Below are 134,421 nucleotides of genomic sequence, written 5' to 3'. Positions count from 1 at the left end.
GTGGGTCTTCCCTGCTGGGATGAGCCTTCACCCTGCAAGGCCCTACGTAGCCCCTGCCTGCGTTTGGGCCATGCCCTCCGTGTCCTCCCCCACCTGACCTGGGAGGCGTCAGGAGAGTGGCCCAAGCTCCAGCGTGCCACTGCAATCCCCATGGACAGGCAACAGAACCCCACTGTCCCTGGGAGCCAGGGCCAGTCCCTCCATCCAGCAGAGCAGCCCTGACTTGCCTGATGCCTCAGGTACGAGGTGGTGACTCAGCCTCCCATCCAGGGGAACAGGGTGTGTCCCCAGGTGTATGCATCCTACGTGGGAACGGAGACATCTGCCCCAGCAGAGCCCAGAGCCGTGGGAACCGGAAGCTCACACTTCGCGAGTGGAGCACGAGTGGTCGTGAAAGGGCCCCCCCTCCCCAGTCCTCAAGCTTCTGCACCTGGGACAGAAACTATGTCGTGCATTGGTCCCTGGCTCAGGTCATACACCACACCCAGCCCTGCTTGGGGTCACCAGGCCACAGCCCCCACCCCCCACCCGAGAGCCGCAGCCCCAGTCCTGACCGGACTTCTACCACCTTAACAGGAGGTTTGCTGGCTGCCACACACTCCCGAGCCCCTCACAGCTCATCACCATTCTCAACCCCATGGGGGTCTACTGCCACCTTCCCCACTTGGCAAGTGCCCCACTGGCTCCATCTGCAACCTCGAGAGCTGAGTGATTCACCCAGCCGGGAGGTTGGGAGCAAGGACCAGAGCCCAGGCAGTTGCCCTGCTCACGGCACTTGTGATGGCATGCCCCCTGACCTGCTGACCTGGCCCTGGGTGACCAGGGTACAAAGATGACAGAGCCCAGGCCAGGTGGCAGGAACCACAGTCGGATGATTCTCAGAACAGAGACGGTAGAATAAGAAGCTGGCCTGGGTGTGGAGCTCGGAGAGGCTGGTCAGCTGGAAGGGCCATCAAAAACGCTGCCCTCGCACCTCAGGGCCCTGCCATCTAGGCAGGCGCTGGGCCACCGAGGGCAGGAAGGACTGACCAGACCCCAGGCCTCTTCCTGCTGAGCCCCTGGCTCAGGACGGACCCCTCCGCCAGGTGGCAGCGGGAATGCTGGGCTCCCGGTGCGTTTGGGGTGTGGGCCCCAAGAGGGAGGCTGTGTCCCCCCGCTGAGACGGCACATGGGGACCTGCCTTGGGAACGTGCCTTGTGTCCATGCACACACATCCTCCCTCGTTGCTGTCCTTCCGTCCCCCGGAGGAAGGGCAGGCCTGATCGCGTGGTTACCACAGGGACACTGAGTCCAGGAAACTCAGTGCTGCCTCAGGGGTGACGCTGAGGTCACGTGCAGGGCCTTAGTCCAGCCCTACACCTTGCTGCTGGGCAATCTCGCCAGCGGAGGGGAGGCGTGCAGGGCTCCCGGGCGCTCCCAGGGCACAGCCACTTCCCCGCAAGGCCCCTGGTTCTTACAGTCGCTGGTCACAACGTCCTGGTGGTCCCTCTCATGCTGCTGCCTCGAGGTCCGCCTGACAGTCTCTCAGGGGGCATCTTGCCTGGTCTGCTGCTGGCCCCGCAGCCCAGGGCCCCCGCACAGCGCCAGGGGCATGGGACGGGGGCAGGCAGGCAGGTTCCCTTACTGGCCCAGCAATCACCTCCTAAACCGTCCCACCTCCCAGGCCCCGCGGACCATCAGGCACCACTGTCCTGGGGAACTTCCTTCCACAACGCAACACAGCCCTGCCGCCAGCCGCCCACTGCTCTCCACACACGGACGGAGACCTCGGAACGCGCTGGGGCACCTGGAGAGCTGAACTTCTGTGAACTAGAACCTACACAGCCGCACAGCCTGGCGGCCACCGGGCCTCACAGCACAGCCCTGAGGCTCCTGAGCTCCCCCGCACCCCACAACGCCCACAGCACCGCCGCGGGTCTCACGGGGCAGTGAGGTGGGGGAAGAAGAGAACCACGACCTCGGCCCCAGTGCATTACGGCACCGAGTCCCGGGCGCTACGCTTCCCGGCTTCACAGAGGCAGCCACTGCCCCAGGGAGCTGGGGCGCAGCGTCCCTGAGGGAGCGGCGCTTCCTGGGGTCTCTGGGGCGCCGGCCAGGTAGGAAGCACACAGGGCAGGGAGGCCACTTGGCTGCCTGTTGCACGGACCCCAGGGCGCCCGGTCCTCCGAGCACAGTGTCCTCGCGGCCCCAGTCCTTGGCACGAGCCCTCTACTCCCCGTCCCACCCGACGCACAGCGCCCGGGCTCCCGACCACCCTAGTATGCGATGCACAGCGCCCGGGCCACCTGTACAGAGTTTCTCCCGCTCCCGGTTACCCCGCGCGCAGCGCCCCGGCCACCGGGTCCCGGCTCACAGCGCCCCCGGCGGCGGCCAGGCGGAGCCGGAGCGGGGCGGTGCACGGCGCGGGGCCGGGCCGGGCGGCTCCCGTCGCGACTTCCTGTTGTGCCCGCGCCCCACCGCCGCCGCCGCCCGGCACCCCTCGCCGGCTCCCCGCGGCCCGGCGCCGCCCATGGATTTCACCTAGCGCAGCGGCATGGCGGCGCAATGCTGCTGCCGCAAGGCGCCTGGCGCCGAGGCCGCGCCCGCCCGCCCGCCGCCCGAGCCGCCGCCCGCCCTGGACGTGGCCTCGGCCTCCAGCGCGCAGCTCTTCCGCCTCCGCCACCTGCAGCTGGGCCTGGAGCTGCGGCCCGAGGCGCGCGAGCTGGCCGGCTGCCTGGTGCTCGAGCTGTGCGCGCTGCGGCCCGCGCCCCGCGCGCTCGTGCTCGACACGCACCCAGCCCTGCGCCTGCACTCGGCCGCCTTCCGCCGCGCCCCCGCCGCCGCCGCCGCCGAGCAGCCCTGCGCCTTCGCCTTCGCCGCTCCCGGACCCGGGCCCGCGTCCCCGCCCCCTCTGCCCACCTTCCCCGAGGCGCCCGGCGCCGAACCCTCCTGCTGCCCGCTGGCCTTCAGGGTGGACCCGTTCACCGACTACGGCTCCTCGCTCACCGTCACGCTGCCGCCCGAGCTGCAGGCGCACCAGCCCTTCCAGGTCATCCTGCGCTACACCTCCACCGACGCCCCTGCCGTGAGTCCTGTCAGGGTGGGCCCGGGGCGGCCGGCCGGCCGGCGCGGGGTCGTCTGCAGGCAGCCTCTCCACGCGCTGCCAGGCTGACCCGAGACTGGGGCACCTGCTGGGAGCCGGCCGCTCAGCTCTGGGGGTCCTGGCCTCTCACCTGGCCTTACCCGACCTGGCGTCCTCACTGACCCCAGCTGCTGTCTGCGCAGCCCTTGGAAGCCTTGGACAGAATGAGAGCCAAGGTGCTGGCCCAGCAGCTGGCGGGGACCCCGAACGGCAGGCTGCCGAGGGAGGCTCCCCCTTTCAGGTGTGCAGAGGCAGGCGGCTGTGGGAGGCCCTCCCACACTGTGAGCCTGCCGGCACCTGGCCCTGGGGGACAGACCAGGGGCGTCACTTGTGGGAGGGCCTCCGTGTGACCTGGGCTTTGCGAGGACTTTCGGGCACCAGGTCTCTTCTCTGCAGGGGCGCAAGGGGCAGACCTCGTGGGGCAGGCAGCTGTGGGCAGGCTGGGCTCACTCTCTGGGCCTCCCGGGCAAGGCCTGGTGGGACGCAGCGGCTGAGTGGCCTCACGTCCCCAACAGACACACACAAACACTGCTGGACTTTGGGTCCGGAGCTCCCACTGCCCCAGAGGCTCTGCCAGGACAGCCGGATGGCCCTGGGCGCCCATGGGAACAGCACACATGGGACTCCGTCCCCCCTCCACACACAGACAACATGGAAGTCCCCCAGAGGTTCCATCTGTCACTGCCCGTGGCACAGAAGTGGGCAGAGTGATGGACAGGTGGGGCTGGGGCGTCCGGCTGGTAGCCCAAACTAGACACGTACCTGCAGGCTGCCCGGCTGGCCCCTGGCTGACCGTGTCGGCACCAGCTGCCAGCTCCGGTCGTCTGCAGAAGCGACAGACGTGCCTCCCGACACAACCGGAGGGTGTGCTCCTCCCTGACCTTCACGTGTGAGCCTGGAGCCCCTGTGTCTGGTTCGCCCAAACCCCTGGCCAGCTGAAGGGCAGGGTCAGGGCCCTCAGCCCACTGGGGATGGGGCCAGGCGGGCGAGGGTGGCCGTCGTCCTTGGGTTTTTTGTGGCCTGCTATGGGGCCCCCAGGTACTCGGGCAAGGAGTGGCAGCGTGGTCCCCACAGGCCGTGGGCCCCCGGAGCCGTGGGCTGGAGGACAAGGGACTGCGCCTTCCCTCAGGGTGGTGTGTGGCCTCAGTGCCCGCTGTCACACGCGAATGCCACGGGGCTTGGGGCCTAAGTCCCTCAGCCTGTCCCTGTGCCAGGTGAAGGCGAAGCTCCTGGGAGGCAGTTTGGGGTGCTGCAGTCTCTGGGGCCCATGCACCCCATTCCTGAGTCCCAGCCACCCCGCCAGGAAGGGCAGCTGTCTCCCCCCTGCAGTGTCTGGAGCCTGTCGGCCTGCGTCTCCTCTCCTGCCCATCGGCAGTGGGGCCTCCGCTCCCGGCCCTGTGCATTGGGAGTCGTGGCCACTCTGGGGCAGGGGCCTGCCTGCAGAGGGGCCTGCCCCAGCCCCTGACTCCTAGGGACAACTGTGGACCCCGTGGGTCTCTGCCAGGTGGACATGGACAGTGGGGACAGGAGGCCTGAGTTGGGTGGACCCCAAGGAGGGCTGCAGGGGGTATCCCTGAGAGGCTGTGGTGGTGGGGTTGAAGGGTGTTTGGGGCCTGTCCCCAGGGTGGGCAGATGGCTCCCTGCAACAGGTTCCACTGTGGAGCGTCTCCTTAATGCAGACTCCTGGGTCCCAGCCAGGAATCTTCTCAGGCAGGGCCCAGGAGTCCGCATTTTTTAGCAGGCTCTCAAGACAGGCCACTTGAATGTGGGGGGCCCCATGTGGTCAGCAAGATACTGCTGCGGACCCCCTGTGGTGAGGGAACAGAGGGGTGGCGGCGAAGGTGAACTTCAAGAAATCTTTTCTCCCGCTGGCAGGGGTCTGCCCCGGAGACAGCCCCACCTCCGGACGGGCAGCTGGGCGCTGGCAGCCGCTGTGGGGTCTGTCCCCAATGGTCCGGGCACGGGCCCCTGTGGCCCTCCCCGAGGACCCCATGTCCAGGCTGTCCGCTTGGAGTGCCTGGCCTCGGCTCACCGCCCACCATCCGCTGGTCTGGAGCCCCTCCCACTGTGGGAGTCCCTCCTGGCGAGGCGGTGCCATCGCCGGGGCAACCCCGGAACACTGTGCTCGCTGGTGTGAGGGTCCTCTGGGATTCCGCTTCCCCGAGTTTCCACGTGCCAGACTCCCTCTCCGGGCTGACACCAGGTGCACTGCTGGCCAGTCTGTGAGAACTGGGACTTGGGTGTCCCGATGGTGCCTCGGTTTCCCTCTGGAGGCTGGGGTGAGGGGCACAAGCTGGCTCCTGAGGCCCACCCCGAGGCCTGGAGGGAGGGCTGGCCCAGGTGATGTCATGCAGTGCCCCTCTGGGTCAGGCGCCCTGCCTGCCTGCCTGCGGGGGCGGGTCAGCAGTGGCACCCTGATGGCACCAGCAGGCAGGGCCAGGCTGTGGCCCTGGGTGAGCCTGCCCAGGCTGCCGCCTCCCAGCCTCCACCCCAGAAGCGCTGGGCCCAGCAGCCTGAGCAGGACAGCAGGCTCACGCCCCCTTCCTGCGGCCGCGCCCTCTCAGGGAGTCCTGCCCGGCTCAGGGCGTCCTGGTGTTGCTGTGAGCCACCCTGGGGTGCCCAGCCTCCCGGGAGAGGGGAGGGCATCTCCTGACACCGGCCTGCGCCCACCTGCAGATCTGGTGGCTGGACCCCGAGCTGACCTATGGCAGCGCCAAGCCCTTCGTCTTCACCCAGGGCCACTCCGTCTGCAACCGCTCCTTTTTCCCCTGCTTCGACACGCCCGCCGTCAAGTGCACCTACTCCGCCGTGGTCAAGGTCCGCCCTCCCACCTGGCCCCCCCCCTCGCCCCAGCCCCAGCGGGGCCGCCCTCCCACAGAGGGCCCACCTTCCTTGCTGGGGAGGGGGCTGCTCTGCAGGGAGAGGGCTGCCTCACCGCTGGGGCCTGGCCCCCGATGGGCAGGAGGACCCCGAGAAGAGGGGGGCTCAGACGGGGCTGCCGGTCCCGTGGTAGGGCCCAGGGCTCCTGGGCCTCGGGGCGGCAGCCCCCACCCAGGGGCCAGCGGCTTGCAGACCGCAGCTTAGCTCTGATGGGGGCAACGGGCTCCCTGACCCAGGTTGTGGGGTGCCCTGACCGGGCCGTGGGGCTCCCCTTCAGTGTGGGGTGCCCTGAGGGGGGAACGTGGGATTGCTCCATGAGCAGGGGTTTTCCTGTGCTGGACCGTGGGCCCCCTGACAGGCGGGGCTCCCTCGTGCAGGCCCCACTGGGGGTGCAGGTGCTGATGAGCGCCACCCAGAGCGCCTACGTGGAGGAGGAGGGTGTCTACCGCTTCCGCATGGAGCACCCCGTGCCCGCCTACCTCGTGGCCCTGGTGGCTGGGGACCTGCAGCCGGCAGACATCGGGCCCAGGTAGAGCCTCCTTGTCCTGCTTCCCGGGGCCCGGGCCTCAGGCTGAGGGACCCCACACCACAGGGACCGGCCCTGCCGGGCTCCTCGCACCCCATGCGCCCCCAGACCGGGCAGCCCCGGCTCCCGACCAGCCGGCACCCTCCTCAAGCCCACGCAGCTCCTTCTACTTGGAGACAAAAGGAGCCAAGCGGCCCCTCCGAGTTCCGCTGGGCCCCTGCCGCAGAAGGGCCTGCGTGGCGGCCTTGAGGGAAGCGGGGGCGGGGGCCTGGCCTTTGGCCAGGCTGGACACGGCGTGGGTGGCCCAGAGCAGAGGGAGGGCCTGGTGGGGTGCGGCAGCAGGGTGGGCTGAGCTGTGCCCCGTGACAGGAGCCGCGTGTGGGCCGAGCCGTGCCTCCTGCCCATGGCCACCAGCAAGCTGTCGGGCGCGGTGGAGCAGTGGCTGAGCGCGGCCGAGCGGCTGTACGGGCCGTACATGTGGGGCAGGTGCGTCTGGGGCACCGGGGGGAGCCCGGGCCGGCTGCACGGGGGAGGGGGCTCAGGGCGAGTCCCCGCCCTCCCGGGGGGGGAGCAGTGGGGGGCCCCCCACCTGACCCCCCGGGCGGACCCCCCCCTCACCCCCCGCCCCAGCCCCTCACAGTCTCCCTCCCGCAGGTATGACATCGTCTTCCTGCCCCCCTCCTTCCCCATCGTGGCCATGGAGAACCCCTGCCTCACCTTCGTCATCTCCTCCATCCTGGAGTGCGACGAGTTCCTGGTCATCGACGTCATCCACGAGGTGGCCCACAGCTGGTTCGGCAACGCCGTCACCAACGCCACGTGGGAGGAGATGTGGCTGAGCGAGGGCCTGGCCACCTACGCCCAGCGTCGCATCACCACCGAGACCTACGGTGCCGCCGGGCGGCCCGGGGCGGGGGCCGGGGCGGGGGGCGGGGGCTGCCCCGGCCTCGTGCCGGCTGGCACCGCTGGGACCGGCCACGGCGCCTCAGGGGAGCTGGGAGCCAGGCCAGCCTCCGGGGTGCGAGCCGCCCGCGCCTGCTCTGGGGTGTCCAGGGCGTGGCCTCCGGCCAGCTGCCCCGGGCTCCGGGCAGCCACAGCCCGCACACGGCCCTGTGCTCAGGCCCGCCTCCCGCCCCCGTGCCCGTCCAGGTGCAGCCTTCACCTGTCTGGAGACGGCCTTCCGCCTGGACGCGCTGCACAGGCAGATGAAGCTGCTGGGAGAGGACAGCCCCGTCAGCAAGCTGCAGGTCAAGCTGGAGCCAGGTACCCGCCCCCAGGCCCTGCGTCCTCGCCCCCATCTCGGCTGGAGCACCGCAAAGGCCAGGCCTGGGGCGCCCAGCCTCAGGAAGGCTCCCGAGGCCCCCTCAGCCCGTCGCCGCCTCCCGTGGGCTCTGAGTGCGGGCTGCAGTCCGTGGAGGGCCCGCCCCAGGCCCCTGGTCCGCCCCAGGCCCCTCGGCCGACCCCAGCGCCCTGCTCCCAGGGCATCTGGACAGAGGTGGGACAGCGGCCCTTGGCCCTTCCTGCTCCACCCGCGGGCCCCGCCCTCCCCGGGGAAACGGGGCGTCACCCAGGGCCGGTGTTGTTCCAGGGGTGAATCCCAGCCACCTGATGAACCTGTTCACCTACGAGAAGGGCTACTGCTTCGTCTACTACCTGTCCCAGCTCTGCGGGGACCCCCAGCGCTTCGACGACTTCCTGCGAGTGAGCGGCCCCGCCCTGAACAGGCCCCGCCCTGAACAGGCCCCGCCCAGTCCCCGGCCCCGCCCCGGCCCAGTCCCCCGCCCCCTGAGCCCGGCCCTGCCTTGCAGGCCTACGTGGAGAAGTACAAGTTCACCAGCGTGGTGGCTCAGGACCTGCTGGACTCCTTCCTGAGCTTCTTCCCGGAGCTGAAGGAGCAGAGTGTGGACTGCCGGGCAGGTGAGGCCCGCCGCCCCCGCGTGTCCTGACCAGCCTGCCAGGGGAGCGGTGGGCAGGAGGGGGTGGGGGCCCCCCGCCCCCCCTGCCCAGGATGCCACCTCCGCCGGAAAAGCCCCACAGGTTCCTCAGCCTTCCCCCAGACGTCCTTGCCACACACTGTGGCCTTGGACCGGGAGGCCGTGGAAACGGGAGCGTGTGTTTCCCAGCAGGATGGGGCCCAGGGGGCTTCCAGGAGGAGGTGGCACTTAGGCAGGGCTGACCTATTTAGGCCGTGTCAGGAGGGGGCCGTGAGAACGGCGTGTGCAGAAGGCCTGGGGCGGGGGCGGCAGGGCGGAGGAGGGTTCCTCAGAGCGGGCTGCAGCCCACTGGCCTGCTTATGCGACGCCCCGAGGGTGTCCCTGGGGGCCCGAGGGCTGAGGGGCCGGAGAAGAGACTGGGTGGTCCCACAGGTAGCAGGGGCCAAGATCTGCTGGAGGGCAGTGCTGTGTGGCTCGGCGGGCTGTGTGTGGGGACCGTAGCAGAAGATTCGTTGAGTGCACTGAGGGTTTTGGGGGTGGGCTCTGCCCGCCCCCACAGTCGCCTGGCACCGGGGCTCTGGAACAGCGGTGCCAGTCTCCTGGCATGGTGCAGAGGCACCCTCCCCGCCGGCCCCGAGGTCCAGTTTTAAATGCCCCCATCGTCTTGTACCCAGGAGAAGTGCGGGGTGGGGGTGGGGGTGTTGCTGGGGGTTGTCACCGAGAGCCCCCTGACCTCCCTGTGCCTCCGACAGAAGCCACCCTGGTGGCTGGAAGGGGCAGGGGCTGGAGCTGACCCCAGCCTTCCCGAACTGCCCCTGCCCTGGGGGCTCCCCAGCCCTGGCACAGTCACACCAGGGACACCCTCGTGCTCTGGGGCCCCCTGGGCAGGCCTGCTCGGGCAGCCCCTCCCCGTGCAGGGGGACCCCAGCATCACACCTCCCTGCAGGGCTGGAGTTTGAGCGCTGGCTCAATGCCACGGGCCCGCCGCTGGCCGAGCCGGACCTGTCTCAGGGATCCAGCCTGACCCGGCCTGTGGAGGCCCTCTTCCAGCTGTGGACCGCGGCGCCCCTGGACCAGGCGGCCGCCTCCGCCAGCTCCATTGACATCTCCAAGTGGAGGACCTTCCAGACGGCGCTGTTCCTGGACCGGCTCCTGGACGGGTCCCCGCTGCCCCAGGGTGGGTCCCACAGCGGGCGCCGGGGCCTCGCGGGTGGTGGGGGAGGGTGCGCCTGCCGGCCCTGACCCACCCCGGCCTGCAGGGGTGGTGACCAGCCTGTCTGAGTGCTACTCCGCCCTGCTGGACTCCATGAACGCCGAGATCCGCATCCGCTGGCTGCAGATCGTGGTCCGCAACGACTACTACCCCGACCTGCACCGCGTGCGGCGCTTCCTCGAGAGCCAGGTGTGGCCCCGCCCCCGCCCCGCCCCTCCCGCCCCCTCAGCTGGCCCTCTGGTCTGGCTGCTCAGGACGAGGCCCCCGGGGCGGGTACCGCATGGGAAGAGTGCAGACACCGCCGGCCCTCGCAGAAGCCACGTGCCGAGGACCGGCCCGGCAGAGTCCCAGGTCGAGGCCCTGGGTCTGGCCTGGGCACCAGGAGAACCGGGGCTTCTTGGAGGCCCAAGGGTCCCGGGCCTTCCAGGGCCGTGGCCTCTCTGCCCGCCCAGGCTCCCTGGCGAAGGGCCATCAGTGGGGGTCAGAGGCCAGCGGGGCTCTTCCCTTTGTCACCCTGGGCTCAGGGCTCAGGGCCTGCGAGCTGGTGGGAGGGGCCGGGGGAGGGGCAGCCAGTGCGACCCCGCCCCGCCCCGCCCCCAGATGTCCCGGATGTACACCATCCCGCTGTACGAGGACCTCTGCACCGGCGCCCTCAAGTCCTTCGCCCTGGAGGTCTTCTGCCAGACGCAGGGCCGGCTGCACCCCAACCTGCGCAGGACCATCCAGCAGATCCTGTCCCAGGGCCTGGGCCCCGGCGCGGAGCCCGGCGCGGAGCAGGGCGGGGCCGGAGCCGACGCCGCGGTGGACACGGACACCCCGGCCCTGCTGCTCGGGGACGAGGCCCCCAGCAGCGCCATCTCTCTCAGGGACGTCAACGTGTCCGCCTAGCCCTGACCTCTCAGACACCACGATCGTGCCTTCGGTGGCCCCGGCTGGCCGTGAGCTCCGCCCGGGCCACCCTCGCCTCTGGGGCTGCTCCCCGGGGCCTCCTCACGGCCGGCCGAGGCCCTCGGACCTGGCCCCTCGCCCACTTGCACTGCTGCCCTGGCCGGCCAGCACACGGCACGCCCTCTGGTCTCAACACTGGCTGCGGCGCCGCCCCCGGGCTGACCATGGTGACCACCACACTGTGCCTTATCGCTGCTGGGAGGCCTGGGCTGCGCTGTCCCCACAGCGGGCCTCCCACAGAGCCCTGCCCCCAGGGTGAGATGCCTCGGTCGGCCTCTGGCAGAGGGACAAGGACACAGACCTGCCCTCGGCGCGGGGGCAGGGGACGCTGAGGAGAGAATGGCCGCCCCTGGGGACGAGTCCCTGGAGAGCCTCAGCCCTGCAGGGAGCGTGGGGCCCCCAGCCAGGACGTCTGGGTCTGCCGGGGCCGGTGCTGCTGTGTCCGAGGGGCGGGGCAGGTGGAGCTGGTGCTGTGTGGGCCGCCACGCTAGGGGAGTCCCTGGGGCCCCGCGCTCAGAGCGCAGCCACTCAGGGGACCGCTGCAACAGGGTCACCGTGATTGTCCCATTAAACCTCCCCTCTGAAAACGACCGCCCGGCTTGGCCGTCCCTCCACTCGTCCTCCGCACCCACCTGGCGGCTCCCAAGTGTGGCCAGCTGCAGGCCCCGGGCCAGAGGAGGGGGTGTGGGGTGGGCCCAAGGGTCTTCCCCTGCACTCTGGCCGCTCCAGGCCATCCTGGCTGTGCCCAGAAGCCTCGGGTCTGAGACCAGCAGCAGGCTGACCTTGACCTCCCCAGCCCCTTGGCCAGGTCTCTGGGACCTCCCATCGGATCCCCAAACACCAGAGCAAAAGAGGCCACTTGTCACTCTCCCGTGGGCCCTGCTCGGTGTCAGTCTCCCTCCTCAATGAGTAAAGGAAGTGGCGAGTGGCGGGCATTTGGGGTCAGAGGGTCAAGGCAGTGCAGGGGGGGCGGCAGGGGCACCAGCACAGGTGCCGTAGAGACTGGTACAGACTGGGCTCAGAGGAGCAACGGGTGGGGCCGCATTCAGGGCGTTGCCACGAAGGACGGCTGAGCTGTGTGTGGGCTGCAGCCAAGGCAGCCACTGAGTCCCCACAGCGGCGGCGGGCTCAGGCTGGCAGCCTGGGTGCTGTGTGGTCACAGCTCCTGTACCAGGATGACACGCTCTGGTCCAAAGTGACCCAGGACCTGACCCCCTGGCCAGGCCCAGGCATGGAGGCCCCTTTCTCAAGGGGCCAGGATGTGGCAGGATCAGAAGGGCTGGAAACCCTGCATCGCCACGTCCAGCCCCCAGGCCACCAAATGCCCCAGTGACCCTTCCCTGCACTTCAGACCTCCCCTCTCCGGGAGGTGGCCCAGGCATGGCACAGGGTCTCCGTGGTCTCCAGGAACGAGGGTCCCTGTGCCTGTCCTGCACCAGGCGTGGGTGGGACCCTACCCCCACCCAGACAGTCCACCCCCATCCCCCCACCCAGGAAACAGGAACTAGGTCATTGCGACATCCTGAGGAAGGTGGACACGGGAGGTACCTCGCAGCACCCACCCCGCAGCCACCTGGAACCTTGCCAGGCAGGCACTGCAAGAGACAGTCCCCAAGTGGGCACCCCAGTCCAGGGTGCGCTGGGGCCCTTGGCTCCACCCCTGAGGGTACGTTCTCGTCCTGGCTTCTCACCCCTCTGAAGTGACGCTGGCCGAGAAGGCCTCCCGGGGGCCCCGCCACTTAGCCTCCCCCCGCCGAGGCTGTGTTCAAGTCTCCGGTCCCGGACCCTTGGTCCCGACTCTGGGCTTCTTTGGCAGTTCAGCTCTAGCAGAGCAGTGGTTTCAACACGTTCTCGGGGCCGGCTCTGCGGGCCCACAGCCCTGCGGGTCGGTCACCGCCGAGAGGGGCTCCACCCCGTGGGCCCAGGACCACCCCACACCCCGGCCAGCCTCTCCCCTCTGTGGAGAGCTCAGAAGGTGCTCCCAGCAGCCCCAGCGAAGGGGCAACACCCACGGCAATGCTGCCTGTGCCCCGCAGGTTCCGGCCGTGACTTGCCCTCTGGGGCCAGCAGGGTGCTCTCAGCCTGGGCGTCCCGGCACCCCTGGCCTTTCTCAACTCCTCTCCTCCCAGCTCGCAAACCCTGAGCGCCTCCCAGCCTGCCTCTTCCTGGTGGTGTCTTGCCCAACACAGCCTGTGGTCAGCACGTGCTGCTAATGTTTTCCAGCTTCTCTGCCAAACCGAGCTATTCGGGATGTCATCGCTTCACCAGTCATCACGGCTGTTTTCCCAAATGTTCCACGGTTGCACCACAGCTTGCCAACATTCCCGCTTCGGGTAACGGGCCCCAGGCAGCCCCCCGGGCTGGCGGCACGTGCCCCTCTCTTGTTAGGGCAGCAGCCTCCCCAGGCGGCTGCTTTCCGGACCACGCCGGCGAGGTGCACTCCGGCAGCAAACAGCTCTGGAAAGCCAATGTGTTGGAGCATGGAGCTTCAGTTGCCACTCGTGCTCCTTGTCCACCTCAGGCCGGCAGTGGGGTGGGGCGTCTTCCTGCCACCGGGTGCCCAGGGAGCCGTGCTGAGGGAGGACAGGACCCCTCCAGCGTTCCGGGCACCTGGCCACAGATACACTGGTGGTGGGACTCGTGGGGACCATGCGCCCCTTCTGTTCACCCTGGCCTCACGCAGCCACTCCCACCACGTGCACAGAAGTGGCACTGGCAGCTCCCGCAAGGGCGGGGGGCAGGATGCCGGGCCACAGCTGCATTTTCAGGACAGAAGACGGGGTACTGAGGCGGAGGAGGGTGGAGTCCGTGGAGCTGGGGGTGCAGTCCAGACAGGAGGGAGGGGCAGCAAGCTCCAGATCTGCGGGGGCCCAGGAAGGTGGGGCCCTGAGGAGATGGCGTCCTTGGGGCACGTTGGAGGGCTGAAGCCCGGGACAGGCGAGGGAGCCACAGGCTTGCGTGTGGTGTCTGCACTGCCTGCATCCTTCTGGGTCCAGGGCTCCAGATGAGGCATCCCGTGTCCCTCAGGCCATGTCCCGCACAGTCCAGGCTCGTCCTGGGTGCTTCTCTCTGGTCCCCCAACTCTTACTGGTGTAGATGCCCCTGTTCTAGGCCAGATGCCTGGGGCAGAAGCCCCGGGAACTTCAGACCCAAAGTTACAGCCCACCCTTGGGAGCAATCAGGGAAGTGTGGGGAGGGCCACACGGGCATCGCACCGACCCACACCCGAGCAGTCCGCTACTAGCAGAGGAGGAAGAGGCCTTTCAGCCCCGGGCAGGGACACCTCCGCCCCACCAGGGGCGGGAAGCAGACCCTGCGGCAGGGACTGGCACGGGGACAAAGGGGGTGTGAAGGAGCTGGTCAGAGACCTGGGAAGGTTGGAAGGGGCAATTTCAAAAGATGAAGATTCAGTGAGTGCTCAGAATGAAGGCAAGACACACGGGCTGGAAGAGCAAGGCAGGTGCTCCCAGGGTCAGCAAAGGGACAAGAGGAAGCACGCAGGAGAAAGTAAGCCAGGGGATTCACTGAAGACCTGGGAGTCACAGGGAGACAGAGCCGCAGGAAGAAGTTCAGATTGATCCAGGCATCCTCACTCCCAACGGGTCCTTCCTTCCACCACCGGGGCCTCTCCCCTCCCCCACGGACCTCCCCACCTGTGGCGGCCACGCTCTGGGCACCCCGCCCGACCCAGGTGCCCATGGAGCTCTTCTCCCTGCCACACTCCCGGGCTTGGAAGAACCTGATGTTTGCTCTTAAGGCTATGTATTTTTTCCACTTTCTCTCTGTGGACCTTGAGAAAGGAAATGCTTTTCTAGGAGGGTTCCTGATGACTAAAATGAAAAGAAAAAAAAAATACCGAGCCCCTCACGCAAACCACACTTAGGAGAGCAGCCTGCGTGGAGCTGCTGCCTGCACTGTAAGCTGCTGCTCGGCTTTATAGACCGGCTCGGGATCCTATGTCAGCCAATAGGACTGAGGCCCCCCACGCCTTCTTCACCAACCAATCAGAGCAGCTCCATTCTGACCAATCAGGGATCAGGGGGCGGGGACTTCTAGCTATATAAGCCAGATCCCTGGTGGTTCGAAGAGTGAACTTTTCCTTTCCACTGGAGACAGAGTTTCTATAGCGGCGTCCGCAGTGCAAAGCTGTTTAGCCAGGGAGGGTCTTGGCTGCTGTCACAATTGAGTTGTGCACCGAATAGTTTCCTTCTTCGTCGCATCCCAAATGGGAAATTCTTGGCCGCATTGGATTGGTCCTGAGAAGTAAATGGTTGACCTCTCTAAAGAGTCAGCTGGTAAGACCCAGGGAGAAGGGAAGCCGCAGGAGAGGGGAATGGCCACTGAGCGCGGGGCTGGGCCGGGCTGTCCAGGGCAGCCCAGCATCTCAGCCGGATGTTAATGGGATCACGGCAGCATGCGAAGGTCACTACCGCCCCCACCCAGGCCCAGACAGCCTCTCTGTTTGAAAGTGAAGGAGCAAGCTGACATAAAAGGATTCCACTCTGCGGTGACCACAGCAGCACCCACGTGAGGCAGGGGCAACGCATACCCGGCACATGCTTATGTTCATGCTTATGTCACCGGACAGGGGCCTGGCCCTGAGTGAGCCCTCCTGGGGTCAGCCGTAGTGTGGGTTCTCGACTTTGTGTAGGAAAGATTTCACAACGTGAGTCCGGGTGACGGTGAGGAACCATTTATTAAAGCTGCGACAGTGAACAACGAAGGACTTAGCACAGAGGAAGCAGCAGGAGAGCCTGGGCTGGGCTGCCTTGCCTCACTGGGAAGTCAGGGAAAAGGGAGCTTTGGGGACGGGTTCAGGGGATTAGCCTGGGACCAGCTGCCTATTGCCTGAGCGTCCAGGAGACGGCTGCGTGTGAGGAAGGACGTGGGGAAAGGGAATGGTGTGCGACATGCTCCCCAGAGGGAGAGCTGGGGCTGGGTCCTTCTGTCACTGCAGCTGGTCCTGGCATCTGCCCACCCGGTTTTGCTGTGTTGGGGGGGTCCTGGGGCTGAAACACAACAGGCCTACGTGTTCCCTCTCGGGAGGTGAACTTCTGACTCTGGCTGTGAGCTGCTCAGCACCGTGTTCAACTCTGCCTCAGTCTCCCCATGCCGCTTGCCAAGGAATTTTCCTAGCTTCTCACTGTCCTGTCTCAACAGGACCGGAGTCAACGGTGGGGGTCACATGCATTGTGTTCGTAACACAACTTCGGAACACAACCATTTGGGAGCAATAGCTGGGGGGGGGCATCCTATAAGGAGCATGTATTTTTAATTTTTATAAAAATTTGTTTCCACCAAAGAGAGGATACACCTGGAAGCAAGAGCTCAACAGTCTGAGATAAGCATTTCCATATTATTTTTATAAGGGGGTTAAAAAACCAAATTTTAAACAAAAACACCCCCCCCCCCAAAAGAATGCACTCGTCCAATGGCAGCAAGCAAAGTGAACGGGGTTTGCCTGGGGTGGGAATGCTGGCTGCCCCCCCCTCACGGAGCCGCGGGTGTTCCACCGCCCTGGGCCGCCGCCTCCTCCTTTTGACGCTCCTTTTCACGTCTGTAGGATGCGGCTGAGATACCTACCTGTGGGATGTGTGACGAGCATACACACCAGCCCTCCGGGGTGGAACCCTCCTCACTTCTGCAGGATCGCCCATGGCTGCGCGTAAGGCCATCCTTCCACCACGAGTCCCGTAAGCTTCCTCAACGGACGGCCCTCAAAGCCAGTCCTTGCAATTCCACAGGGGCTCTGGGCTGTCTCGCCCGTCGCCACGCCCCTCGGGCGTTGTCTCTCTGAATAACGACTAGTCACCCAGTGCCTTCTAAGAAACTAAATCTTTCTGCACTGCTGGCTCAAAAGCTGGGCCTCTGACCTCACTGCGCCACCCCAGCCTGAAGGACCTACTTCTGAGCCAAGCAAAAGCAGCCAGAGTGAAGCAAGAAGCCTGGAGGGGCAGGGAGAGAGTAAGCCTCTGGCTGGCCGCTTTCCTTCCTGGGATCGCGCAGGAAAGGAAGGCGAAGCGCAGGTTCTGCGGCAAGAGTGAGTCCTCGAGCAGGTCCCGAAATCATTGTCCTCACCTCCCCCCAGCACCAGCGGCCACGAGCTACAGCCGCCCGTCCAGCAGGTCACCGTCCAGCCCATCGGGACCAGAAGCCCGGCCACCTGCCCTGGAGGCAGCGTCTGATCCCAGCTTGCCTTAAGCCAGCCTCCCAGGGTTGGGGGAGGCTCTCCCCGACCCCACCGCCCCGGGCCTCTCATTCCCCAGGACCTGTGGGCACAGCAACAACACCCGAGGACACCTCGCCCGGGTGGCTACTCCCCTGCCCGAGTGGGTCTCCCATTGGCTCCGCCTACACGGGCGGGCCCGCCGCCGCAGGCCGGAAGAGGAGGCTCGTCCTTGGAGGCCGCGCTGCATGCTGGGATCTGTGGTCCACGGCGCGACGTCGGCCGAGGCGGCCTCTCTGGTACCTTCGGCCCCAGAGGGCGCGAGTCCAAGCGGTTCCGACGGCTCGGCCGGACCCGCACAAGCCCAAGGACAAGACAGCCGCCGGCTTCCTCGAACTTGAACCTCGGCCTGAGCAGTTCCGGGTCCCTTTGGCCCGGAAGGAGAAGTGCAGCTCCGCGACAGCCCAGCTCGGGAGCCACGCCCCCGGGGAGCTGGGAATCCGATCCGAACTTCCTTACGCTCGGAGACGATTGGGCTGCAGTGTCATGTGACTACGTGCGCCGCGTCTGGTTGGCTGCCCCTGCGGTTACCGGGGCGACCGAGTGGCGGCGTGCGGCCGCGTAGGCGCTGTGGGTATGACGCGGTAGAGCGCCCAGCGGAGTTGGGGAGCGTCGGGCAGCCGGGGGACGGTATCCGACTCCGACTCCGACTCCGCCTCCTGCCGGGCTGTGCTCCCCCTTGGCCGCGCTCGGCCCCCAGGCGTGGGTTGCACATGGGAGCCCAGGGCGCACAAGATGCGGGCGCCGGCCAGGGAGCTGTTCCGGGACGCCGCCTTCCCAGCCTCGGACTCCTCGCTCTTCTCCAGCTTCTCCACACCGCTGGCCCAGTTCCGGGAAGACATCACGTGGAAGCGGCCCCAGGTGAGCGGCTGCGAGGTCCTGGGTCGGACCTCTGCGTGTTGTGTCCTGCTGGGGTGCAAGCGTAGAGGCTGGGCGGAACGGGGGCCGGGTCCGCGAGGTGTGGGCACCCGGCAGCAGCAGGGTCTGCGCTACTGTACTCGGGCCGGGGGGCCGGGGAGGGGGGCGGTCCCAGGCTCCCTACCGCACGTGGCAGCTCCTCCTGAAGCTTACTCTGGTGCGCCGGGCCCCGCGCTCGCGGCGCGCACTTGTGAGAGTTCGGTTCCAAAGGACAGTGAGGCGCCGCGAGAGGCGCGTGCTCATAGGCTCGGAGCCAGTGCCCCCTCCTGCGTCTGCTCCGCAGGGCATCAGCCGGGACTTGGCCCCGAGTTCGCGTGGCTCCTCTGTGTCCTGTGCTCACGGCAGCCAGGTCCTCTGATGCGCCAGTGGCAGGGCCAGGCCGAACCTGCAGAGCAGAGCCAGTTGGCTGTGCAGGTTTCTCTTCTGGACTTAGTGCACCTGCGCTTTCAGGTGTGAACGTTTTAAGGTGGCAGCTTACAGGGATGCTTTGGCCGAGAGCTACGTTGACATGTTTAGAAATGACTTGTCTGTGTGCTGAGCGGGACTGTCTGTGGGAGAAGCCTGCCTTCCCGGTGTGCTTGCCGGCAGCGCCTTTCGGGGGCAGCTCTGTCTGGAGTGGATCATCCTGGGCTCGGGAGGAAGCGGGCCAAGGCTCGGAGGGCTTTACAGGCCACACCGGAGGACTTGGGGTGAAAATGGGTCTTGGTGGCCATGGGTAGCCAGAAGAGGATGTTTTGTAGAGGAATGATTCAACTGGGTGCCAGTGTGAAGAAGCTCAGCGTTACCTGCTGGCTGGGAAACGGGTGGTCAGGACAAGAGTGTGAGCCAGCTGTGCAGTGGTCCTGGAGAAGAGCGAAGGGGCCGCAGATAACCTGATGCTGTTAGCACTTTGGTGGGTCGTAGTGACCCCTTCCCAGTAGGGGGCGAGGGTGAGGGAGGGATCCGAATGACTTCCCGGCTTCTGGCCCAGCACCTGGGTGGGGGTGGTCCCATCTGCTGTACGGTGGGGGGGGGGGGGGGGGGGGGGGCCTAGGGCTGGGTTCGTGTGCTGATCGGTGCTGTCAGGAGCAGGGGTGCAGAGCTGGGAGCGCAGGACCGTCTAAGCGGAGGCTCCATCTGGAGGCCTGGGACTGCTGGGGTCAGGGGACAGACCCCCGTTCTGGTGCTGTGGGGCGTTTGGAAAGATGAGGACACAGAGACGCCTGTTATGATTGACACATGGGGGTGGCATTGGCCAAGACGGCTGGAGACGTGGAGCTAGGGAGGCCTGTGTCTTGAGAGGGAGCGGGAGGAGGGAGCAGGGGTGCAGCCCTCCCCCGAAGGTTGTCAGCGGAGGGCCGTGGTGCTGAGGGGCGGTGTCCCCCTTGTGCCTTATGCCGGGGGACGCTGCCCACCGAGGGGGCAGAGGGAGGGCTGCCAGGAGGAGTCCAGGCAGGTCAGGCGGCTTCTGACAGAAGCAGGAGGTGAGGACGCCTGGGGAGAGGCGCAGCCCGGCAGGTGGAGCAGGTTGGCGGTGCGGGTGCAGGGCCCTCTCGGAGAGAGGGCGGGCTGTCCAGCAGGCCAGAGGGCCCCTTCGAGAGTGACCGTTAGGAATTTGAAGTGGAACGGTTTTGCAGATGAACGTTTAGCTGTTTCGAGAAGGGGGGTGGCAGCATTCATCCAGAGTTGTTGGGGGTTTTGCCAAGTGAGGAAGGTGGATGGGGGCAGGGACCCCACGATCTGAGGACGGACAGTGTGCGGAGCAGGACGGCTCCCCCGCCTGTCAGCTCGGGCCTCCGGAGGCCGGGAGACACATTGTAACTCTGGACGATGTTCTTTATTCCAGGAAATTTGTGCCGCACCCCGGATGTTTCCAGATAACCCACAGGAAGGGCAGGTGAAGCAAGGGCTGCTGGGGGACTGCTGGTTCCTGTGCGCCTGCGCCGCCCTGCAGAAGAGCCGGCACCTCCTGGACCAGGTGTCTGTCTTCCTGTCTGCTGTGCACAGGAAGGAAGTGGGGGGCTAGGCAGCTGAGCCCCTGTTCTGTGGGGCTCTACCAGGCGGCTCGACAAGGCAGTGGGGAGCTAGTGCTCGGCTCCCAGGCCCCAGGGGCGCCCTCTCCCCCAGGGGAGCTTTCCCCGGGCTCTGCGCCCCCTGCCCCCGGGCTCTCCTGTGAACTGAAAAGACAGACGAGCCAGTTTGGCTCGGAAGGGGCTGCCCAGGCAGCCTGTGCCCTGGTCTGGAATGAGCGCCCCTAGCTAGTTGGCTCTGAGCAGGTTTCGAGTATAAATTGGCCAAAGATGGTTCAAACGGTGTCTGGCGCTTGGCAGACACGGCAGGTGTAGGGGGGCTGCTCGCGCTCTGTGCCCCCCCCCCCATCCCCCACCCTGGAGCCCCCGCGGACGTCTGCCTGGCTCCTCCCCGACTGTCTCTGAGGAGGGCAGCCGCAGCAGCCCCTGGCAGTGGGGCCCCGTCCGGGCCCCCTCCCTCGGCCCAGGCCCACGCCCAGGCCGAGCACACCGCTCACTGGCTCTGGCCTCTGTCTCCCTGGCGAGGGCCCTGGAGCCGTTGTCCCGTTGTCGCTGGCTCTCGGGTTGGCGAGTGGCAGAGCCAGGACCACACGAGTCACCCAGGTGCAACCCCCACCGCCGCCGGGGTCAGAGCACCCAGCCCGGTAGCGAGCGCGTGGGTCCGGGCGCAGCAGCGGCCCGGAGCTCCCGGCTCCGGTGGGGGGGTTGCCGTGCCCAAGACGCCCTGCCCGAGACGCCCTGCCGTCTGCGGCCAGCTGTGTCGGGGGGACTGGGTCTCTGCTGATGAGAGCGTTGGTTTTTGGTTCAGGCCGGGGCCCATTGGGACAGGAGCACTTGGCGGTTGGCGTCAGACTCTGAGAGACGCTTGGCCCCCTCGCTGCGGCCCCTAAACACGTCACTGACACGTCTGTGGGCCTCCTGTCCGTGGGCTGGTTTCCCGTGGGCACGGACCCCGGGTGTGGCGTTGAGGTCGGACCCTCCGCCCGCCGAGGGGCGCCGGGGGACGGCACGGTGCGGCGCGGTCGCGCGTTGGCTGGGACGCCGGGAGGGGCCCTGCGCGCAGGCACTGGTCATCACGGTCTCCTTTCCTCCCCCGCGCGCGGCAGGTCATCCCCCCGGACAGCCGAGCTGGCGCGACGAGACGTACCGCGGCTCCTTCGCCTGCCGGGTCTGGCAGTTTGGACGCTGGGTGGAGGTGACCGTGGATGACCGTCTGCCTTGTCTTGCAGGGAGACTCTGCTTCTCCCGGTGCCAGAGAGAGGACGTGTTCTGGCTGCCGCTGCTGGAGAAGGCCTACGCCAAGTACGCGGGCCGGGGCCGGGGCCTCCCCGCCTCGGGCTGCCCCCCCACCCCCGGGCGGCAGCTCCCTTGTCGCGTCCGAGCGTGTGCTGCCCAGTCCTGGGGTGGGGCTGGCCGGGCCAGGGACAGGAGCTCTGGCTCCTGGCCCGGGGTCGCCTCTCTCCCTGCCGCCGTGCGCAGCTGGGCGTGGAGACCCGGCCTGTGTTTTCTCCCTTTCCCGTCCTCAAACCCCGGCGAGAGAGGTCTTTCCGCCCAGTTGTTCTTTGTCCCTGGGGATGGGCGGCCTCTTGCAGGCCACCGGGGAGAAAAGAGGCCACCGGGGCATTAGCCTGGTCTGTGGTGGCGCAGCCCGAGCCGCGCGAGGAGTCTGGACAGAGGCCGCTCCCTCGAGAGAGCACTTGCAGTGCCGCTGACGGCCGGGCTGACGGGCAGGCCTTTGCGCAGAGGAGGGGGCTGCTGCCTGTGCGGCAGGGGCCGGTGTCCCCGCCAGGGGCCGCGGGAGGGTGCAGCAGGGGGTCTGCGTGTGGGCAGAGGCAGCAGGGCGTGGCTGGGACACTGCGTGGCAGCCGGCGAGGGCACGGCTGCTGGGTGGCCGTGGTGAGGGTGAGGCGGCTGGGAAGAGCAGGGACTGAAGCCCACTCCCTGCCCGTCTCCCAGGGTCCATGGGTCCTACGAGCACCTGTGGGCAGGGCAGGTGGCAGATGCCCTGGTGGACCTCACGGGCGGCCTGGCGGAGAGGTGGAGCCTGAAGGACCTGGCCCGCGGCGGCGGCGGCCTGCAGGACGGGCCTGGCAGCCCGGAGCCCAGGACGTGTCGGCAGCTGCTGGGCCTCAAGCAGCGGTGTCCCATCAGCTGCTCGGTGTTCAGCCCCAGAGCAGGTGAGGCGCAGAGATGGTCCGGGAGCGTGTGGTGGCTCAGCGGGCAGCCTTCGGGGTCGGCCCCCCGAGACGGAGCCTCCTCCAGCGCTTTTCGCCAACACGCGCCTTGTGCGTCGTCCTGCGAGCGGCAGGCCCTGCTTCCGGGGTGAGGCGACCCGGCCGACGTCTCCCCCGGTCAGTGCACCTGCGCACCTGCCGTGGCTCCGTGCACCTCCCCCGAGCGCTGCAGACGGCGGTCTTCCCGGTTTCGTGCTGTTGCGAGTGACGTGGTGCTTTACACATGAAACGTCCCTGTTCAGACCCGTTTTCACAATAAGAGCTCGTGGTCTAAAACCGACCGCCGGAATAAACTGACCCGTGTTGGCAGCTACGCTGCCCTGGTGTGCATGCAGGCCGCTCCCCTGAGGGCGGGCAGACGCGGGGCTGCGGAGGTCCCCCAGAGCCCAGGGAGGTGGGGCAGGGCTGGGATGTGGGGGGGGACGGCCAGCGGGGCGGCTGCGGAGCGGGTCTGGACGAAGCCGGTGGAGGTGGTGCAGGGGTTCCTCCTCTCGGCCCTGGGCCCACCCCTCCTCCCGGGGCGGGGCTGCCCTGTCGGGCTGCTCCTGGTCGCCTGCCCCGGCCTCCGGGTGGGTGGGGTCCGTTGTCCTCAGGCCTGCGGGCCTCCCCCTGCCTGACCGCCCCCGGCTGGCCGTCCCCAGAGGCCACCCTGTCCCTCGGCGGTGACGGGCCGTTGGCAGCAGGGCTGGGAGTGGTGCTCTCGGGACCTGGTCCTGCGCCAGGAACCCTGCACGGCCACGTGGTCCGGCCAAGGCCCCTCACCCGCCCAGGCCGTGGCTGAGCCCCAAGAGGGGGATGGGCTCCGCCAGGTCCAGGTGAGCCGCAGTCCCGTCCCCCTCCCCCCGCCCCGGCCCCGGGCTGGGGCCGTGCGCTGGCTCCGGCCGCTGCCGAGCTCCCCGTCCACGGCGGCCAGGAAAGCCCCGGGGTCAGCGGGGCCGCAGCCGGTGGGCTGGGCTGGCCCCCGGGGACGGGACAGACCTGCGAGTCCATCTGCTGAGTGTGGGGCCCCGCTGTGACAGAGCTGTCCCTCGCCAGGTGCCCGGGAGCTGGGGGAGTTCCATGCCTTCATCGTCTCTGACCTGTGCGAGGTGCCGGACCAGGCCGGGCAGAGCGTCCTGCTGCTGCGCATCCACAACCCCTGGGGCCGGCGGTGCTGGCGCGGACCCTGGAGAGAGGGGTGCGTGCAGGGGTGGGGGCTGCCATTGTGGGGTGGGGTGGGGTGCGGGCCCCAAGGGGCAGCCGAGAGCCCGTGCCACAGTGTGGGGGCCTGGGCCCTGGTGCGGTGCCAGGTTCTGTGGTGGGTTTTTTTTTTTGTTTTTTTTTTTTAATTTATTTTCCTAGCTGGCGTAGCTCAGTGGATTGAGCGCGGGCTGCGAACCAAAGTGTCGCAGGTTCGATTCCCAGTCAGGGCACATACCTGGGTTGCAGGCCATGACCCCCAACAACCGCACATTGCTGTTTTTCTCTCTCTTTCTTTCTCCCTTTCCTCTCTAAAAATAAATAAGTAAAGTCTTTAAAAAATATTTTATTTTTAGAGAGAGAAGGAAGAAGAAAGAAAGGGAGAGAAACATCAGTGTGTGGTTGTCTCTCAGGCGCCCCCTACTGGGGACCTGGTCCACAACCCAGGCCTGTGCCCTGACTGGGAGTTGAACCTGCAGCTCTGTGGTTCGCAGGCCGGCGCTCCCTCGCACAGGTCTGAGTCGCCCCAGCAGGGGCCTGTGGTGGTTCCTGTGCTCGGACAGTGCTCGGCGGTCCCAGCATGGCCTGCTCGGCCCCGGGGGTTGGTCTCAGGAGGGAGCCGGTGGAGCAGCAGACACCCCGCAGGGCTGAGGGACAGGGACCTGGGGGGGCGCTCGCGCCCCGTCCTCAGCCCGGCTCTAAGACCCGTCGTGGTGGGCGAGGGCGCTGGGACAGGCCCCTTCGGTGGCCGAGGTGGAGGGCAGACCCCCCACTCAGCTCCGCCCGAGGCGACGGGCAAGCGCCCTGTCGCTGCTCCCCGACCGCCTGCTCAGCCGGCCCCGTGGCGGGAGGAGGGGTGCGGCCCCGCGCCCTCCGGTCCCCAGGCCCCGCCGCGGTGGGTGCTGTCACTCGGGGCAGAGCTGCCCGCTGACCCCAGGTCCCTTCCAGGGGCGAAGGGTGGAGCCGGGTGGAGCCGGGGGCCTCGCAGGCCCTGCTCTCCCAGCTCCAGGAGGGCGAGTTCTGGGTGGAGGAGGAGGAGTTTCTCCACGAGTTCGACGAGGTCACCATCGGCTACCCGGTCACGGAGGCCGGCCACCTGCAGAGCCTCCGCTCAGGTAATTGGCCCCCAGCCCCACGGCCTGGGCCTTCCCGGGTCAGGTCCAGCAGGCGCCGTGTGCCCCCGCGGTGGCGCCGGGCGGGGGCCGGCGTGGGAGGCGGGAGCCTGACGAGCCGTGTGCTCCTGCCCTAGAGAAGGTGCTGAGCCACGCACGGGCGCTGCCGGGGGCCTGGGTCCAGGGGCAGTCGGCGGGGGGCTGCCGCAACAACAGCAGCTTCCCCAGCAACCCCAAGTTCTGGCTGCGGGTCTCGGAGCCCAGCGAGGTGTGCATCGCCGTCCTGCAGAGGCCCCGGGGGTGCGCGGCGGGCCGGGCCGGCCGGGCCCCGGTGGGGGACGACCGTGCTGCGTGGAGCCCGGCGCGCGTCCCGGGCAGGGACTACCCGGCCGTGGGCCTGCACCTCTGGAAGGTGAGTCCGTGGGGCCGTGTCCCGCCCCCTAGGGCTGGGGTCCGGGTCGGGGGGACTGCGTGCCCGCCTTGCCCCGGCGTGTCTGGGCCGGGGGATGCAGAACCACGGCCCCTGGCGGACCAGCTAGCGGCACGCCCGTGGGCTCCCGGCGGCGGCTCTCCCCTGGGAGCCCGGGGCGGCCTCTTCCCCCTCCCGCCCCCTCAGTCCCCTCCCTGCTGGGGGGGGGGGGTGACACCTGGTCCTGAGGGGTTGTCCAGGGAGCCGCCTGTCCTGCTCCCCTGGGCACAGGAGCCTGGCCGGCGCAGGGACTCGGCGCCCGAGTGCTGCCCAGCTCGGACGGCCCACGGGGCAGTGCCCCTCCCCTTCGTGGGCGGGGCACACGTTGCCCTCCCGTCCCCCCGGGCGGTGGCTGCTGGGGGGCCTTCTCCCAGCACCCCCTGTGCCCCGGGGCCCGGTCCTGTCCGCCGTGGGTCCTCCCGGAGCGGGAGGCTGAGCGCGAGCCCCCGGGAGGCAGGTGCCCTCCTGCGTCCGCTCCCCTGAAGCAGGGCCCTGAGGCCAGAGCGGAACGGGGCGGCGCCCGGTTTCTACCCGGCCCCCTGTCCGCAGGTGGAGAAGCGGCGGGTCAGCCTGCCCCGGGTCCTGTCCGCGCCCCCCGTGGCCGGCACCGCCTGCCACGCCTACGACCGAGAGGTGCACCTGCGCTGCGAGCTGGCCGCCGGCCACTACCTGGCCGTGCCCAGCACCTTCCTGCAGGGCGTGCCGGGGCAGTTTCTGCTCCGCGTCTTCTCCAGTGGCAGCGTCTCCCTCAGGTGGGGGCCGGCGCGGCGTGGCGCGGGCGGGTGCGGGCCGTCCCCCGGGGCCTGCCAGGGCCTTGGTGGCCAGTCTGCGCCTCCAGCCGGCCCGTGCTCGTCTCTCGGCAGCGCCGTCAAGACGGGGGCCCAGAGCCCGGGCCCCGGAGCGGCCCTGTCGGCGGGGGAGTGGGAGACCGTGCGGCTGCGCGGCTCCTGGCGGGCCGGCCGGACGGCGGGGGGCAGCAGGAACTTCGCCTCCTTCCCCAGCAACCCCTGCTTCCCGCTCTCGGTCCCCGAGGGCCCCGGCCCCCGCTGCGTCCGCATCTCCCTGCACCAGCACTGCCCCGACGGCGACTGCCCCCCCATCGGCTTCCACGTCTTCCAGGTGAGCTCCTGGGGGCGGGGCTGGGCGGGGCCCCCCCCGGGGGGGGGGGGGCTGTGTGCACGCAGACGGTGGGGCGGGGCGTGGAGGCCTGGGCTTGGTCACTCAGGCCGCGGTGGGCTCCATGGGGCGGAAGGGAGAGGCGGCGTCCAGGGACTCAGCTGCAAGCGTGCAGTCCCCCTTCTGCCCAGAATGTGCGTGAGCCCGGGGGGCCTGCGGGAGGGGTGGGAACCACGGAGCGCCCCCGGGGGTGCTGAGGCAGGTGGAGGCCCGGGAAGGGCTGGTGCCTCGTGAGCGCCCCCCAGAGCACCCGCCGTGCAGGCCAGACACCTCAGCAGCCCTGTGGGTGGAGCGGGGCAGAGGTCAGAGACGGCAGGCCGGTGGCGTGGCCAGCGTGGCTCCCCAGCCCACGTGCCCTTGTGCTCCTGGGGGCCCCACCTCCGGCCCAGTGAGGTGAGGGGCCGGGGCCCCGGGAGGGTGACCTGGAGCCCTGTCCCGGGACCCCCGGGGCCGAGGGGCCCGTGAAGCCTGGTGTGCCGGTGACCTGAGGGGAGAGCGGGGATTTCTGACTGAGCAGATTCTGCCCCCTGGGCGGTGCTGGAGCCGCGGGGTCCACCTCCTCTCCCAGCGGAGACACCAGCGGCTTCGGAGAAAGTGCCGGTGCCACTGGGTGGCCCGGGGCCTGAGCAGGGTGGTCCCCAGGCAGGGCGGCGCAGGGGAGGGGCCCGGCACCGTGCCCACGACACCCCCACACTGCCTCGGGCCTGGGGGGCGAGCAGCTGCAGGCCGGAGGGGACGCCCCGGGGACGAGCCTCCCAGTCCGAGCCTGTGCCCCCCCCCCCCCAGGTTCCAGCGGACGGCGGGGGCCAGGGCGCCTCCCCGCTGCTGCTCCAGAAGCCCCTGGTGAGCTGCGTGCCGCATCGCCACGCCCAGGAAGTGAGCCGGGTCTGCCACCTCCCTGCGGGGGCCTACAGGGTCGTGCCCTCCACCTACCTGCCGGACACCGAGGGCGCCTTCACGGTGACCATAGCCACCCGGATAGACAGGTGGGGCTCTGGGGGCCGCCGTCCTTGGCGCCCCCCCCCCCCCCCCCCCGCCACTGTGAGCTGTCCTGATGAGATGGTGGGGGGAGGCTGGCAGTGGCCTCCTTCCCATCGGCCTGCGGGGCGTGGGCGGGTCTGGGCGCGAGGGGCGGGCCCGGGCTGACCCAGGCGACCTCTCCCACAGGCGCTCCATCCACAGCCAGGAGATGCTGGGGCAGCCCCTCCAGGAGGTACGTGGGGGGCGCGGGGGCTGCCCAGAGCCTGGGGCCTTCCTCCCTCCGCCCCTCCTGCGTCTGCGCTGCACGCTGGGCCTCGCTCTGGGACAGAAGGGCACTGGTGTGTCACCCCCACCCCCACCCCGGAGAGGCAGTGGACAGAGCTTCCCAGTCGCAGGCTCCGGGGGTGCCGCCGGGCGGCTGCTGCCCACACCTCACCTCCCCCTTCCTCAGGCCTCCTTCAGGGCGGTGATGAGGACCTGACCAACGGCCCTGCCTGCCGGCTCGGAGACGGGTCCTCCGGCGCCCGCCCGCTCACAGAGTCGTCTCGCGGAGCCACCAGCCTCAGGGTGGCCTCGGGTCCCGCGCTGGGTGGCGCATGCCCTGTGGCACCCCCCAACCCGAGAAGACCCCCGTCCAGGGGAGAGGCAGCCCGGACCAGGCGGGTGCAGCAGGGAGGGCGAGAAGAGCCCCATGTGGGCGTCCTGGTCTCTGAGCTGAGACAGCAGCCCCCAGGGGCCCTCCGGTCTTCCCTCGGGCCCGGGAGGCCCTGCAGCCGGAGGGCCAGAGTGTCACCACACACGTGTGCCCCATCCCTGGGGCATGACTTTGCAAATAAACATGAGCACCGAGAAGTCGGCGGGTGTCCTGTTCCCGCCGCTGTGGGCCGAGGCCTGCGCGCAGGAGCCGGAGGGCGAGGCAGGAAGTGGGGGCTGCCCACCATCTCCCGGCTAGGTGGCCCTGTAGTGCCCTGCCGGCTGCGCGGTTCCGGCCGTGGGGTGTGGTGGTCATTTGTCCCCGGTGCCCCGTGTGTCTCCACGTCCTTGACAGCAGCCCCCAGCTCACCTCGGCCCAGTCTGCCCGGGCGTCCGGCCGGCCGAGTGTCCCAGGCTGCGACAGGTTCCCAGGAAACGCTGCCGGCCGGCCCGTGCGGCCCTGGCTTCCCGCCATGGCCACGGCCCTGTGTCCAAGGCCCAGTGGTCTGGGCCGGCCACCCGCACCCCATCAGAGCCCAAGGGCAGTCCCGTGCTGACCCCACGGTGCTGGTGTGGTGGCTGTGTGGGGTGATGGTCACGGTTGCCCCTGGGCCCTCCCGATGGACGTGGCCCCCAGCAGCTCTCGGTCCTCTGCCGTGTGCCCCGCGTCCGTGCCAGTCACGTGAGGAGCCCCCAGGAGACGCCCCCGAGGGCCCTCTGGGGGCCGGTCCCTGCCAGACGCTGCCGTCAGCCGCCTGCGCCTCCTGCTCTGACGGGCGCTCGGAGGTCCGTGTTGCTCAGGGGACCCAGCGGGTCTCTGACGTCCGGTGCCCTTCCTCCGCCCAGCGGAGCGCCGTTGTGGGCGGTGGTGGGCACATGGGCAAGCCCTTGCTGAGCACACCTGCCATGGGGGCCCTTCTCCGAGCCCCAGCCCCTCTGCCGTCCGTGGGTCCCCGGCCCGGCCCTGCCCTGCCCTGCCCCCCGGCCACAGCTGCTCTGTGAATGACCCGGGCCTGCCCCGGCCTTCAGCCACCTGCCCGCCTCTCTCGGAGCCTCTTGTCTGCATCTCCCGCCCCTGCGGCTCGCAGGGCCCGCCGGCACACTCTGGTCCCCGGCACCTGTTGACTCGGCACTAGAGCAGGTTAACGCCGGACCTGGGCAAGGCCACCCCTGTGCCGGGCATCACGGTCCCCCTGCCACCGGAGACGGGTCCTCATGGTTCCTCCCCTGGGACTGGGGGCGGGTCCTGCAGAGGCCGACGCGGACACAGACACACTGTGAGCTGTGCCAGTGGGTGAGGGCAGGAAGGTGGGGGTGTCTGAGCCGGTGCCGGGCGCCACGGCCCCGCTACCGCCCGGGAGCATCCAGCACCATGTGGGCCGAAAGGCCAGGTTCACAGCCCCCAACTCATCCTGGGCGGGTCCTGCCACCTGCTGCTGCTCGCTGCAGCTGGCCACCTCCACCTCGGTGGGAGGAGTCCCATCCGGGTCAGAACTGCCCACCTGCTGCCATCCACTCTGGGGACCCCCGTGAGGGCACTCACCCTCGGCCTGGAAGCCGGGAGGACCCCTGGAGCGTGCCTGCTGGCGCCTGGGGGGGATGCTGTGCTCTGAGCTGTGTCCCCCAAACTCACCGTGCAGCCCTACGCCGTGCAATGGGGCCGGAGTGGGGGACCTCGGGGAGGCGGTCAGGCTCCCGTGGGGCCACGTGCTGAGATCAGTGTCCTCGCAGGAGCCCCCGCCAGGCAGCCCCCGCTCAGACGGGGGAGCCGGCCTGCGGCCACAGGCCTCCAGGGGCACTGCTCCCTGAACCCTGCCGCCAGTCCTCTGCGGCGGCTGCGGCCAGCCTCGTGAGCCCACCCTGAGGCCGGCCCGGGGAGCAGGCCTCCCAGCCCCCACGCCCCGATGGCCTGGCCTGGCCACCTCTCAGGGTCCGTCTGTCAAGGCAGCCACACCCCAGGCAGGACACAGGCGCTGTGGGCCCCTCCAGCCGGTGTGTCCCGGGGAGGCCTGCAGGGGGTGCCCTCGAGCTGGGCCTGTGCCTCTGGGCTCTGCCCTCCGCTCCCCGCCGCCAGCCTCTGTGGTCTGCGTGTTGCTGCAGCGAGCACAGTTCGGTTACAGGAGAACAGACAGAGCCGTGCGTTTTGTCACTGGCTGGGATTCTCAGCAGAGTGCCTGGGGGCGGGGGGGGGGGAGGGGCAGGAGGCAGTGGCAGACAGCCGAGAATCAGGTGCTGCTCGCGGCCCCACCCACCCCCTCTGGGCAAGGGGGGAGCCCAGGACCCTCCGGAGCCCTCACAGGGGGGCAGGGGGTCGGGGGCTCCTCAGCCAGACGCCCTGGCTGTGACTGGATCTGGGGACGTTCCTGGTCTCTCGCTGGGTGGGTGGGGGTGGGGGGGGCTGACACGATTGGCAGAGGCCCAGTCAGGGCTCTGCCGCAGGCGGTGGGGGCCAGAGGAGGGAAGTGGGAAGGTGCCTGGGGGGGCCGTGGCCCCTGTGGTCCTGGGACCCGTGAGGTTGGGGCCGAGGAAGCGGATGTCTGGGTGCAGAGGGCGTGGTCTCCGTGCACCTCCGGACCAGCCCCCTCCCGCCCTGAGGCCTGAGCTGGCCAAGGGCAGAGGCCTCCTGCCACAGGCAACGAACGCTGAAGGAGCCCCCCACCCCAGCCCCACCCCCCGGGCAGCCCCTGCAGCCACAGGGCCTGTGTCCACTCAGCTGCTGTCGCTGGACTTCAGGGCCCTCGTTGCAGACTTGCCCTCGATGGTGCCGCCTGGTGACCTGGGCTCCGGCCCCACTCCGGGGCCAGGCCCGCCTGGGGGCCCGAGCCGCTCCGTGGACCTGCCTGCCCGTGGGGGATGGCGTGGGGCGGAGGCTGCCCCCCCCCCCCCCCCCCCGTGCCTGGCCCCGCAGGCGCAGCCGGCAGGTGGGGGCGTGTGCAGGCGGGAACGCCGTCCCTGGCCTCCTGGTGGACTTTGCCCGCTCCGCCCGTCCGCACTTCCTCCTGGGGATCACTCCCCGCTGCAGGGGCGGGGGCAGCGCCCTCCCCGCGGGAGCCGTGTCCCCGGGTCTTCTCTCTCATGTCCTGGCCCGCCGGCCCGCCCCCAGGCCTGGGCCAGCCGCGGGGGCCGCAGAGCTCGGGTGGTGAGTGTGGAGACCCCCGTGCCCTGGGGGCAGGTGGTTGGGGCGAGGGCCTGGCTGGCCGGGCTCCCCGGGCAGGAGGCAGGCGGGAGCCGGGGCCGAGGTCCTCAGGTGCCCCGAGCTCCTCTCTCTGTCCCCGTCTCTTCGCTCGTGACCGCCTCTTGCCTCACTGGGTTTCACTGGCTCTGCCCCCACGGACACGAACAGACGAGGACTCTCAGTGCTGCCTGGGAGACGGAGGGAAGAGTCCCGGCACCTCGGGGCCAGGGAGGGCCCCTCTGGTTCCGAGAAGGAGTGCAGGGGCAGGCCATGCAGGGGGAGTGCAGGGGCAGGCCGGGCCCACCACCGGCCCCGGCGCACTCAGCCCTGCAGCTCAGGGGCCCCTTTCTCCCCGGTCAGCGCTGACAGTGGCCGCGGGCTCGGGCCGCAGCCCCGCACGCCCCGTGTTTCTGGCGGGAACGGGCCTCTTCCGCGGGGGCGCGAGGCAGGCATTCCGGGGACCCGCGCGCAGGAAGGGGCGGCTGGTGGAAGGACTCGCTCCCTCGTGTGTGCGAACACGAGCCCCGAGGCTCCGCCCCATCCACACCCCCCCCCCCCCCCCCCCGTGGAAAAGCAGGGCCAGAGAGAGCCCCGAGCTCCTGTGCTCAGTCCAGCCCAGCCCCCGGCCTGGGCTCCAGGCTGCAGCCCACGGCTGCGCCCAGAGTGTGCAGTCCACGTGGCCATCAGCCACGGCAGCCATGGCCACATGGCTGTGGAGTGAGCACACTCGAGTGCATGGGGGGAGTGTGTGTGTGTGTGTGTGTGTGAGACGAGAGGGAGGGAGGGAGAGAGCGGCTTTGTGCCCCGGGGTTGTAGCCAGGAGCTTGGGTTTGGGATGGACCAGGTGCTCTTTCGAAAGTGCCGACCAACACCCCAGGCTTCCGTGGGCTCCGCTCGGGTCCGCCCCCCGGTTGGACGGGCAGGCCTCTGTGGCCCAGCGCATCCCCCTGCCCCCCCAGCAGTCTGGCACCAGGGAGGGAGGGCGGGGTGTTGACCCCCACGGCGGAGCAGCGCCATGGCCCCTGGGGTGGGACGCTGCAGCCCCCCGGGGAGCGACAGGCCCATGCCCCCAGGTGGTTCAGCCCCACACCTGAGCCCCTCTGCCCGCCTCACCCTGGTTCATAGCGCCACGCCGACGGCGCCATGGGGACCCCTGGCCATCCCGCCATCCCAACGGACCCTGTGGCTTCCCCTTCCACTTGGGGAAGCCCGACCTGCCGGCCCTCACCGCACGCGCCCCGAGGAAGCACCCACGCCCCGGCTGCCCTCGCCGCACCTGCGGGGACGGCCACACCCCCGCCTGCCCCGAGCCACGCGGCCCCGTGTCCGCGGAGACGGGGCCTGCCTCCCCCGCTGCCGGCGCTCCGGGTGCCGATGGGGGCGCCTGTGTGCCCTCCAGCCGCCGCTGCCCTGCCCGGGGCAGCACGGACGCACCTTTCCCGTCCCTCCATCTGTCTGCCCGCCCGGAGAGTTGGCCCCTGGGAGGGGCGTTCCTGGGCCGAAGGTCTTGCATCTCTAGTTTTGGGGGACACGCAGACCCCCTGCCTCCACAGGTGGGGTGTGCGGTGCCCACAGTCCCTGGGGGGCGCGCCGAGGCCACTGCTGCCAGCTCCGGCTTTGCTGGGGCTCCGGGGGCGGGCGCTGCCGGCCCCCCTTGCTCCTTGCGGGTCTGCGGCAGCCTGTCCGCCGCTTCTCCGGGCCCCGAGTTCTCCCCTCTGTGTGGTCTGTTTGTGTTTCTGTCAGCATCTTGTCCGATGTCCAGAGAGGGGTCAGGAGGCCAGTGTCCTGGGGAAGGCCGGGCAGGGACGTGAGGACAGTCGGCCACACGTTTCCCAAGGGGAGCGGGGGACCTCCTGCCCAGTGGCCCTTGGAGGGCTGGGCGGGCCGCCCGCTCTTGGGCTCACCCCAGACAGACCAGCCACCGCGGAGGCCGCCGCCCTGGGTGGCCGGGGGATCGGCGGGGGGTGAGGGTGGGGGGGGAGCCCTTTCACAGGGAGACGCACCCTCTGCTCCGACCTCAGCCGACCTCCCAGGAGAGGGAGGGCACCCATGCTCTCTGCCCATCACCTCTCCGGCCTGAGGGCCCCCCACGAGTGGAGCCAGAATGCCCGTCCTATGGGGTGGGGGGCCCCCCCGGGCTCCTCAGCGGGGGCTGTGGCCCCCCGGGAGAGAGGGGGTGCGACGAGTGGGGAGGGCCCCCAGGCGGCCTGGAGCCCCGCCTGCTGTCCTCTGCGGGTGGGGGTGCCCTGCGGGCCGGCCGCCTGGCCTCGCGCCAGCAGCCCGCCTCAGACAGCGCGGCCTCGGGCAGAGCGGGGGGCGGGGAGGCTGGGAGGAGTCAGCAGCCTGAGGGAGGCTGGAGCCACCTCCTCAGCCGCCCCTTTGCACTGCCGGGGGGTCCCCGAGGGTTCCGGCGGAGCAGGCACGGGGTGCACGCCGTGGGCCGTCCGGTCAGCCGTCAGTCAGCGGGCCAGGGGAGGAGGGGCGCGTCAGCCGGCAGGGGTGAGTGAGCCGGCCTGGGGGCTGAGGCCGGCCACGGTCTCCCCACTCGGGGACCCTCCTGCTGGGAGAGGGCCGGGCGGGTGGGGCGCTGCAGCCAGCGGAGGGGGCAGTCCCACCGCCTGCGGGTGTCTGGACGCCCTGAGGCACGGGTGAGCTGCGGTGATGGGTGCCACGGGGCCGGGGGCCGGGCAGGGAAGGGCGGAGCCGTGTGCGCTCCCCTCGCGTGGCCTGCGTGTGCCTGTGGCTCTGCGGGGGGTGCGCGGGGGTCTGGACCAGGACGGGCGGCCCCACAGGCCCCCTCGGCCCAGCTGCTCTCCCGTCTGTGTGACCCAGGGAGTGGTCAAGTGCCCCTATGACCTTTACACGACCGCATGGCCTTTTCACCACCCTTCACGATCTATGGAACCTCAGGCCCAGCAGGCCCTGAGGGTGTGCCCCCGGGGATGCCCACCAAGCCCTGCCCCCCCACCCTGATTCTCACCCTCGGGGGACCTGCCCACGCTCAGCTCGAGTGATGCGTGAACGAGTGAGTGGATGATGCGAGAATCAGGAGCCGTGCGGGGCTCAGCCCACAGCGGGTGGCGGCAGGTGCCCGAGGGGGAGAGGTGGCAGCTGCCAGAGCCAGCGGCCCAGCCTCCCCGGGGCCACTTCCCTGCAGGCCCCAGGTGGGCCTAGAGCAGTGACCGTAGCCGGTGGCTGCCGCCCACAGCCCTGCAGCCCTCTGGACCCCCGAGGGTTCGGAGGAAAGGCCCGAGGACCCCCCAGACCCGTGCCGGGCCCCGCCCACTGGCCGGCCACAGGGTCTCTCCCAGGCCCAGCAGGTGCGAAGCAGGACCAGGCTCTGGGCTCTGGGCCCTCGGCAGGATGGCAGGCGTGGGGTGCCGGCCGAGTGTGGGGCCTGGCAACGGCATCGAGGCTGCCCCCCGGCCCGTCCTCAGCAGACACGCTGCTGTGGCTGCGAGACTGCCTGGCCCTGAGTGACCGGGCCTGGTCTGAAGCCGGAGGCCTGCCCAGGGCGGCCCCACCCCACTGGGAGGGGAGCCAGCGGCGTGGTGGGCTGCGGGGGGGCGGGGGCAGTGGCCCCTCCCACAGGCAGATGTCTCTGCACCCACGGTCACTGGCGTCCACTGGGAGGCCCGACCCTGCTGGGCCCTCTTCCCCGTCACCAGCTGGATCCTTCCTGCTGCCGGGGCTGCCAACTGGGCAACGGGCAGGTGACTGCGTGCCCCGTGGTGTGTGTGTGCACCCTGAGGCCCTGCCGCGTGCCTGCGGTGACAGGTCGGGGCCGGGGGGTGGGGGGGGTCCAGGCCACCGGCAAGAGCCAAGTGCAGCCGAGCCTGGGAAACACGGGAAAACACGGGTGCGAACCCGCAGCCACGGACACACACGTGGCCCTCGGCTCACGCCATGCGTGGGACTTCCCCCACCCCGCCCCGAGGCTTTCCCGGCGAGACTTGAGACTCTCTCGTGGCTCCGGCTCCGGCTCCGGAGCACGGTGTCCAGGGCGCACGTGGTGCTGAGGGTGTCCGTCCGTCAGCCCCACGTGACCAGCGAGGTTTCCAGGCCCCGGAGGCTCCTGGCCGTCCGTTTGGGGGGAACCAGAGTCACGCATGGGTGTTCGGCCGTGTGGGGCTGGCACCTCTAACCCCAAGTCATCCAAGGGTCGGTGGCACAGAAGCCAAGGCCGTCTGAAGAGACCCACGTGGAGGGAGGAGGCGGGGCGTGGGGGGCGGGGCGGCGGGGAGCCCGTGGAGTGACCCCACCGCCTGGGCCTGGGGTCCCTCCTGGGGGACAGGGATGAGCCCAGGCCCCTCCTCAGGGGCCCCCACCCCCCGTTCCGGCCGCAGTCCCCTCTCTGCAGCTCGGGGTGGGCCCAAGCGCTGCCCCACAGTCTGTGAGGGGAGACAGGCCCTGGTCAGGGCCTGGGGGGACACCGGGGAGGCAGAGGCCCTGCCCAGGGAAGTGGGGGGGCCCCCGGCGTCCACGGGAGGCTCAGCGTGCAGGGGCCGGGCGGGGAGGATGCCCAGGGAGGACTCGGGGGGCGGGGGGCGTTCGGGACGGGAGGAGGGCCGCCCGGACCAGACGGGAGGCCTCTGAGGAGCGGGGCCCGAGCGGGCAGGCGGCTGAGGCAGCCGCGGGAAGGGGTCCCGCCGGCCAGCGCGAGTGCCCCGTAGCTGGCGTGTGAGGTGTCAGGAGGTGTCGACACCCAGCCGGGCTCTCACTTCCCTTCCTAGAAATTTCCCACGCGGTGCTGGGCTGGGCAGAGGCCGGGAGCCGTCAGCCCCACTCTGCTGTCATCGGCCGCCTGCCTTACGGGGGGGCGCGGCCGGCAGCTCAGCCCAGAAACCCCACTGTGGGCAGGTCGGTGCCGGCCGTGGGGTCGGGGGTCCCAGGGCCGGGCGGGGCTGCGCTGCGCTGGGGGCTTGGAACCTGGGGGTGGGGGCGGTATCTGAAGGGGGCCCTGGGAGCCGGGGTCGGTCAGAATGTGGGCTGCAGTTCAGAGGAACTTGGGGTGTCTCCCAGGGCCTGGGTTCCCATCTCATTGTGAAATCCACGTTGTGGGCTGTGGCCACGTTTTAAAAACTAGAATGGAAATATCTCAGTTCTGTGTTCTCGCCTCGGTGAGTTCTGTTTTGTGGAAGCTTGTTACTTGTCCTTTACACTTAACCGGGCAACACTGGTCATCAGCAGTCCATAAACTTCGGGGGTACGAGGGTGTTGGTCGGCCGCCGTGCCCCGGGCGTCCAGGGTCCTCCTGTCGCTGCGCATCTGACCCTGGCCCCCTCGCCCCCACCCCGCCGTCTGCGTCTGCGAGCTTGTTTCTCTTCCTCTGCAGTGAGTTTCTTTCTCTTCCGCGTCCCCCCGTGAGGACACCACGCGGTGTCTGTCCCGTCCTGTCTGACGGTGCCCCTGAGCGTGCGGGGCGCTGCCGTCAGGAGAGGCGGCATCTCGCCCTCGCTGCGGCCCAGCAGCGGCCCTGCGCGTGGGCCCCCCCCCCCCCCCCCCCCCGCCGCCTCTGCCCCCGCCCGCGTCTGTCGCCCAGCGCCGGCGGCTTCCACACCTTGGCCGCAGCAAACGACCCTGTGCACGCGTGTGGGGCTGCCGTGTCGTGACGAGAAAGCGTTTTCTTGTTCCGGGTCCATCCTCAGACGAGGAGTCGCTGGATTGATCCCGCACTCTCCTCTCGTTCCCTCGTGACCGCACCCGGTGGCGACCCCAGCAGTGGGCGCCGGGGGGGCCCCCCTCCCCCGCACCCCCCCCCCCCGCTGGCCTGCAGGCTCTGGGAAACCCCCGTTCCGCTCGTGCGCGCTAGTGCTGGCCCCTGGGGTGTCTCTCGGGTGGGCCCCGAGCTCCGGAGGCCTCCGTGGTGCCCGGGCGCTGCCCTCTGCCCCGAGTCCCGCTCAGCGGGCTGCGGCGTCCGGGGGCCAGCAGGGCCGGCGGGCCGAGGGCAGCTGGGAGGCTGCGGGGGGCCCGGCTCCCCAGCGCACACGCAGGTCTCTGTGCAGGGACGCCCAGACGTCTCCGCGCGGGTCGAAGGGCGGCTTCTGCTTCCTGTGTGGGAGCAGATAAGGGGGCCTCCACTCCCCGCCCCACAGCAGCGCCCCCACCCCCGGCCGGAAAGGAAGGGCCCTGACAGCCAAGCCTCCGGCGACCCCAGCGACCCCAGCCCAATCCCCCGACCCTGCACAGTGTCTGTTGGAGGGGACGGTGCACACGCCGGGCAGAAGGCCGGCTGGCAGCCCTGTCCTGGACGCACACCCCCACGTGGGGGCCGGGCCGAGGCAGGGGTGGGCGGGGGCCGTCTGGGCGGGGCCGAGGCCTCGACTGCCCTAGTTTCTCCCGGGACACACCCCCGGGGACAGAGAGGAGGCCCCCGGGGAAGCAGCCCCGGCAGCTTCGAAGGGTTCTGGGGGTGTCACAGAGCTGGCAGGCAGGTCACGGGGTGTCTGGGTGGGAGGCGGCTGGGAGGGCCGCACCGGCAGGAAGTGGGGAGGGCAGCAGTGGGTTCCAGCAGGCTCCAGGCTCCGGGTCGGAGGGACGCAGCGGTGGGTAACGGCAGGGCGTCGGGAACAGAGCCAGCAGTGCCTCTCGGCCGCGGGAGAGTGAGCTGGAGGCCTGGAGGGGTGGGGGGCCTTCCTCCAGGAAAGGGTTCGTGAAACTGTAATTGCCAGGTGTGCCATTTTAAAATTCGAAAGAGCTGGGATGGCTTATTTGCCGGCATCTTCCCGTTCTTGGCCGAAACTGTGCCCCTGCCTGTCTGTGGTCTGTGTCGGCAGGCCCTTGGGGGCCACAGCCGGAGGCGCCGACGAGCCGGTGACTCAGCAGACGCCAGCTCCCGGTGTTTCCTCCCTCCGGCGAGTGGGGGTGGGCGGCGGGGGGCTGGCAGGGGCGCAGGCCCAGCCCAGCCTGGCCCTGAGCTGCCCTGGGGGACTGACCCCCTTCCCTTCCCTTCCCCGCCTGAGAGGCAGGGAGCCCCCCGAGGGCCTGTCCTCAAGGGGGAGGGAGGCCACGGCCCCCAGGCCCCTCCAGCCCGAGGAGCCCAGGCAGGGGCTGGGAGGAGGCGTGAGGATGGGGGTGCCCTGTGCCGCTGGTGAGGGGGCCCCGAGGCCAGCACAGCTCAGGGTGAATCCTGAGTCCATCTCGGCGTTGGGTGCAGTCACAGGGAGGCCAGACCCCTGGCCCCGTGCCCCCGCCCTGGTAGGCTGGTCCGGGCCCCCCGGGGCTGCATGCTAGGGCCCGTGCAGGGGACGAGAGTCCAGCGTGGACGGTGGAGGGGGAGTCTGGGCGGGGCTTCTGGTGACGAGGATGACGGGGCAGAGGCAGCCCGGTGCCGCCCTGAGACCAGCCTGGGCCTGGAGGGGCCGAGCCCACCCCCCAGCTGCTCGGACCACAGGGAGCTGGGGGCTCCCAGCCCCACCTGGGGCCAGGGGTGGGCCTCAGTGCCCAGGACGGGGTGGGCGGGAGTCCTGGGGGTTCCTGGGGGGCTGACGGGCACCACAGCCCTGTCGCCCCAGGCCTCCGCTGCCGGGTGGCCGGGGGTGGGGTGGATGGGATCGCGCTGCTGGGTCCAGGCGTGGGTCAGAGGCGGGCGCCTCCTGCAGCCAGGTCCGGGGAGGGGCGGAAGGGCTTCGTCCTCCCTCTGCCCCGGAGGCACCGCCCCAGGCTCCCCGTCCTGAGCTGGCTGGCTGGACTCGAGGTGGACGGTGAGCTCCCATCTTCCTCTCTGCCCAGCAGCAGGCCGGGCCCGGGGCCGCGGGGCTCCCGAGAGGGTGAGGGTCCGGTCCAGGCCAGGGCTGGCCCACCGTGCCACCCTGCCAGTCCCCTGGGCAGGCGTCTGGCCTCAGTGCCCGGGAGTTCCTCGAAAGGGTGAGTTTGGGTGCCTGGGTGGCGGTGGGGGTTCACCTCCTGCATCCTTGGCCAGAGGTGGGAGGGGCTCCGCCAGCCCCGGGGCCCGCCTCCTGCCCGCCCCCTGAGCCCCGCCCACCCCCTGCAGCCCCAGGACCATGAACGGCTCCTGCCCCGATGACTGGCTGCGTGGGGCCGAGTCCGCCCAGTACGCCTACCTGGGCCTGCTGCTGGCGCTGGGCCTGCTGCTGAACGCCCTGGCGCTCTGGGTGCTGTGCTGCCGCCTGCGCCGCTGGACGGAGACCCGCGTCTACATGGTCAACCTGGCCTCGGCCGACCTCTGCCTGCTCTGCACCTTGCCCTTCATGGTCTACTCGCTGACGGGCCGCGCGAGCACAGGGGACACCATGCTGTGCCAGGTCTCCCAGAGCGTCTACCTGGTCAACAGGTACATGAGCATCAGCCTGATCACAGCCATCGCCGTGGACCGCTACGTGGCCGTGCGGCACCCCCTGTACGCCCGCAGGCTGCGCTCCCCGCGGCAGGCGGGGGCCGTGTGCGCGGCCCTCTGGGTGCTGGTGGCCGGCTCCCTGGGGCTCCGCTGGGCCCTGAAGGACCGGGAGGGCGGCTTCTGCTTCGGGAACCCCTCCCGGCAGCACCCCAAGACCGTGGTCTTCTCCCTGCTGGGCTTCTACCTGCCGCTGGCCGTGCTGCTGCCCTGCTCCCTGCAGGTGGTGGCCGCCCTGGGCCGCAGGCCGGCCTCCGGGGCGGGCCAGGCGGAGGCCTCCCGCAGGGCCGCCCGCATGGTCTGGGCCAACCTGGCCGTGTTCGTGGTCTGCTTCCTGCCCTTGCACGTGGTGCTGACGTGGCGCCTGGCCACAGGCCTGAGCAGCTGTGCCATCGACTCCGCCCTCCTCATCACCAGCAAGGTCTCGGACGCCAACTGCTGCCTGGACGCCGTGTGCTACTACTACATGGCCAAGGAGTTCCAGGAGGCGTCCGCCCTGGCCAGCGGCCCCGGCGTCAAGGCCCAGAGGAGCCAGGGCTCTCTGTGTGTGACGGTGGCCTAGGGGACCAGCGTGGGGCGGGGGAGGTGGGGGGCCCGTGGCGCGGAGCCCCCGAGCTCGCTGTGGCTGCGGGCCGGTCCTGAAGGCCTGCTGTGTGGCGGGGCCCCGGGCACAGAGCCCTCGACGGTGGCCGCCCCGCCCCTGGGGACTGAGGGCTGGCAGGACCCCCCAACAGGAGCCTGCGGCGGGGCTGCACCCCTGCTGAGCCCAGGGCCCGGGGCACCGCGGCCCCGGGGGCGGGAACCTGCCCGGTGCTGCCGTCCACCGGGGCTGGAATAAAGTGGTTCCTCCGGGCTGGCCAGGACGGAGCTGTTTGTGCTGCCCAGCCCGCACGGCGGGAGGTGGGGGAGCGGGGGTGTCTCTCCGGGGGACTCTCCTTTGCCCGCCAGCCGGCTTCCCACCCGCCCGGCTCCCTGGCCCCTGAGGTCCGGTGGCCGCCTGGTTTCTCCCGCCGGCGCAGGCCGGGACCCTGCACAGATCAGTGGGTGGGGGAGGGGGGCCGTGAGGAGGGGCCGGGGCCTGTCCGGGACACGCACCCATGCTCCGTTCAGGAAGCGGGGAGCTGGGTGCCAGCTGGGCAGGTTTGCACTGCGCTGCTCCGCCCTGGCCTCCCTGGCGGGGCGTCCAGACTCAGGCTGACACGGCCAGAGCGCTGCGGCGGCTGCTGTGGCTGCTGGTCCGGGGGGGCCTGGGCTCAAAGTCCAGCGCTGCCCCTCCCACCCGCGTGTCCTGGCCCCTCCGCTCTGTTCTCCTGCTGCCGCGTCCTGGCAGGGCCAACCCCCCCACCCCAGCCAGCCCCCCCCACGTGTCTGCCCCCAACCTGAGCCCTCCAAGCCTGCCTGCCGTCACCACAGCCCCTGGCCTCTGCCACCTCCGCCCTCCAGGGTGTTGCTTTCCAAGGCGCCGAGGGGTCCACAGAACGGCCCCCACCCTGGGCTGGCGTGCCCACGGCACTCACGGGCTGTCTAGTCCTGTCCTTGGCCAGGTTTGGGGGCCAGGGAAACGGGCAGAACTGGGCCTGGGGCTTGCCTCCCCAGTGTTGTGAGAGGGAGGAGGGGGTGCCCAGACACCCGTGGGGGCCAGCACCAGAGAAGGACGGTGGACTGCAAGGCCAGCTACGGGCACGTGGCGGCCGCCTCCTGGGCCCCGTGTGCAGCAGGACTCGGCAGCCTCTCTGAGCTCAGAGGCGCAGCTGCCGCGCCCTCTGCCCCCAGCAGTGGAGGGGCCCTCCGCCCCCGAAGGACCCGCCTGCCTCCTGCGGATGCCCAGGGCCCCCCTCCCTGGCCCGGGGCGCTGCTCCTCCCTGGTCTGGGGCTGGGCCTGGGGCACACACGGTCCCTCTCCCCCGCCCCGTGGGGCTCCCAGCACAGAGGAGGCGGCCGGATTTCCACAGAGTCGGGCCCAGGACGCCACTTCGCACGGCCACCGCCGCCCTGGGGAGAGTCGGGGGGGGGGGGCGGGCTGCTGTGGGCTGCGCAGCTCCGACCCCGCGGGGACAGCCAGGGGAGGTGTGGGTGGTCGGCTCCGAGTGAGGCGACTCCCGGGAGGCGGTGGCCACCTGCGGGCCTCAAGGCGAGACGGGTGGAGGCGGCGGCCGGGCCTGCACGCAGGCCGGGGTGGGCCCAGAGGACACTGCCTGGAACCCAGCCGGTTCTGATCGGGGCTGGGCTCCGTGCAGAGACCACGGTGCCGCTGGGCAGGGCCCTGTCCCGCTGTCCTGTCCCGCCCGCGCTCTGTATGTAGGTCCTTCTTCCGGGGCCGTTTGCCGTGAGAAGCCCCTTCCTGTCCGTGCCGGGGTCCAGCCGGCCGCAGGTGGTCCGGGGACGAGGCAGCCCACGTCGGGGGGGCCCCACTGTCCGCCCTCAGGCTCTCGGCAGAGCCCCTCCCGAGCGCACGGGTGCCGCCTCCTGCGGGCGGGCAGAGGCCGTGCGGGAGAAGCGAGCATGGGGCTCAGGTCGGCCCCCGCGGCCGCGGCGTGGGGCTCGGGGGAGCTGTGGGCGTTCACAGTGAAGTTCAGCCTGGGCCCTCGAGCTGGGCTGGGAAGGGCCCAGAGCCCAGAGCTCCGACAGTAGGAGAACGGTTGTGCCGAAAGTCTCGGAAGTGGGGGAAGTGAGCTGGCCAGGCAGCGTGGGCTCAGAGCAGGGGGTCCACGGGCAGGAGACCGGCCCTGGGGGCTCAGGAAGGAGGACAGGAAGGCGGTGCGTGCCCGGGGCAGGAAGTGGGGGACAGGGCGTGGGCGGGGGGAGGGGGGCAGGGGGAGTGCGCCCTCGCTGGGCCGGCCCGTCATCTCAGGGGTTTTCCCCGGAGGCCTCGGGGGAGGTCTCCATGGAGGACGAGACCAGACGTCATCACCCCGGGGGGTGACCTCCCAGGGCCGTGGTCCCCACCGAGGGCTTGGTGCCGGCCAGGGCCCTGAGTCACCGCAGCTGGTCCCACCGTCAGCCCAGCCGCCGCTCCACCTGGCGCCCAGGGCTGACACTCAGCTGAACTGGGCGTCACCGCTGGTCTAGCCGAGGCCTCTGTCTCTGTGGTCAGAGCCTCGCTGCCCTGTGAGGGCTTGTGAGGGCTTGTGGGGGCCCCTCCACTTCTGCTCTCTGGGGGCTGGGCTGCAGCCCTAGCAGCTGGGAAGGGGGAGGGCAGGTCGCCCCGGGGGTGGGGGCCGAGCCTGGAGCAGCTGTTTTCCCAGCGTTGCCCGCTGCTGGGCGCCTGGGCCGTTCCGCCGTGGTGCCCTCCGTACCTGGCCCCTGGCCCCTGCTCTGCTCCAGCCTGTGTCGAGGGCCCCTCCTGCCCAGGGACCCCTCCTCAGGGCTGCCCCGCCTCCTCGGGAGGGCGCCTTGGGGTGCAGAGCCCACAGCGGAAACCCCTGCTCACTTCCCCAAAGCGCCCGTCAGCATGAAAGCGCAGCGAGTCTGACCACACGCGGAGGGGGGCGCCGGCCTCCCCAGCTCGTGCAGAATCTGGACTAGACGGCACCCAGTCCCCGGGGAGCAAGGGCGTGCTCCAGCCCCTGTTCCCGGGACAGGGCTGACCGGGAAGAGACACCCCCGCACCCACCTCTGTGCAGGAGGGGCGCCCTGCCTGGCCCTCGGAGCTTTGCCACCTCAGTGCCCACCCCCCGCCTGCCCTGCAGCACCAGCTCCAGGCCTGAGCAGACGCCCCTCACGGCGCCCAGGCACCCGCGGGGCACAGGAGGGAGTGCTCCCGCCCCTCGCCCTGCCCTCTCCCGCCCCCCCCCCAGGGGGTGTCCTCTGAGCAGAGGGCTGAGTCCCCGGGCGCCCTCGGGCCCCTTCCTCCTGCAGGTGACCTGGCCGCGTTTCTCCCTGCCACCTTCCGCCAGCCAGCCCCTCGGGCTCCAGCCCCAGCTGTGTCCTCGCTCAGGCCCGCGTCCCCCAGGGCTTGCTGCATGGGGGTGGCCGGGGCAAGGCCATCTCCTGCTTAGCCAGAATATGCCCCACCCACATGGGGGGCTCAGGGCCCCTTTGAGAGGGGGGTTTGCAACATAGGGACTTCCAGAGCGTTCTCCGGCCAGCCCGCCAGAAAGGGGGGTGAGTGAAGCAGAAAGGGCAGACAGGCTGCTGCTGTGGCCCTGGGCGCCCTGAGCTGGGTGGCCTGAGCTGACCACATGGGGCCGGCCATTGGGTGCACGGCCAAGGAGAGCCGCTTGCTGAAGGCAGGTCCTGTGCCATGGCCCTGGCTGGCCACGTGCCCTCCTCTCTTCTAAGGGGGTCCCTGGGCAGCACCCCACAGCGTCCCCTACACCTTCCCATCCTGGCAGAGCGGGTTCCCGGACCCCCGGGAGGCAGCCAAGGGTCTCTGGCTTTCCCGGGTGTGGTTGGCTTGCTGCCGGCCCTGAACCGCGGGGCTTCCTGCGTGGGGTTCCCTGGCAGGTGTCAACCACAGATGTCTCGGAACAGGGCCGCCGCCCGCCAAGGCGGCCCTGGGTGCGAGGCGGGGACGCCCGCGCTCCATCCGGCCCTGAGCTCCGGCTGCTGCAGCGAGTGGCCAAGAAGGGTGAGTGACAGGAGTCGCTCACCGCAGGCAGGGGTGGCCGGGGCGTGCGTGAACGCAGGTGTCATGGGATGGGCGACCCCGCCCACTGGAGGAGACTGTGGAGGCGGTGACCGGCCGAGTAGCCTGGCTGAGCGCAGAGGGGCCCCAGCGCGAGTCCTCAAGGCCCTGGCTGACCCCGGTCGGTGAGTCCACCCTGGGCCGACCCTGTCCCCCTGCAAGGCCCCCGCCCTGCCTGCTGGCCCCCAGAGAGGCTCCCAGGAGCAGGGAGTGGGGCTGGCCCTCGGGCATCCTCCTTAGTCCCCGGCCGGGGCCAGGCCTGAGTGTGGCCACTGGTCCAGAGCCCCAAGCCCACGCTGGTCGGGGTGGAGGCCCTGAGCTCTGGAGGAGAGAGCGTAGGCCAGCTCTGCCTCCCGGAGGACCAGCCCCCCCGCCACCCCCCTCCCCCATCCCGCCGCTGGGCCATGGCCCTGGACAGGCCCCCAGGGCCCAGGGGGCAGGGTGACCCCGCAGAGGCCCCGGCCAGCAGAGGCCCCGGCCTGAGCGGAAGCCTCTGGTCAAGAGGCCCGGAGAGCAGCCCCCACAGAGGCCCCTGCCGCCAGGACACCACTGGGCGGGGCAGGGCAGGTGGCTGGTCCTCAGTGTGTGGGGCCTCGGTGGAGACCCTGGGTCAGAGGAGGGGGGCACCCTGATCCAGGTTTGTGGGAGCCCTGGGCCTGGCACAGGGAGCAGGGAGAGGGGGAAAAAGCTGGGGAGTGGACCGGGGGAGCGGGACAGGACGGGGCGGCTGCAATGTCTCCCTCCCCGCCCCAGGAGCGGCTCCCGAGCCTGCCGGCTGGCGCCCCACCGCCCCGCCCCGCCCCCAGGCTGCCAGGCATGGCGCCCACAGCCGACGCCCCGGGCAGCAGCAGCGAACAGCTGCAGCACGGACAGGGGCGCCGGGTCGCAGGCAGCCACCATCGCCTCCATCGGCCTCACCCTGGCGCTGGGGCCTGCTGCTGAACGCCCTGGCGCTCTGGGTGTTCTGCTGCCGCCTGCGCCGCTGGACGGAGGCCCGCGTCTACATGGTCACCTGGCTGCGGCCGACTGCCTGCTGCTGCTGAGCCTGCCGTGGGTCCTGCACACGCTGGGCCAGCCGCCGGGGGGGGGGGGGGGGGGGGGGCCCGGGAGGGCGCCTGTGCAGGGTCCTGCAGGGCTTCTACTACGTCAACACCTACATGAGCATGTGGCTGCTGGCCGCCATCGCCGCCGACCGCTACGCCGCCCTGCGGTTCCCGCTGCGGGCCCGGGCCTGGCGCAGCCCCCGGCAGGCCGCCCTCGCCTGCGCGGCCCTCTGGGTGCTGGTGGTCGGGGGCCGTGGCGCTGCCCGCCGCCTGGCTGGGCCCGGGGAGAGCTTCTGCTTTGGGAGGGGCGCACGCGGGGCCCCAGGGCCCTGGTCCTCTCCCTGCTGCTCTTCGTCCTCCCGCTGGTCGTCCTGAGCTTCTGCTCAGTCCAGGTGCTCCGGCACCCTCCTCCGCGAGCGGAAGCGGGCGCAGCCCCAGGCCGCCGCCCCCATCCTCAAGGCCCTCTGCGTGGTGACCGCCAACCTGGCCACCTTCCTGCTCTGCTTCCTCCCGCTGCACGTGGCCTTGCTGGCCAAGCTCCTGGCCCAGTGGACGGGCGCGGCCTGCCCCACCGTCCAGCGGGTGGCAGCCTTCGTGCAGGTGGCCTCCCGCATCGCCAATGCCACTGCTGCCTGGACGCCGTGTGCTACTTACTTCGTGGCCGCGGAGTTCCAGGAGGAGGTGGGGGCTGTGCTCGCCAGGCCGTGGCCTTTCGCGGGGAGGGTGGCGGGCGCCGCTGCGTGCGGCCCCCCTGACCTGGGCGCCCAGGAGAGGGCCGTGGGAGGGGGTCCCCCGGAGCTGCCATCTCCCCACGGCCACCGAGTCCGCGAGAAGCAGCCCGCCCCCGGCACAGCGGGACGAGGCCCCGCCTCCGGCCGTGGGTCCTGGGCCTGCTTCCCTCCGGGGGCGGGGCCTGACCCCAACATCAAAGGGCTGTGACCACACGGGTCTTTCTCCTCCACGGTCAGCCTCTCCTTTGTCCCCCCGCTCAAGCTCGACGGCACAGAGTGACCCCTGTTTACTCCGGGGGACCCCCCCAGCGCTGGACGTCCTGGGGAGGGTGTCACCTAAAAATGAGCCCTCGCCTCGCCGGTCGCCCGCGTCCTGACCCGACACCAAAGTTCAGGGCCTTCAACGCCTGCTCAGCCCCGGGCCGGCGGGGGCACCCCCTCCCCCGAGCTGGGCCCCGTTTAAGGAGACACGGCCACCAAACGAGCTTAAAGAAATTCTTTTTTTTCTCATCAAGGAAAAAAGACTTGTGTATTTTTTAGAGGCGGGGAAGGGAGGGAGGAATGGAGGGAGAGGAACATCAATCTGTGGTCGCCTCTCGTGGCGCCCCCTACTGGGGACCCGGCCCACCACCCAGGCGTGTGCCCTGACTGGGGATGGAACTGGTGACCTCTCTGTTTGCAAGCCGGTGCTCCGTCCACTGAGCCTCACCTGCCAGGGCAAGAAACTCTTTACAAAAAGGTTTAGCCTGGATTCTTGAAGAGCATAAAGAGGGCTCCTTCCTCACCTTTGCCGGCCCAGCTCCGGCCAGGCGCCCAGCGTCCCTGTGCACAGCCCCTCGTCCCCTCGTCCCCCCGCCAGCCTGACGTTCCCACGTCCCCGGTGAAGGGCCATGAGGGGCTGAGTGAGAGGAAGCCCTGGGGACCCCGCCTGTCCCCACGACACCGTGGATCTAAGGGTGCACCCGCCCCCGCCCCCCGGGCCGGAATCAAACTATGGGACCAGCGTGAACACCTCCTCCGAGAAGCCTGAGGGCTCGTGGGGGCGCCTGGAGACCCCAGCCTGGGCCACGGTGGCAGAAGGGGGTGCTCCTGGGACCTCGGGTGACCGCTATGCAGGAGGGAGGGCGAGCCCAGGCCCCACCCCCTTCCTCCCACTGCCCACCCTCTCCCTCTCCCTGCTTGCCCTGCCCCACCCGGCCCCGTGGCCCCCGCCGCAGTACCCCTGCAGGCAAGTCAGGGCCCCCAGCCTGTGCAGCCTACACGAGAGGCTGTTTGTTTGGGTGAAGTGGGGGCAGACAGGTCTCGGTCAGGGTGATGCCCCCAGCCAGACCGCTTTCCCGCGGCAGGGACACCAGCCCTCCACCTGGGCAAAGCCCAGGAGCCCCCGGGCACGCAGGCCGGCCCACAGGGCCTGTGGTCAGAGCCGCTGGTGCAGGTGCAGTCCCTGTGGCCGCGCGGCCGGGCCGCCGGGCCCGCCGACAAGGGCAGCAGCGCCTCCCCTGCCACGTGAGCATGCGCGGGGCCAGGCCGCGGCTGCCCCAGAGTGGCCGTGGTGGGCCGAGGCCGACGCAGCACACACGGAAGCCGAGAAGGGCAGCCGTCTGTCTCTGACCCGGGTGCGGCCCCGGGGGGGGGGGGGGGGGGGGCCCGGGCGTGGCCACAGCCCCCGCCCCCGCTCTCCTAGTGCGGCTGCACCGGCTTCCCCCCCACCCACACACACAGAAGATGGAGTGACGGTGCTCCCCACCCCCCCCCCAACCTGGGAGAGGACGCTCCTCACCCCGGGGAAGAGGCGGGAGCCCTGAGCTGCCACCCTGGCTTGTCTGACTCGGTGCGGGGGGGGGGGGGGGGGGAAGCCAGCAAGGCTCGGGGGGGGGGGGGGGGCGGTGCCCGAGGGCCCCACAGCCGCAAGCCCAGGGGCGGCCCCAGGAAGACAGGCGGGGCCTCGGGCCCAGGGAGGGCCGGGCCTGGGGCTCAGGCTGTGTGGGACCCCTGGGGCAGCGTGGGCTCCGCCCGCCAGGCTCAGTGCCCGCCCGCTCCCTCCCCCCCGGCAGCAGCCCCTGCAGGCACCTTCCGGGCCCATCAGTTCCTTGGGGAATCCGGTGCCAGGGGCCCGGCCCTCCCAGCCTGGGCGCGGTGTTGGGGGCGGCACCGAGTGACTGAGTGACTGCGGGTGGGCCGTCAGAACAGGTCCGTGCAGCGACGGGCCCTCCGTCCACTGGTGCTTCAGGCCCCGGCGCCCTGGCCGGGTTGGGTCACTGTCCCTCGGTGCCGGGCACCTTGCTCTAGGCTAGGCAGACTGGCCAGCGGGGCAGAGCCTGGGGCGGGGGCGGGGCCAGGCCCCGAGGCCCCACCTGCTCCATGCCCCTGGGCTGCAGGTCCCACTGTGGGCCCCCTCCTTTCCTTGGTGGGTGGGTGTGGGAGGGTCAGACGTCACACTCCCCTCCACTGGTGCGTTCAGGGGGGCTGGGGTCCCCGGTCCCACCCTTTCTTCTCCCCAGAGAGGATTTCAGTCCTGAAAAGGGGGTGTGCCCAGCCTTGTGGCAAAGAGCCAGGGAGATGCCCCCACACCCTGCCCTCCCCACGCAGCTGCTGCCAGTCCAGCTGTGATTGAACCTTAGGTAGTTTACAAGGAAAGTGAATTTCCCACATCAGCTTCAGAAAAGTAGCCAGCTCGATAGAGACCCAGCAAAAGTGCTGTGGGCAGGCAGGGCAGGGGGTTGGGGACCCCGAGGGGGCCAGCCAGCGGTGTCTGCAGCTGCCCTTCGGGCGAGGAGGCCGCCGGTCCCGGGAGAGCAAGGGTCTGGCGTGACCTTCCGCCCGACTGCCAGCGCTGGGACCGTCTCAGGCCTCTCCCGCGGCTGCCACAGCGCACGGCCAGCTCACAAACAGGCGTTTCCTTCTTCAGAGCCGGGGCTGGGAGCCGGGCACCGGAGCCCACGGGGGAAGGGCGCAGCACGGCCAGACTCAGGGGGTTGCCTCCTGGGTGGCAGCCGCCCTCCAGCCGCCCCCTCCACGGCCCCTTCATAGGGGCACTGCACCCACTCGTGGGGGCTCAGGCTCCACAGTAGCCCACCCGCTGAGCTGCCTGCTGTGGCCCTGAGGGGCCAGCGAGTGGTCCCAGTGGTCCAGGGTTCATCCTGGAGCCCGGCTCTGAGTGCCGGTCAGACGACCTGCTTCCCGTCCAGCGCCGGACTCAGGCCGAGGGGCAGGCATGGGGGCTGGGGGTTGTGGCAGTGGCCAGGGGGCCGGTCTCCTGGAGCCGCCGACACGCTCCCACGGTGTCTCACGAAGTGAAGGGTGGCTGGTGCCAACGGTGTTTCCGCTGGTTGCAGCCCGCGGCCCCGCCTGTCTTCTGGAGCCGCCCCTGGGCTTGCGGCTCCCGTCCGCCCGGGAGCCCCTCTCCTGGGGCCCAGAGAGCCGGCGGCCCCCAAACACCGCCGTCCTGCCCTGTCCGGGGCGGGGAAGGGACCACGCCCGAGCCCCCTCCAGGTGAGCTCCGTGGCCACAGACGTCGCCCGAGAATTTCCGTCTCGGTTGCTTTTCCCGCAGGGCGCTGGGGGGCTGTGAAGCAGAGGGAAGGCTGAGAGAGAACGAGAACCACCGCAGCAGAGAGAAGGTCTCGTGGTGGCAGCCCTGCCGGATGGCAGGGCGCTCGGGGCGGCTCCCTGGACGCGGGAAGCCCCTGTGCCGAGACCCACAGACCACGCCCCCGGTCCCTCCGGCAGCGGGAGGTGGGCAGGGAGGTGGGGGGGCACCAGGGCCAAAGGGGCGGCGGTGAGGGCTGGGTGGGAGCTGGGCTGTGGGTGTGGGTCGGTGTGAGTGCCGCTGCTGCACCCCTGGCACCTGAGTGGGTTGTTGTGGGGACACTGTGGGGGGCTGCTCCCCGCCTGACTCTGTGGACGGGAGGTGTGCCCACCGCCCTTGGGCAGCACGGAGGGGACGGGCTGAGCGGGGCCGACAGTGGTGTCCACAGCTGCGGTGGACGATGGGAGATGGACAGTGGACACCACCACAGAGGTGGCGAGCCCACGGAGGTGGTGAGCTGGGAAGCACGGAGCCTTCCCCGGGCTCTGGGGACGCCGGGGAGACCGGCCTGCAGGCGGCACGTCGGCCCCGGCACCGGGCCCTGTGGCTCAGGTGGACGCCCTCAGGGCAAACGGCCCGTGAGTGCCACCCGGCGGGGAGCCCAACCGGGTGGGGGGCACCACACCCGAAAATGCCCGAGGGGGACCCTTGGCTGGCCGGCTCCGGGCACCACAGGACCCGAGTGACCCCGAAACCTGACGCAGCCCCTGCGTCCTCCGAGACTTGGGGGTGCGCCTGGGCGGTCAGGCCCCCAGCAAGGCTGCCGGTGCCTTCGGCGAGCTGTGATTTCGAGGAGCATCTCCGTGGGACTGGACCCCCGCGGGGTCCGTCCGTCCAGGCTGCGTTAGAGGCGGGGACGGCGTCGGGATTCTCGCGAAGAAACCGCTTTCGGACGTGAGTTTCCGTAGGTCTGCAGCGGATGGTCCTCGCGGGGAAGTAAACGCTTTGTAAGGTCCAAGGCCTTCCACCAACCAGCTCTGCGTGAGTGTAAGTCTACTTGAGGCGCAAACCCACACAGTGTGGACCTAGCCTGCCCTCGGACGCTCCTCCCACCCGTGGGCGTCGCCCGTGGGGGAGCCCCCGGCCTGTCTGCGTGCTGTGTCGCCGTGTCTTCGGCCACGTGCAGAGTCAACTTTTCGGCCGTCCTCCACCTCAGTCGTGGTTTGCCGTTGGTTACACAAAGACGGGGTCCTTCCCCGTCCCGTGCAGCGCCCCCCAGTGCCGAGTTTTCCAGCCCAGGTGGCGTTCTCCCGGCAGTGCCAGAGTCTCCCGGGACAGAGACGCCAGCCCTCCCGCACCTCCCACGGCGGCTGCGACGCCACGGGCCGGTTTCGCTGCTGATTCACTGGCCAAGCTCACCGCCCGAGTGCCCGCGGGTCCTGCCCTGGACGCAGCTGAGCGGAGAGCCAGGGGACTTGGCGTGGGGACAAACGGGCCAGCCGTCCTCCCGCCTCGGGCCCCGGGCCGCCCCGCGGGGAGACCCCCTTCCTCCCAGGGCCACAGCCTCTGCTTGGTGTGTGCCGCTGCCCCCCACCCCGGCCCCATTCCACACGGAGCCTCCCTGGGGCGGGGGGCGGGGGGAGCTGATTGCCGCCCCCCCAGCGGCACCCCATGCGCTCCGGCCTCTCTCTGGGGCCTCTGCCCGACCCTGTTAGGCCCTAACGCAGGGCGTCCCCTGCCCCCCGCTTCCAGCGGCAGCCCAGGAGGGGGGAGGCTGGGGCCCAGGTAGAGTGGCGCTCTGCTCTGCCAGGCTGTGGGGGTGGGGGCTGAAAGTGGGCGGGGTTTCTCTCCCTCCTCCACCGCCTCATGGAAGCCCAGGTGGGTGGCCAGAACCAGTCCTTCTCGGCTGGAAGAGAGGGTGGGGCCTGGGGCTGGGGGTTCCCAGGACCCCGAGCTGAGGGGCCTTTGTCCCCTGGCCTGCAGGGAGGAGGCGGCTGTGGTTCCTCCCGCCTGGGAGGAAGCTGGGGTCCTCCCGGAGGACCCTGGGGTGGGCAGGGGTCTGCCTGGCTCTGAGGGCATGCTGTTGGCCGCCCTGAGGCTCAGGGTGCTGGCGGGTGGGGGCCTGTGTCGGGCCCACTCCCCTGCTGCCTTGGGCCCCAGCCACCACCCATGATGTCCCCCGCAGGGTCCAGGGTGGTGGGGCCATTCTGCCCCCCGGCCCGGGCTGGGCTGCCGGGTGCCCGGGGCAGCCAGGAGCCCGCTGGGGAGAGCTCTGCCTCGGGTCCCCCTCAGGGCCTCTCCCGCGGGCCCTGCCCTGGCTCTGACTCCGAGGAGAGGCCGGGTGAACGGCGCGGGAAGACGAAAGTGAGGAAGACCAGCCTCTACCCTGCGCGGCCCCGTCGGGCAGCTCTGAGGACGGTTTATTGACCGGCGGTCTCAGGGGAGGAAGTCGGGGTGGGGGTGCCCCTCTGTCCAGGGAGGCCCCCAGGTCCAGCCGGCGGCCTGGCCCTCGGTGGAGCTCCCTCGGAGCCCGTCCACTCAGCCCGAGCCCAGCGCTGGCCTCCCCAGCCCCCGCCGCCCAGGCTCCCGGCCTCTGCCCGCCTCGGCGGGCGTCCGGGCGTCTTTGGGCCCTGTGGCGGGCTTCCCTTTGGGGGTCCGATACTTGTTCTTCTGACTGTACAGCAGGTTCCTCTGGAAAAGGCGGGGAAGGTGGCCGTGGTAGAGCAGGACCGCCAGCACCATCCCTGCAGGAGACCGAGCGTCAGCCCGCCGGCCCTGGGGCTCATTGCGACTGAAAACCACCCCGGCACACACACACAGCAAGCTGTCCCTGGGATGGGGAGCCTGCACACCTGGCACAGGGAAACCTGTACACCTGGGTGAGGGAACCTGTACACCTGGGTGGGGAACCTGTACACCTGAGTGGGGGAACCTGCACACCTGGCCCAGGGGAACCTGTACACCTGGGTGAGGGAACCTGCACACCTGGGTGGGGGAAGCCTGCACACCTGGCCAGGGGAGCCTGCACACCTGGCCTAGGGGAGCCTGCACACCTGGGTGGGGAACCTGCATACCTGGGTGGGGAACCTGCACACCTGGCCCAGGGGAGCCTGCACACCTGGGTGAGGGAACCTGCACACCTGGCGCAGGGGAGCCTGCACACCTGGGTGAGGGAACCTGCACACCTGACCCAGGGGAGCCTGCACGCTTGGGTGGGGGAGCCTGCACACTTGGGCGGGGGAAGCCTGCACACCTGGCCCAGGGGAGCCTGCACACCTGGGTGGGGATCCTTTCCTGGACCCTGTTCCTCCCAGCCATGCCCTCCCTCCAGGGTGCCTACCCCTCGGAGATGGGGATAGGCCACCAGGAGTCCCCGGGATCTCGTGGACCACGAGCTGGGGACCTGGGCCAAGCATTCCCTGCACCGGAGTCCAGAGCCACTGGGGAGCCTGTCCAGACGCTTCCTAGCCAGGCCTGCCTCCCGACGGCGGCAGAGGCCGGGAGTGGGGTGCGCAGGCCAGGAGGGCTGGCTGGCTGCGAGGACCCCCGCAGGGGACACAGGGAGCCCTGCAGCCGGCAGCCTGCCCTCCTGCCCGCCCAGCACCCTCAGAGGGTCTGCCTCTCCCCACACAGCCCCCTCCCTCCCCGGCCCCAACCCTCTGGGACAAAGTCCAGACTCCGACAGGCCACTCGCAGCCCCTCCCCCAGGGTGGGAAGGGAGGGGTCGCCAGCCCCACTGAGGAGCAGCCGCAGTGCCTGGATCGATCACAGGGCGGAGCCCTCAGGCCCGGTGAGTGGCAGGGGCCTGGGAACACTGCCCGGCCCCCGCCCCTCCCTGCAGGGCCCCTGGGCCTGGAAGCAGCCCCTGGACGGGCCCCACCCAGCAGCTGTCTGTCCCTCCCGCCCCCCCACCCCGACCATGAGCTCCTGCAGACTGCGGTGTCCCCCGTGGGTCCTCACCTGTCAGAGGGCCCAGCCAGTACACCTGGGCATACTCCAGCAAGGTGTGCCCCTCGCAGTGGAAGGTGACAGAGGCAGCCAGGGTGGGGTTGAAGAAGGCGGACGTGAGGGGCCCCGCTGTGGGGGAAGCGCAGACCAGCCCGGGTGAGGCCCTGCCCGGGGCTCAGCCCCTCCTCCACCCCCTGCGGAGGGGGCGGGGGAGCAGGGAGGCCCGTTGGCCAAGGCCAGAGGCTCCGAGGTCGGGGAGCAGCTGGGCCAGTCTCCCCAGGGACGTCCAGTGCCCGTGCTGACCTCCCGTCCTGACCTCCCGTCCCTGGGGGGCTCACCTCCCCCACCCCTTTTCCAACACCTCCCGCCTCCAGGGCAGTAGCCTTTGACAGACACACAGACAGAGACAGGGAGACAGAGACAGACAGACAGAGACGGCCAGGCCACACCGGCCCGCGCAGCCAGCGCTGGAGGGCAAGGAGAGGTCCAGACCAGCAGCCGGAGTCCGGGCCCCAGGCCTGCAGACCGCCCCAGGGAGCAGCCCCCCCCACCCAGCAGGTCTGCGCCTTGGGCAGGGCAGGCGGCCACGCAGACTTGGAGCCCAGAGCCGGCAGGCGTGGGCCAGGCTCGGGCGGGGGGCACTGGCTCTGTGGGAGGTGTCCTGGGCGTCACCCCCGGGCAGGAGTCCAGGCGGCCTGGTCACAGAGCCCTGACCCCTCCCCCAACTCCCCCCCCCCCCCCCCACCCCCATAGGCTCTCCGCTCAGCTGAGCCTCGGTTTCCCTGCCGGTGCACGGGCCCTAGCGTGTGCCTGCGCCGGGAGGGGTCTTGGTGACATGGACGGTGAGCCCTGGCTCTGTGCTCCCGGGTGCCCCCTGTGGAGACGGGGGTGCTGGGCTTCCGCCCCTCCCTGCCGAGTCCCCCTGCCTGCGCCCGGCCGACCACAGGCTGACTGACCTGCGGTCCACGGTTTGGCTGCCCCCCACGCCCAGCACAGGAGGCGCCCGGCCGTCTTCCTGGGAGGCCGGGGCCCACCCCGGCTCTGACCCCACCAGGGGGCAGCCGGCCTGTGAGGCCCGTGGTCGCTGGCTCTCTGCTTCCCCTCGAAGGTGGGGACGGTGCTGCTGTCCCGTGGGGGCAGCCCTCGTGGGGGGCCCCAGGACGGGCAACCTCGCTGGAGGACCGAGCGCAGAACCGGGTGCTGGCTGAGGCCCAGGGCAGCCCCCAGGGGGCCTGAGGGACCCCCGTGAGAACGTGGTCTGGAGGCCCGCCTGGGAGGGGTGTGTGACCCAGAGAGGGGTCGGGATTCCGCTGCCGCCTCCTGGTGGGGTCAGGGTTCGTGCGGACGGGGGAGGGGAAGACGGGCAAGGAAGACACGTCAGCACCTGGTGGCCTCGGAGGGGGCGACTGAGCTCATGGGCCCTCGCAGACACAGCCGGGGCCGGGCCCTGGGGAAACGGCTGCCCCCCGCCCCGGGCGTAGACCTTCTGGGACGAGCGTGAAGACGTCGGACTGCAGAGAGGCCCAGCAGCAAGGATGGCCCTGACGGGGCCTTGGTGCCCCCCGCCCCCCCCACCCACTGTGTCCGGCTCAGCTGGTCATCACCCGCCCCGGCATCCCGGGACGTGGCCACCCCCTTGGCCGGCAGCCCCGGGGCGCACCTGTGTAGGCCATGGCGGTGAGCAGCAGGGCCAGGGCCGGCACCCTGCAGAGGGGCGGGCTGCCCCGCAGGCGGAGGAGGCTCAGGTGGAAGAGGAAGGCGCCAGCGCCCTCCGCCAGCGCGCCGAGGGGCACGGCCGTGCGCAGGGCCGAGCTGCAGTGCGCGTCCATGAGGTTCTGCAGGACGTGCAGGTCGCTGAGCTCCCAGGCCCAGTAGCGCCGGGTCAGGGCGCCGGCCGCCTGCACGCCCAGCGCCTGGGCCGCCAGCTTCAGCAGCGTGCCGGGCAGCGCGGCCTCGGCCAGGAGCAGCTCCTGCAGGGCCACCGCGGGGTTGGCCGAGGCCCCGTCGAAGGTGGCGCCGTGCGCCAGGAAGAGCAGGAACAGCAGGGTCAGCAGCAGGTCGGGCCCGAAGCCCGCGGCCCAGGGGCCCAGCTCTGCCAGCACCCGCAGCTCCAGGCAGCAGGCCCCCAGCTGGGCCGCGGCGGCTGCCTCCCGGGCGAAGCTGGCGTAGACGCCCGCGGGCAGCAGGGCCTTGGACGCCCTCCGGGCCGCCTGGCAGAGGGCGACGGTGGCCACGAAGAAGGAGAGGGACACGTTCAGACCGGCCATCGGCCCGGGGGCTCTGCTGGGAGCCGGGCTGCGCGGGGCGCCTGAGCTGACGTGTGGGGGGCCGGCCCACCCCAGGTGTGAGGCGGGGGGGCCGTGGGCGCGTCCGCCTGGGCTGGAGCCCTGGGAACGCCACAGCTGCGCCCTCACCCCCAGCCCCCCTGCTGCCTGCCGGCGCGGGAGCCGAGCGGGACCGCCCACAGCTTCTCCCCTAGGGCGAGAGACGCGCCAGGACGCTCGCCCCACCCCACCAGCCCGGGGCTGAGACAGGCCACACACAGCTCTTCAAAGCCTCCATCAAGCGCTGTGACTCACGCCCAGGCTCCTGGCTCCACAGCCTGGCAGCTCCCTGCACCTGGGCCGGGTCCCCCCCCACCTGGGCGAGGGTCCCTGGCTCTGCCTGCACCGGGGCCACATGCCACCAGTCCCCTCCGTGAAGGCAGCCACCTGTGGGGCCAGGCCCCCCGACAAGGGAACCGGGAGGGGGCCCACCAGGGCTGCTCTGGGCACCCCCGACTCCGAACGGGCGGAAGGGCCCACCTCCCACACGGGGCAGCTGGTCTGCGTGGCGACCGGCACAGACAAGTGTAGGTGCATCTCCGGGAAAGCCGAGCGGCCCCCAGGGGAGGTCAGGGGCTCCGACCCCAGGACACGACGCGCTTGGGGCAGAGGCCCGGTCGGTCCTTTGGTGAGTGGGGGGTCACCTGTGAACGCCGCCACAGCCCACTCACAACACAGAACGACGTCCCCTTTTCCTTTCCGTGCCCCGCTGCCTGTCCCGTTTCCAGCACAGTGCTGACTGGGACGGCGAGGGGACGCCGGCCTTGTTCTCCCCTGCGGGGCCTCCAGGGTCTCTGCCCGTGGAGGTGTGCGGTCCGCCGTGGGACTTCCGTAGCTCTCTTTGCCAAGTCCAGGCAGTTCCCTCGATTCCTGACCGGTCCCTGCCCCCGAGGGCCTTGCTGGGGAGGGCGCTCCGGGAGCAGGCTGTGGCCATTTCTCTTCTTCCCCCACAGTTGGTCTTTGCACCCCAGCGTGAGAACTCGGTGGGGCTCTTGGTGGGGGAGCCCATCGCCGTGTGAGGGTCCCCCAGCCGCGTGCCCCCACGGCCAGCCACGGCTCCAGCCACGGCTCCAGCCACATCTGCTCCGGGGAAGCCGGTCTCAGCTGTGACTCTGCGCTTGTCACTCCAGGTTTGGGGTGCGGCCTGCCCTGTGCCCTTGATGTTCTGGCACAGAACATGTTTCTGGGTGCCAGAAAACTCAGTGACTGTCCGTGTGTTCGTCGTTTTCTCAGGGTGAGGATGGGACTCGAGACTGCCAGACTGTTTCCGGGGCCCTGGGGGGTCCCCGAGTGCTTGCACCTCTTCGGGAAGACCAGCATCCACCAGAGGGCGCTCACGTTTCTTCTCTCTGCCCCCCTCCCTGCGGGTTTTGCGTTTGAAATCGGGCTGTTCTCTGCCTGGTTCCCGAGTTGCAGGGGCTGTTCCTCTGCCCTGGACGCGGTCACGTGCCATCAGCTCACCTTCCTGTTCACCCGCAGCACCTGTCGGGCGTTGGACCTTTCCCGGATCGGGGCTCTGTTTCCTGTGAACCCTTTCTCTGCCCTCAGGGCCACAGAGTCTTTCTCCCAGAAGTTTTATAGCCTTTGAGTCACATTTACACCTACGAGCGGCTTTGGGTTCATCCTGAATACGACCTCAGGTTTATTTTTTCATACAGATGCTCCAAACTTTTAAAAACATTGTCTTTTTTTCCTTAAATTGTTTTTTTAAAAAAACACTCATTTTAGAAGTTATCAGAAGTGATAGCGACCTATGTTTTCGGTCCATGTACAGCCCTGGGAATTTAGAACGAGTGAAGATAGATTTATGGCACCAGCACCGTTATGAGGGGACAAAAGTGTGCCGTCACCCAGAAAGCCCCCTGACCACGATCCCTGGGGACCACTAGCGTGTTCTCCTACACCACCCCAGTCTTTTTGAGGTTGTCATGTAAGAGGGGGCCTGCACAGGGTCCCCTTCAGAGACGGAGTCCCCGCAAGCACGCACACTCAGCAGTGCACGGAGGGATGGACCAGACGGCCCAGCCACTCACCGGCTGAAGGACGTGGGCCGTAGCCAGGTGCGGAGGGAGGTGGGCAGGCGCTCCCACGATCGGCACCATCTGTAGCTCCCACCCCGAGGCTCTCCACCACCCGGCATCACCCCAGGGGAGGCGGGTGCTGTCCCTGGCCCATGACCATCTTGGCTCCACCGACAGACGCCGCAGGACACACAGAAGAGGCCGGCAGTCGGGTGCTGCATGGGGAGTGAGTTTATTTCTCAGGTGGACACACACAGCACGGGGCCTAGAGCCTAGCGCTCGTTCGGTTCAGGACGTCAGGGGGCTGGGGCGGCTACATCGGGATGGATGGAGGTCACGGAGCAGGGGCCGGGGAGTGCCACACAACCACGCGGGGGCAAGCCACAGGGGACCTCAGGGGACAGGCAGCCACAGGGCAGACAGGCCCGGGAAGCCGCAGCCTGCTGTTGGGAGGAGCAGCAGCGTGGCCGCCCCGCTCACGTCTCTCGAGCGTTGTACCACTCCTGCCCCCAGGGCCAGGGCCCTGGGTGTGTGCCTGTGTGTGTGAGCGCGTGTGGCGGTGGAAGGAACATTGCCGTCTTGTGATTCTTCTGAGCGGGAGGCCTTGCCACTCATGAGCACCCCAGCAGCCTCTGGAGGCGGACAGGCCTCACTGGAGCCCTCGCTCCACTCTCTGTGGCCTCTCCCTAGGGTGACCCACCCCCACCCGGGACAGACAGCCCACTGCAGACAAGGATGACCATCCCGCAAACAAAACAAGGCTGTGGCCGGGGCAGCGTCCAGCATTCAAACAAAACCCTCCGAGAGGTGGCTTTCCGGACCCTTCTCCCTTTCCCCACCTAGCAGAAGCAGCAGCCTCAGCCCAGCCTGACTTGGCTCTCTGCACCCCACGAGGGGAGGACCTTCAGGGGCTTCCGATCAGCCTCACTTCGCAGATGTGGAAACTGAGTCCCAGTTTTGAACGCTTGTCCCAGCTGATGTGACACGTGGGGAGTTCCCGGCATGGAGACCAGGCTTCCGGACTCTACTCGGGTTTCTGTCCAGCGGCCCTGGGTGTGCGGGCTGCCCCCCAGGCCCTCCCAGGGCAGCTGGCCCGTGAGGGGACACCAGGCGGGTCACCCCTGGCTCTGAGTCACGCCAAGATGGCTCCAGGCCAAAACCAAACCCTCCCCGGGGCCTCCATGGCCGTGGAGGCTCCTGGCCTTGGGGTGACTCCCAGGAACTCTCGAGCGGCCCCTCCCCTCGCCCCGCTGGCACACCAGGTGCTCTGCAGGCTGGCTGGCCTCAGGCACCTGTGCGTGGGGCTGAGTCCTCAGGCTGGCTGACATGAGGGGGTCAGGGCCGGGCTCCTGTGGTAGGGAGCCTGGCCATCTTGGACACAGCGCGCCACCCCTGCCTTGTTCCCTACCACAGGGCGGTCCTAAAAGCCACAACGAGTCCTCCTCCCAGCCCACCAGCTCCTGGAACACCTGCGGGGGGGCAGCCCAGGCGTTTCTGGAAACTGCTCAGGTTCAGCTCAGGAAGTGACCCTCTCCTGGGATCTCCAAGGACAGCAGCTGAGCCTGTGCTCCCCCTGGCATCATCCCGGGCCCTGGCGGACCGATGGGCGTCTCCATGAGATGGGCCCAGGCAGGGGGGTAGCAGGGAACCAGGGGGGCCACCCTGCACCTCTGCCCGAGCCCAGGTCTGGAGAGTCACTGCCAGCTCCCAGTGGTGCACGCGGGCTGTCGGGGGCAGACGTGGCGGCCACCACGGACCGAGCCCCCCTTCCCAAGGAAAACCCCAACCTTGCCACTTGGGTGGGAGCCAACACCTCACGTCCCCAGCAGAGGGACGCTGGGGAGAGTCTGGTCTCCAGGCTCAAGCCGTGAGAATGTCCCCAGGTCACGTCAGTGCCACCACGCAGGACAGTGTGGGACAAGGCAGGGCCTCAGAGACGCTGGCTTCAGGCTGAGCTGGGGTCCTCCCAGCCAGGTGGGGGCTGGTGTCTGTGAGCTGTGCCCAGGTGGGTGGGCAGGGGGCTGGAAGGTGCCAGCAATGCCACGGACAGCAAGGCTGGGCATGCACCTGGGGCCGGATGACACAGCCCTGGGCTGGCCACAGTGGGGACAGTTTTATAGTGTTGCTTTGTTTCGCTTTGTCTCGGAGCCAGAAAGACGCCAAATGTGCCTTTGGTTGTGGGAGCAGGTCACGGAAGACCCTCCAGGCCCCCTGGCTGCTCTGACGGGTTCCACACCCAGGCACCCAGGCAGGACATGCGGTCTGACTCTGCGCTGGGCTGATGCCTCCGCTGGCCTCGGCGACCCACAGGCATGGGGTCTGCCGAGGGGGCCCAGGGGATCTGGAACGAGGCTGGAGCGACGGGGGACAAAACCTCCGACCGGAAGGGAGAGCCCAGCGCCATGCACCCTCACCGGCCTGAACCACAGTGTCCAACTGCCCCTCCCGGGAGCTCTCTTCTCTGGGGGCACAGGGGGCATCAGACCTTCTCCCTGGGGGGCAGCCCTGCCCTTGCCCCGCTTCTCACAGCAGCTGGAGGGGCTGCCTGGACCATCACCCAGACAACCGCAGCGTCTCAGGGACACAGGACTCCACCGTGGGACGTGGTCCTTCCTCCCAGGCCTCCCGGGGCAGCCCCCCCCTGGCCTCCCCGTCTCCCACAGGTTCCCGCCGGCTGCCGTGCAGGTGCGACGTGGGCGGTGCCTCCCACTAGAAGTGACACGCGCCCTTCCGTGCTGTCTGGACGTCGGGCAGCAGGGCCCGGACACAGGCACACCCCCAGGACGAGGGCCGGGCCCCGAGGTGCCGGCCTCCCTGGGGTCTTCCGAGGCGGCTGCCCAGCCTGTCTGTCCCTACAAGGCTTGGGGGATGTGCGTGGGAACAAGCGGGAAGGGGTCCTCTGAACCCTACAGGTCGTTAGAAATAAATACTTATAAATAGAACACAGTCTTAGAGTTAATTTCTGAGTGGACTGTCTCCGTGTCGCTAACTACTGTATATTAATATAAGTCTGTCTATGCTTAAAAAAATATTAGAATGTCAGCAATGCCCCCTGACTGGGGCCCTCCGGCCCCCCCACCCGTGTCTCCCAGCCCTTTCCCCCCAGGGCCCGTCTCAGAGAAGAAATGACAACCAACGAGGCTTCCGTGGAGACAGGACGGGTCCATCAGGACAGGTCGTGTGGCGCAGGCCCCCTGGCCAGCGCAGTGTCCCTGGGAGGGGGCGGGTTGGCCGGCGGGCGGGGGGGGAGGGCTGGGGGCGAAGACAGACGGATGGCGAGGGGCAGGCTGGGCCCACTGGGCGTCAGGAGGGCGGGGCGTCTTCCGCTCAGACCCTCATCTGGGCAGCCCTCCTTCTGGAGAGCTTGGAGCTGTGAGAGGGTCAGGGGAGAGGCAGAGGTCAGAGGGTGTCGGGCAGAGGGGAAGCCGCAGCCGCCCCTCGCCTTGGTGGGGGGCCCTCTGGTTCCCTTATTCCCCGAGAGACATGACCTCTGTCGCCTGTCACTGTGACCCCATGAGTGACAGGTGTGGGGGGCTGCCTAGTCCCTGCAGGAACAGTCCGGCCCAGCCCCACGCACCGAGGGCCTCGGGGTGCCCCCAGGCGGCGTACCGTATGGTCCCGGCCAGGAGGGGGTTGAAGGCGTACAGCCAGTCGTGCATGTCCTTGTCGCTGCTCGCCTGCAGCAGGATGCCGCGGTGCTCCGTGCAGACCGCGAAGGTGTGGGGCGTCTGCGGGGCACCGTGCGGTGAGCGGCGCCGCCCGGCCCCGCCCCCGCCCCACTGCTGCCCCGCCCCCGCACCACGGCTGCCCCGCCCCCGCCCAGCCCCGCCCCCGCCCACTGCTGCCCCGCCCCCGCCCCCGCCCGGCCCCCGCCCCGCCCACTGCTGCCCCGCCCCCGCCCGGCCCGCCCCCGCCCCGCTGCTGCCCCGCCCCCGCCCCCCGCCCGGCCCCCGCCCCCGCCCACTGCTGCCCCGCCCCCTGCCCGCCCCCGCCCCGCACCACGGCTGCCCCGCCCCTGCCCGCCCCCGCCCCCGCACCACGGCTGCCCCGCCCCTGCCCCGCCCCCCTCCCCCCACTCCCGCCGCCGCCGCTGCCGCACCTTGAGCATGGCCTGCTGGTCCTCGCTGTACTCCACCTGGGCGGCGGAGAGGTTGAGCACGAACCGCTCCACGGCGTCCTTGTCGCTGTTGTACATGTAGGCGTAGGGCCGCCGCACCACCACGTAGCGCTTGGCCCAGCCGGCCGTGTGCGGCTCCAGGAAGTGCAGGTACCCCTTCTTGGAGACGATGGGGCTGCGGGACGGCGCATCTGCTCGCTGGGGCCCTCCCGGCAGCCAGGGGGCCCCCCCCACCCCCGACCCAGCGGGGCCACCACGGCACAGGTCAGAAGGGGGCCTCCGAGAGGAAGGGCCGTGCCCGAGGCACCAGGGCCGGCGGGACCCCCAGCCTGTCCCCGAGCCCCAGCCCCCCGAGGTAAAATCTAGAAGCTTTAAAAAAAGCTGAAGCTGCCCCGACCTGCGCCACGACCACAACCCACCCCGGGGGCATCTCGGGCCACCAGGGCTCTGGGACGGGGGCCACACTGGCCATCTGCAGACGCAGTACAAGCGTCTGTCTGCAGATTTCCGCTCTGCGTCCCTGGCCTGGGGCCTGGGGCCTGGGGCCTGGGCCCCGGCTCTGACCTACGCGTCCTGCCAAGGTCAGGGGACGGGCGGGCTGGTGACGCCTCGGCAGAGCCCGTGCGGGCAGCCCCCTGCGCACCTGACCCGGATCTCCTGGATGTCTGGCACCAGCAGGCGCTGGGGCTCCTTGTCCGCCTCCGGGGCCCGGGCCGGGGAGGGGGTCTTCTTGGAGTCCGCCTCCGGTACTGGCTCTGGCTCCGGGCTGGCGGGCGGGGGGGACCTGGGCTGGGGGGTCCTGGGAGAGGGGAGAGCGAAGCTGCCGCACCCCTGGCGGGAGCCCCTTCACTGGGCCGGGGACCACTCCCCAGGCTCCCCAGCAGAGCGTTGTCCTGTGGGCCCTGGAGCCACCTGCCCGCCGCCCCCGCCGCCCCCTGGCCACCCTCCTGATTCCAGGACTGTGCTGGGCGCGGTGGGGCGGGTCCCAGCTGCAAGGGGTTCCACACCCTCCTCCCTGGGCGCCTTCTGCCCCTCCCCTGTCCCCCTCACAAAGGTGGCCGCAGCGGCTCTTCACCCCCAAAATCGAGCTGAAGTTGCCCCCACGCCCTCAGGGGCCGTCCGTGCAGAGGGAGCCACTGGGCCCTGGCACCCTGCGGCCCGAGGGACAGGACCCGGGGGCCAGGAGGCCTGTGTCGGGGGGGGGGGGGGGAACGCCACAGGGCTCGATGCCATTTTCCAAGTTTTAAGCAGGAACTGAGAAACGCGGGGGGATTTTAAAGTCGGGTGCTGGGACAGAGGTAGGTGGCGTTAGCAGTGTTGCCAGGCGGGCCTCTGCCCCGCCCGGCGGCCGAGTCCTTGTTCGCAGGGCCAGCTCGCTCCGCGCCGCCCTAAGTCCCTTCCCGCTCGTCCTCACTGTTTTACGGTCGCCGCCGTGGAAAGGTTTCTCATTTTGGGGCTGCTCTGACCCCTTCCTGCTTTCACTCACGGCTGACGGAGTGCAGGATCCGGCAGACATGGGCCCCGGAAAGAGGGTTAGGACGCCACGTTTGCACGGGCCGGCCCCCGGGACCTGGGTGTCCGTCCCGAGCGCCAGCCCCCGGTTTGCCCCGGCACAGACACCGGCCAGCGGTCGGCTCGAGGCACCGGACGCCTGGGCTCACTCACCTCAGGTCTGCGGCTCCGGCTCCATATCGCCCTTCGACCAGGGAGGGGCAGGTGGAGGAGGGGGTGAGCGTGGCGGCCCCCAGAGGGGACACGGACGGGTCCCGCAGCAGGGTGACAGACATCTCAGAGAGCTGCGGGGAGGGGGGAGAGTCATTTGTGGGGGACACAGGGAGGGGACGGTGTCTGAATCCTCAGGGAGGGGACACCCGTGCAGTGGCTGACTCCTGCCCCTTGGCTGGCACGTCAGGGTGCCGCCACCTTGACCACAGGCACCCCCCACCCAGTCCCCCCAGCCCCTCGCAGCCACGCCAGGGACTCGTGGATGCAGGGACCCGAAGAGCAGCGAGGACCGTGCTGGGTGGAGGTGGGGAAGGCGTGGCCGAGCCCCGACTTCAGGGCGTGTGGCCCGAGGGCTGCGGGGACGCTGGCGTGGGGTCCCTGAGCTGGGGCGCCCACCTTGCTCTCGCTGGCGCTGATGCAGACGTGGCTGTGCGTGTACTCTCTGTTGAACGTGTGCGTGAGGAGGCGCAGGCACTGTGGGGACAGCGAGCGCCCAGTCAGCAGCCTCCCGGGACCCGGCCCGGCTGACGGCTGGGTCCCCAGCAACATGGCGACCGGCCAAGAGGCCTGACATTGCAGGTCATGGTGCCAGCACCTCCAGGCCTCCAAGAAAATGGGGTGAGCTGGGGAAACCGCCTTGGGGGCTCCCAACCACGAGAAGGGCTGGGATGGGGCGATGAACTCCCTGTCAGTTTAGGTATTCAAGGGAGGGCATGGCACTGCTGGGGAGGGTGCTGTGAAGACCCCCAGTTCCAGTGTGGGTGCGGTGGAGGCGGTGGGCAAGGGGACCCCATAGACAGATCTTCCTCTTCCCGGCGGCTCCCAACCCCGACAGGAGCCAACACAGACAAGGCCAGGCACCAGGGCCCTACCCTTGACGGCCAGTTCCCGCTGCCTCTCGTCAGGGGTCTCCAGGGGCGAGGGTCGACCGTCGGCCGAGAGCGGGGAGGAGGCGCCCAGAGGAACTGCGGGACTCCGAGTCCTCGCTGGAGGCGGGGGACAGCGTCTCGGGACGGGGCCGCTGGGTGGTCTCCAGCTTCTCCCGCAGCAGCAGGTAGTGCCTGGTCTTCTCTACCTGCACGTGGAGCCAGGAGGCCTCACCTGCCTGCGCTGGAGCAGCGGCGGGAGGGGGGGCGGCGGCCAGCGGCTGAGCCCCGGAGCCCCAAGGCAAACCCTGGGGGAGCCAACTGACCCGAGGCCAGGCTGCCTCCAGGACGCAGCCCCCACCTGCACCGTGCGGCCAAACAACACCCTCCCTCCGTCCTGGCCTTGCACCCTGAGTGTGCTGGCCAAGAGCAGGTGGGTGTGGGCACTCCAAAACCAGCTTCCCGGGGGCCCGAAGGCAGGCACGCCATTCGTGGCAGCTAGACGCCGGTCCCCTGACCCAGGCCGCACAGGCACTGGCCTACCCCCTAGTCCTGCTGGCTGCTCCCTGCAGTGAGTCTGCCTGGCCTGTGGGGGTGGCCAGTGTCCCACGCTCTGCCCACCTCGGCCTGGGCCCCAGGGCCCTGGCACGGACTCACCTCCTGCAGGAGGCTCAGCTTCTCCAGCTCCCACTGGTGGTCCAGGATGAGGCTGTCACTGCGGGGCCTCCAGCCGGCCAGGTTCTCCTCGCCCCGCACGTAGGCCACGGACGTGTCCAGCACCCGCCGGCGCCGCCGCTGCATCCCTGCACGGGGGCGCCCGAGCGGCCACGTCTAACTCGTGACCACGCCCCCGACCCCAACACCTGCCCTTGGTGCTCCCCGGCCTGCAGGGCCACCCACTCTGGGCTCACCCACAGGAAGTCGTCTGATACCACATCCCGTGGGGTCACGGCTGTGACCTTCTGCCTGCCCGCCCTCCCTCTGCTGGGCCTCTCTCCTCGCTGTCCCCAGCCCCTCAGAACCCCGGGGACCTTACAGGGAAGGGGTCCCCAAGTGGCAGCTGAGCTGAGGTCATCCAGAATGGCCCAAAGACCCCAGGTGAGCGCCTCAAAGTGCCACACCCCCGCCCCCACCACCAGCGGCCGCAGGGAGCAGGACAGACGCCTACCTGGGCTGCCCGCATCGGCCACGTGGCACAGGCTGAGCTCGTACACGCCCGTCACTCGGTTGCTGTGGGAGCAGCGGGCACCGTCACCAGGCCCAGCCGTCCACGCGGGGCGGCTGGGTGTCAGGTCCCCATGCTACAGCCCTACACGGACTGGTCCCACCCCTGACACCCTCTCCTCAGGAGCCGCCACTCCCCCCGAGGGCAGCCCACCACCCCTCACGGAACCCCCTGCCGGCCAGCCCAAGGCCACTGAGTCCTGAGCCCACACTCCCTCCTCCCGCTGTGCCCGGAGTTGCCCGGACACGGGAGACCACAGCCCAGAGCAGGAGGGAGTGTGGGGGCACGGCTGGTCCTGGTGTCTGGTATCCGGCCCTCGGGTACCACCAGCCTCCGCCCAGAGCCCCTGCCCAGCCTGGCCCCCACGTTTACCCAGCCTCTCTCTCCCCGGATGGCAGATGCCTGTGGCCCCCAGGGAGGAAGGTTGGCTGGCGCGGGGGGAGCAGTCTGGCCTCCCAGCACCGGGGCCCAGCCAGGGCGGCCGAGCTGGCCTCTCATGCAGGCCGGTCCGTGCCCCAGCGCCCCCCGAGCAAGCCGGTCAGCCCTGGGGACCGGGACACCCGGCCCACCCCGTGGCTCACCTCTCAGAGGCCCGCAGGCTCCCGCTGCCAAACAAGTTGCGGATGGAGCGCGAGGCGGGCAGCTTGGCGTCGCGGGAGTAGAAGACCATGCAGAAGTCCTTGGTGATCACGGCGGGCTGGGCACAGTTCTCCATCTGCAGGGCCGGGGCGGGGCGGGGGGCTCAGGCACACGGACCCCCTCGCCGGCCCCCACCACAGCCCAGGCCTTCCTGGCCCTGGCGTGGCCCCAGACCCGGGGGATAAACAAAGAGTCTCTGCTCCCCACTGGAGCCGCCTGCAGACAGAGACGGCCGCCCTGTCCCGCTGGGGCCGCAGAGGGCCGGGTTTCTGTGTGGGAGCACCAAGGGTGCGGGACTCAGGCTTCTCCACCTCAGGCCTCGGCTGCCTCGGCATGAAGTCGGGGACACGCTGCACGAGGCGTTTGTGAGAAGTGCCCACGTACATTCTTCCTTTTCCGGAAGCTCAGCCGTCACGGCTGACAAAGCTGCGGGCGCCAGCACCAGGCACGTGTCCGGGCAGAGCCCCATGTCACAGGTCAGGTAACCAGGCTCCTCAGGGAGGCTTTGCCCTCAACCCACCACCAACCCTAATCTTCCAGATTGGATTCTGGCTACCGCGCCTGCTGGAACGCCCATGCTCCCAGCCTGCTCCCGAGCCTCAGACCCTGGGGGTGGGAGGAGGCGTCTGTTTTCCCTCTGCCTGAAACCCAGATGCAATGTCCGGTGGGGCCGCAGCCACCCCGCACTGCTGAGGATGAACCCACAGGGTGAAGTCGGCAGAGGGGGCGGGCCGAGCACGGCCTTCAGAGTGTAGGCCGGGACGAGGACTCGGGGAGGCAGCGGGGCTGCGTGGGCTTGTGCAGGGCTCACTCCGCCCTCCTGCCCCGGGTGTGAGCGCGGGGGCGGGGGCGGGGGTGGCGCCAGGCAGAGCGGCCTTGCCTCGATGTAGGCAGAGAGGGTCATGTAGATCTTCTCTCGGTACGGGGTGACGCGGTTCAGCAGCAGCGAGTTGTGCATGGAGCTGTCCCACGCGGCCTCAAACTGGTAAAAGGTCCTGGGGGGGGGGGCAGAGCGGAGGTAAGAAAATGACGGGGAGCCCCTCTCAGGTGGGACAACGGGGACATGCAGAAGGACGGACGGACGGAGACGTGTGGGCAGCCCACCGGAAGCACCGCCGGGGCCACAGGTCTGGAGGCCCAGGGGGGCGGGGTCCGGGAAGGGCTGGCCCTTCCTTAGGACTGGGGGGGAGGGGCGGAGATGCCACCGGCGGGGTGAGCCCAGCTGTCGCCTCCGCCGTGGACGGGTGGGGGCATGCGGTGGCCCACGGCCCTCAGGCTGAGGGGCAGGGAGGGTGGAGAGAACAGAAGGAGGGAGAGAGGGCGCGAGGGGCCTGGGGGCAGGAAGAAGCCTCGTCTGAGGGGGGAGGCTCCACGGTCTCTCCTTGGACCCGACAGAGCCTGCCTGGGCCTGCACAGCCCTCCAGGGCCCGTGTCCTCTGTCACCAACTCGCCTTCAGGGGGGACGGGCCCTGGGGGGATGCTGGGAGTGGAAACCAGGTGGCGGACGCAGACCGCTCCGCCCGCTGCCCACTGTGGCCAGGCTGTGCCCTCGGGCGGGGCAGGCAGGGTCTCTTCCCCTGCTGCCACTGCCCACCAGGAAGGGTGCTGAGCAGAGCCTGAGCTGGGGGCCGGCAAACCCCCCGAGGCGGCAGCCACTCGGGCCACCCACGGCCGGGCCCCTGGGCTCTGCCTGCGAGTCGTCAGTGGGGACCGGCCTCCATCTCCCTGTGGCCGCCCCGTGGGCCCCGGGCAGCGCTGCCAGCCTTTGCCTCCCCGCTTTCCTCCCAGCATCCTCACAGAGACGCGGCTGAGGAGCACAGCAACGCAGCAGCAGGGCCGGGGCACAGGCCCCCCACGGCCCAGCCCTGGAGTGCAGAGGGGGTCTGGGAGCCGGGCCGTGCGGAGCGGAGGCAGGGCCGTGGCTGCCCGTCTCTCGGGGGCACAGCCCGGGGGCGTGGGGGAAGCAGTGGCACGGGGTGGGGCCGCTGTCGGGCACAGGCCACTGCGGACGGAGACCTGGAGGAAGGGGCGTGAGGACGGCGGGGTGACGGACAGAGAGCACAGGGAGGAGCACAGGGAGACGTCGGAGGAGAGAGGAGCGGGAGGAGCGGGAGGAGCGGGAGGAGCGGGAGAGAGACGTGAGCTGTACCTAGTGTCACCTCCAAAGGAAACGCTAAAGGCGAGGCAGCAGGACACACGCACACACACAGAAGAGACCACGTGTCAGAGCTACGCCGTCACCCGCCCGGCACGGGCTCCCGGACACGGGCGGACACGCCACCGCAAGCCCCACTCACGGCGTCTGCGGGAAGGGCCTCGGGTCCTTTCCCAGCAGGACCGGGCGGGCCCCCTGGGGCTGTGACCGAGACCTGGAGGGGTGCCGTCCCCCCCAGGGTCCCCCGCACACCTGGGCTCTGTGGGGCCAGGCCTGCGGTCAGAGCCGGAGGCCCGTGCAGCCCAGCTCCAAGTGCCACGTCCCAGCTGCCCCCACCCTGCCCCCGGCCCAGCAGCAGACACCCCTCCCCGCCTCACAGAAATGCCCTGCAGGTTGGCCCGGGGCCCTGCAGCCTGTGTTAGCATCACCACCACGGCCTCGTCCCCCCAGGGTGCTGGGAAAGGCCCCGCCCTGGAGGCCAGGACGGGTGCCCGGCTGGACCCTGGGCCTGGGGTTGGAGAGGCAGGCGCACACGGCCCCTCAGAGGCCCCCAGCTGGGCTAGGGTGGGGCTTTGTCCTGGTCGGATGCTGGTGGCCTAGAATGTCTCATCAACCCTGATTCTGGGGGTCTCCCATGTGGGGTGGGGTGGGTGGGGGACCTTCCTGGGCCTTTCACTGCCCATCCCCCGGCGCCAAGAAGGCCAATCAGACTGGTCCAACCCCACACAGCCACAACGCTGCCCCCAGCCCCACGCCACCTCCTGCAGCCCTCGGCCCTCAGCCAGCTGCGGCTTCACGGAACCAGGGGCCAGACCTGGAGCCCAGGCCCCCGAGGCCTCTGCAGGGGGCGGGTCCCACCCAGACCCCAAGTGAGAGCAGGTGGCAGCGGGTGTGCACAGGGCGGGGTGAGTGGCGGAACGGCAGTCACACGGGACGCCCTGGGCTTGCCGGGCACAGTGTGGGGACCTCAGACGGCGCCCCTCAGTCACGAGGCGGGAACAAAGACCCAGAGCAGCTGGGAGGGTGCGGCTGGGAGGCTACTCCAGGACCCCCACGAACGGCAGGGGTCGTCTCGGCCTCCCTGGGCAGCAGGCCACCCTGGGAAAGGGCCCCCCCACAGCACCCCTTGCTCTGCCCCCCTCGGCACCCAGCCCGTCGTCCCCCAGAGAGAGTGGCCAGGAGGACGTGCTGCCCAAATGCAGGGCCCCTGGGCCTGCCGCGCCTGCCACCACGTGGGGGCTGGTTAGACACTCAGAGTCCGGCTCTGTCCCAGACCCGCGGGACCCACTTGCCCCCCCACCTGCCAGGAACGGGGTCTCAACAAGACCCCATGTCCAGGCCCATCCTGGGGAGGCTGGGGCAGCGCCAGACTGGGCCACCGATTGGAGGAAATCAGACCCCACACTTGGTGGGATGGGGTGGGGGCACCAGGGGCCACCGGGCTCTCCCTCTACGCCACAGTGCGGGAGAGGGCCCCGGGGACCCTTCTGCTCTGGGCAGGAGCGAGGGCCCCTGTGGGGGGGCCGATGGAACGGGGCGGGGGGCTTGAACCCAGCGTGACGAAGCCCCCTCCCCGCCCCCCTCCTGGGACCCGCCCAGGGGGCTCTGCCCGTGTGTAAGGGAGACCCCTGGCACCCTAGTGCAGCCCCTCAGGAAAATGAAGCCGTTCGTATAAAAACACGCTTCTGCCCAGAGGCAATCAATGCCTTTCGAATCAACAAGGAGCGTTTCCCACAAGGCACCGACTGGGCACCGCCGACACCGCCAGGGCTCAGACTCACGGCCACTCCTGTGAGTCCCCCTGTCCCCGGGCCGAGAGCTTCTGTGTGTCACGCTGTGTGATCCCACTGCCTCAGGCAGGGGGTGTGCTAGCCCCACTGTGAGCAGCGAGGAGAACACGGTTCTGGAAGATTCTGCCACTTGTCCACACTCACACGGCCAGCCAAGGTCACAGCCCAGCGGCCTCCGCCCAGTCGGTGCGGCCCCTGGCCCCCGCTCCAGATGTCCGGGATGAGGCCCTCCACCACCATTCCCACCGTCCACTTGTCCCCAGAACCGTCCAGCACAGTGACTCCTGCCCAGGACGGAGGCTGGAGCCTGACTCCGGGGGTCCTGACCTTCGGGGGACAGGGAGACAGCCTGGCGGGTGCAGCGCCTCGGCCTTCTGGGCCCCCTCCCGGACCGGCCAGCGGACCGCCTCCTCCAGCAAGCCCTCCCGGCTTCCTGGGAGAGGCAGGCCCCGCTCCAGCCCCCGCAGGGCTGCGCCCCCTCTGCAGCCACCACCTCTGTGGGGCTCCGCCTCACCAGGCTGGTGTCCCCGGGGAGGGCCTGTCGCAGCCGCTGTCCCTGACAGGTGCAGGTGTGTGCACGCCCTCGGGAACACCGCAGCAGGGACCCTTCACAGTAGCCATCGGGCCAGACCCCTCACAGCCGGGCCTGACGAGGACACAGCCTCAGGCGGTCCTGCTGCGCCCACCTCCCCTGGAACATTCGCACCGGAGGCCGACCTGCCACCCACGTCCTCTGATGGCTGGCCACAGGGCACCCTCCAGGACCACCGTGCAGGCCTGGCCACACCCACAGGGACTCAGAAGGTGATGGCCTTGACCCTCCCCTTGGAACAGACTCGAGCCTCCCGGACACAGTCTGGGCTGGTGACTGCGGCTGTCTACCCCCAGGGGCCTCAACTGGGTTTGGCCGGGAGTCGAGGCCCCCAGCCCAGGAACCTGTGTCTCTAGGGCGTTTGGACCTGGGACCACCCGAGTGAGTCTGGAGCCTGACTGCTCTACCCGCCCCCCTTCCTAAAGGGTGTGAGGCGGCCACAGCAGGGGAGGGGCTCACACCCGGACGGCATGGAGGGGCAGAGGTGGAGGTCGGCAGGGTGGCTCCTGTCTGCTGCTCCCCCCTCCCTCTTTCCTCGGCCACCTTTCCAGGAGCCTGGCCGGCCAGCCTGCATGCGGGGTGCCTGCTGCCCTCCGGTGGGGAGAGGTCAGGGCGGCATGGGGCGGGGGAGGTCAAGGCAGGGGGTGGGAGCCAGCCAGTGTCTACAGGAGGGCAGCCAACTACCAAAGCAGCAAAATCAAGAGTGGAGCCAGAGAGACTCAGCCAGGGAGGAGAAGAAGCAACGAAAAAATCAAGAAGGTGTTCTAAGGAAATGAACTGAAGGAGATGAGGAGGTGGGAGGGAGAGATGCCCAGTGGAGAGGGGTCCAGAGAGCAGAGATGGAGTCTCAGGGCTGGGGCGGGGGTGGGGGGTGCTGAAAGGAAACCGAGGGCACAAATGATACCTAGGCATGTCCGAATCAAGAAACTGCCTGCAAAACACAAACGGTCACAGGTTAGTGCGGCCCTGGGGCAGCGGGGGCGGGGCAGCGGGGGCGGCAGCAGAGGAGCGAGGGCCGGCCCGCTCTGAGCCGGGGGGCTGCAAAGCACGGGGCCTCGAGCAAGCGGGGAGGCGAGGCTGTGGCGAAGCGTGCGGCCAGCCCGAGGCCGAGCCAGGCCTGGGGTCGCTGAGCCTCAGCGTCTGAGGGGGGGGCAGGGCCCCCTGCTCGCCCTCAGGGCAGCGGGTCCATCGAGGGGCTCCGAGCACGTCAGCCAGGGTCAAGGAAGAGGGAGGGCCCGAGGAGGGGCCTGCTGGCCTGGCCAGCCATGCCGCACAGCGGCCCCTGCCCGGGGTCACACACTGAGGAGGGTCCCCAGGCTCTTCCAGGCCAGGTGGGAGGTGGGGCTGCCCCGGACGGGCCAAACCAAGCTCGGGGCCTGCACCCCGACGGTCTACACCTTCCTCTGTCCTCGGCCAGGGCCCTGACCTCAGGTGCCGATGGGGCTGGTGGGCCCCGGGGCCTCCTTGCTCCCACAGCCCCCAGGGTGCAGGGCCGACACCCATCAGTGATGGGTCCAGGGGCCTCCAGGGGCCGGGCGGCCCGAGGTCCAGTCAGGAGCTGCGGCCTCCTAAACCGAGGGCCGAGGCCCCCAGCAGCCAGAAGACCCACACACAACCCTCAGTGCAGGGCGGGAGGCCAGCAGGCAGCGTGTCCACCCCTTCCCTTTGCCCCCCACTCGCTTCCTGCCCGGCGGATCTAGGAGTTGCCAGCAGCCAGGGGAAAGCTGAGGTCGCCCCCCAGGCCCAAAGCGGCACTCCGCATGGCACACAGACCCCTCCCAGGGGGCACATGCCCTCCCCGGAGTCCCCCGTCCAGGGCCCAGGCCAGGCGCCCACATCCCTGCAGCACCCCCGTGTGGATGGGCGCTGAGGCTGCGCTGCCGGGTCCCTGGGTTCGTTCTCACAGTGACAGGCCCACCCTGTGGGCCTCCCCTCCTTGCTACCCCAGGTGTAGCCCCGGCCTGCCTGTCATGGCGCCTTGTCCACGTGAGAACACCCCCCAAGACTCTGTCCCGTCTGGACAGGACTGCAGGGTGAGTTCCTTCCGGAAGGTTCCAGGGCAGGGCTGGAACCAAAGCCTCATCTGCCTCTGTTGGGGTCTCTGCCCCACACCCACCGAGCCACCCTCCTGAGGGATGGGCCCCTCAAGCCCCCTCTCGGAATGTCTGCCCCCAGAGTCAGAAGGATGGGAGGCGATGCCCCCAGGACCCTCCTCCTCCTCATGGATGCTGGCTCTCCCGGGACTCGGGCCTGCACCCTGCGCACACATGCGGCCCCAGCCACGGGAGACACCCACAGCCCCAGCACCGAAGCAGGTGGAGCCCTCAGGAGCGGCTGGTCTGGGCCTGGAGCACCCTGCTCGCCCCCCACAGCCCAGACGGCAGCCCCTCGGACACGGCCGAGCCCACCGACGCCCCCCAGAGCGCGCTCAGCAGTGGCAGTTGTGAGCCCCCAGCGCCCCCACCACCCCCTTGGCTCCAGCGTCTCCCCCTACATCCCCCTCCCTGGCTGGTCGGTCCCCAGAGCCTCCAGCGCCTGTCACTGCCCCAGATGCTGGGACTGCCCAGGCTACGAGACCTCGGTCACTCCGGGGAGTTTGGAAAGGGCTAGCCCAGTGACGTGAGGCGTGACCCGGGCTGCTGGCCGCCAACCCAGTGTGCCCCTGGCCCGACTCCAGGACCCTGGCCAGTTCCCTGCCAGAGGCCACAGCAGCACGGTTGGGAGCCAGGGGACGCTTGTCCGCCCACGGCCCGTGCACCCACCCACCCACGGGACTCCCCAGACAGGACCCCGCTCACCCCCGCGACTGCCCCCAGTGCCTCTGCCAGGCCACCGAAGAAGGGAACGCGCAGACAGGCACCCAGGGACTCGAGGCCCAGCCCCCCGCTGCTCCTGGCCCCTCAGGAGCCCCAAAGGGGCCTAGACGCTTCAGGACCAGACGCCCCAGCCTGTGAGGCCGGGGCCAGCGTGTCCTTGGCAGCCAAGGGCGCTGCAGGCTGACATCGCCCCGCACCCCGGGGTCCCGACCCAGACAGACCCGTCGCCGGGGACTCGGGAGCAGCGCCCGCAGCCCGGGACTCACCGGTCGTCCTGGGGCGGGTGGATGTACCCGGACGAGAGGATGTTGAGGGACAGGATGTTGGGGTCGATCAGGGACTCGTCTGTTTCTGGCGTGTTCCGGATGCGACCTACAGCGAGGGCGATGGGCCCGGGTCACTTCCAGGAGGGCAGGGGGCGCTGCTGGGCCCCTGCTCACTGCCTCTGCCTGGGCCCAGCTTCTGGACCGAGGCCCATCGGGGAACTGACCCCCCACGGGCCCCCAGAGCCTCCGGCCAACGGCCCCATGGTGGCTGACGGCTCGCGGGGGGCTGGGGTGGGGCCGCAGCCGTGGGTCAGGGCACAGCCGGGGCTCTGCTCTGCGGTCCGCCTCCCGCAGGCTAAGCTCTGAGTCCCCCCACCACCGGCCACTGGCACCCCGTCCCCCACAGATTCCAATCGCTCAGCCCAAAATGCACCGGCCCGCCTACCTGCTGGAAAAGGAAACGTTAGCAGGACGAGAAGGAGAAAAGGCTCCCTCTTCTCGTTACACGTTAAGAAACAAAGGGAGAAAAGAAACACCGCCCACGTCATCACACGCTCCTGCCAGGGGGGTCCCCCCGGAGCCCCTGAGCCGCCCCCCGCACCAGGGTGGCGGCCTCCTGCTGATGGCACCCTTGAGTGGACACTGGGAAGAGCCATCCTTTACAGCAAGCAAAGGCAGTGTCTCCAGGAGCCCAAGTTCACAGGACACGGGACGTCACGGGAGCAGCCCTGCACGGACTGAAACACTCGCGGCAGCCCTGACCCCCGGCACTGCCGACGGCGACCTTCCGGGGAGAAGAGCCTGCGTGGGGGCATGACCGCTGAGACTCGGTGGCACTGGGACAGGAGCCCCGGTCTGGTCTGCCCATCCTACAGGGAGAGGCCCCCGGAAGATGCGTCTATGAGCCTCAGAGCGTCTCGGAGCGCCCACCGACCCCGCCCACCGACCTGCAGAAGCCACAAGAGGCCGGGGTGGCCACCAGCCGACCCCCGGGTCTCGGACCGCTGCCTCCAGGGGTGCGAGAGGAGAAACCTCCAGTGTCTGAGCCGCCCAGCACGACGCGGCTCTGTGATGGCGGCCCCCGCAGGCAGCCCCGTTTGGAGTCAGCCCTGCCGCCTGGGCTCTCTCCGGCAGGGCAGGGTCAGAGGCCCAGGGAGACGGGGTGACATGGCCAGGCCACACAGCAGCCGGGGCAGAGCTGCGGGTAGAACCCAGCGGGGATTCGGGCCACGCTCTTCCCACCAGCCTGGGCCCGCGCCCACGGCCAGCTCGCCCCCACTCACCCACGACCAGCTCGCGCACTTCCTTCCAGCGGATGTGGCTGCCCGTCTCGTGCAGCAGCGTCACGGTTATCCGTCGCTGGATGCCCTGCCGGGAGCCAGCAGAGGGGATGGGGTCAGGCGGTCAGGGGCCTGGGGCCAGCGGGCGGGGGAGGGGCAGGAGGCGGGCTGGGGCAGAGGGGCTCTCGCACCTGGTGGAGCAGGAAGGTCCCCACGCACGGCATGCCGCCGCGGTGGTCCACCACCGCAGGGATGTAGCTGGAGAGAGAGGGAGGGGGAGGTGAGGCCGGGGTGGACCCCTCCTGCCGCCCACAGCGCTGCCACGGGCCCCCGAGCAGAAGGGGTGAGCCAGGAAAGTGCTGGTGACGGTGGGGTGGCCGGTCCGTGGAGAGCAGTGTCGGCGGGGCAGGAGCTCCCCTTGTGCCAGCCCCAGGCCCTCTCCGCCCCCCACCGCAGCCCCAGGGCCCCCCCCGGGCGCTCGGGGCAGGGGACACACTCGCCGTCGGCCTCCAGCTCGCAGATCTCGAAGTGGACCAGCAGGTCGTACTTGCAGTGGCGTGGCCCGGGGCAGGGCCGCGTCAGCGTGCTGAGCTTGGTGGCCGGCACTGGGGGCGACAGGAGGGAAGCACAGACTGACGGGAGACCAGACCCACTGTGTGTCTTGGGCTCCCTTGAGGGGTGGGGGCGCGGCAAAGGCAGCGAGGGCACCCCGCTCCACGGAAAACCACCAGCAGCCCCCACCCCCCACCCCAGGACACGCTCGTCCGGGCACAGGCAGGGCCCAGCGTGGCTGCTCGGGATGGGCACGAGCACCCGCCTCTCCGTGCCCCGGGGAGGAGCACGTGGCCACACCCGCTGATGAGAGGGTGGTGGCTGGAGACCCCACGGAACCCCAGTGGGAGCACGTTTGCCCGAGGCCTGCGGCCCGCCGGGACCCCGCTCCACCACACTTGGGCTGCGACCTGCAGGACCTGGCCAAGCACCTCGTTCCGGCTCGGATGAGTCCCGCCCCCACGGCCTGACGGACAGGCTGAGACGGCCCCAGCCCCGCCCTGCCTTCCTCTCTGGGCCCCCACACTTCTGCTGTCGGCTCTGGGGGCCCCCGGGGCACGGGGCAGGCACCGCCGGCCACCACCCGGCTGCTCTGTGCCTGCCTGCCGGTGGCAAACGACACCCCTCTGGGATGTTGTCTCTGCCTGCACCTCGTGCCCAGGAGGGAGCCCCTTCCTTACTCCACAGGGACCCCCACCCCCGAGGTCGGGCAGGCGCAGGGCGGCCCCAGAGCCTGGGCGCACAAGGCCTGCACCGGCACCCCAGGCTGGCACCCCGGCGCCCGCCTACCTGGCTTGGACAGCGGCATGACCCGTGGGAAGTGGCGGCGCGAGGGCCTCAGGGGGCTGTGGAGGAAGCGGCGCTCGCGTGAGGCGTCCGAGGGGGCCTGGGCCGGAGCGGGGAGCCCAGAGCCCGCCCGCCCCCCCCCCAGGCCCAGGCTGGCCGCAAGCCCCTCGACCGGGAGGCGAGGTGGGACCTGAGCACGTCCTTGCAGAGCGGCGGGAACGGGCGCTGCTGGTAGTGGCCGAAGACCTCGAACACCACGGGCTGGCTCTTGACGTACTCGATGAAGGACCGGGTCACCTCCACCGCGATCTGGAGGGCGAGCGCGGGTGGTCGGAGGGCGGCGCCGGCCCCCTGCCCACGGCGGGGTCGGTGCTTGTGGCCCAGGCCCCTGCGGCCCCGCCCGTCCTCTGCCACCCCCTCCCCCCAGTGGACAGAGCACTGGGTGGGCAGCCCTTGTCTCTGTTCCCCGCACAGACGGGGCCGGGCCGCAGGCCGGCTGCCCTCTCACAACACAGAGCCTGACGAGGGGACTGAGGTGACCAGGCTGCCTCTGGGCTCTGGTCTGACCTCTGGGCCCGCTCCCCAAGAGTCGGGGGTCGAACTGTGTCCCCGCCCCCACCCAGCACCTGCACTTAGAAACAAGGCCTTTACAGGGGTCATCAAGTCGGAATGAGGGTGTCAGTATGGCCCTAACCCCGTACGACCGGGGTCCGGGGTCCTTGTGCAAAGGGGCCTTGGAGCACCGAGGAGCAGGTGCAGTGGGGAGACTCTGGGGGGACACGGGGCAGCCGAGGACAGGACCAGGACAGCGCCCCCCCCCGGCCCCTCGCCTCCGGACCGGGGAGGCAGTGAGCTCCAGGGGGGCCCAGTGAGCACCCTGCCACCGCGTGCCCCATCCCCCGACACGGGAGGGCCAGGACAGCCACACTGCCGGAGGTCAGATCACAAACCCAGAGACGGGGCGGCTGAGGTCAGACCCCCGGGCCTGGCCAACGGGTCCTTGCCACAGGAGCAGCCCCCACTGCCGGGGTACCCCGCTCCCCGACGCTCTCCGGAGTCTCCCCAACCACGGCACCGCCTCTTCCCCCCGATGCAGGTGCCTCGCCCAGACCACGGTCACCACAGACACTTGGTGTCCAGGGTGCTGGAGGCTCCCCGCTGGGGGCTCTCTGGACTTACTGCCCCCACCCTAGTCTTCTACCCAGCGAACGCCCGCCTGGTGCCGGAGGCCCTGCGTGCACACGCCCGGGCTGCGTCCAGCACCCGCTGGCGCCCAGAAGACGGGGAAGGAGCCGGGGAGAGACGGGTGCGCGTTTCAGGGAGGCCTCGCGGAGCCGGACCCCGGAGGGCCCTGCAGCGGGCGGGGGGGGGGGGGGCCTCTGAGGACGTACATTCTGGACGTGGTAGAAGCCGAGCGGGGGGCCCCGCCCCGTGTTCTTCAGGGGCTCCGTGGAGAAGGCCTCGTCGTGGCGATGGATGAAGCTGCAAAGCGGAAGGATATGTTTGGCCGGGTCCCTGGGACGCAGCTGGGCGTTGTGTGGAGCCCGCCCGCCCGTCGCCTCCCCGCCGCAGGGCCCATGCCGGCGGGCGGAGGCTCACTTGAACTGGCAGAAGATGTCGGCGTACTCCGCGGAGATGCTGGACGCCTGCAGGACGGTCACGCGGAAGGTGAAGGTGCTGCCCAGGCGCAGGTGGTCCAGGGCGGCGTCCAGGGGCCCGTCCAGGGCGGCCTTCTCGGGGCTGTCGAGCAGCAGGCTTTCTGGAGGCAGCGCTGTGGGGAGCCCGGGACACAGGCAGGTGGCAGGACCCGGGGGGCTGGGGCCGGGGCCAGACCCAGAGCCTATGCAGCCTCCCTCAGGGGCCTGATCCTAACGGCCCTGGGCGGAGGTACCCCCCCCAAAGGGCCGCCCTGTGGGCGGGGCCAGTTGGCGGAGGCCCGCCCCCTCCCCGGGCCTCCCCAGGACCTACCCGAGCAGGTGTTGTTGTTGACCTCGTCGGCAGAGGGCCCCACGTCCGCGCCCTGGCCCTGGCCTTCCACGATGCGCAGCTCTTCCTGGGAGGTCCCGGAGCGCGACATGCCCCCGGCCTGGCAGCACTCAGACTGGAACTGCGTGGGGCGGGGCCGAGTTGCGGAAAGCTGGCTCGGGGGAGGCCTGTGCCAGCCAGAGCTGGGCGGGGCCTTCACAGACACGCCCCCTAGCCTCAGGTTCCCAGGCTGTCCCGGCCCACCCACGCTCCACGGGGGGGGGGGGGGGGGTGGCGGGAGAGGCCGTCGGCTCTGCCCCAGCCCAGGGCCCTCCCTCAGCCCCTCCTCCCTGGGGGCTTGGTTCTCGGGGTCCTTGCCCGCCGGGTTCTCTGGCCAGGGGCACACGAAGCCTCCCGGCGGCCCTCTCCACCTTTGCCCCTCGCCCCTCCCGTGCATCCCCAGCACCGCCCAGCCCCCCTGTGAGAGGGGGAGAGGGAGCGTGGTGGCGGAGGGAGCAGACGCTCCGCCCTGGGCTCCAGGCGTCCGACACCCAGGTTCAGGACAGGGTGGCGGGTGGCGGGCGGCCAGTGGGGGTGCAACAGGAAAGAGCCGCTGGCCCGGTACCTTCTCGAAATGCTGGTCATCAAAGGAGATTCTGGCAGTTCCCGACTGGCGGACACCCGAGCCGTAATCTGGGGCCTCTTCATCGGCTGCCGCAGGACCGAGCAGATGGTCAGGGCCCGGCTTGCCCCCAGGGGGTGTGGCAGAGCCCGCCCCGCCAGACCCTCCTGGTTTCACCGTGGAACGGCACCTGTCCCTCTGCCAGAACCCTCGCAAACCACCACGACCCCCAACCTGGACACAGCGCCCCACACGCTCCCGCACCCCCGTCCTCCGCAGAGGTCAGCAGCTTCCCACTGGGACAACAACATCCAGACCCCTTTCCTGTCGCCTGCAGGACCCTGAGACCTCCCTTCTTCTGCTGGTGTCCCTGAGCCCCAGCTTCAGCCACTCTGGTTAGCCGTCCCCCCAGGAGGCCTTGCAAACCGGGGGGCCTGCTCTTCTGTTCGGGGGTGCCAGCACCCTGAGCTCTCCAGCCTGGCTGCCTGTGGGCGAGTCCCACCATTGCCCTGGCCAGCCCGGGGCTGTGCACGGTGGGGCACAGGGCTCCATGCAGGGTGATCAGGGGGGCTGTCAGCAGCCGTGGCCGGGGGTGGGGACAGGTGTGACTGCTGTGACCACGGAGGTGGGGTTCCTGCTCTGGGTTTTTCCTACATTCCTCCTTTTCCACCAGGGCCACGAGGCAGAGTGCGTCAGCTGAGGCCCAAATACAGGCAGTGTCACCCCATAAAGCAGCCTGCCCAGGGGGACCCCACCCAACTGGGACGGAGCCAGTCAGGAAGAATGAGGGAGAGCCGCCCAGCCCGCAGGGACAGGGTCCCCTCGAGGGGTGAGGATGGCACCGGGTACTCCCAGCATCCCTGCCCCCCCCCCAGTGCCATCCTCGCTCCCCCCAGGCTCCCCCTCCTCTGCAGGGGCCCTGGGGGCTCACGTGGCTGGGGGGGGGGGTGCCTGTAAAGAGGAAGGGCCGCGGCAGGGGAGGGAAGGCTGACCATCACAGCAGGAGCCCCAGCCCCAGGTCGGCCACTCGGGCTCCGAGCCTGTATTCTGGAATGATCCCTCACGCCCTGAGTGAACTTCGGCAGGAAGTCCACGCTGGATTAATGGGGGAGTGAACCAAGCTGGGGGCCCAGGGGAGGGGAGGGGCAGTGGGAGGCATCCCCCTCTGCAGCGAGGCCCCCCCGCCCCAGGACTGAGGCCAAGGGATCCAAAGGAGGGGTTCCCGGGACAAAGGGGGGCTCCGAGGGCCACTGTGGGTGGGTGGGGCAGCCAGTCTTGGGGGGGCTCAGAGAGAGCGAAGGGCGAGTTAGGAGAGTGCCCAGCCCTGCCCTGGGCTGGGGTGTCTGTGTCCGCCTGGGGCTGCCTGAGGGGAGGAGGCGCCCTGAGCCAGAACCGGCTCGACAGCCCTGGGCTTGGCCTGCACAGCCCCAGTGGGCCCCGTCACCCTGGGAGAGTCCGGGGGCCCGAGCCAGGAGCTGGGCATCAGGGCTTCTCCTGGAGTCCCCACCTGGGGCCAGCAGCCAGGGGAGGGCCCCTGGGGGAGGCTGGCTGCTTGCTGACCACCATGCAAGGCCCATGGAGGCCTGCGCCCCGGGGCCCCCACCTGTGAAGGAGCCCGTGGCCCCGCACACACCTGAGATGGCCTGGACAGCCACTCGCAGGAAGCCCTTCACCTCGCCCTTCTCGCTGACGATGGCCACGCGGTGCACCAGGGGCACGGGGTACAGCAGGTTGCTCAGGTACACGAAGGCCCTGGGGGAGGAGAGGCCGCGGTCAGGGCCGGCCCGCGCGCCTGTGGGCGGTGGTGGCAACAGCGCGGCCGAGCTCACGACACAACACTGCGAAGCGGAGCGGAGCGTGGGGGCCGGGCAGCAGGCGAGGGCGAGGACGGGCGGGGGTCCACGGCAGGCGGAGGTGCTCAGAGGACGTGGGAGGAGGAGGCGGCGGTGGTGAGGCCCGTGCACAGGGGACAGAGGCGTGGTCAGCAGGCAGGGGCCACACCTGCGGACGGGCGAGGGGGCAGCTGAGGGGTGCAGCCTGCCTCAAGGAGGAGGACCTGGGGACCTGGCCCCGCTGCGCTAGGACGCTGGCACTGGTGCTCCGGCAGTCCCCCGACACCTGCCCGCTTCCCTGCAGCCCCTGAGGCTTGAGGGCCAGATGCCGGAACAGGGCTCGAGGCTCCTCCTGGTGAGGGTGAGTGGGCCCTCTGCAGGGTCAGCCAAGATGGGACCGGCCCCGGCCCACGGCCCGGGGAGGGCTGGCCGGACGGACATCCCCAGGCCCCACGGCACCGCCTGCTGTGACCCCGCCAGCTCCCCACAGAGTGCCCAGAGCCCTCCTTTCCCCCGGCAGTGCCAGCTGGAGTCAGGACAGGCTGGACAGAGACCGAGTCACCCAGGCGCCGCCACAGTCCCCAAGCTCGTCCATGGGCAGGGGTGGCACAGGCAGCCAGGAGGACAGATAGGACCTGGAATGCCTGGTGCTGCCCTGGGTGGGTGGGGGCTGGCAGGGAGGAAGTCTTCCCGCTGTTCATGGGCACCCCGCTACAGAGAGGGCCTGCCCTGCCCCTCACACTCCAGCTCAGGGCCCTGCCTCCCGTGGAGCCCACGGCGGCTCCCGCTCCAGCCCCGAGGTGCAGACCTCTATAACCCTGAGCTCCCGTGGAGCCCAGGGGTGGGGAGCCACTGGCGGAGGGGCAGGCTTTGACAGAGGAGGGAGGGAGGTGTCGGGGAGGAGGTGCCCAGAGGGGCGCGGGAGGCCCAGCCTCTGCAGGGGAGAAGGGCTGCAGCTGCAGCAGCAGGGTGGGGGTGTGGGGGACGGGGAAGGGAAGGCTGAGCCTGCTGGGCAGGTGGGCCTTGGCCCCCAGGTGCATGTCCACGAGCAGGACACAGTGGGGAGGAGTTGGGGGGTGTCACCTGTCACCCTGCCCCTCCCGCGGCTGCTCCAGGGTCTGACAGCGCCCGAGCTGAGCCACTGGCCTTGCTTCCCACTGCGACCCAGGACACCGTGCTGGACGCTGCTGTGACAGTGGACAGACAGGGCCATGCTGGGTACCCCGACTCTGGGGCCTGGCGCCCCCTCAGGTGGGGCTGCTGACCTTGACTCCCCGCTGGCCAGCCCTCCCCCAGCAGGTCCAAAACCTGAGCACCATCCACCCTTATCCTCCAAACACATTGGTTCCACTTCAGAGGCCTCTGAAGTCCGTTGGCGGGTCCGTTACCACCAGCCACCCTTCTGCTCGCCTGCGGCCCCCACACCTGAGGAGACTTGGGGTGCACATTGGACCCCACCCTCAGAGACATCCAAGTTCCTTGCTTCACCCAGCCCAGCTGCCCAGCTCCCATTCCAGCCACACAGGCCCTCCGTCCATCCCTAGCCCTGGCCACGAGGGGAAACTAAGGCCCAAAGAGCGGTAGCCCCTCTAAGGGTGTCTACCAGGCAGGGACCGGACAGGGCAGGCTGGTGGGCCGCTTCCAGCCCCTGTCTGGGGATGGGGACAGTGGCAGCCTTCCCTCCCGGGCACCTAGGCGCCCAGCCAAGGGCCTTTGTTTGTGACTGGGTGGGGGGCAGGGGGCTGCCACGAGGCTGGAGGGGGAAATGGAGGAAGCCCAGGATGCAGGCTGAGGGGCCAGTGCGGACCCCACTCCGCACTCCTCTGCCAGGCCCGTGCAGTCCCACCGCACTGGTGAGGGCTAAGGGGGCCAGGCAGGACAGCCCGTCCCTGCAGGGCCCCTGAGCCCCACCCAGCCCTCCAGCCCCACCCGCCATGGGGCAGGGCCCACTGCAGAAATCCAGGTGTTGGAGGCAGAGAGACAGAGAGACGTGGAGGAGGCTCCTAGGAGCCCCAGGCGCTCACAGAGGGGTCACAGCTTGCCAGCTCCCACCTGCACGCTGCAGGGAATGCACGGGAGGACCTTCGTAGGGACTGGGTGAGGGCACGAGGGCCCTTCCGCAGTGCAGCCCCAAGGAAGGGGGCCCGGGGCCCCCAGCCAGCAGGGAGAGCCCAGATCAGGGCCACCTCAAAGCCCCTGGCCAGCCCAGGGCTGGTGTCCAGCGGCCCCCACATCCCCAATACTCAGATTGTACCCTTGGCAGCCGGGGCTCACTGGGGGCCAGCCCCGGGACCTTTGCTCCTGCCACACCCAGGGCGGGCGGTGCGCCCACTCCTCCTGGACACCAAGATGCCCACCCTTCACACGTCGGCACCGCAATTGGCGGGACCAACCTGCAGCCCCTTCGGGTGCACAGAGCACGCCCGGGACCCGCAGACCCGGCTGCCGCGCTGGGGCCGCGTCCAGAGGAGGCAGAGGACACTGTGCGGCACCTTCCTCCTAATCCCGGTCCCCTCGGCGACAGTGACAGGCACACTCCGTCAGAAGGGACCCTGGGGCCCGGAGGCCATTGCACCGGCCTCAAGGGACGGCAAGCCGGGGTGGAAAGACCCCACAGCCCGTGCAGAGCCACCCCGATGGACAGCACCAGGACGTGAGGGGCAGGACACAGTGCAGAAGCCACCGGACATTGGCAGGGCCACCACGGGGGTCAGATAGCCCCTGCCGGGAGGCCCTGCCCATACATGGGGCAGGTAGGGGGCAGCTCTCAGCCCCTCCGGCAAAGATTCAGGCTGCGCAGCCCGGGGTGCAGGGCGCACCCCATCGAGGTCTGGCCTCGACAGCCCCGAGGGCAGAGGGACACGGGGCAGGTGGGCACTTTCCCTCCCGTGGGCTGTCACCTCTCCTCCCCCCTTCCTGGGACCTGTTGGCCCCTTGCCTTCCTCTGTGCGCTCCCCTGCACCCAGCTCCTGAAAGCGGTGGTCCAGGCACGAGGGACCATGGGGCACAGCAGTTCCTCTGCCCAGTCAGCCCGCCCCCCAGCTCACCCAGCACCCCAGACTGCCCGCGGCAGGAGACCCGGGTCGGGACAGGACTCAGGAGGCCCGGGCGGGGGGCCGTCCATGGAGGGGAGCGCACCTTGAAGCAGGCTGGACCCGCCCAGAGAGAGGAGGCGGAGGCGCGGAGGCGGAGCCGAGTGGTGGCGGGAGGGAGGAGGCAGCACGGGCCACGAGACTGGCGAGGCGCAAAGACGCATGCTGGGCCAGGAAAGCCTTTCCGAAGGGAGACGAGTGGGCGCCCCGTGTTGCTTAAGCTTTGGAGAGGGAGCCAGCAGCTACCGGAAGGGTTAAAGGAGACCACGGCCGGGCCTTCTGAAGGCCCGGCCCGCACAGCTGCTGAGCGGGGAAGCCAATTCTTGCCAAACGAAAAGATCAGGACATTTCCAAAAGAAGCCCCTGGCACACCGCCCTAGGGCAGGGCCGGCCTCTCGTGGGCAGCTTTGCTTTGGTTTGGTCGTTTCGTGACATCACAGGGCCACAGAGGGAGGTGTCGGAAGGACCCAGCTCTTTCTAGCCGAGACTGCAAGAACCCCCACCCTGCTCCTCCCGGTGTCCTTGCTCCCCTGGGCCCTGTCCCCATGCCTGCCTGTCCCCGGAGTGAGGCCTGGCCCTAGCGGCCAGGGCGTTCGGAGAGGCTGCCGCTCCCTGCGGGGCTCTGCAGATGGAAGCCCAGGCCAGGGCGCCCCCGAGGGGGAGGGGCACACAGGTTCGTCCAGCGTGTCACGCGTGGAACCCTGGCTGGAGTAACCCAGGACGGGTGCCCCCGGTGGCCTGCTTCCTTCCGAGAGGGCCGCCCCGGGCCGCCCCGTGCCCGCCCCGCTCTGTGGGTTTGCCGCAGCCCACAGCCCTCGGCGCTGGCGCTCGAGGTCAGGACTACCAGCGCTCCCCTCTGCCTGGCCCCAGGAAGCCACCTCACACCCTAGGATTGGGAGCTGTTGAGACTGTCTTACACCTCCTTATATCGGGACCTGTAAAGTCCGCGTTCCATGAGCTGTGTTTCCTCCCACCACAGTGGGCTTCCGGACCTTTCCTTCGTCAGGCAGGCTTCCCTCCCTTCTGGGTGATAACGGAGGGGAAGGTGGCCCTCTCTGCTCCCCACGCCCCCCGCCCTCACCTGCAGGGCCTCTGCTCCACCCAGGACACAGCAGCTGCTCCCCTCTGCAAGGGGCACGGCCTGCGAGGGCCCAGGGCCAAGTGCACGCCCCTGTCTCTGGCCGTGGTGGCCTGGGAGGTCGGAAGGACACGCCACCCTCACTTTAGACAGACACAGGTCCGAGGGAGACAGGGTCCGCAGGGCCCCGCAGCCTCGGGGGAGGCCTTCCCCCTGCCTGGGCAGCACCGGCCCTTCCTCCCTGCCTGCAGCACGCCCCCTGCCCAGGGGAGTCCCCCCAGAGGCCTCCATCTCTTCGGGAAACAGGGGAGCATGGGGAAGCGGCCGGAGCTGGGGGTGGGTCCAACTCCAGGGCCACAGGACCTGGGGGGTGGCCTGCCTCCAGCTTCCCGCAGGTCCCCTGCAGGGACCCTGCACAAGCACCTTTCCTGGGGTTCCAGCAGCCACCCCCCAGGTTCTAGGGCCCCTCTGCCATGTAGTCCCCCCTGCGCGGAGCTGGCTGGTGGCCACGCTCCGGGGTGGTGGAGGCCTCGCGCCCCCTCGGGCCCCTCCTTGGACGCCAGCCCCCGAGCCCGGGGCCAGGCCCGGACGGCGGTCAGACCGTGCCCGCAGCAGTGCTCCTGCGCCAAAGAGCTGGCTCCTTCCCAGCATGCCGTCCTCGGCCTCACCAACCTTCCTACTAAACTGAACAGGGGGGGCCGGTCGTAAAACGGGTCCCGGCCGTCGTGAAGCCCGTGCTCGGGGAAGACGTCGTCCTCCAGGTCCTCCTCCTCCTCCTCCTCCTCCTCCTCCCCCAGGCTCTGCTCCTCGGCAGGCTCGGTGGCGTCGGAGTCGGGGCTCGAGGAGGTGGGGGAGGGGGTGAGAGCAGCCATGCGCGCGCTCATGCACGTGTTGAGAAGAGGGTAACTGCTGCAGCCAGAGATGACTGAGCTGGGGTTAGTAGGACAAGACAGAGAGAAGTTAACACCAGCCACGCGCAGGGCGCACGGGACGGGGGCTCCCGGGAGACCCAGACCAAACACACAGACCACCAAAGACGCTGCCTCAAAAGACAAGGACTGAGACTGCACCCCCCCGCCCCCGTCCCAGGCTAAGAAGGAAACTGCATGTGTGGCCAGTAGAAGGTTCTGGAAGGTTCTGGAGGCAGCAGTGGTGTGATTCTGGCCTGGTGTGGCTGAGGTCGTATGAGGACCTCATGTGCTGGGCCACGTGGAGGCCTCTGAATGCCATGCCCCATCTCGTGGGGTGCAGGGGCTGGGCCAAGACCCCAAACCAGGGCAGGGAGCCATGGGACTGAGGCTCTGGGGTGACATGGCCCTATGTCCCCGCTCACACCCCACAGCCACCAGGTGACCCAGAAAGTCTAACTAAGCCTCACACATTCACACACCCACGGACCCGTGGGACCTGGTGGCTACAGCCCACAGTGGGTGTAGTGGCAGTGATGAGACCCCTCTGTGGCCCCTTCGACAACGGGGCCCACTGATCAGGCTGAGGACAAGGGCGGGGGAGGGGGACGGGAGCAGGCATCTCAGTGGCTCCTTCTCATGGGGGTGAGGGCCCAGCTGGGGCTCCATCTTGGGAGGAGGCCGATCCTGCCCGCACTGTGGCCCCTCTCCCTCCCTCTCTCTCTCTCAGTCTCTCCCCATCTCTCTCTCTGTCTCCCAGCCCAGGGAGGGAGGGAGGGAGGCACCCACCTGCCCACCAGCCGGAACCAGGGGAACCGGTCGTAGAAGGGGTCCCCGCCAGTCACCACGTTGTCGCAGTCCTCGATGACGCTCGAGGGCACCTCGGCCGCCCGGTCGTACATCTCTCGCATGAGATCCAGGCGTTGCCTGCAGGGGCGGCGGAGGTCAGCGTGGGCCCGTGGGGTGGCCACCCGGCGCCCCTCCCCCTGGGACGGCGGGCTCGGCCGTGGCCACAGCATCCCACTCAGGGTCATCTGAGGCACCAGCCGGCTTCCTGACAGACCCCTCGTGGTCCCCAGAATCGGTCAACCGTGAGCAAAGGACTTCCAGTTAAACCTACAAGGTCACCACTAACTCCTCCCAACTGCGGTCAGGCGACAGTGAGGTGGTTTCTGCCGCAGGATGGCCAGGAACCAGTGGTGGGGTGGGGGGGGACACGGAACGGGAGGTGGGGGTGGGGGTGGGGCGAGCCCACGCGGAGGGGCGTGGGGAGCTCAGGACGCTCTGGGAACGAAGGGCAATTTGGTGACAGGGTGCAGAAAACGGCCCTTGAACAATCACTACCCCGGGAAAACCCACACGGTGAGGAGGAGAGGAGTGGGGTCGTCTCCCTCCAGGGCTCAGGTACGACGGAAGGTGGGCCTTTGTCCAATGGCGGGCAGCAGCCCCCGAGACGGGAGAGGGTGGTGGGTGAGAGTTTGTGTGAGTGCGTGTGCCACCAACGTGTGAGTGAGTGTGATCCTGACGGGGGAGGGCTGGTGCGTGAGTGTGTGTGAGTGTGAATGTGACTGGGGAGAATCGGTGTACGAGTGTGTGTGTATGTGTGTGTGATGAGCCATACAAGAAAGGAAGGTGTGGGAGAGCCTGTGGGTGTGAGTGTACAAATGTGAGTGTGTGAGTGCTCCCCGTGCTGTGTTAATTCTACTTCTAATTCTCTGTATTCGATGGTGTTCTGACACCTCTGGGGACTCGCTGGCTGGGGAAGATGCGTGCCCCGGGCTAGCCAGTCCCCAGACAGTGGAACCCTGGGAGTGAGTTTCACACATACACCAGCAGGCTCCCTGACCCCGTAACCCCGGGGCCAGGCGCCAGGCAGCTAGGGGCAGACCTGCGCCCCAAAGCCCGCCAATCATCTCAGCTGGCCCGTCCTAGCTGCTCGCCCCGCCCGCCTTGCCAGTGGAAACCTCGGTGGGGGCCATGGCCCAGGCCTGTCCCTCACCCCCGTCCCCCTCCAGCCGCCCTGTGCTCCCCTCCAGCCCCATGTGCTGGCCTTCCTCTCGTTTCTGGGGACTGTGGACAACGTGAAGCTTTTCTTCAGTGGCGCTGGCCTGTTGTGTCTCCCTCAGTCACATTTATAAAATAAGGGCTGGACACATGTCACTGTGAGCAAGCAGGGACCAGGGAGGCCGACCCTGGCAGCCCAGGTGGGCCTGTCCCCTGCACCACCCCCCTGCAGCCCCGCCCCACCGAGGCGCCTGCGTAAAGACACACTAAGCATCTCCACTGCGCGGGTCCGGGGAGAACACGGGCTCTGTGTGAGGCCTGTGCACTCTTCGCTTCTGATTTTGAGAGACGAAGACGGGGAAAAAAGCCGCCCTGAGACGTGTGCGCCGGGAAGCCGACGCCCACCCCCTTTCAGTGGCTCCCCGCACCCAGCGCCACCTCAGCCCCCACCCGCCGCCACACCTGAGCTTCTCCAGTGTCCAGTAGTGGGTGGCCCCATTCTTCTGGTCCTGCACCTCCACGGCCACGATGGTGCGGGGGAAGGGGCGTGTCTCCCGGTCTTTGGCAGCCTCCGGGGGCAGCAGGTCCGGGGGCAGCGGGGAGTAGAGTGTGTCCGTGAGGAGGACGAACTGGAACTGGACCTGTGGCAGGCACCAGATGCCCACTCGTCAGCCCCGTGGCGGACGGGACCCAGGGCCCCAAGGGCTTCCTGTCCACCTCCCCAAGGTCACGGCTGCGCGTGGGGATCTCCGGCCCGCCTTCGAGGAGGAGCCACACCCGATCACCTCCTCACCTGGGTCACTCCCTGCCTCTCTCCTCCAGCCACCCTCCAGGGGCCCCAGTCAGGCAGTGCCCCCCACCCCACCACCCCCAGGAGCGGAGGAGCCCAGAGTTGGGTCCAACTGCAAGCAGGACGGGTGAGCCCGCCCTCCGAGACGAGGCGGCTAGAGGGGCCCACCTTCTTCTTGAGCTCGACGCTGATGGCGTTGGCCTCCTTGAGGAAGATGGCGTTGCCCCACAGCAGGTCCCGCAGCGACGTGAACTGGTACCACTTCCACTTGCGGAAGGCCCAGAGCGCCAGCTCGCACTCCCTCTCTGTCCACTGGACTGTGGGGAGAGGCCTCGGGGTCACCGAGGAAACCCCGGGACAGCCCTCACTGGGCTGGGCTGGGCTGGGGGCTGAGTCTGGGCCCTCCCTCCCACCCAGAGCCCCCGCCTTTTGGGTAGTCGAGTCCAGACAAGAGGAGACCAAGGTCACATCAGCACAGAGATGCTGCTGACCCGCAGACCAGAGGCTGAGCTGGACGTGAACCCCATGGCCACCCTTAGGCCCCACAGCAGTGCGAGGTCAGCCGGCGGGCCACCCCAGCTGATGACCAGAAAAGGAGTCCCGAGGGGAGGAGCAGTGAGCTCATTCCGGGGGAGGACCAGCCCCTGTGGGCAGGACCCGGGTGAGTGGGCACAGGACGCCTATCCTGTCCTCCCCCTGGTCCAGGCTGCTGCCTCCAGAACCACACGTGTGTGCACACACATGTGGGGATGCTTTTCTGCTGCGGCACGGCCTCCCTGAATCCTGTCTCCCGGGGACGAGGCCTCTCCCCGAGTGACGGGGGCACCCCAGGGAGCAGGTGCACCTTCTGGGAGCACCTTCTGGGAGACCAGGCTGGGGAGCCCTCACCTTCATCCTCCGGCTCCTCCTCCTCCTCGTTCGCCTCTGGGAAGAGCCTGGAGTCCATCTGCCTCTGCAGCGCCTCCAGCTTGCTCTCATAGTCCTGGGGGGGAGGCAGGGCCCGGGCTCCGTCTGCACCCTGCAGCCGTGGCCCCTTGCCTGCCCAGCACCGGACTCGCCCCACCACAGCGACAGCCCAGGAAGCTGAGAGTCGGGCTGTTTGCAAAGCAGAGACCCAGCCACCCCACCCAGGTGTGGTGTGGGGCCTGTGGGGCAAGGGAGGTTTGGGGGTGGGGGGGTCTGTGGGCCTGGAGGGGCCGCCCTCACCAGCCTTTGCTGCTCCAGCAGGTAGGTGGCCTCCTCCCGCTCCCGGCGGTACTGGTCCTCCAGCTCCTGGAGCCTGCGAGAGTCGGGGGGTGACTGGGCGGGGTGGGCAACACGGGGTGGGGGGCGGGTGACCAGGTGGGGGGGATATGGGGCAGCTCGGGCTGTGCGGGCAGGCCCCCCGTGGCGTCACCTCTGCTCCATCTCCTGCTTCATGTCGATGCCCTGCTTCTCCAGCAGCTCGCGCTGGGCGAAGGCCCAGTCCACGGGCTCGGAGGGTGTCTCTGCGCAGGGCGTGCGCTCTCGCTCCTGCCGCGCCTGCTCGGGGTGGTTGAACCGGAACACGTGGCTCTTTCCCATGATGATGCGGTTTCCTGGGGACGGGGGGGGGGGGGGCGAGCTGGACCAGGGGGCCTGCAGCCTCAGGGGCCTGGGGGGGGCGTGCAGGGGCGGGGGAGGGAAGGCTCCCAGCACTGTGCACGCCAGGAACTGCCCCAGGGCCGCAGCCCCCTGGCACTCCCCCCTCCCCCCACCAAGGTCTGACCGGGCCTCCTCACTCCTCACTCATCCCAAATCCCCTCCCTGGCCCCACCCCTTTTGCCACCCTGGGGGTTTGCAAAGCACACTCCTGGGGCTTCTCCCACATCCTCATCTGTTCCGTGGGCCCCTGGGTGCCACCCTCATGCCAGCCTCACCCCCCAGCCGGGTGCCCTGACCAGGCAGGCACCACCAGCAGAGAGTGGGGCGGGACTTCCTGCCAGCCCTACCTGACCGCAGGATGCTGGGCTCCGTGACCTTCTTGCCATTGACATAGGTGTCTGCCCCCTCACAGGGCTCCAGGGTCACCACGGCTACAGGACAGATGGGGCAGAGAGGGGACTGTCATCGCACTGCCATGCCCTCCGCCCACCTGCAGGGCTCGACTCCCCTGGCCGCCCATGTGCAGCCACCGCCACCACTCCTCCTGTGGCAGCCAGGCCGGACTGTGGGCGGCACCTTGTCTGGGCCCTGGAGAAGCTTGGGGGGTCGGGTGTCACACTGATCAACACATGAGGAGAGTGGTGCCCGAGGTGGGGGTGCTGTCAGAGAGCCAGGAGCCCGTGCTGGCCGACCACCCACCCTGTCGGGGTCTCCAGGAGGGCATGGATGGAAAACAGGGGCACCATGTCCCGGGGAGTCCTGGAGCCCCTCTGGAGAGGGCAGGCTTTGGGGACAGAGAATTCTGGGAGAGCCAACATCCCCCGTATTGCTTCAGGCTACCACCCAGAGGTGTCCCGGTCACAGAGCAAGTAATGAGATTCTGGCCCAGCAGCTGCGGCCCGGAACATCACACCCCAGACAGGTCCCGTGCCCCGGGCCGGTGGACAGGCAGGGTAAGGCACAGGTGACCACCCCACAGCCAGCAAGAAAGCTCGGCCCAAAAATAACGCTCCACCCTCCACTGGCTCGCTCCTCAGGGCTTGCTGTCCTCCCGCCCAGGAATAACACCCCGACGCCTCGGCACGGGAGAGAGAACCCACGCCCAGGCCAGCACCAAAGCCTCTTCTGACGGAGGGGCTCCCGGGTCGACAGGGAGCTGGGAGGCGAGCCCCAGCCTGGGCCGACCCCGCAGGCCCCCTCAGGCCGGACACGCGGCAGCACCCGGTGGGGGCGGGGGCAGCCGTACCTTCACTGCCCCCTCTGGAGTCGCTGCGGAAGACACAGTGCTCCTCCTTGATGAAGTGCCCACTCAGGACGATGTCCTGCCGCCTCTCCCCGTCCTCCCGGCCCACTCTGCGGGGGGCGGGACAGAGGCTCAGTCAGTGACAACCGGGCCGGGGCTCCCTCCCCACTCCCCCTGCAGCCTCCGGGGACGACCAGCTGGGCTGTTATGGAAAACACCCAAGACGCACATGAGTGGGGGCACGGGGGATGCCCCCAAACATGGGAGCCATGCAGCCCAGAGGAGCTGGAAGCATCGGGCTCCAGGAGCAGGGATGGATCCTCACCCCCACCCCCCTCCACCCTACCTGTGAGCCCGTCCCCCGACCCCACCTGGTGAGCCCGTCCTTGATGTAATAGAGGAGACACTCGGACATCAGCGGGTCCTCGTTCAGATTGACGAGATGCGGTGTCTGGGGTGAGAGGGGGGGTCAGCTGCTTTGCAGGGAGCGGGAGCCCAGCACTGGCCACCTACCCGACCTCTCTCCCCATGCGCCAGACCACCACCCGCCCTGGGTCTGGCCTCGTGGAGGACACAGTGTCCTCCCAGGCTGGCAGGGAAGACAGGACACATGAAGGAAAAGGTCCCTGAGGAAGAGCCTTTGGTGGGCACCCCAGAGCCTTGGGCACGGGGACAGCCAGGTGGCTGGCTGGGTGGGTGCTCAGCCTTGGCACTCAGGGAGCTGGGTTTCAGGAGCAGCTGGGAGCTGAGCTCTCAGCTGAGGGCCCAGGGGCACTTGGGGTGTGGTGGGCCCTCAGACATGCAGGGTGCAGGCTGGGTCCCCACACTGGCCCCGTGCCACATCCCATGAGGTCCAGGGCACCCAGGAGCTAGGGCTCCCGTGGGTCCTCAGTCCAGACCTCGGCTCCTATGGCTCTAAGGGCACCCTGTGGTGCGCCCCCTCCTCCCAGAGGTGTAGAGGCCCTTCAAAAGGCTGCAGGCGGCCCAGCCACATTCCACCCACGGCAGCCCCACGGAGCCAGGACCTGCTCCTACCTTTTTGGGAGAGAACACACCCAGGGTGCCGCCGTCCTCCCTCATGGCCACACCCATCTCAGCCAGCAGGGCTTCCCTGGAGGACAGAGTCGGGGTTGGTTCACGCCCCAAGAGGCCACAGGACCTGCTGCGTCCCCAGCTGGATGGACCAGGAGCCAGTAGGGCTCCAGCCGCACAGCCCGTGCAGCGCCCAGGTACTGTGACCCATGTGGTCAGTGAGTTAAGGTGTCTGCTCGGAGGGACTGATCACCCGGTCAGGGACCAGGTCAGTGAGATCACAGTGGCCGGAGGTGGGGTCCCTGGGAGGGAGGGGCCAGCCCCGAGTCCCCACTGCCCACCTCTCCATTCGAATGGCTTCCGTCCGCCGCAGCTTTTCCTCCCAGGTCTCGTTGAGCTCGGCTATGATCTTCTCCGTCTCCTGTGGGGAGACACAGCAGAGAGAGTCAGGGGCCGGGCCGGTCTGCAGGGCACCAAGTCCCCAGTGCCCAGTGCACCCTGGCAGCACGGTGCATGAAGGGTCCACAGCTGAGCAGTTAGTGTGCTCAAAACCACGTGTTTTTTAGCCCCGGCTGGTGTGGCTCAGTGGATTGAGTGCCGGCCTGAGAACCAAAGGGTCACCAGTCCAGTTCCCAGTCGGAACACGTGCCTGGGTTGTGGGCCAGGTCCCTGGCAGGGATGCCTGAGGGGCGACCACACATCAGTGTTTCTCTCCATCTCTGTCTCCCTCTATTCCCCTCTCTCGTCCATGTGTTTTCCTGTGGATGCCCCCAGAGAACAGAGGAAAAGGCAAAGCAGCCCAGGAGAGAGAGAGGCCCAGGCTGGTTCCGATGCACAGATGCCCGTCAACACTTCCTGCTTGCTCCCAGCCCACACCCGGGCGGGGGGATGCGGTGCACCCCAGGTGGGCCCTGTGCTCCAGAGCCCCCATACCAGTCTTGAGTCTGGCCTCCGTGACTTTGAACCCTAACCCTGACTTCTGTTTCCAAGGTCTAAGCTTACTCTCCACCCCAGGAAAACAGGATGGAAAACCTAAAACCAGCCTGTCCCATCGCTGGGGATCAGGGGTGAGTGTGGGCACAAGGGGGCCAGAGGAAAATGTTGACAAGCACAGAACACCTGGGAGGGGGCACAGAGCTCCTAGAACCCCCCTCCCGTACCAGCAAGTACGGGCATGTGGTTCTGGGCGGAGAGCAGAGAAACACGGAGGGGACCCCGGGGGCACCACCTGCAGGACTCACGGCACCTCCGACCAACCCTGCTTCCTGCCGTTACCAAGAGGGCTTGGCCTAGGCCCAGAGCAGGGCAGCCCGGGGAGGCGGGACCCCACGCCCAGGGCTCCAAGCCCACCCCCCGGTTCTCAGGGCCCGCTGCCCAGCCCCGCCCTCACCTTCAGCCTCTCGATGGCCTCCTCGCTGCCGGGGGCAAACAACAGGCGCTCGTGCAGGCTGGACACAGAGGCCGCGCGGCTGGACAGGGCCGAGAGTGAGGACGAGGGGCTCATGCCCACCAGCGCGTTGGTCACTGTGGAGAGATTGTCAGGGGCTCGACTCAGCTCCGCCCAGCCGCGGTTACAGTTATTGTTGTCCAGGTCGGACAGGTCTACGGGAGGGGGCGGGGGCAGACAGGTGGGAAGGAGAAAAAAGAGACACGAGTTGGGAGACGGCAAGAGGCAGGCGAAGGCAGAAAGCAGGAGCCGCCAGTGGGCACGGCCGACAGGCGCCGGGCAGCACATGCAAGGCCACCTGCCGCCCCGAGCGATGTGCCCGGCCCCCAGGCCCACTGCCCTCGGCAGCACATGGTCACCAGCCAGCGGCCCTCAGCACCCCTTGCTGCACCCCGGCCCTTGGCCGCAGGCCTCTTTGCTTCCCCTGCACCTGCAGGCCGAGCTCCGTGTGGCCCAGGATGCCCTGCAGCCTCTGCCCTGAAGCTCCGCCAGCTCCCGGAGGCTCCCACCCTGCTGCCCTGCTTGCTACTCTTCACCGGCAGGTGCGCCCCAGGGCCATCGCTCATATGCCTCCTCTTTGCTGTGGGCACCCACCCCGTCCCCACCCCTTGCCCAGCCCAGAATGCATCTGGCAGAGTGAGGCTTTGCCGTCCACTCCAAAGAGCCCCCTGGAGGAGAGGGGAACCGTGGGGCCCTTCGGGAAGCCCCTACTCCACCCCGAGAGGCTGCTCTGCACTTGGGCTTCCTGGCTCTGGGGACCCAGGGCCCCCGAAGGCCTGGCTAGGGGTTGGGACTGTGATACCCCTCCTGGCAGAAGCAGACACAGAGCAGAGCCAAGCACATGGGACAGCGTGGGGCACCAGGGAAGCCAAGGGCAGCCTCCCTCCTCCCCCACCCCTGGGGTCGGGAGGCACTGAACTGCACCCCTTGCCCAGGGAGCCCAGCCCAAGGCCGGCAGGGGTCACAGGCTGGGAGGATCTGGCAGCAGTCAGGCCTCTGGCGTTCCCGGGGCAGGGGAAGGGGCCTTGAGGTGTGTGAGGCCAGAGGGAGGCCACAGCCAGGGACAGGCGAGCCCTCTGGCACTGACACTGGGCACCTGCCAGGACTCGGGGAGCACACGGTAGTATGAGAGCCTGAGCTCAGCTACTTTCCGCCTGAGGAGGCCTTGGCTGCCCCTTGCCTCCCTGTGCCTCAGTTTCCCATGTAGACAGGGGACTCGACCCCCAATCTACTAGGAGGGCACCTGTGACTGAGGCCTATTGGCCCAGCCCCTAAAGAGGGGGTGGGCACGCCCCGCCCTGCCGACCCTAGGTCTCGCCCCCGCCCCCGCTGGGTGGCCCCACACCCCCGAGGCAGGCGGGCGAAGCGGGGAAGCGCAGGGAGCAGCACGGGGATACACACATTTGGGTCCTCCGGGCACAGTGTTGGCTGGGAGGGGGGGGATGGGGGAGGGAGGAGAGACAGAGAAACAGAAGAACAGTTTGTCTCTGGAGGGTTGCAGGTCGGGCGTCGGGCAGGTGGCCGTGGTCTTCGGTGGGGACACAGGGACCCCAGCACCCGCGGTGTGCCGACACGGCTTCCGGAGAACCATCTCTGGCCTGACTGGGCCAGCACCGAACCCGAACCATGCAGCCCTTCCAGGCTGAGGCCGGAACCGCGGCCTCCCACCCAGGGAGCCCTGACCCACCTCGGCCCAGGGGGTGGCCCCAGGAGGAAGCCTGGGCTGGCCCAGGAGGCCCCTGGGGACCCGCAGCCCGGCTGCCCTGCCTGGGCCTGGCACACGCAGACACTCACTGTCGGTGATGTCCCCGAGACCCTGGGCGTACAGCAGGTCCCGCAGCCGGGTCACCTCGTCCTTCAGCTCTCGGATCAGTTTGTTGTTGGGGTCCTCGTTGATGACGGCGTTGCAGCGGATCTGCTTAGCCCGGTCCGCATACCTGGGCAGCAAAGGGACCTGTGGGCTGGGCTGTGCCGGCAGCCCCACAGGGTCTCCCTCGGGGAGTCTCTGGCCAGGGACGCACAGGTAAGGTCACCCTGCCCCAGCCGGCACACTTGGGGAAACCCAGGCCCCCGGGGGAGAAAGGACAGGCGGCACCTTTTCCCTGAGGAGAGGCCTTGGCACGTGGGCCGTGGTCCCAGGGTGGAAGGACCCAGTGGGAGGTGTGAGAGTGCCCCCGTGTACGCGTGTCGGAGCCCGTGCTGCGTACAGCAAGTGCACGTGTAGGGACAGACGGCAGCATGTCCCTGTGCGGGGACCTATGTCCTCTTTTTCTTTACTACTGCTGGTGGTTGGTTGAGAGGGGCCAGAGACACGAACCAGGCTTCCGGGCAGCCGCTGGCAAGGTGGGGACCCGGGCTCCCACTCAAGGACACCCGCCAGCATCTAGAGGGACCTTTACAGACACACCTTCGCCCTCTGCTGCTTACAGACGCCAGGTGGCTCCTGTGGCCGGAAGGGGGTGCAAGCCTCCCAGCCCACCAACAGAGCTCTCCCAGTCTCGTGCCACGGGAACCCTGGGCCCCTCGAGGCCCCGCAGTGCACCCCAGGGGGTGATGGGAATGGAATGGGTCCCCTGAAGGCCCAGGCACCCCTGGCGGCCACTGGAACCGCTAGGAGTCGCAGGTGAAACGGCCTCCCCAGATGGTGGGGCCACAGGCCCTGCCTCCCTGGAGAACGCACCTCAGGGTGCTCAGCGTCTCGTCGTAGTTGATGTCTGCAGGGCTCAGGGCCGCCACCATCGCCGTCCTCGAGTTCCCGCCTGCGGGGAGAAGGGGCCGTGCAGAAGGAGGCCAGCCTGCTGCCTTGTTGCCATGTTCTCCCCGCTCCGTCCCCCACCCCCACACTTGCAGCTGGAGAGGCGGAGGCCCAGAGAGGTAAACCGAGTCATGGGCCAACGGAGTGGGGGGACGACACAGGAGCACTAGGGTACAGTTTCAGCAACACCGCCAGGAAAGGCCAGAGACCCCCAGTTCTTCACGTTCGTTAGGCCAGCGGGAGACTCGGTTTACCTCCGTGGGCATGAGCTTGCTCAGCCGTACACGGAGCTGGGGGGACCCCCGAGGTTACATTTGGGTGGGGGCACTCCAGCCTCCGTCTCCCCGTCTGCCTCTCACTGGCTCAGAACGCAGGCTGCGAGAAGGGGGGTCTGTGGCAGCCTCCCGAAACTCGGCAAGCAGGCAGGGCTCCCCAGAGAGTTCCGGGTCCCTGTTACAGACGGGGAAACCGAGGCCCAGGGGGAAGTGCTTGGACTGGGCGCCACAGACCTGAGCCAGGAGCACCGACAGGGGCGGGGGGGGGGTGCCCCTTGGCCCCGTGGGCGGTCCCGGGCCCCGACACCTGCTGTCATTAGCCTTTTTGGGGCCACTGTCCCAGGCCCCCTGGAAAGACCCCCCAGGTTTGCCTCGGCCCTGGCCCAGGGAGGGTGTCTGGGCGCCGCGTCCAGGGGGGAGCCGGGGAGCCAGAGCCGGGGGGCAGGGCGAGCCCACGGGCCCTCACCCAGGTTTTCCCGCAGCAGCCAGGTCAGCACGGAGTCTCTGTAGGGGATGAAGTCCGTCTTCTTCTTCTTCTTGTTCTGCGGGGGCGAGCACTCAGGGTCAGCCCCGCACGTAGGAGCAGGGGAGGGCAGGCCCCGGGCCGGCGGGCGGGGGGTCCCCGAGGCCAAGGACGCCCAGGGGGTGGGGGGCAGGGTTGTGTGTGGGGGTCGCAGAGTCAGACTCGAGCCCGTGGGCGCTGCCGGCGTCACCGGCCGGTGCATCAGGGGGACTCGCCGGAGCCCGCCCGTTCTCCCTCCTCAGACACCGGCAGCGGCTCCACAGGAAAGGCCGGCCGCTGAGCGGGGCGTCCCCGGCCCCCCCCAGCCCCCGCTGTCTCGCCTCTCCCGGGCACGCGGGACGCTGCGCCCGCCGTCTCCCCGTCAGATTCCTGCTCCCCGGCCGCCGGGGCCAGCGCGCCCGTTCCCCCCCCCTCCCCCCCGCCCTCCGCGAGGCCCGAGCGCCCCCTGGTCGGGTCCGCTCCGCTCGGCGGCCCCGCACGCCTCCCGTCGGGCGAATCCACTCAAAGTACGGGCCGCGGCCCCCGCACTGGACCCGCCGCGGCTGCTCCACGCCACGACGCCACGCGTCACGAACACTCAGCCCCTCCCCGGCGCCCGCTCCCTCACGCGCGTGGGGACTCGGGGGGGACGCGGCCCTGCCCGGGACCCCTCCCGGGGACGCGCCGACAGGCGCCACCGCCGGCCGCTGCCGCTCCTCTCGGGCCCACACGCGCGCCACCGCGGGTTGGGGTGGTCCTCGGGGGCTTCACTGGCCCTCGGGGGCGGGACTGGTGAGCGCCCCTGGGACGCGCCGCCCGGCCGCCCACCAGCCCGCGTGGGGTTGAGAAACGCCGGCCGGCCCCTGTGCGTGGGTGTGAGGGTCCGCGCCACCGGCCCGGGGGAAGCTTTCTCTCCTTCAGAAACGGGTGGGTGACGAACTCTGTTTCCACACTTAAAGAGAATTTCATTGCTGAGGCTGCCTGTCTGCCACGTTTGCCCTGTCTCCACCGTACGCGCCCGACCATCCCATCCCTCAGCTCCCTCAGCTCCCTCAGCGCGGAGCCCCGGAGCCGACCCCCGACCCCGAGGCCCCGCCCACCGGCCCTCGGCCCCGCCCCCCTCACCTCAGCCCGCAAGTCAGTCCGCACTGACTGACCGACCGACGGCCGCGCGGGCCCTCTGGGGGCCCCGCCGAGACGGCGCCAGGGGACGAGTCCTGCCGAGCGCCCGCCGCCGCTCCCCACTACACCGCGGTCGGCCAGTCCCGGGCGGCGGGCTCAGCGCCTCAGCTCCGGTCCCGCCGTCGCCGGCCGCCTCGCCCCCGTGCCCGCGTCCCCGCGTTCCCCGCCGCACACGCCGCCCTCCGCCCGCTCCTCACTCGGAGCCTCCTCACGCGGCTCCTGACCCCGGTTCCGTCACAGCCCACGGGTCGCACCGCGCCCCACGGTCCCTCTCAGCTGCTCTGACGCCCTCCGCTCCCCACGCGGGTCCCGCACGACCCTCCAGGTCCCGTCAGTGCTCCGGACGGTCCCGCCACAGCCCCGCACGGCCTCCCACGCGGCCGTCACTCGGTCCCCGCGCAGTCCGCACCACGGTGCCTCCTCTCACAGTTCTTCGTGCGGCTCTTCACACCGCGGCGCCCGCGCCCTCACGTCCCCTCACCCGCGGTCGCGGCTCCCCCCGCGGTCCCCCCACTGCCCCCACCCCGTCCCCGGCTCGGCCCCCTGCAGCCCCCACCCCCCACCCACGTCCCCGCAGGCCCCGCCCTCCCGCAGACCCCCGGTCCCCACACACAGCCCCCCCAGTCCCACAGAGTTCCTCACGAGCCACCCCGGGCGGCCTCGCGCCGCCCCCCGCGGTCCCCGAGTCCCCCTCCTCCGCCCCCCACAGTTCCGCACACCCGTCTCCGCGCGACTGCAGCTCCTCACAAGCCGCCACGCGGTTCCACGCACAAACCCACACACGGCGCCTCACACAGCGCGTGCCTCCCGGCTTCTCTCAGGCCCGGCCCCGCCCCTCACCCGGCCCCCGCGCAGCCCCACGCGCTTGGCGCACGCAGCTCGCTCGGTCCCTCACACGAGCGCTCACGCCGCTGCCCACTCGGCCCCCCCGCACCTTCCCCCCGCACCCCCCCGCGTTCAGTCCCCGCGGCGACCCGGCTGCCCGCACACAGCTCTGCACCTGCGGCCCCTCCCGCCCCTCACGGACTCCGCACCGGTCCTCACGTGCCCGCGCGTGGGTTTCTCCTCAGACCCTCTCCGTTCCTCACACGGTTCTCCCGAGCCCACTCACCCCGGTCCTCACACTGTCCCCGCCACGCCACACGCTTCCTCCCGCAGCCCCGCACCGTCCTCCGGGCCCCTCCCACGGTCCCCACGCGGTTCCTCAGTTTCCGTCCTGGCTCCACCCGGTCTCCCCGCCTCCCTCCCCCGCACACGTCCCCACGCAGTCAGCCCCTCACACCGTGGCCCTCACACGGTCTCCCTCAGTTGCCCACACACGGTCCCTCCCGGTTCCCTCGAGGAACCCCACCCCCGCCCCCCACCGTCTCACACGCTCCCTCTCGCAGGCCCCCACGGCACCCCGCCCCGCCCCCCACGGCGCCCCGCCCCGCCCCCGCCGGCCGCGCCCCTCACACCCCGGCGCCCCGCCCCGCCCCCCACGGCGCCCCGCCCCGCCCCCGCCGGCCGCGCCCCTCACACCCCGGCGCCCCGCCCCGCCCCCGCCGGCCGCGCCCCTCACACCCCGGCGCCCCGCCCCGCCCCCGGCCCCCGCGGCCGCGCGGACCAGAGGCCGCCCCGCTCCCGGTCTCCGTCGCAGCCCGCGCCCCCTCCACAGGAGTCACCCCGGCTCCCGTGTTTCGTGTCCACCGGCCCCTCCCGCACCGCGCGCCCCCAGGGCCGCTCCGGGCCGGGCCGCGTGCTCGCCGGCGGAGGGGCCGGACGGCGGGGCAGGACTGAGGGGCTGCGCGGAGGGTCCGGCCGGCGCGGAAGCGGCCGCTCACCTTGTTGGGCCCGGAGTCCTGCAAGAGAAAAGGCGGAAGGGGTCTGAGGACCCGCGGCCGAGGGACCGGCCCGGGCCCCCCGGCGTCCGTCCGTCGGCGCCCCCCGGCACCGGCGCCCGCGGCGGCGGGCTCTCCTGGGACAGGCCCCCCTGGCCGGAGGGGGGTGTCCCCGCGAGCGCACGACCCCGCCTGTGCCCCGGGCCCAGCAGGCCCCGCCCCCGCCTCCGAGCGGGCGCCGCTTCCTCCGGGAGGGCGGCCGGGGTTGCCCTCCCAGGACCGGCGCCGGCCGGCTCCCGCCGACCCTCCCGAGGGCCCGGGGCAGCAGCGCGGGCTCCCCGAGGCCCGCAGCACCGCGGCGGCTCCGCGGCCCAGCCCGCCCGCCCAGCTCCAGGAGCCCGAGGCCCGCTCACCATTTCGGCCAGAGCGGAGATGACCTTCCCCAGCGTGGTCAGGGACTTGTTGATGTTGGCTCCCTCCTGCGGGCGGGGGACACGGCGGGGCGTTAGGGACCCCCGGGGCCTGACGCCGGGGGCTTTAGGGGGGCAGGAGCCGCCCGCGGGAGACCCGGCGGAGGAGGCCCACCCCGCGGGGCCGGCAGCTCGGTTTGCCCCCCATGCTCCCCGGAACCCTCGCAACACCTCCCTCGGGCCCTGCGGCCGCAGTCTCCGCGGCGGGACCAGGAGGGGGCCCGGGAGGATGAAGACTCTCCTCCCGCCCCGAGACTGCTCGGCCAGACAGCGCCCCCCAGGACGGCCGCCGGCCGGCTCCCGCCCCCCTCCCAGCGCGGAAGCTCAGGCACCGGCGGAGAGGCGCTCCGGGCCCGCGGAGGCCCAGCCTTCCTGCCGGGGTCGCCTGCTGCCTGCTGGCCTCTGGCCGTGCCCTCCCCCGCTCACCCTTGGGGGCGGCCCCCACACCGCGCTCCAGCCCCAGGAGGAGCCCTCCGGCCGGGCCCCCCCAGCGGAACAAGCCCGGGCCAAAGGCGTGGCTCCGCCTGTGCGCCCAGGTGCGGGGGGCCCACCGCTCCCCTCGGCCTGGCGCTCGGGCCCCTACCTTGAGTCGCGTGCCCTTCGCCCCCGTGGAGTCGGCCCGCTCGCTCCCGGCCAGGTCCACCAGGCTGATTTTGCTCACCTGAAATGGCAAACGGGTCAACTGCAGGGGACGCCACACAGCCGCTACGAGGCCCCCCCAGCCTCCTCCGGGCACCGCCGACAGGGCCCACCTGCGGAGCCCGGCCGGGCCCCTCCCTGGGGGCAGACGTCTCTGACCCTGCCTTCCCTCCGCTCCCCTGCTCACAGCTCTCCCGACATGCTGCCCGAGGTGCGACGCCCCCTCCCCTAGGGGGCTGCAGGCCCCCACCCCCGGGCACTCGGCGCTGCGGCCACACTGTTCTCTGCACGCTGGACGCTCTTCACGTGCTCGTGCACGGGCTCCCCACAGCGCCCATGAGGAGCCGCCTCTCACCATCACCCGTTTTCACAGACGGGCACATCACTGGGTTGGAGCCCAGTTCCGGTGCCCCGGCCACGGCTCAGCTGCCTCGTGCGCCGGGCAGCGGCCCCAGTGAACATGACCGTGGCCTGGGGTGGGCGGCCACGGCCTTCCTGAGCCAGGGCCCCTGCGGGCATCTTGCCCGTGTGTCAACAGGCGTGGACATCAGTGGGGCCCTCTGGATGCCCTGAGCCTGCAGGGACAGACCCTGGCCCCACTGGGCCATCAAAGGCCTCCAGGAGGATGGTGCCAGGCCGAGGTGACCCCAGCACCACCAGGACTAAGTGGCACTTTCGTCCCCAGCCCTTCTGAGGGTGCTGTAGTGCTGCCTGAGAGGACCAGCCCTCCAGGAGGTGGCTGGGGTGTCCTGGGAAAAGGCCCGGACGTGGGGCAGGGACAGGGCACAGCCAGAGAAGACCCGACGCCATAGGTCAGAGCTTCCGAGGGACGCCGACAGGCTTGGCGCCAGCCCTGCCGCCACTTCCCGGGGCCCACAGACTGCGTATCGGATAAGAGCCCAGCAGAGGACACCGCGGCCCGGGGCCACGGCAGACACTACGGTGCGTGGGAGAGGCGCCTGGGCTGGGAACCGGGGCAGGACCGCTCAGCACAGCCCCCACTTTGTGCTCGCAGAGGCCAGTGCCCACGGCCACCCCCGAGACGGGCACTCACTCCGGCTGAGACCGCCCGGCCTTCACTGCTGCCCCGCAAGGGCCCGCTGGGCGTGCCGGGCCTGTGGGTCGTGCTGGGATGGAGCCCTCGGCACATCCCTTCTCAGCCGTTCAGTCTCCACCAAAACCACCTCGCAGGAGGGTCCGTGGGCCCTCCACGCCCAGCCCCTCCCACACCCAGGCGGTGTCGAAGGCCTGGGTGTGGTGGCCTCTGGGGCCTGCCTGGCCCCTCGCCGAGGCTCACGCTGGGCTGGGGGCGGTCAGTGCCAGGCGCCCAGGGCAAGGAAGCTGCCCCTGCCTCAAGGCCGGTGTGCGGCTTCGCCTCTGCATCCTGCCTGACCGGCCTGACCCTCCCCCTGCCCGAGGTCCCCTCCCCCCTGCCTGCCGAGGCCACGCTCACTTTCTCTGTGGTGATGTCAGTCTCCGCATCGTGGCGCTTCTGGGTGAAGATGATGTTGAAGACGGCGTGGGAGCGGCTGCTGGTCTCGTTCATGTTCGTGGCCGCCACGGTCCTGCGGGAACAGAGGCCACCGTGGTCAGATGCGAGGGGCACTGGTGGAGCTGCCCCGTCGGGCCAGGTCTCGGGGTGTCAGAGCCCCTCGGGGTTGCCCTGCTGGTGGGCGTCGTGCCTCCTGTCGGCGGGTCAGGGCCCACACCCGCCCGTCCACCACACCCGTCGCGGGGCCCTCGGCTCCCAACTCCAGCCTGCACTCAGGGTGCTGCGACTGGGGGTACAGAGTAGGGGGACAGGAAGGGGCACTGTTGACATGGCGACCAGGGCAGACCCTCCAGGGCAGGGAGGCCCAGGACAGTGAAGCCCAGTGAGACCTACTGCCATGGCCAGCACTGCCTGTGGCTGACCCTGTCCCCAGGCTCCTGCCCCGTCCATGGGGCCATTTACCCTCAGAGCAGGCGGGGCCGGACCTCAGTCTCCTCATCACTGGGCCCAGCAGGGCAGCTGCCCGTGGGACAACAACCTGGAGGGGCGGCCCCTGTGTAGGTGACAGTGTCCCCCTATATTGGGGGGGGGTGGCGGCAGCTCCCTCTTAGGGCAGCAGGGGTCCCGAATGGCCTCAGGCCCGAGAGGCCCACGCCTCCATGGGGCCACCTGACGGGGCACACGGGGGGACAACAGGTGCCCCGGGGACCAGGCCTCCTTGCACAGACTCGCAGCCGCAGGCCTGGTGGGGGTCGGAGGGCAAGCCACCCCGCACACACCTGGCCTTGTTCCCTGAGTCCATGAGGTCCTGGATGTCATTGTAGGAGGTGACCGCCAGCTTGGAGAGGTCCTCCACGTAGGGCCCCAGCAGCGGGTGCTCCCTCACACGCAGGTTGCCCTTGTTCTTGGGGTTCAGGAGGTCGCGGACGCGCTCACAGTATATCTCCATGTAGCTGACCTGCAGGGCAGAGACACGCCATCGGGGACCCCCAGGAGAGGAGGCATGGGGGCCATCCTCAGAAACCCCGAGATGGGCGCAGGGGTGGTCGTCAGGGGCTCCTGAGGAGGGGTGTCCTGGGACATGTGGGGTCACCCTCCAGAACCCCTGAGCAGGGGTGTAGGGACCACCATCAAGGGCTCGAGGTGGGGAGTGTGGATGCCGCCTGCTGGGTAGGGGGAGGTGTGCAAAGGACTCCAAGCCCCTGTGAGTGTGGGAGTTGGGGGTGTCAGCCCATGCCCCCGCCTGGCCCTCCCCCACCCATGGCCATCCTGGGGCCCACTCCAGTGCGGTCACCCTGCGGCCTTGGCCACAGTGCGGCCCAGGCTGTGCAGCTGGGAGGCGCCTGTCCCTGTCCCAGCACAAAGCAGCAGCTCCCTACCCGCTGGCCAAGGGGAGGACCCCCGCTCACCCTCTGCGCCCTGCATGCCCCCGTGCCCTGAGTGGGCGTGGTGGCGTGGTTGCCACACGTACGAGTGAGGGACAAGCTAAGGGCACAGACTGGTGGCAGGGACGCGCTTCACATCAGAGGAGCATTGCCGTCCACGCCTGCCACCCCCAGCCACGCCCCGAGCACCGGACGCTGGCGGGAGCCCTACCTCCACGGAGTAGGACATGTTGTCGTTGGTTGTGTCATTGATGCGGGAGAACAGGTCCTCACAAAGCTGCAGGGACCAGAGACACAAGGTCAGATGACAAAGGCCCCGCCCCTCAGGCGCTAGGGGTCGCCTATGCCCTGGCTAGACACTACTCTCCTGGTCCCTCCCACAGCCTCACGGTTCACCTTAAAGGCACAGAGGCACCTGCAGCCCAGCAGCTGCCTTCTGTTGCTCCACTCAGCGGTCCCCGCGCTGACATCTGACACTCTCACGCATCACTTGCCCACACCGGACCGCTCCACCCCCGTCCTTGTCTGCCCAGGGTGCGGGTGCCGCCACCCTGCAGACCAGCCGGCCCTCTCCACTGGCGCAGCATGGACCAGCGTGGCTGGTCCCGAGACCCACCGTGGGGCGGGCTGGGGCAGGTGCCAGGGGCCCAGCAGTGTCTGAGGTGTCCACGTCTCAGCCTCCCGATAACCTGGGCATCTCTTCCTGCCCAGACCACCGGTCCTCGCAGCCCCCAGATGAGGGTCCCTCCACCGGCAGTCCCCCAGCTGCCCCAGGCCGCCCCCACTGCCCTGGGCGTCCTGCCCACCCTGGGCCCTCCCACCCGCTGCCCGGCCCCTCCCTGGCCGGCGTGCCTGCGGGATGATGCCCTGCTGGTCCTTCTCCTGCTTGCCCATCATGGTGTAGGACTTGCCGGCCCCTGTCTGGCCGTAGGCGAAGATGCAGACGTTGTAGCCCTCGAAGGCGTGCTGCAGCATCTCCTCGCCGATGTCCCGGTACACCTGCTTCTGAGACGCGTAGTTGATGTCCTCAGGCTGTGGGGCAAGAGGGGCTGCAGCTGCAGGAGGCGGGCGCGCCGAGTGCTCAGCCCACCCCGTGTCCCGAGGACCCACGTCCCGTCCCGGGGCCTCTGAGCCACCACGGCCAGCCCGTGCGGAGGGATGCCTGGGTGCCACCCACGCCAGGAGAAGCGACACGATCCCACACGGGGACGGCTTCCTGAGGGAGGGGCAGGAGGAGCCAGCCAGGCTGCAGCAGCTGGAGCGACAGGGACCAGCGTGTGCAAAGGCCCAGGGCCCTAATGTGCGATGTGGTGCAGACGGCGAGGCTCAGCATGGCAGCCGTGGGTCGGCCCTGAGGCCAGGGGCCCACCCATGGGGCTGGCCAGTACGTCTGGACGCTGTCCTGACAAGGGGACGAGGTGGGGCTAGACGTGCAGGTGGGATGGGGGCTTTGGTGCTGTCCTGGGGGCCAGACAGGTGGAGAGGTGGCCTACAGTGGGTGCTGGCACTGGGGCCACGGGACCCGACGCCTTCTAGAAGGATTCAAATGGTGGGGGATGGGTAGGGTTGGGTGTGGACTGCAGAGGGAGGTGGGAGGGGGCAGGTTTCCCAGGATCCCTGGGGAAGTGCAGGTTGAGGTGTGCCAGGCGCCACGCCAGGTAGGCCAGGCTCAGCTGTGGAGTGTAAGTGGGGTAAGTGCAGGGCACCAGGACACTGGTGGGCAGATGGATGCACCCCTTGGACTCTGGGGGCATGCCCACAGGGAGCTGACGACACCTTGGTCCCCGTCTCAGCCGGGACGCTGCGTGTCACCACGGGCCAGGGCAGCCTTCCATGCACAGCGAGACTTAGGGAAGCAGGCCCCTCCTTGTGAGCCTCACATGTTCCCCCTCCCCCCCGCCCACCGGGCCCTGCAGCAGGGAAGGGTGGGCATCGCCTCACTTAGAGGGGCCGAGAGACCGGGCAAGGGTTCCCCGGGGGTGGGGTGGGCTGAGCGGTGTCCACACAGCCTCGTCCCACCGCCCTGCGCCCCGCCTGGCTTACCGAGGTGTGCGACCAGTAGGAGTAGTCGAAGCTGAAGCTTTTGGGCGTCTCCTTGGGCTGTTTGGGGTTGACGATGGCTGTGGGGAGGGGACAGGTGCAGTGGTTGGCGTGGTGCTGCGTCCGCACCGTGTGCCTGGACATGCTGGCCGTCCCCTCACAGGGACACAACTTACTCCCCACCCCCCGGGAGCGCCCCAGCAGGTGCCTTTGTGGTGTGCACCCTCGGGCTCCAAGCGCTGTCCCTGCACAGGCCCTGCCCCCCCTCCTCAGCGAGCTGTGCCCTGGCCCGGCTGGCCAGAGGCAGTGCTCACGGGCCACCAACATCGGCTTGGCAAACGAGGAGGGACACCACAAACCCAAGACGATGTCGTCACCCACCACCTGCGTCTTCCGGGTGTCCCAGGAGAGCTCTGGTGCTGCCCAGTCTAAGGCCCTTTCCCGCACCCGGCACCCAGCAGCAGGAGGGACCTCGGCCCCAGGCCTTGTCTGGCCGCCCTGCCCGCTGTCCACTGTCTGACCCTGCCATGTCCCTCTTGGCAGAGACCCTTTAGGCTCCCCAGCCCCCACCCCCTCGCACTGCAGGCAGATTCCGTTTGGGCTTTCACATCTGCCGGGAACTCAGACGAAACCTGGTCAGCAATGGCTCCAGGGACACCCGGGAGGCCACCCCCACCGCATCACCCGTCTGAGGAAGCAGCCCTCCCTCACTTGCCCCCGTGTTTGGGGGTGCAGGCCACGTGCCCAACCCTCAGCTGAGTTTCCTCAGGGGTGGCGGGCCGGGGGCTTTGCTTTCCTGGGTGCAGCGCCGCCTTCAGGACCCCACACGCCTGCTCCCACCAGGTGAGCCGTCACCAGCACCAAGAGAGCCAGACCCTCGAGATCCCTGTGCGGAAGCCCCAACCTAGGACCTCGGAAGGTGCCCTTATCTGGACGCGGGGCCCTGGCAGATGGGACCGGTCAGACGAGGCCACCCTGGAGTCAGACGGGCCCTAGTCCAACACAACTGAGTCCTCATGAAGGGGGACCGTTGGCACAGACGTGCACACAGGGGGGAGGCGTCAACAAGCCGGGGGACACCCGGGACGGCCACAGCCTCCAGGGGCCGCAGAGCCAAGGAGTGGGTCCTCCTGCAGGCCCCGGGGGGAGCCCACCCACCTGAGCACGCCCACCCAGCCTCCAGACCGGGCATCCACGCCACCCGTGCGGTGCTTCCTGTGGCAGCCCTGGGAGGCCAGCACCTCCCGACACTCCTGCAGCCGCCGGACCCCAGCCTCGCAGGTGGGCAGGCCCCAGGGCCACCAGCACTAGCTGAGCACCCTGTTCCCAGAGCAGGCGCCCACCGAAGCCCCATCCCCGGGGCCCGCCTGGCTCTGGACTGCAGACTGCCGGCTTGAGGCCCCCTGGGATACGACCCAGAGCCCTGGGGAGGCCACAGGAAGGAACAGGTGGCTGACCATCGCATCCCTGTCCTTGGAGCTGAGAGGGGCCACGGCCACACAGACTCCGGGAGCGAGGCCAGAGGGAGAGAGCTGCCAGGTCCTGCTGGGACCTGGGGACGCGCCCACCGCAGCCCCAGTGCAGATCCCGCCGGCGCCAAGGAAACAACAACTGCGGGCCCCTGACACAGGCGGCTGGGCTGGGCCTCCACCAGCCCTGGCAGCGAGGGGCCGGGTGTCCTGGCTCGCCCCACAACGCCCACCTCCGCGACCTCACCTCTCACCTCCCTGCCTGCAGGCGGGCCCCAGGGCAGGCCTGGCCCCACCCTGCTCCCCACCACGGGGCCAGCCCCCCTGACACAGGCTCTCTGAGCGGGCCGGGCCCCCGTCTCCTTTCCGCACCACTACAGCCTGCTCTTCTCATCCATGGGACACCGGACCAGACCCGGGCGCTGGCCTTGTTCCGGCAGGGCCGTGGTGCTGGGCTCTCTCCCGTACGCCACACGGGGACCGTGAGCTCCCCGAGGCGGCAGCCCTCACAGGGACGGGACACGGGTGTGCGCACGGGACTCTGCACAGGTCAGGTGCAGACAGCCTCGAGGACCACCTGCCCCGGGGACCCCAGAGCCCAGCTGCTCTGGCCCTCGGGAGAGTATTCCCACCACGTGTGCGCACGTGTGTGTGAGAGAGACACAGAGGCAGCGGCCACGGCCCCAAACCCTTGGACTCGGGGGAGGCCCAGCTGGACAGAGACCGGAGCCTGAGCAGGGCTCTGGGGCAGAACTAGCTAGAGCCTGGTCACCTGCCCGCCTCCTCTGGAGACACCCCCTCCTGCCTGCCCTGCAGATCTCTCCTGTGGACCCAGCTTGGCTCGCTTGCCCCACGTGCCTCAGCCCGTTCCCCGCCCCCCGCCCCTGGTACAGCACCCTGGCGGGACGTCAGCCCCGAGGACAGTCAGCACCAGAGCGGAGCCCGGCCTGAGGTCATGCCCAGCAACTGCTGGCTGGTGACGCCAAGGGGCCCCACGGCCACCTCCCCCTGCCCTGCCTGTGCAGCACAGGTGACGGCCGGACCTCACGGAGCCTCGGTGTCCCCGCCTCTGTGGTGGGAGCCGTCCTCATCCCAGAGGCATGGGCCACAGGGACGGCAGGCGGGGTCACCGCCACGACCTCTCCAGCACACACGGCCCCTCTCGACTCTCACAGGTAGGCCTCCGGGGGCGAGGGCAGCTCGAGTCCGCCCCCAGTGGAGTCGTCGGGGAGCGCCAAGGGGCAGCAGGCCCCGCGTGCTTGGCTAAGCGCTGCCCAGGGCACCACACTGGCCTCCCAACCGCTCCTCCGATAAAAAGGCCTCAGCCATAGCCACCCTCCCGCCCGGCTCTTCTGTGCCCAGTGTCGCTCTATTTGGAGCCTAGAACATTCTAGAACAGTGAAGGCAAATGAGGCCTGACTTCTCAGATGAGTTAGGCCTTGGGGCTGCCCGGGGCTGCCCGCAGATGCCTGTGTGGGCGGAGAAGGGGCCCCGCTCTTGGCGCGGGTGCGGCTCAGGCTGTGAGCTTTGCCCCCGTGTCTGCACGCAGCAGCCGTTCACCGCCCACGTGTGTGACAGGAAGGGCCACGGGGGGCTCTGGGAGGGCACCGCTCTTCCCCTCCAGCAGCCTCCACAGCCCGAAAGTGCACGCCCCCCAGAACCTCACACTGTGACCTTGTTGGAAACAGGGCCTTTGCAGCTTGGCCGGCTGTGGAGGTGAGGTCACACCGGAGTGGGCGGGGCTCTGGACCCAGTGGTCGGTGTCCCCAGAAGAGGCCTCCTGACGGCAGGCACACTGGGCCTGTCCCCTTGATCTCAGACTCAGGCCTTCCGCACAGCAGGGCCTACATGCCTGTTGTTTTACGGCACACGGTCTGCGGTCATCTGTAAGTGGTGTGGCCCCGGAAAACCCGCCTGGCACGTGGACGGGGAGGGAGCCGGGGCCGGGACCCGGGGCCAGGACCCCGCCCGCATGCCAGCCCCGCCCGCCTGCCCGTCTGCCCGCCAAGGTCTGTACTCACTGGTGGTGCTCCCGGACATCTGGATGATGCACTTGGAGTCGCGGCTCATCTCCCGGGAGTTGAAGGGGCGGACGCGCACCGCCACCTTCACCGAGGCCCCAGCCATCTCGGCAGCCTCTGAGGGTCGTTCCTGGGGGTGGGCGCGAGCCCCGGCGGGCGTGGGAGACCCCTGGGGAAAAGGGAGACGTGAATCAGACAGGGCGTTCGAGAAGGCAGAACAGGCGCTTCGGGCTGGCGGCTGAACGCGGTCCCGTCCAGATCCTCACCGCCGACACCGCACCCGCCGCGCCGGGGCCCAGCCCACAGAGCAGGGCCGGAGGGCGGCTGCGGGCAGGAAACCGCACAGGTTTTAGGGAGAAAGCCGATGGGAGGAGCGGAGCCTGGGGACCCGGAGCCTAGCCAGGAACCGCCGCCCCGCTGCGGGACGCAGACGGACTCCGGGCTCCTGGGAAGGCCGGCGTCCGGGCGGGACCGACGGCGCGAGTTTGGGGAAGTCAGCGGCGGGTGCGCGAGACCCTGTGGTGGGTTGGACTGTGTCCCCTCAGAGCTGACGTGTGGAAGCCCTAGCCCCAGGACGGGAGACCTCACAGCGTGACCGTGTTTGGAACTGGGGTCCTGGCAGATGTGACCAGTTGAGATGCTACCACACTGGAGGCAGGGGGGCCCCTAACGCAGTGTGGCAGGCAGGTGTCCTTGCAATAAGGGACACCTGGACACAGACACTGGCCTGTGACGACAGAGAAGGGGTGGCGCCCCGACCGCCCAGGAACACCGAAGACCGAGAGCCGCCACCAGCAGCGGGAGAGGCTGCCGCCGCGGGGCCCACGCTCCCTCCGGCCTCAGGAGGAGCCAGCCCTGCCCGCACCTTGGCCTTGGACTTCCAGCCTCCAGACTGGGAGACGGTGGACTTCTGTGGTCTAAGGCACACGGCGGCGGAGCTTTGTCACAGCAGCCCTGTGGACTAGTGGGGACCCCAGACGCTCAGCCCACCCTGTGAGCATCCGGAACTCTGTCCCTCTCACCTCCTCCACCAGGCTGGGTTGGGGGGCCAGAGGCTGCTGTCTGGGAGCCCGAGGCTCCGTCCAGCCTGGGCCAGGGGCTCTGAGGACCGGCTGAGGGTGAGTGGGAAGCACCCACTGAAAAGGGGGTGAGCCTCACCCAGAATGCCCCGCAGGACCCCCAGCCTCCGCCTGCCGCCACCACTGTCACCGCAGAGCGCGGGGCTCTTTGCCGGGGAAACTGACCGGGACCACAGTGCCCCCTCTGGAGGGAAGTACAGGGACTAAAACAAACAGGAAAGGAGTGCGACAGAGAGAGACAATGCAGCGAAAGGGAGGAAGCATCCTTAAATACCTTAGAAGTAACATCATCAGCAAGAAAAGTGACGGCTCCCGGGAAGGGGGGAAGGATGCGGGGAGGGAGCTGCTGCCCTGCAGCCCGCAGCGGAGACGCTGCGGCGCCTGCTCTGAGGCAACCCCAGCGAGGGTGCGGGTGACCTTCACGGCCCTTGAAGGTCACCTTTACTCACACTGAGGAAGCAGCACCCCCTGAGCACACAGGCCCAGGTGGGCCTGAGAGGGTCGGACCTGGACACCGGAAGCCCACAGATCAGAGGTGACTGGGGCACTGAGTGCCCCAGACTCAGCAAGATTCAGGTGAGACAGGAAGCGGGGAAGGAGGGGGGCAGGAGGGGGCTTCCCTGTGGGAATGCCCCAGGCTCAGGGAGCTTCAAGGCCTGGGCTCGGTGAGGGGGTCCCACACGATGCCCCATCCTCCCCCTGCAGGGGCGCAGCCCCTGGGCATCCACCACCTGCCCTACACGTAGGGCAGTGCCCGCCCGAGGTGCCCAGAGGAATCCGGGCAGAGGAGCCAGCCGACGGGGGGGCAGGAGCCCCCCTTGCAGCGGTCCTGGTCCTGCACCCACCATTGCCCACCCCAGCTCCACACAGGCCTTGATCCCAGTGAGGGGAGAGCGAGCTTTGCCCAGCACAGCAGACTGGGGTCTGCTCCCCATGTGCCAAGATCAGGGCAAGGGTACAGAGAGGGGAAGTGACGTGGGGGCTCCAGGGAGGCTGGGGGAGGGGAGGGTGGCACAGTGCCACCCTCTCTCCAAAACAGGCACACAGGGACTGGTGTCACTGTGGGCAGCAGGGCAGTCACGGGCGTGAGGGGTGACCCACCACGCCAGGGCATGCAGAGCCCCCAGCCCCACTGGTGGGAAGGCAATTCACAGGGACCACCTGGGCTGCTACCCAGGGGACCAGGTGACGCCCTGGCGAGCGAGCCCCACCCCCGTGGCTGAGCCTGAAGGGGAATTTTCTGCCTCCCCCTCCCCACCTCAGGAGAACCTGGCCCAAAGGTCCCCTTTTAGCCATGTCCCAGCCTCCTATCTGTGAGGACAGGTGGGGCCCTCTGGCCATGCGCTCTGGGGACCCCAGGAGCAAGAGTAGGAGGAGCCTGTAGAGCCCTGGGTCCGTGCATATCTGGGCCTTAGATCCCAGTCTCCGCCCAGGGCCAGCTCCTTGAGTCCTCAGAACTGGCCAGAACCGGACACACACAAAGCAGGACTGTCCCCCAGGCCAACGCGGCTCTTTCAGGGGCCACAGGGAGAGAAGGAAACCCAGACCAGCCAACCACTGGAGGCCAACAATCGCAGGACGCGGGCAGAAGCCCACGTGGGTGGGGTGCAGAGTTCACTCGGGGGCTGGGATCAGGCCCAGCTGCCCGCACGGCCCCCACAGCGGCTGCAAGCACCCTCAGCCCCACCCCCACCCGCCCTGAGAGCATTTCTGCAGCACGGCGTCCATGAACAGCCCCCGAGGGCTGGACTGGAGGGAGGAGCCTCTCGGAGCACCCAGGACTCCTTGCGCGGGAAAATCTTCGCACTTTTGCAATTGAGGAAAGTTTTCGGGCAGTCGAGCTGAGGTGGGGACAGTAAGAGCACGGTCATGAATTCCTGGTGAGAAGATGGATTCGAATGAGATTTCTAGCAAGCTTCAAGCAACACATCCTGTGCCTTTAAAAAACAGGAAAAGGCTGTATTCTTTGACACATACCAAGCACTATAAAATAGGAAATTACCACAAATGAAGAAAATACTTATGAAAGCAGACGTTCAATTCGATATTGCAAAATTTTCCGTTCTCCTCCAACGTAGCTATTTTAATTCAGTGCAATTCCAATATGCACCATATCCAACATATCCTAGCAGGATTGTCAGAGCAGTCTGGCAAGAGTTTGGAAGAGAGTTTTGAAAAATAAGAACAAAGAAGGGGAATATCCCTTCCCAGCTACCACATGTACCGTAAAGCTAAAATAATTTCCGAAGTCTAGCGATGACACACAGAACAGTCAGCTCCTTGGGAAGGACCGAGCTGGACCTCACGCGCGCACACACAGACGCGCGCACAGAGAGATGCGCGGACACAGACAGACGCGCGCGCGCAGAGATGCACGTGCACGAAGAGACGTGCGCGCGTAGACAGACGCGTGCGTGCAGGCAGAGGGGGCGCGCAGGCAGGCGCGCGCACGGGCAAGCCCAGAAGGTGCTCGAGAGGCAGCATCTCAGGCAATGGGGCGCGCCGACCCAACTCAATCAGTGTGGACTAAGTGCTCCCAGTAAAACACCATGATCGTCAGAACAGACTTTCAAAGACTGTATGCTGTTGATAAGAGACACCTTTAAATAAAAGACACAGTAGAGATTGAAAACGAAAAAATAAAAATTTTGAATTTGCTCGTTCTGTCAGGTCCTGAGAAGGAAAAAAAAAATATGTTGGGTTGGCCAAAAAGTTCGTTCGGATTTACAGCACCAACAAAAGACACATTTTTCGTTTTCACCGATAACTCGATTGAACGACACGGTCACCGTCTTGTTCCTCTGCCTTTTGCCATGTTTCGTGCAACCTCACAATTCCATCTTCCCAAAAGTGTTTATCTTTCGAAGCAAAGAATCGTTCCAGGTGCCTTTCGCAGGCTTCCAGGGAACTGAAATTTTTCTCCATTAAGAGAATTTTGTAAAGACCGAAATAAACGGAAATCCGAAGGCGCACTGTCTGGTGAACACGGTGCATGAACTGGAACTTCCCGGCCAGGCTGTGAGAGTTCTGCCTGGCCGCTGGAGAAACACGCGGTCTCGTGTTCTCCTGGTGGAAGATTCTGCGTTTTCTGTGGACCGGTTCTGGACCTTTTCACTGAGAGCTGCTCCCAGTGGTGTAACCGGAGCGGTGCTGGGTGGGGTTAGCCGTCTGGTTTTCCCGAAGGAGCTCCCGACAGAGGGCGCCCTCCCAACCCGCCGACAGAGGGCGCCCCCCCAACCCGCCGACAGAGGGCGCCCCCCCAACCCGCCGACAGAGGGCGCCCTCCCAACCCGCCGACAGAGGGCGCCCTCCCAACCCACCGCACACACAGCACAGCCTCCTCCAGACCAGGACCAGCCTTCGGTGCGGCCGGCGGTGCCTCATCCCATGCCCCTCGACCTCCTCCATTCCATGTTATTGTAAAGTATCCACTTGTCATCGCCTGTCACAAGTTGTTTTAAAAAGGAGATGTTTTTGTGGCATTTAAGTGGAGAATCGCATGCAGAAATACAGTCAAGAAGGGCTTTTTTTTTTTTTTTGCTTAACTTGTGTGGAATCCAAACTTCAAAGCAATTAACATAACCTAGTTGGTGCCAATGATTTTCAACACTTGATTCGGATATTTTGAGTGTGTCGGCTGTCTCCCATGTGGCAGAATGTTGATTGTTCTCAACAAATGTCTCAGTTTGATCGCTATCAACTTCAACAGGTCTACCTGACCCAGGAGCATCGTCCAGTGAGACAGCTCCAGCACGAAACCTCACACACCACTTCTGACACCTTTCATCAGTCGCAGCACCTTCTCCACACACTGCACAAATCTTTTTTTGTGCTTAGTTGCATTTTTACGTTTCTTAAAATAATAAAGCATCGTATGCCAAAAATGTTGTGTATTTTCTTCCTACTTCAATATTAAAATGCCTACACAAAAATCCCCCAATTTTGATAAGTTTTTTTTAATGCATGCTGGCATGACAGCTGTCACAATACAGTCCAACGATATTGTTTTGAATGAAGTTACAGACAAATAAGAGCTGCCAGAGCCATCTTCTGGGGGTGGGGGGGCAAACCGAGTGAATTTTTGCCCAACCCAATATACTATACACATTCCCTGAAAGCGCATACAGAACATTTAACAAAATTAGCAGTAGGCTGGTCATAATGCAAACTCTAACAAAACTCAATTTAAAATTAAAGTCTCAAGACATATATTCTCTGACTGCGGTAGAATTAAGTTATGTATCAATTAAAAAAGAAAGTACAGAATCCCCCAACTGCTTGAACATTAGGCAACGCAATTCTCAATAAGCCACGGGTCACAGAAAATCTGACGGGACATTGGACGGCGCTGGGCTACGCAGGGAGGACCAGCGCGCCAGCACTGCGGCATGCCTCGGAGGCAGCGCCCCGAGGAAACGCACAGCTTCAAAAGCACGGGGGCCGGGTGGACCCTCCTGTGAGGGCCCTCCCGTCATCCTCAGGTCCACCCAGACCCCAGCATCCCTCAGGGCCTTCAGGCCTGGAAGGTTCGCCTTGAGGCCCAGTGGGTGTGACCCCGCAGCCGAGGCTGAGATGGGCAGGGCTGTCGTGGGCACCACTGGGGAGCCGGAGGTCTCCAGGAGGCGCTGGCTGGGTGCATTCGGCAGGGACAGGAAAAAGAGTCAGTCTCTGGGGGTGCTGACTCTGTCCGTCACGGGGGTGCGTGTGAGCGATGGGAAGGAGGGCGAGGAAGCCGGAAGAGGAGCCCGTGGGGGGGAACCCCGGGGCTCTGACGGCCACCAGCCAGAGGAGAGAGTTCTCTTGATCCCTCCGCCCGAGACATTCAGGGGACACCCCAAAGCAGCCAGCATTCTGGGAGCTAAGCGTCCCCGGAATAACTCTAGAAAAGCTTATAATCCGGTTTGGGAGGATCGAGCTAGTCCTCAGGCTATGCAACTGCCTGCGGAACCAAAGCCGGACACACTCTGCGGGGAGGAAGCCTGGTTCAGGCCGTCCACGGCACAGACTGTCTGGAACTGGTCGGCCTGTAACCAGGAGGAACATTAGTCAACGGGAACCTGAGTTTTCCTGCCACCATTAAGGGAACAGTTCAAAACTCTACCCACCAAGGAGACTGAGCAGACTCACAACAGTTTTTACAGGGAAGTTCTACTGTACATTAAAAAAAAAACAAAACCATGCCCTGGCTGGCGTAGCTCAGTGGATTGAGCGTGGGCTGTGAACCAGGAATCGCAGGTTCAATTCCCAGTCAGGGCACATGCCTGGGTTGCAGGCCACGGCCCCCAGCAACCGCACATTGGTGTTCTCTCTCTCTCTCTCTCTCTCCCTCTCCTTCCCTTCCCTCTCTAAACATAAATAAATAAAATCTTTGAAAAAAACCAAATAGGTAATTCTAATCTTACACAAACTCTTTAGGAGAACAGGAAAAAGAGGGAGAAAGATTAAATCCCCCAACTCATTCACTGAGGCTAGTAGGAAGTTGGTATCACATTAGACACAGAAAAGTTGAGAATGAACCACTTCACTGATGACCACAGATACAAAAGTCAGAACCATCAGCAGGACATTCAGGGAGCAAGTGGAGAGGATCACGCAGTGGCAGGCTCATCCCGGGAACACCGACCGGTGTGGGAACGTCGCGTGAGGCGGAACCTTAGCGTAGCTTTGTAACGTCACTCACCACACACCACGTTCAAGGAGGGAAACCCACACGAGGTTCTCAACAGGTACTGAAGAAGCGTTCTGTAATTTTCAAAACTCACTTATGATAAAATTCTGAGTAAAAGGAGAATAAAACAAAACTCCTTTAATCTCATAATAGGTATCTACTAAAAAACCTACCCAATATTCACACTTAATGGTGAAACACTAGGAACATTTCCTTTAAATTCAGGACCAAGTTTAAAATGCCTGCTGTCCCCATTTCCAGGTACATCGCAGCCGAGAGCCCAGCCAGAGTGACGAGGCAGGAAAGACCAGTGACCGTGACAAAACACGGGTTGGAAAGGAAGAAGCAAACACCGTTACCATTTTCAGGCTGTTAGCTTGTCTGCAGAAATCAAGAGCTTCCACAGACAAACATTTGCAGCAGTGGGAGGGTCCAGCAAAATTGTTAGAAACCAACCCTGTTGGTTTACACTAGAGACAAAGAGTTTTAAAAAATATTTTAAAGGTACTGTTTAAAAAATAACTGAAAGTATCAAGTATCTTTATAGGAATAAATGTCAGAAAAGATGCATATAACTTTCATGGAGAAAACATTTGCACTTGACAAAAAAGTGATAGAAAGTCTAAATAAAAAAAAACTATAACCTATTCACGGAAAAGACATTTCACTACCCTAAAAATGTTTAGTTTCCCCCAAATGAATCCAAAAAGTCAACATAATTTCAAATGAAATTTCCATCGTACTTTTCAGGAAACGTGACAAGTTGCTCCTAAAAATGCATGTGGAGGAGTAAGCTGCTAAAAACACTGACAACGGACTGAAAGAAACAACAAGAGGACAGAAGGCACCACGCCCCACCGACCGTCTCCACATACAGCTACAGGAACTAAGGTGGGGGCTGGGGCGAGGCAGGCGACCACCGAAGTTGCAGGGGCCCCGGAGACAGCCCTGCACAGACACAGCCGGTCCAGGGTCTGACAACAGCGGCCTCACAGGCCCACGAGGAGAAGGAGGCCTTTGGACCCGCGGTGCTGAGGCAGCAGCTGGTGCTACGGCCGGGATGTCTGTGTCCCCGGACACCCATACGCTGAAGGCCTGCTCCCCACGCGGGGGTCTGAGGAGGGGCCCTAGGGAGGTGACTGGGGTTGTTACGTGAGGTCATGGGGGTGGAGCCCCAGGAATGGATGAGTGCGCGATCGGGATCCTGAGAGAGCTTCCTTCCTCTCTCGGCTCTCGGCCACATGCGCCCCAGGGGAGGGGCCTCCCCAGACCCCGACCGCGTTGGCGTCCCCACCTCGGACGTCCAGCCTCAGAACCGGGAGAAATAAGTAAGCCACCCAGTCCGTGGTCCTCTGTGACAGCAGCCTGCACCAAGTAAGACGACTGGCTAGCTGTCTGGAAAAGTACAAAATCTGACCCTTTTTTATGCCCAGACAAATCCCACGTGGACAGAGCACCACGTGTGAACAAGAAGCTGTGGAAATGCAGAGAGTGACACCTCCGTGCTGTCCTTTAAGAAGGATGTCTAACCCACGGAAGCACCGGAAGGAAGAGCCCGGGCATCAGGATGCCGTTAAACAGGCGACGAGAAGCCCCCACAGCTGGAGACAAGGATCTGTGTGCCCAGCACGTAAAGAGCAGACCAAACCAAAGGAAACAGACATGGAAGAAAAAACGGGCAAAGAGATACGCACAGGCAGTTTCCCCGGCCAGGTACTTGACCCCCACAGTTCTGCAGAAAGCGGGGCTCAGGACCACCCCACGAGATCCCACTCTAAACCGTCGGGCTCCCGGGAAGCTGGGGGGACGGGACGGGAAGGGGTGGTCCCCTGGGCGAAGTCCAAAGGCACAACCACCCTCAAGACAACGCAGTCCCTCCTCTGGCTGCAGACCACGCGGCCGCACACCTGGAGACGGAGCAGAGAATTGCAGGAGAAACCCCCAAACTCGAGTGTCTGTGGCAGAAAAGGGAGGAGTGGGAGGGAGCGGGGGTGGAAGGGGACAGCCTCACCGGCCACCGGCCCGGATGCACACCCACAGTCCCGTCCCTCAGCAGCTGCCCAGGCGTGAAAGCGAAGGGAACCATCGTGTGTGAACCCTCGGGATCTCGCAGACACGGTTAGGACAGATGCAGACTAGCATCTCGTGGGACACAGCCTCCAGGGTGTCAGACTCCAAGTCAGACCTTCCGACCGGGAGAACCACGGATTCTGGGAGCTCCGGGTGCCGACGACATGGGACGGGCGGACCTCCAGGCCAGGGGAGGGGGGGGCGAAGGGGCCGGGTGCTCCCAGGACCTCCCCGAGCAAAGGCTCCACGCCTGAGGCTGATGTGCGTGCCTGGTCGTTTGCTGACACGCCCTTTGTTCAGTTATGCGCACCCTCACACGCACCCGTGCTAAAGATGTGGGTTCTTCCAAGAAGTCCTGTCGTAAAGGGGCAAGAGAACTCAGGCTGACGGGGCAGGGGGCCAGGGTAGTCCTTGCGGGGGGCGGGGGAGCACTGCATCAGACACACCCCATGCTGGAGGGCAGGAGGAAGGGCGGTGAGTCCCCCCAACAGCGCTGAGGCAGGAGAAGGGAGGAGGACACTCTTTGGGGTCCCCTGGGGAAAGCTGCTGGCCGCTGGGGGCGAGGCAGGCAGTGCGAGGAGTGAGGTCCAGGCGGTCACAGGCCCACGGCCGGGCCCCCGGGCACGGAGGTGCAGGCTGGAAAGGGCGCCCGGGGTGCGGCGTGTCCTAGAACGACCACACCCCTCTCCCTGCCCCTCTCTCCGCTGGGGCGGAGGGCTGCGATCCGGCCAGGGGGACGTCTCCAGTGTGGGGGCCGGCACTCTGCATCCTGTTACGGGGGACAGCCGGGCAGCCAGCGCCCACCCCTTCAGTGAGGAAGGTCGGCCGCTGCCCAGCCCCCACGGAGCTCCCGTCAGAGCCCCGTGCAGAGCTCGGGCCCCCTGACCCGAAGGGACCCACCAGGCCCCCACGAGCAGGAGCAGGCGGCACAGGAGCCCGGGAGGGAGGGAGGGAGGGAGGGAGGAACGGCGGAAGAGACGCAGAAACCAGCAGGCGAATCCTAAAGCTCGGTGGCCGTCCGCAGGCTGTCGCCAGAGGACGCTACATTTTCAAAACCAGAGGAAAACGCTGAGAAGGGACAGGTTCAAGTCAAGGAAGACAGAGCTCTCGGAGATGACGTGAACACTGAGCACAAAATTCAAAAAAAAAAAAAAACCAAACCCCCAAACCCTTGAAAATGAGGCCAAAAATTATCCAGAACGCAGAGCAGAAACTAGGAGCTGGAAGGACGACGTGAGGGAGAGGCAAGCCCACGGCAGACCCGAGCAGAAGTCAGGGGAGAGAACAAAGGGAAGGTGGGGGGGAGCACAGGGGCTGATGGGAGAGCAGAGGCCGGCCCCAGGGGAGAGGGCTGGACCGGCACCAGTACTGGCACAGGCAGGAAGCCCCTGGACAGGAGGCGTCCCTAGAGAGCCCAGCTGCTGGCAGAGGCTCCCCAGAAGCACCGGGAAGCAGCAGCCGGTGCTGACGATGCCTCCAGCCTCCCGAGGGGGAGGGTCTGCCAGGAACAGGTGCCGGCCAACCTACCGCCCGCCCAGCGAAGGACAGAGCAGGGACACTCTCACTCGGCCACTCCAGAAAGTCACGCAAGGGTGTGCTCCCACAGACCAAGACAGGAAACCAGGAAAGCAGCAGCTCTGGGGTCCGAGACACAGGCGCCAGCCCAGGACAGAGCTGGCTTCCGGGGGTGGCGGGGGCAGGAAGAGAGAGTGTGTCGCAGAGCTGGGGACAGGTGGGGACAAAGGGGGTGCATCCAATGTGAGGGAAGACAGCTCAGATCTAGGGAAAGAGATCACCAAAAACGTCCTGCCTGCGTGTGAAGCCAGGGCAGAAGGGAGGGACTCGGCCCTGAGGCTCCCCCCCTGGTCTCGGTCTGGTCTCCTGCACCTGCTCATCCACCCCCCCCCCCCCCCGCACCAGGGACCATGCCTACGGCGTGGCCCTGGCCCCAGGGGTGGGTGGAGAATGACACTGAGCAACTGAGTGACCCCCTTGCCTCCGCCCCGTGTCCTGGGGCATTCACAGTCCAGTCCTGCCACACACCAGCCTGGGCCTGAGCTGGTGGCAGGTGGAGGAAGAACCTGAGGCTCAGGGGTGGGGTCCAGGACACCCCACACCCCTCCAGGGCAGTCCTGGCTGTCACCGCCTGCCCCTGAGGGAAGGCCAGAGGCTGGGCTCCAGGGGAACGGGGCCTGCAGGAGCGGCCGGGGCCACCCCACCTACAAAACCAGGAGCTACGCTGAGTTTCAGAAGACCTGGAGGAAGGGACCCCGAGGGCCCCGAATGGAGACACACAGAGGGCCCCACCCTGGTGAGGCGACAGCTGGGCCCTCGGGAAACGAACCCAGTCCGCTAAAGCTTCCAGGGCTCCGCCTGGAGCGGTACCTCCAGGCGTGTGCATACAGAGCGCTGGGCAGGCCGGGGCCAGCGGGGCAGAGGGGCGGGCCAGGGCTGCAGAGGGGTGCCGAGAGGGTGACAGAAACCTCCGGGAGGCAGGGGAAGCTGGGGCAAGTCCCAGGTCCTCCCTGACGAGGCACGCCCTCCTCAGGAGCCGCGGTCTCCAGGCCTGAAAGACGGGACCCTACCGCCTGCCTCGGGGGTCTCGGGGGGCATCAGGTGAGGGGCTTACATGTCATGTATACTGCAGGCTGCACCCAGTAAATGCCCACGCTCTTCCTCCCCACCCCCAGCCTGCAGTGGGGCCGGGGGGACGCCCTGGGGGCGCTCACAGGGGGCTTCAGGGTGGTGGCAGCCTTGGGGAGAACACAGCTGTTGCAAACTGTGTGTGTGTGTGTGTGTGGCGATGAGCGTGCAGTGAGGTGAGTGTGCCGGTGTGGGAGCCCGTGTGGGAGTGTGGGCGGGGTAGCTGCCCCAGCCCCAGGGCCACGCGGGGCAGGGTGAGGACTAGGAATAGGGAACCGGGCAGGTGTGGTCCGAGCCTGCCTTCCTTAGACCCCCAGGAGCTAAAGTCTGAGCAGGGTGGGGGGGTGGGGTAGGGACACTCCCCCTCCCCACGGAGCAGGGGCTAGGGGGTTACAGGCAGGGTGAGCGGGCTGCAGAGAGGAGGCCCAGCTGCCCAGGCAGGGTGTCCAGATGGAGGTGACCCTCAGGCCACAAGGGGCTCAGCTTCAGCCCCACAGGCCGCACCGGGGAAGCTGGGGGAGCGCAGGTGCAGGTGGTATTGGGGGCCAGAGACCCTCACGAGGGGCTGGGAGGGGTAGGGGGGCTCAGCCTCAGCTGGCAGCTGGCTTCAAACATGCCCTGCGCCCTTCAGATGACCCCGAGGCAGCGGCTCCTTCACTGGGCTGGGGGTTCCTGGGCCAGCCAGCGCCCCTCGGTCAGCAGCCGGGATCAGGACTGAACAGGACCGGTCACAGTCAGGAGTCCAGCAGAAGCCCTGCTAGGCCAGGCAGGGCAGTGGGGCTCAGGATCTGTGGGGTGCAGGGTCTGTGGGGTTCAGGCCCTGCAGGGGGTCCTGCCCCAGCCCCGGGCATGCCTATGGGCAGCAAGGGGGACCAGGTGGGCACAGGTGGTCAGCTAAGGGAACAGAAGTGGAAGACTGCACTGTCCCCCAGCCTGGCTGTGCCCCCAAACCCCCCGAAGCCGGCAGGTTGGGGCAGGGTGGGGTCCGGCCCAAGGGTTCCGAGATGCTCCAGGGTGTGACAGGGACACAGGGACAGTGGGGGTGACACAGTGGGGTCTCTGTGGCCTCTGGGGTGGTGAGCCCTGTCCTGGGCCAAGCACACTAAGTGGGCTGGGCAGGGGGACAAGCACGTGCCCATCCTGGTGGTCACTAGCTGCTGAGTGACCCCTGACCGGCCTCTCTGCACCCCGGGGCGGCAGCTCGGGCCCTCTCAGTTCTCGGAAGCTGAGGGTCGCCTGGGCACCGGCCCTGGTCAGCCCGTCCTACAGGCCAGGACAGCCTCCCCCAGCCCCCACACCCTGGGCTGGGGTTCCGGGGCTCCTCCAGAATGTCCCCTGCCCGCCACACCCAGCTCCCTCCCCACCCAGCTCCCCGCCCGGCTGGCCTGTGAGAGCCCAGCGGCCTGCAGAGGCTCCTCCATCCCCCACCCTCTCCGCCTCCCCCACCCCACCCTGCCTTCCCCAGAGCCCACGGGAGACCTCCCCCCTCTGCTCCCACGGGACTTGGTCGGCCGGGCCGGCACAGTTGGTGACGTCAAGGAGGAGGGGAGGGGGCAAGGCCTGACGTCTGGACCTCTCCTCCCAGCACATCTGGGTAGGAGGCCCAGCTCGGCCAGCACCCGCTCTGGGCCTCCAGCAGGACCTGTCTCGGCCTGGCGGGGGCGCGGCTGCAGCGGGAGGCCCCCAGGGGCAGCCTGGGGCTGGGGGGGGGGCCGTGCAGCTGGCCCCAGACAGACGGTCCCCGCAGGGCTCTCCCTGGCAGCCTCGGGGCTGGGGGCCCTGACTGCACTGGACGGGATCCCGGCCTCACTGCCCGTGGACACACACCAACGAGGACACCCGGTCCCCTCAGATGCTCACCTGCACTGCAGACGCGGCACCCGCCGCAGGCGCACCTGCTGCAAACCTGACCACCCTCGGCCCACAGCCACACCTGCAAAATGGCCGCCAGGTGCAGCCCCAACCCCCCGCGCTGGACCCCGTGGTCTCCCTTCAGACCGGCAGCCGCCTTCCCAGACGGGAGGCCGGTGGGCGAGGGGGCCCTGGCAGAGCTCCTCCGCCAGCGGGGAGCAGGGCGGGGCGGGCAGGTCGGATGCGGCTCCCGCGCCTGAGCCCCCAGGGCTAAGACAGGGCTGCCGCACCCCCACCCCCCGCCCCCCAGACCCAACCCGGCAGCCCAAGGGCCCTCTGATCCCACAACTCGGGCAACCCCTGGCGGCGGCCGTTCGGGGAGGGGTCCGCCGGTCTCCGGGGGAATAGCCCGGTTCCTGGGGCCGCGGGCGCGCATCGGGTCCGCGCCGGGGTGACGTCGCGCCCGCGCCCTGCAGGCCCCATGACTTGGCATTCCCTCCTCCCCTCCCCCTCCCGGCCCTGCGGTCCGCTGCCCCCCACCCGCCGCCCACCCAGCGCCCCGCCGACTGCGGACATCCCCCCAGGCCCCCCGGAGAGTGAAAGCGGGGGGCAGCCTAAAGGGGGAAGGCGAAGGTCTTCCCTGCGCTCTCCCTCCCCGACATCCGAGCCCGGTGCCTGCGGCCCGGGTGGCCGAGATGTGGTCCCGCAGCCCCCTCGCGCCCGCGGCCGGGCCGCACCTGTTACCGGGCGCTGGCCGCGCAGACGCAGGCCTTGTTCGCGGGCGGCCCCTCCAAGCGGTTGGTCTTTCTGGGAAGGAGCTGGGGTCCCCTGGGAAGAGGACACGGCTGGGGAGGGGGTGGCGGGCAGCCCCCGAGGTGCGCACGAAGCCAGCGGCCCGGTCCTCCCGCCGCAGCCTCCGCGCGCCCCGCCCGCCCTCGTGTTTTGCTCTGGATCCCACATCTGCCCTCCCCCACCCCGGGGACCAGGGCAGCCACTCGCGCCCCGCGCCCCGGGCGCCCTTCCCCCGGGCCCCGCCGCTGCAGCCGCGCCCCTCCGCGGTGCCCCCTTCCGAATCCTCTCTCGTCCTCTCCGCCCCTCCCGCACCCCCTCCCCTCCGCGCCGGTCCAGGCGCAGCCCGCGCCGCATCCCCGCTCCGTGGCTCCGGGAGGGGCAGAGCCAGGGAGGGTCGCGGGTGTCTGCAGATGTCCCTGGCGGCGCTCGTCCGCCCCCCGCGACCCCCGCCCATCCCAGCCCAGAGCGGTGCCGCCGCCGCAGCAGGGCCCGCAGCGAAGGGGCCTTTCCGGAGCGCCCTGCTGGGCTGGAATGAAGGGCGGACACCCCTGAATTTGCCCCATTGTTACCCGCGGGCACGGAGGAGGGTGGGGGAAGGGATGGCGCCGCGCGGCGCCGGCGGCACGGGCCTCGACTGGGACGCGGGCGCCGGGCGCGAGCTCCCCGCGGGGGCGCAGTCCGAGCAGGTGCCAGGATGCGGATGCCCAGCGCGGCGGCGGAGGCCGGGAGGGCGGCGGCCTTACCTCTCCGGTGTCACTGGCCGCGTCCTGGCATGGGCGCGAGCCGGGCTCGGGTCCCTGCGCTCCGAGCCGCTGCTGCTCCGGGGCTGCACTGGGCGGTGTGAGGGCGGCCCCGCGTGACGGGCTGCGCGCCCCCCGCCCCGCCCCGCGCCCCTCCCGCCGCGCTGGTTGGCTGCGCGCGGCCCCCGAGTCCAGCCGCCCGCTGGTTTGTCGCGCGGGGAGAGGGACGGGCGTCGCGGCCGCCGCGGGGATGGGGCTGGAGCTGGAGCCGGAGCCAAAGGGGGCTGGGTCCCGGCCGTGACATCACCGCTGACGCCGCGACGCGCTGGATGCAGAGGTGGGGGACTGACCCCCAGGCTTGGGCGAGACGGCCCCTTTCCCTGCGCGGCCCCGGCGCGCCCGCGCGCTCTGGCCCAGAACAGGGACCCGGCGCGCCCAACCCCCGAGACCCCTACCCAACAGAACCTGCCCGTTGACCCCGCGCCGGGCCCTCTCGAATCTGACCCTTTTCTCTCGCAAACCCGAAACCTCTCTCTACCTGCCCCCGCGAGGCCAGCAGCACAAACGCGTCCTCGAGAAGGGACGAAGCTGGGAGGGGGGCTCCGTCCACCAGGGGGCGGCAGTAGGGGCAGGATGGGAACACGGACTCGAGTGTAACAGGTGGGTTCGGCCAGAACACTGGACCGAACCAGAGCCTCGGGGACAGCCCTCCCGGCGGGATGATGCAACCCTCGGCCCTGCGGGTCCGCCGCCTCCTCCGCCGGGCAGGACCGGGGAGACGGCGCCCCGGGGCGCCCCACCACTCCGGGTCCTCGGCCCCGCTGTCCTCACACCCTGTCTCTCCGGCCTAACTTCCCGGGGCCACACCGAGTGACACGCCGCTCTGGGTCCCCACTGGCAAACCCGGGCCGCCGTCCACCGCCAGCCTCTCTGTGGGCCACCAGGGACAGGCTGGCACCCCCGTGTGCGCCACCAACCTCCACCCGCCGCTCGGCGCCGGGGGACTTGGACAGAGCCGGGGCCAGCTCACCCACCGGAACTGCGGCGGGGCGGTGACGTCACGCCACCTGGAAGCCCGGCGGGTCCCTTTCCATCCCTGCGCCTGCCGCCTGCGTCCTCCGCATCCCGGGGCTCAGCCCCCCACCCGGCGCCCCGCCGGGCTCCGCGCCACCCTGGGGGCCTTGCTCGAGCAGCCACCGCATCGTCACGCGGCCCGAGGGCAGGAGGCGCGGCGCCCAGTTTGCAGCATCTGTGGGGCACGTGCCTTGAGGGACCGTCAGCAGGGGAGACCGCCCTCCCCCGCCGCGCCCTCCAAAGCCCCCCCCCCCCTGCGTCAAGGAGAAATTGTTTGCCTTCCAAGCTTTCAATGGAAATACACTCTCTGGGGCCCCGGGAGTGGGGGGGGGGGCTTTATCACTTCCATTTCTGTTATACTCATGGATCCGGTCAAGGTCTCTCCTTGGACCAAAATTGTCACTTTATACACGCTTTTAAAAATTAATCCATTTCATCGAGGTTTTAAAAACGTCAGCGTATCTGTTCTTGTATCTATTGTTTCTGTACTTATTTCTCCTTTTTCATGTGCTATTTTACTTGCATTTTTCTTTTTTTAAGATTTTATTTTTATTTATGTTTAGAAAGAGGGGAAGGGAGGGAAAAGGAGAGAGAGACATCAGTGTGTTGCCTCTTGCGCCCCCAACGGGGGAGCCGGGACCAGGCCGGGACGTGGCGGGGAACCCAGGCATGTGCTCTGACTGGGAATCGAACCAGTGAGTTTTCAACTTGCTGGCAGGTGCTCGGTCCACTGAGCCACAGCAGCCCGGATTGCATTTTTCTTTGGTAACATTGTAAAGCATCTCAAAGGACTAACTTCTAGTTTGGTGAATATTCTCATCTTTCCCTGGACCCCATTTGTTTCTGTCCTCATGTGTCACAGTATTTCCTTCTCTCTAGGTTCTTCGGACGGGGTCTGTTGTTCGGAAGTGCGCTAAACGCTCATCTCATTTATTTCTAAACTCCTCATTTTCTGACAGGTCTATGCAAAGCTACAAAACTCCCACCGCAGCAACTGCCTCACTGAGTCTCACAACCTGGGACTCCCCGAGCTTTCACTATCGTGCAGGTCTAAACATTTCTTAATGTCCCTGGTAACCTCCTTTTAACCCACGGGTCATTTAATGATGTTATTTACTTGCCACGGAGTTTCTTCTATCATGGTCTTGTGTTGCCAGTTTCTAATTTAATCGCACTCTTGTTTGAGAGTGAGTTCTGTGTGCGGTCAGGACCCTGGCGGAACGAGGATGGCACACTCAAACCCGGTAACTGGAGATGTGTTTGCTAAAGGGCATGGTCACAGAGGTGCGGGAACCACGGGTGAGTGACACTGTGGCCTGGAGGGGGGAAGGGGGGTGGCCCTGGGGGGAGCAGAGGCCTTAGCTGGAGGTGCAGCCAGCCCTGAGGGGTACAGGCTACCCACCCCGGCCCTCACTCCCCCTCCTTGCAGGGTACGGTAGTGCCCCCTTCGGTGGAACTCGGGCACCGCGACCAAGTCCCTTTAGGGCGGTCCCTGGCACCTGGGGCGCAGGGGGCTGAGAAGCACAGACGGAGCAGCAGCTCAGTCCGCACGGGATTTTGCCCCGGGAATAAACGGAAGCTTCTTTAGGGCCAGACGCACGGCCCGTAAATATTCTACATCTCTGTTCGATGGACATCGAGTCCTGCACACAGCTAACGGTTCGGGATCGGAGATCCTGCGACTCTTTGTCTAGTTGAGCTGCTAAGTGATTGGTTTTAGGCTAAATTCTCCCGTTACACTGGTTGTGGCATCTTTTCTCCCTGCGGTTCAGGCTGCCGCCAGGTGCTGCTCACTGCGGCCTGTGAGGCACCGGAATGATTCTGAGGGGCGTGGCCTGCCCATCAGCCTGCTGGGGTGGGCTTCTTGGTTGTTGGGTTTTTTCTGTTTTCATTTCTTGCCTCAGATTTGAATGTTGCATATTAAGATGTCAACCCAGTTTCCTCTGGTTCGTTATTGGTCTCGTGTGTCTTTTGCCAACTGTTCCGTTCTAAACTTTGTATCTTTTCGTGAGTGTATCTCTTTTCAGCAACCCGTTGTGGAAGTCTTTAAATGTAATCTGTTTGTACCTTTTAATTGGATTTAACTTACTTACATTTACAGTAACTAGTTACATGGAGAATTAGCTTGGCCATCTTATTAAAAATTTGCATTCACTGTGTAACTTTTCCTGTTTCTCACTGAGTATGGTGAGTTTTCTTCTACTGGCTTACCTTTATTATTTCTATTCTGTGGCTACTGCCCTTGATTTAAGACCCTTTTTCTTTTTTAAAAGATTTTATTTATTTATTTTTAGAGAGAGGGGAAGGGAGGGAGAAAGAGAGCGAGAGAAACATCGATGTGTGGTTACCTCTTGTACGTCCCCTACCAAGGACCTGGCCCTCAACTCAGGCATGTGCCCTGACCAGGAGTCGAACCGGCAACCTTTTGGTTCACAGACTGGAACTCAATCCACGGAGCCACACCGGCCAGGGCAAGAACCCCTTTCCTTTGTTTGGCTCGTGTGCCCCTGCAGCTGCATCTTCCCCTGACATGAAGCACTTCAGCCTGGACGCAGCCCTTGCTCCGGCACTGTGGGTATTGTCCGGAATTACCAAGCGGAGTTACTGTGGACATTACCGCTCCCTTTTCTTGCTTCAGACGATTAGTGTATATTCCAAGATGACATCATCCTTGTGTCCCACACCTCTTGCAGCTTCTCCTGCATCGTGTTACTCACGAAACACGAAGCATTATTAACGTGGGTCTGGGGGTGCACAGCCCGGTATTCCTGAGGCCACTCTTATTGTGCTTTCAACCTGGCTGGGTGTAAAACTCCACGTGGGAAGTGTGTTTCCTGCAGTACTCAAGAAACATCACTTCGTGGTCTCCGTGTATTCTGTGGAAAAGTCCAGCATTCACCATCCATCAGGTTCTTACACCATGGTCTTTGGGGATGTTTCTAGAACTTTCTAACAGTGTCGATTCCTCTGTATCTCTCCTACCTGAGGCTGTGAGCCCTTTCACTCTGAGTGTAGTTTTCTTCATTCTGGAAAATGTGTCTCTATTGTTTCCAAACAGGTTCCCCTCCGTGTTGTAACACGCTCCTTCTGTCGGGGCTCCTGGCCCTGCACGAGGCCCGTCTGTCCTCTGGGCCCCCGCTCTCCCCTTCATTCTTTCCGTCCCTCCCCAGTGCCTTCCCGTCGTGCGGGATCCGGTGCCCCTCCCCCCACCGAAGTGACCGGTGGAGACTCCCGTGTCTCCCGGGGGGAGCCCGGCTCACCCGCGGTTCTCCCGGCCCGCGGCCAACAACGGAAACGCACGGCGGACGCAGAGAGCAAACCGGCCTCACTCCACGACCCGCGAGTGGGCCGCCCCGTCCAGCGGGGAGAAGGCGCCCCTCCGGGCCGCGGGGAGGGGAGGCTTTGTAGCCGGGAAGGCGGCGGGGAAACTTCCACGGGGGATGGAGCGTCTCTGGCGTGGGCCGCTGTCCTTCGGGGGAGGGAGGGTCTTCGGAGACGGCTGCACGGGCCTTCCAGGGCTGGCGCCCAGGCCAGGTGTCCAGCCGGCCAGGTGACAGGGACGCGGCACGTGCGACTCCGTCTGGGCCTGTTGCCGCCTCTCACCGCCACGTTGTGACGCCTCCGTCTGAGATGCCGCCCGCCTGTCCTCCCAGCTGCGGCCTCTGGTCCGAGAAGGTGCCACTCCCGTCCCACCGCGGACGGCGGCGGCGACTGCTCCAAGCGCTGGGACCGGGCCGGCGCCCCGCAGGCCCCGTGCAGGCGGCGGCGGTCGTGCGGACACGGGCAAAGGGTCCGGTGCCGCGGGGAACGGGCACGCCACCTCCGCGTCACTCGGAAGGACCAGCAGTTGCGGCTGCAGACGGGCGGCGTCGGAAGGCACCACTCTCGGCGGGACACGCGCGGGTCCGCGGAGCTTGCTGGGCCCGCGGGTTGGGGGTCCGGGCCGACGGCTGCGGGGCGTGGAAGCAGCGGCCCCGTCTCGGCCCGGCCGGCGCTCTGGGCCTCGGCCCCACCGGGAACCCGCCGCAGGGCCTCCGCGCAGGAGGGGACCTCGCGGCCTGGACCACCTGCGGGACCCGGAGGCCGCGCCACCGGAGGCCCCGCCCCTGGACGCCCCGCTCGGTTGCCCTAGCAACACCCTGGAGGCCGAGCCCCGCGTCGCCAGGCAACGGCGCTGCCATAGCGACGGCGGGGCGGGTCCAGGGCCCCGGACCCTGGCGTGGGGCCGGGCCGCGGGGGCCCTGTGCGCTGCAGCCGCAGCGCGGGGCGGTTCCCGATCCCAAACTGCATTTTTCACGAGGGGAAACGGAGGGAAACGGAGGCCGACGCGGGAAACGGAGGGAAGCTGCTCCGTGGCAGGCCTTGCCCCCCGCCTTCCACGCTTTCTCTGCAGCCCCTTTCCCTGAAACGGAGAGTTCCCGTCCTCCCAAGCCCCACGGGGACGCCTCCTCCACGCAGGCTTCCTGCCTCACCACTGTTTGGAACAATCCCACGATCCTCTGCATGCTCGTCTGCTCTGGCCTCTGAGAGTTTCCGGTCGCGTGTAAAGTGGGCACGGCGTGCTCCCTGGGGCTCGAGGGTAGAACAACCGAGAAACCAGGCCGCGCGCGAACAGTCGGGGAACCAGGCCGCAGTCCTGGGCAGGAGGCCGCCGCCCAGACGCCCAGCTGGGAGGCCAGCAGCGTGCAGGGCATTGGGAACCTCAGCGACGGTGGGGACTGGTCTCCCGCAGACCCGGGGCTGCCAGGACGGGGCGGGGGCTGGACACCAGCTCCCGGTCTGTGTGCACACAAGGAGGAGGCCTGGCAGGGTCCTGGGCACTGGTCCAGCGTGTGCAGCGGGGCTGAGGCCAGGAGCTGGCCAGGGACTCAGGTCCGAGGGCTGGGACTCTCCACCGGGGTGACCGGAAGGCAGCCTGAGGCCTGGCCGGAGCTCCGCTGACTGGAGGCGTCCGCTGGAACGGCCGACACTGCGACGCGGAGGGGCAGCCCGGGGCTCGGCCTCCGGCCGCACCAGTGCAGGCCTCCCCGCCCCCGCAGCGCGGCGCAGAATCTGCAAGGTGCTTCTCTGTGAGTGACTGAGCCTGGGTCACTCCCACCGCCCGGCACAGGGAGGCGCAAAGGTCACCCCATTTCACGGATGAGAAAACAGGCGGAGAGGGTTGAAAAGGCCCCGGAGGGTCAGAGGGCACCTGAGGTCAGTCCAAGCCAGACCCCTGGCCCAACACTCTTTCCAGGACTCTGGTAGCTTCTCCGGGGCCAGAGCCGCAGGGCAGGCGGCAGGCAGGCCTGGGGGTGGTGGGAGGCAGGCTCCCGGTGGCTGCCCCACCACCCAGGCTCGAACTGGTGGAGGCGTGCTCCCTGGAGCGGGGGCGGCTGAAGACGTGCCTCTTCACAATCCCTGGTCTCACCCCCCTGCAGCGCCACCCAGGGGTCGGACCAGTGTTACACAATGTCCTAGCCTGCAGGACAGGGGCATTGCCAGGTCCCGGTCTCGGAAACCAGGAGCCACAGGTGGGACGGAGCGGAGCTGGGAGACCCCCGCCCATCACGGTGGAGGCTGCCAGGGCCCCAGGTGAAAGGGCCCTGGGCGGCCAGTCTGGGGGCCCCCAGGGACCGGCGCTGGCGTGCACAGCTCTGCTGGGCCCTGGCCACGTGCTGGGCAGGGGCTGCTGACTCAGGGTCCAGCCAGCAGCGGCTGGCAGCCAGCTGGCGGGTCTGGGGCCAGACCCGCTGTGAGGCGCACGTGTCCGCAGAGCGGCTGCTGCCAGCGGCTCCCCAGTGACCCGGGCCGGGAGGCAATGCTGACTCTTTAAAAGTCGACAACGTCCCGGTGTCCCTCCGCTTTCTCCCCTCCAGGCCCCTCCGCTGTCCCCGCCTCAAAGGGCCTGCGAGCTCTGAGCTGAGTCTGGGGCTCCTGGAGGTTGTGCTGTTTGTTATGTGGGACTTGTGAGCCGACCCTCCCTGAGCTGGGCCCTGGGGGCGGTAGCAGGCTGGGGCCCTGGGCCGGGGCCTGTTGTGAGCCTGCACACAGGGTGGGGAGGAGAGGGGCTGAGAAGGGGCCCTGGGGTGCGGCGTGTAAGGGCACCCAGCACGTTACTAGGTGCCCCAAGCCCGAGGGACTGCGTGGACACAGTCCTGCCCAGGGCAAGTCTGCATCTTACTGGAGACAGAGAGACGGACACTTCCACAAGACCTCACAGCCCAGAGGGGGAGGGGTGCATGGCTGTGCCCGGGGGTGTGCGGGGCGGGACCCCCTTCACACCCAAACCCTTCACTTTTGTGGCCAGCCTCGGCCCTCTCTGCCCCTGACCGCCCCACACCGCGCTCTCCGGGACAAAGACCCCCAGTGCCACTCCTGCCTGGGCTCGCCCTCCCTCTGCCAGCCCTGTGCCCCCGTCCACCCTGAGAAAACAGTGGGTCCTCAAAGTCCCTGCGGCTGCCACACCTGAGGGTGCCACCCGCTCACACCTGAGCGGAACCCTGGCTGAGGATGGGCAGGCCCTTCTCAAAAGCCTGTGAACTTCGCCATGCTGTTAATCAGGCCCAAGCCCCCCCCCCGACCCCTGACCCCGCCAACATCAATACATTCTTCAAGAAACGCACAGGTGGCCTTCTCTGATGCGGGGGGGGGGGGGGGGGGGAGACCTAACACCCAGGAAGTTCCAAGACTTGCTGGTTCCACTGTCACAGAGGAGAGACCCGAGGCAGGGCCCCGCCCCCCCCGGCGGTCGTCTCTCGGGCTCGTTGTTGCTCCCGACACACAAGTGCAAGCGACAGACAGACACGGACAGGGCGACCAGGCAGCACGTTTATTTAGGGACCACAGGCGACCATGAGACCACAGGCGGGCACCCGGCGAGCCTGAAAGCCCCGGGTACGGAGGAAACAAAGTTGTTAGTGAGTGTGCTAGCGAGTGAGTTTGTTTTACACACTTGAGCCGCGGCGACAAGTGGGCACTCGGCTGATGCGAGTGCTGACTGCTGAGGTTCAGGGGTCATATACGTTGGTCAGCTTCCAGGCCCCTCCTGCTCCCCTTCTGAACCCTGGGGACCATGTGCAGCTGCAAAGGCTCTCCTTCTCAGCTGGTCAAGGCTCTTGGTCTTCGTGAAAAAGGCTCCCTCTCCCAGCAGAGCCCCCGGAACGCCCCTCCTCCTGCTCTGTCCCTGCTGGCGACCTTCCGTCTCCCAGCCGTGTCCCGGGACGGGGCTCAGGACCGCTGAGTCACGGAGGGAGGCCCGGCTCCCTGTGCTCCAGCCTCCTGCAGCACGTCCGCTGTGAGACTGCAGTGGCGGGGCCCTGCTGCATCCCCCCGTCTGCTGCTCAGCGCTCGCTGCCAGTGACAGCACGGGGGAGCGAGACTGAAACGACACCCTGTGGGCGAGCGAGAGCGAGCGTGCTCTTCGTCAGAGCCAGCGGGACGCGGCCACGGGCTGGGGCGCCGGGGAAGCCCAGACGCCGGACAGAGGACCCCTCGCAAGGATGGCAACGGTCGGTGTGAGCACCCAACCCCGGGATTCAGGAAACGGGCGGCAGCAGCCCGACTCCACGGGGAGCGGAAGGCGGACATCAAGGTGAGCCCTGAAATGCTGCTGACACAGAAAACAAAAATCGCTCTGAGGGGAAGTCAGGATTGGCTCGTTGGAAATGAGAAGAGGCCGTCACCATAGAAACAGATTTGAAGATAAATACATGGAAAGCGGAAATCCAAATAAAAAGAGGGTTCTCCAAGAATATATGGCCGAGATGTTCTCACAAGCTGCTGCAAGTGGAGTGGCTGCCTCCCCCAAATTCCTACGCTGAGACCTGGACCACACTGTGGTGTGGAGGGGGGTCTGCAGATGGGTATGTGGTGGGGGTGGAGCCCCCTCGGGGACCCCAGGGAGCCCCCGCCTCTTCCGCCGTGGAGGACCCGGGGAGACGGCACACTGTCTGTGGCCCAGGAAGCGGGGCCACCCAGACACGGAGTCCACAGGCACCTTGAACTTGGACTGTCAGCCTCCAGAGCGGTGAGAGGTAATGTCTGTTGTTTACACGCGGCCTCCTCAGTGGCGTCTGTTGCAGGCACCCGACCAGACTAACTCACACGGAGGGAGAAGCCCCGAGTGCTGCAGTGACCCGGGGGTGGGGGAGCTGGTGGCCTGGGCTGTGCACACACCCCAGAACATTCCCAGGCAAGGCTTCGGGAGATGCACTAGTGGGGACCCCAAAACCCAGCATTTATTTATAAAAATCGTGTGTGTGTTCCTCCATGGGCGAACCGCAGTCACCTCCAGAGCACCCTCCGTCGGATGCACGACACCCGTCGAGACGTTTTTGCACGGCCCAGTGTTCGAACGCGTCGATGTTGACGCCTTTGAGTGCGTCTGCCGCTCTTCGCTTCACCTCTTCCCCAGCGGCAAAGCGTTTCCCTTTGAGGACTTTTCATTCAGGGAGACAAAAAAAAATGTCGCTCAGAGCGAGATGGGGTGAACAGGGAGGGTGGGGCACAGGGGTCGTGCCGTTTTTGGTCAGAAACTGCAGAACACTCAGCGCGGTGTGGGCAGGTGCCCCGGTAAATCACCCATCACAAATGGGCAACCGTGTTGAAAGAGCCTTCGAAAACAATTCACCAAAGCCAAACGCAGCCTCTCACAACACC

At 68.3% G+C, this 134,421-nt stretch overlaps 5 protein-coding genes, 1 long non-coding RNA gene and 1 pseudogene across 7 annotated transcripts; 5 read left to right on the top strand and 2 right to left on the bottom strand.

Annotated features, from left to right (window-relative positions):
* The first annotated feature begins 2,414 nt into the window (after window positions 1–2,414).
* On the top strand, window positions 2,415–15,500 carry RNPEPL1 (arginyl aminopeptidase like 1). 2 transcript variants are annotated; one of them, XR_004902476.1, is made up of 12 exons: window positions 2,415–3,064; window positions 5,798–5,938; window positions 6,379–6,530; window positions 6,897–7,013; window positions 7,182–7,417; window positions 7,677–7,790; window positions 8,116–8,228; window positions 8,336–8,444; window positions 9,408–9,638; window positions 9,721–9,863; window positions 10,275–10,612; window positions 15,486–15,500. XR_004902476.1 is itself a non-coding variant. In XM_028510424.2 (11 exons), the coding sequence occupies exons 1-11, from the start codon at window positions 2,534–2,536 to the stop codon at window positions 10,560–10,562; spliced, it is 2,175 nt and encodes a 724-aa protein (XP_028366225.1). In that variant the 5' UTR covers window positions 2,415–2,533; the 3' UTR covers window positions 10,563–11,209. The 2 variants fall into 2 exon arrangements, 1 of the variants encoding a protein (XP_028366225.1); XM_028510424.2 differs by lacking the exon at window positions 15,486–15,500 and having other exon boundaries at window positions 10,275–11,209.
* Window positions 15,501–17,392: 1,892 nt separating this feature from the next.
* CAPN10 (calpain 10) lies at window positions 17,393–27,781 on the top strand. The gene is made up of 12 exons (XM_028509547.2): window positions 17,393–17,709; window positions 19,592–19,727; window positions 20,885–21,077; window positions 21,732–21,952; window positions 23,045–23,186; window positions 24,137–24,303; window positions 24,438–24,712; window positions 25,319–25,521; window positions 25,633–25,888; window positions 26,732–26,931; window positions 27,113–27,158; window positions 27,378–27,781. The coding sequence occupies exons 1-12, from the start codon at window positions 17,584–17,586 to the stop codon at window positions 27,405–27,407; spliced, it is 1,995 nt and encodes a 664-aa protein (XP_028365348.1). The 5' UTR covers window positions 17,393–17,583; the 3' UTR covers window positions 27,408–27,781.
* An 11,016-nt stretch (window positions 27,782–38,797) lies between these two features.
* LOC114494096 (G-protein coupled receptor 35) lies at window positions 38,798–39,750 on the top strand. Its single transcript, XM_028508960.2, has one exon. The coding sequence runs from the start codon at window positions 38,798–38,800 to the stop codon at window positions 39,707–39,709; it is 912 nt and encodes a 303-aa protein (XP_028364761.1). The 3' UTR covers window positions 39,710–39,750.
* A 3,578-nt stretch (window positions 39,751–43,328) lies between these two features.
* Window positions 43,329–45,904, top strand: LOC118500409 (annotated as a pseudogene).
* Window positions 45,905–51,589: 5,685 nt separating this feature from the next.
* On the bottom strand, window positions 51,590–55,504 carry AQP12B (aquaporin 12B). The gene is made up of 3 exons (XM_028508959.2): window positions 54,685–55,504; window positions 53,037–53,153; window positions 51,590–51,820 (listed from the first exon to the last, which is right to left on the bottom strand). Exons 1-3 carry the CDS (start codon window positions 55,289–55,291, stop codon window positions 51,615–51,617), a joined length of 930 nt encoding a protein of 309 aa, XP_028364760.1. The 5' UTR covers window positions 55,292–55,504; the 3' UTR covers window positions 51,590–51,614.
* A 4,010-nt stretch (window positions 55,505–59,514) lies between these two features.
* On the bottom strand, window positions 59,515–124,907 carry KIF1A (kinesin family member 1A). Its single transcript, XM_036022629.1, is given in 52 exon segments — window positions 59,515–60,739; window positions 60,979–61,097; window positions 61,469–61,661; window positions 62,130–62,285; window positions 63,152–63,282; window positions 63,608–63,685; window positions 64,085–64,168; window positions 64,170–64,286; window positions 64,735–64,880; window positions 65,246–65,307; window positions 65,884–66,017; window positions 66,822–66,936; window positions 68,091–68,114; window positions 71,383–71,409; window positions 73,561–73,666; window positions 74,844–74,928; window positions 75,032–75,098; window positions 75,337–75,445; window positions 76,182–76,237; window positions 76,369–76,487; window positions 77,570–77,660; window positions 77,778–77,949; window positions 78,147–78,285; window positions 78,769–78,854; window positions 80,399–80,517; window positions 85,440–85,697; window positions 86,465–86,602; window positions 88,142–88,320; window positions 88,638–88,786; window positions 89,358–89,451; window positions 89,676–89,748; window positions 89,866–90,046; window positions 90,440–90,523; window positions 91,339–91,445; window positions 91,707–91,786; window positions 92,371–92,446; window positions 92,709–92,788; window positions 93,758–93,969; window positions 95,216–95,242; window positions 95,609–95,751; window positions 96,495–96,573; window positions 97,311–97,386; window positions 100,352–100,369; window positions 100,762–100,827; window positions 101,402–101,479; window positions 102,911–103,022; window positions 103,729–103,907; window positions 104,546–104,611; window positions 105,187–105,366; window positions 106,378–106,454; window positions 109,865–110,033; window positions 124,711–124,907. Coding segments are annotated over 51 exon segments (5,496 nt in total). The 5' UTR covers window positions 109,971–110,033; window positions 124,711–124,907; the 3' UTR covers window positions 59,515–60,696.
* LOC118499958 lies at window positions 113,089–114,805 on the top strand. Its single transcript, XR_004902475.1, has 3 exons — window positions 113,089–113,099; window positions 114,599–114,601; window positions 114,689–114,805. It is a non-coding gene; the product is annotated as an uncharacterized LOC118499958 (long non-coding RNA).
* Window positions 124,908–134,421: the final 9,514 nt, after the last annotated feature.

This window comes from Phyllostomus discolor, chromosome 4 (assembly GCF_004126475.2).
Source record: "Phyllostomus discolor isolate MPI-MPIP mPhyDis1 chromosome 4, mPhyDis1.pri.v3, whole genome shotgun sequence".
Classification (NCBI taxonomy): domain Eukaryota; kingdom Metazoa; phylum Chordata; class Mammalia; order Chiroptera; family Phyllostomidae; genus Phyllostomus; species Phyllostomus discolor.
The sequence above is the reverse complement of the archived record's forward strand: the minus strand, read 5'-3'. Positions and strand labels throughout refer to the sequence as shown.

Excerpts from the sequence above, each read along its gene's own strand:
- CAPN10 (XM_028509547.2), top strand. The coding sequence starts at position 17,584 with ATGCGGGCGCCGGCCAGGGAGCTGTTCCGGGACGCCGCCTTCCCAGCC. Across the intron at positions 21,953-23,044 it reads GGTGTTCAGCCCCAGAGCAG|GTGCCCGGGAGCTGGGGGAG; the intron begins GTGAGGCGCAGA and ends GTCCCTCGCCAG. Across the intron at positions 25,889-26,731 it reads TCGGCTTCCACGTCTTCCAG|GTTCCAGCGGACGGCGGGGG; the intron begins GTGAGCTCCTGG and ends CCCCCCCCCCAG.
- RNPEPL1 (XM_028510424.2), top strand. The coding sequence starts at position 2,534 with ATGGCGGCGCAATGCTGCTGCCGCAAGGCGCCTGGCGCCGAGGCCGCG. Across the intron at positions 5,939-6,378 it reads CCTACTCCGCCGTGGTCAAG|GCCCCACTGGGGGTGCAGGT; the intron begins GTCCGCCCTCCC and ends TCCCTCGTGCAG. Across the intron at positions 8,445-9,407 it reads GAGTGTGGACTGCCGGGCAG|GGCTGGAGTTTGAGCGCTGG; the intron begins GTGAGGCCCGCC and ends ACCTCCCTGCAG.
- AQP12B (XM_028508959.2), bottom strand. The coding sequence starts at position 55,291 with ATGGCCGGTCTGAACGTGTCCCTCTCCTTCTTCGTGGCCACCGTCGCC. Across the intron at positions 53,154-54,684 it reads CACCGCCATGGCCTACACAG|CGGGGCCCCTCACGTCCGCC; the intron begins GTGCGCCCCGGG and ends CTTCCCCCACAG. Across the intron at positions 51,821-53,036 it reads CTGGCTGGGCCCTCTGACAG|GGATGGTGCTGGCGGTCCTG; the intron begins GTGAGGACCCAC and ends GGTCTCCTGCAG.
- LOC114494096 (XM_028508960.2), top strand. The coding sequence starts at position 38,798 with ATGAACGGCTCCTGCCCCGATGACTGGCTGCGTGGGGCCGAGTCCGCC.